The sequence below is a fragment of the Anabrus simplex genome, chromosome 3, assembly GCF_040414725.1.
Source record: "Anabrus simplex isolate iqAnaSimp1 chromosome 3, ASM4041472v1, whole genome shotgun sequence".
NCBI classification, from domain to species: Eukaryota; Metazoa; Arthropoda; class Insecta; order Orthoptera; family Tettigoniidae; genus Anabrus; species Anabrus simplex.
The window spans coordinates 94,343,239-94,487,417 of NC_090267.1; positions in this window are offsets into that span (position 1 = coordinate 94,343,239).

A 144,179-nucleotide genomic window follows, 5' to 3' on the forward strand; every position below is an offset into this window, starting at 1 on the left:
TAAGTGTATGTGCTAGAATAATTTAACTATATCTGTGTTTTTTTTATATGTATTTTAGTGTAGTAAGAAGTGATGGGCGTGTGATTTCATGAAAGCAACAAGAGTGAAGACCATGGTTGTGAAGAATGGTATGGGTTCAGGTTTTGAGGCCGTTAACATGATGGCTTAAGTACATCATGGGGCCGACCTGAAACCATGAGGCCGTGGAGCTGAGTATGGAGCGTCGCCGAGTCGATAAGTACCCTGATTCATTATCTAGCATGTGCATGATTAGCTGTTAACTGTAAATAAATTAATGCATGATTATTCGTTTATTTTCCTTTTTAAGTACTGTAGCAAGGATAGTTAGGTTTTTTTTTAGGTTTTATTTTATGCTGATGCCTAGGGGGGTGTACATATTGTGATATTAGCGTGTGTTAAAATATGGTCTTCGCGAGTGTGAAAATAATGTGTGTAAATAATGATCTTCCATTACGGGTGTGAAACATGGTTTTTTTTGTTTTCTTCTCAGTGCGTGATCTTCTAGCAAATATTAGCGTGTGCGTGTGTGAATATTTAATGACGTAGGAGGCATCAGTAAGGATTAGTTAGAGGGAATAGATAGATTAACCTGGCATGTCGCATGATAGTTCATCAAGAAAATTTCCATGACCAAAGTTTCGAACCTGGATCTTTCCGGCACATTACAGTGGAAATTTTAAAATAGATGTCATCAGTAAGTAACAGGTAGTGCTAACCAGTGAATTAAAATTTTGTGCTGTAGGAAATAAAGTGTCATTCTATTAATTTATCCGGAATATAGCTAGTTAGTATTGAAGCAGGGACCTCTAAGACACAGATTGCCAACCGCAGGGTCGAACCAATGATATTGTACAACGCCACAGATGTAAAATACCGGCATAGTGATATATGTGTTCCCGAGAATGTTGAATGAAAAAGGTAGTACAAATATACGTGAAAGATGGAACAAAAATGAGATGTATTGAGAGTGTCATATATAATTAGTTACTGTTCGCACCGAGAGTAAGAATACGCAGATATCGTGGAGGAAACATATGGCTTCATTTAGAGCGGAGAGAGAGAGAGAATATTAAGTGGGTGCGGACAAATTAGAATGCCGTGTCAATGAAACGAGTCGGGCGAGAGATAAGGCAGCAGACCAGGACGGCGTGTTGTGTATTAGAGAAGCTATGGTAGCTGTAGTAGGGTCTTAGAAGTAAAATATATTACAGTCATTTGTTAGATAATTCTGTTTTGTAGAATTTAGGACAGCACAATAAAATTGATTAATAACAGATATATTTCGTGACAGTTTATTACGGCAAGCATAATGATAGGTCACTGTAATGATGCCATGTTGAGGGTCGGAGTTCAATGCCCGGCCGAGCCAGTGTATAATGAGTTTCCCTGTGACTATATGATTGAAATTATGTTGTGTTTGTTTATGTTATATGTTCTTCAGTGTATGAGCAATGTAAATTCTGTTTTGCAGCTGCAATATATTTTTTTTTGATGTTGAATTCAGTTCATGTGGTTGTATGTACTTGCGACATTGAGGTTCTGACCCTTGTCTGTAAATTCAGTGTAGGTTAAGGTGCATTATCATTGTAGTGTAGGTCTTGCTACAGGGTAGGATGTTTTTGTGTTGATAAACAGCTAATTAGGCATATGCAAGATATTTTTAATTTTAGATGAATCGGTGAATTAACTTAATTTATTTATGTCAGGGTTACTTTTCGATTTCGTGCGTGCGTTCCATACTATCAGCATTATATGAGGGAAGGATGGTACTGAGAAAGAATAAGTTAAATAGTTTCGGACTCAAATAATAATAGGGACTATTTTTTATATAAAATTTGTGATGAATAATTTTATGATATATAAAATTTTGGATTGAATTACCAAATCTAACAAACGTGATTGGATAAATTTATGATTTTCAAGGTAACAATTATACCGACATTGATAACTGCGAATTTGTAAATTATAATGAATTTAATGGATTTAATTAATTAAAAGATGAGTTGTGAATTACACGGCGGATGTTGCTTAATGAATTTACACAGCCTCATACATTTCATTTTGAAGAGTGTATTTAAATAAATAATTTGGTATTTAGTAAATGGTAACTACAAGGTTTATAATATGGTGAGGAAATAATTTAAAGGTATGGAGAGCAAATATGAATTTGTTATTCAAAGAATGAACGGAAGAAGTTTTGGTTGTATTAACATTTTAAAAAGGTACTTTGACAAATTAACGAAGGTCATGATGATAGATTATTATAATATTTTATTATTGAAAATTTTGAAATATGGTGGTACCAAAATATGAGTGGAATGGAATTGGATTAAAATTTTTGAAGTACTGAATTAGAGTTGATGAATAAGATGAAAGGGAATTGTAATAAAGATGAAGTAATGTGTTTAGAAGGATTTGAAATCTATGAGTCATGAGGTTGATATTTTATAGTCGAGGGTGATAGAGGTTGTGAACAATATTTGGTCCGAAGAGTTTATTGTTTGTATAGAAGTATATTGCTTTGCCAAAGTTTAGCTTTTTCAATAAATTTTGCATTCGTAAATGTTCTCATTCGGATTTTTATTTAATTATTTTATTTCTTCTCTTTTATCCTTCCCGCTTGATTAATTTAAGGTTAGTTTATAATATCTGAAGATATCTCTGAGGGTAGTACCCAGTCAGCGACCCTGGGATGTCTCGAGCCGGCGCCACATTTCAAAGGCAGGAAGGGTAGAGGGTTGAATATCAATGATATGTGAAAAGAGGTGGAATCAGAGATAAGGCTTTTTGCAGATGGTGTTATTTTGTACAGAGTTATAAATACGTTTCAAGTTTGTGAGCAATTGCAAAATGACCTCGATAATGCTGTGAGATGGACAGTAGGCAATGGTATGATGATGAACGGGGTTAAAATCAGGTTGTGAGTTTCACAAATAGGAAAAGTCTTCTTAGATTTAATTACTGCGTTGATGGGGTGAAAGTTCCCTTTGGGAATCATTGTAAGTGCCTAGGTGTTAATATAAGGAAAGATCTTCATTGGGGTAATCACATAAATATGATTGTAAATCTCTGCACATGGTTATGAGGTTATTTAGGGGCTGTAGTAAGGGTGTAAAGGAGAGGGCATATAAGTCTCTGGTAAGACCCCAACTAGAGTATGGTTCCAGTGTATGGGACCCTCACCAGGATTTCTTGATTCAAAACCTAGAGAAAATCCGAAAAGAAAAGCAGCTCTATTTATTCTGAGTGATTTCCGACAAAAGAGTAGGCCCTAACGTTACAAAAATGTTGCAAATTTTGGGCTGGGAAGACTTGGGAGAAAGGAGACGAGCTGCTCGACTAAGGGGTATGTTCCGAGCTGTCAGTGGAGAGATGGCGTGGAATGACATCAGTAGACGAATAAGTTTGAATGGTGTCTTTAAAAGTAGGAAAGATCACAATATGGAGATAGAGTTGGAATTCAGTTGGACAAATTGGGGCAAATATTCGTTTATAGGAAGGGGAGTTGGGGACTGGAATAACTTACCAAGGGAGATGTTCAATAAGTTTCCAATTTCTTTGCAATCATTTAAAAAAAGGCTAGGAAAACAACAGATAGCGAATCTGCCACCTGGGCGACTGCACTAAATGCAGGTGAGTGTTGATTAACTGACTTATTGATTAATTAATTGATTGATTGATTGATATATCGAGTTAAACGACTTAACAAATTGTCTGAACCCTTCATCTTCTACCAGAGTACGTAAAAGCTTGATAATGCTTTAGGAACATCTGACGGAGATTTCCGTCAATGTATTTCTTATCCCTTCCTGCAATTTTGTTTAGGAATGAGATTAGAAATCTAGGATTGCTGCATGATACTTTTGCGAAGGATGTAGATGGCTTTGTACTTGATCCTATTGTAATTTCATTGGTGGCGGATGTTGTGGACGGGATGGAAACGGCATTCATATCACTCGGACTTGTGACGACGGGATAGGAAAGGGCTAGGAGTTGGAAGCGACCATGGCCTTAATTAAGGTACATACCCGGCATTTGCTTGGTGTGAAAATGGGAAACAACGGAAAACCACTGTCAAGGCTTCCGATAGTGGGTTTCGAACCCATTATCTCCCGAGTAGAAGTTGACTGCTACTTAACCCAAACCATATAGCCAGTTGCTCGGTCAGTAACTTTAGCTGAGTGGCTCAGACGGTTGAGGCCCGGGCCTTCTGACTCCAACTTGGCAGGTTCGATCCTGGCTCAGTCCGGTGGTATTTGAAGGTGTTCAAATACGTCAGCCTCATGTCGGTAGATGTATAGGCACGTAAAAGAACTCCTGCGGGACTAAATTCCGGCACCTCCGCGTCTCCGAAAACCGTAATAGTAGTTATTGGGACGTAAAACAAATAACATTACTATGTATTATTAATTGAAGATAAAACATATTTTCGAGTCTTTCAACCTACCACCCGTGTGTCGTTATCGAATCAGGTAAGACAGGCGTGATCATGATATCATCAAAGAACAGAGTGAATCGTGCATCCCCTGGCTACGTAAGCCTACTATACCATCTTCCTCAGCTCCATTTGTGCTTGTAACAGTTATCACTGGACCGGCAGCGTGTCACCGCGTTCTGCGTGCTATGCCATGCTCCTCAGCCCCATTTGTGGTTGGACCGGCAGCGTGTCACCGCGTTCTGCGTGCTATGCCATGCTCTTCAGCCCCATCTGTGGCTCGACCCGCAGCGTGTCAGCGCGTTCTGCGTGCTATGCCATGCTCCTCAGCCCCATCTGTGGCTCGACCCGCAGCGTGTCACAGAGTTCTGCGTGCTATGCCATGCTCCTCAGCCCCATCTGTGGCTCGACCCGGCAGCGTGTCACCGCGTTCTGCGTGCTATGCCATGCTCCTCAGCCCCATTTGTGGTTGGACCGGCAGCGTGTCACCGCGTTCTGCGTGCTATGCCATGCTCCTCAGCCCCATCTGTGGCTCGACCCACAGCGTGTCACCGCGTTCTGCGTGCTATGCCATGCTCCTCAGCCCCATCTGTGACTCGACCCGCAGCGTGTCACCGCGTTCTGCGTGCTATGCCATGCTCCTCAGCCCCATCTGTGGCTCGACCCGCAGCGTGTCACAGCGTTCTGCGTGCTATGCCATGCTCCTCAGCCCCATCTGTGGCTCGACCCACAGCGTGTCACCGCGTTCTGCGTGCTATGCCATGCTCCTCAGCCCCATCTGTGGCTCGACCCGGCAGCGTGTCACCGCGTTCTGCGTGCTATGCCATGCTCCTCAGCCCCATCTGTGGCTCGACCCGGCAGCGTGTCACCGCGTTCTGCGTGCTATGCCATGCTCCTCAGCCCCATTTGTGGTTGGACCGGCAGCGTGTCACCGCGTTCTGCGTGCTATGCCATGCTCCTCAGCCCCATCTGTGGCTCGACCCGCAGCGTGTCACCGCGTTCTGCGTGCTATGCCATGCTCCTCAGCCCCATCTGTGGCTCGACCCGCAGCGTGTCACAGCGTTCTGCGTGCTATGCCATGCTCTTCAGCCCCATTTGTGACTCGACCCGCAGCGTGTCACAGCGTTCTGCGTGCTATGCCATGCTCCTCAGCCCCATCTGTGGCTCGACCCGCAGCGTGTCACAGCGTTCTGCGTGCTATGCCATGCTCCTCAGCCCCATCTGTGGCTCGACCCGCAGCGTGTCACAGCGTTCTGCGTACTATGCCATGCTCTTCAGCCCCATTTGTGGCTCGACCCGCAGCGTGTCACAGCGTTCTGCGTGCTATGCCATGCTCCTCAGCCCCATCTGTGGCTCGACCCGCAGAGTGTCACAGCGTTCTGCGTGCTATGCCATGCTCTTCAGCCCAATTTGTGGCTCGACCCGCAGCGTGTCACAGCGTTCTGCGTGCTATGCCATGCTCCTCAGCCCCATGTGTGGTTGGACCGGCAGCGTGTCACAGCGTTCTGCGTGCTATGCCATGCTCCTCAGCCCCATCTGTGGCTCGACCCGCAGCGTGTCACAGCGTTCTGCGTGCTATGCCATGCTCCTCAGCCCCATCTGTGGCTCGACCCGCAGCGTGTCACAGCGTTCTGCGTGCTATGCCATGCTCCTCAGCCCCATCTGTGGCTCGACCCGCAGCGTGTCACCGCGTTCTGCGTGCTATGCCATGCTCCTCAGCCCCATCTGTGGCTCGACCCGCAGCGTGTCACAGCGTTCTGCGTGCTATGCCATGCTCCTCAGCCCCATCTGTGGCTCGACCGACAGCGTGTCACCGCGTTCTGCGTGCTATGCCATGCTCCTCAGCCCCATTTGTGGCTCGACCCGCAGCGTGTCACAGCGTTCTGCGTGCTATGCCATGCTCCTCAGCCCCATCTGTGGCTCGACCCGCAACGTGTCAGCGCGTTCTGCGTCCTATGCCATGCTCCTCAGCCCCATCTGTGGCTCGACCCGCAGCGTGTCAGCGCGTTCTGCGTGCTATGCCATGCTCCTCAGCCCCATTTGTGGTTGGACCGGCAGCGTGTCACAGCGTTCTGCGTGCTATGCCATGCTCCTCAGCCCCATCTGTGGCTCGACCCGCAGCGTGTCACAGCGTTCTGCGTGCTATGCCATGCTCCTCAGCCCCATCTGTGGCTCGACCCGCAGCGTGTCACAGCGTTCTGCGTGCTATGCCATGCTCCTCAGCCCCATCTGTGGCTCGACCCGCAGCGTGTCACAGCGTTCTGCGTGCTATGCCATGCTCCTCAGCCCCATCTGTGGCTCGACCCGCAGCGTGTCACAGCGTTCTGCGTGCTATGCCATGCTCCTCAGCCCCATCTGTGGCTCGACCCGGCAGCGTGTCACCGCGTTCTGCGTGCTATGCCATGCTCCTCAGCCCCATCTGTGGCTCGACCCGCAGCGTGTCAGCGCGTTCTGCGTGCTATGCCATGCTCCTCAGCCCCATTTGTGGTTGGACCGGCAGCGTGTCACCGCGTTCTGCGTGCTATGCCATGCTCCTCAGCCCCATCTGTGGCTCGACCCGCAGCGTGTCAGCGCGTTCTGCGTGCTATGCCATGCTCCTCAGCCCCATCTGTGGCTCGACCCGCAGCGTGTCACAGCGTTCTGCGTGCTATGCCATGCTCCTCAGCCCCATTTGTGGCTCGACCCGCAGCGTGTCACAGCGTTCTGCGTGCTATGCCATGCTCCTCAGCCCCATCTGTGGCTCGACCCGCAGCGTGTCACAGCGTTCTGCGTGCTATGCCATGCTCCTCAGCCCCATCTGTGGCTCGACCCGCAGCGTGTCACAGCGTTCTGCGTGCTATGCCATGCTCCTCAGCCCCATTTGTGGTTGGACCGGCAGCGTGTCGCCGCGTTCTGCGTGCTATGCCATGCTCTTTAGCCCCATTTGTGGTTGGACCGGCAGCGTTTCACCGCGTTCTGCGTTCTATGCCATGCTCTTCAGCCCCATCTGTGACTCGACCCGCAGCGTGTCACCGCGTTCTGCGTGCTATGCCATGCTCCTCAGCCCCATCTGTGACTCGACCCACAGCGTGTCACCGCGTTCTGCGTGCTATGCCATGCTCTTCAGCCCCATCTGTGGCTCGACCCGCAGCGTGTCACCGCGTTCTGCGTGCTATGCCATGCTCCTCAGCCCCATCTGTGACTCGACCCACAGCGTGTCACAGCGTTCTGCGTGCTATGCCATGCTCCTCAGCCCCATCTGTGGCTCGACCCGCAGCGTGTCACCGCGTTCTGCGTGCTATGCCATGCTCCTCAGCCCCATCTGTGGCTCGACCCGCAGCGTGTCACCGCGTTCTGCGTGCTATGCCATGCTCCTCAGCCCCATCTGTGGCTCGACCCGCAGCGTGTCACAGCGTTCTGCGTGCTATGCCATGCTCCTCAGCCCCATCTGTGGCTCGACCCGCAGCGTGTCACCGCGTTCTGCGTGCTATGCCATGCTCCTCAGCCCCATCTGTGGCTCGACCCGCAGCGTGTCACCGCGTTCTGCGTGCTATGCCATGCTCCTCAGCCCCATCTGTGGCTCGACCCGGCAGCGTGTCACCGCGTTCTGCGTGCTATGCTATGCTCCTCAGCCCCATCTGTGGCTCGACCCGGCAGCGTGTCAGCGCGTTCTGCGTGCTATGCCATGCTCCTCAGCCCCATCTGTGGCTCGACCCGCAGCGTGTCACCGCGTTCTGCGTGCTATGCCATGCTCCTCAGCCCCATCTGTGGCTCGACCCGCAGCGTGTCACAGCGTTCTGCGTGCTATGCCATGCTCTTCAGCCCCATTTGTGGCTCGACCCGCAGCGTGTCACCGCGTTCTGCGTGCTATGCCATGCTCCTCAGCCCCAACTGTGACTCGACCCGCAGCGTGTCACCGCGTTCTGCGTGCTATGCCATGCTCCTCAGCCCCATCTGTGGCTCGACCCGCAGCGTGTCACCGCGTTCTGCGTGCTATGCCATGCTCCTCAGCCCCATCTGTGGCTCGACCCGCAGCGTGTCACCGCGTTCTGCGTGCTATGCCATGCTCCTCAGCCCCATCTGTGGCTCGACCCGCAGCGTGTCACAGCGTTCTGCGTGCTATGCCATGCTCCTCAGCCCCATCTGTGGCTCGACCCGCAGCGTGTCACCGCGTTCTGCGTGCTATGCCATGCTCCTCAGCCCCATCTGTGGCTCGACCCGCAGCGTGTCACCGCGTTCTGCGTGCTATGCCATGCTCCTCAGCCCCATCTGTGGCTCGACCCGGCAGCGTGTCACCGCGTTCTGCGTGCTATGCTATGCTCCTCAGCCCCATCTGTGGCTCGACCCGGCAGCGTGTCAGCGCGTTCTGCGTGCTATGCCATGCTCCTCAGCCCCATCTGTGGCTCGACCCGCAGCGTGTCACCGCGTTCTGCGTGCTATGCCATGCTCCTCAGCCCCATCTGTGGCTCGACCCGCAGCGTGTCACAGCGTTCTGCGTGCTATGCCATGCTCTTCAGCCCCATTTGTGGCTCGACCCGCAGCGTGTCACCGCGTTCTGCGTGCTATGCCATGCTCCTCAGCCCCAACTGTGACTCGACCCGCAGCGTGTCACCGCGTTCTGCGTGCTATGCCATGCTCCTCAGCCCCATCTGTGGCTCGACCCGCAGCGTGTCACCGCGTTCTGCGTGCTATGCCATGCTCCTCAGCCCCATTTGTGGTTGGACCGGCAGCGTGTCACCGCGTTCTGCGTGCTATGCCATGCTCCTCAGCCCCACCTGTGGCTCGACCCGCAGCGTGTCACCGCGTTCTGCGTGCTATGCCATGCTCCTCAGCCCCATCTGTGGCTCGACCCGCAGCGTGTCACCGCGTTCTGCGTGCTATGCCATGCTCCTCAGCCCCATTTGTGGTTGGACCGGCAGCGTGTCACCGCGTTCTGCGTGCTATGCCATGCTCCTCAGCCCCATCTGTGACTCGACCCACAGCGTGTCACAGCGTTCTGCGTGCTATGCCATGCTCCTCAGCCCCATCTGTGGCTCGACCCGCAGCGTGTCACCGCGTTCTGCGTGCTATGCCATGCTCCTCAGCCCCATTTGTGGATGGACCGGCAACGTGTTACTGGAGCAGTTACACATTTCTGGACCGTCACACCTCTAGTTCGAACTCTGACGTCAACCGTTCGAGTAAGGCTGAACCACATCTCCAGTAATTTGCATGATTATCTTATGCCCTCAACTACAAAAACTGCAGCATCCAAAAATTCAAGATAAGAAGTATGTTCAACGTAACTCTTGCAGTGACACATTATTTCTGGACCGACACACATTTAGTTCGAACTCTGACGTCAACTAGAGGTGGGGAGAAAGAAACGTCACTGTTACTCTAGCACGGTGACACTCCTGTCACCGTCACGGGCTGTGACTGGAATCTGAAAGTAACACTTTTCGGTATATTGTCGCGAACATGTAACTAGTAACAATTTCACGAAGGCGCTACATTCGCTTGGCGTGCCAGGTACTGGAACGAGTTGCAGCGCTGGTTGCTGTTTCTTGCTGTCACTGTATTTGCAGTCACGGCTTGGTCACGACATTCCGATCTGTCTTTGTCTCGCGTCACATTCAATCAAACCGTGCCCTTGTGTTATTGCTCTTGTGACTGACGGTGGAAATTGTGAATATTTTAGTTCTATGATCGTTTTCAGAGTTTATTTCATGGTGTTTTAAGTCTTAGTTATTGGTTTTGAAGTGGCTTATTGATGTACAGCACGTGTAACATGGAAAAGCATGCGAAGCAAACTATAGGCTTATTTTACCCCTGTAATCACCGAGGATTATGTGACAAAGTGCGATATGTGCCAGCAAAAAATCTCGTACAGGACATCAATAGGACATCAATTTAAGGAACCACGTGGAAAGAAAGCATCCGACTATAAAATTGAATTTGTCGGAATCTGTAGTTATAGCCAAGGCAAATATTGTTCCCGTCTCAACACGAGTCCATGACGCGGATATTCTTGACGCTATAATGGAAGGTAAGTTCTAGAATTATTTATTGTGAGAGTAAGACATTTTACTAAAAGACCACGTTGTCCCCACCCATCACTTTATTTCTTTCTTTCTTTCATTTGAAAGTAATACGTATGGTGGTACCTGTTTCAGGTCCATCTACATCAACATGATACTATTACCCAAGCTGCCTCACCTAAAGTACCGGTACACACGTCTCATCACCTCCAACAATCCAGCATATCATCATTCATTCCTAGAAGTAGAAAAGTGAACCATAACGTTCTACACAAAAAGGAACTGTTCACATTGGACTTTCAGCCTTTCAGCATTGTTGAAGACAAGGTTTTTGTTAGCTATACTAATGCTCTGGACCCGTCGTATCAGATACCAAATAGAAAAATTTTGTCGACGTCAATGCTAACTGCTTTGTATGAGCACACCTTCAATGCCGTGCAAAACAAGCTGAAAAATGTGTCTAGCGTGTGTTTCACCACGGACTGTTGGACATCAACCATTAATAAAAGCTATATTGCTATAACGGCTCTCTACACTAACGATGAGTTTTATCCCCGCTTACAAATGGTTGGATTTTCTAATAAACGATTCGCCGAAAACGTAAAGGAACGCGTTATTGAGTTGATTTCGGCCGGAATAAGCAAGGACACGCAAAAATCCGTTTGTCAGAGATACGCTGATCCAGTACCGGTAGTTCTTGAACAAACTGAAGAATTGTCAGTCTGGGTAGTATTTGATGAAGAGGTCGCTTCATTACAACCAAGTGGCACTGCCACATCCAGGTCAATTATAAAGTTCAGCGCTATTTGGAAGATACGGTTTTATCCAGAAATCAGGACCCACTGAAATGGTGGTCAGAAAATCATAATTTGTTTCCGTCAATGGCTAAGTTAGTGAAAAAACAATTTAATGTCTTAGCAATATCAGTGCCATATGAGCGTATGTTCTCCAAAGCTGGGAACTTGATAAGTGACAGACGTACTCGTCTGAGTTCCGGGAAAGTGAAAGAACTGATGTTTTTAAACGTAAATTCTTCCAATGTCAGTCCATGATGGTTGACTGTTTGAGAGTTTCATTTCCAGTTAGACATAAGTTCGTAAGTTGTTCTGTTTCTAAATTTCACACTACACATTGTTTGTTAATCATAATCATGGGCTCTAATGTATGATTTTTGTTTGTTAATTATAATTTTGCATACATGGGCTGTAGTGGACGTTTTTATTTGTTTGTCAATTATAATTGTGTATAAGTTGGCTGTACTGTATGTGTTTGTACGTTCATCATAATTTTATATAATTGGGTTACATTGAGTGTTTTTGTTTGTTCATTATAATTTTGTATAACTGGGCTCTAGTGTAGGTTTTTTTTTGTCATAATTTTGTACAACTAGGCTATATTGTATGATTATGTTTATTTTAGTTTTGAGGAATTCTAGAGTAGGCCTATATGCGTTCGTACTTTATTGTTGTATATATGCTGGGTAATCTATATATTTAAAAAATTTATGAAAACTAAATTCAGTCAGTCCGGCCATTCTATCCGGTCGATTTCCTTCATTTTTTAAGTGAAAGGTATTCATGCACAGATTTGTCATCAGGTACTATAAATCACGTAACTTCCGCCTTCCTCAAATTATTTGATTTTTTCAATTTGTTGTCTCTCTGAAGCAATCATATCTTTGGTTCTAATTGATGTACGGAGTACGTTTCGGCCTAAGAACACTCAGTGGATCAAGCTCTTTCATTTCAGCTCTTAACTATTCAAATTGGTTGATTCTGAGGAAGGTTATGAGTGCACATTCAATTTGGGGTATCATTTCTAATTTTTTTTCTCATTGAAGCAATCATATATTTCGTTCTAATTGAGGTACGCAGTACGTTTTGGTCTAAAAACACTCAGCGGATCGAGCACTTTCTTTTGGGGCAATAACAACTTAAATTGGTAGATTCTGAGAAAAGTTTTGAGTACATTTGTCTCCATGACGAAGATCTTTGAAGGACTTTTTAACAGTTCGACGCGTAGTGCTGTTCCAAGGAACGTTTAATTCAATTTCTTTGTGTGATGTATTTTCAAGTGTTTTGAAAATGGAAACCTACAACCTGTTTTCCAGTCATTGACCGGGTCAGGCATGTAATGAATGAAACATATATAGGCTGTTATTACAATGGGGTCGATACTCCCAAGGTGATTTATTAATGAGTGATAAATGCTATGAAATGATAATGGAGAGTGTTGCTGGAATTAAAGATGACAGGGAAAACTGGAGTACCCGGAGAAAAACCTGTCCCACCTCCGCTTTGTCCAGCACAAATCTCACATGGAGTGACCGCGATTTGAACCACGGTATCCAGCGGTGAGAGGCCGACGCGCTGCCGTCTGAGCCACGGAGGCTCCCTTTCAAGTGTTTTGTTGACATAATATTATATTCTATTACCACAGCAGATCATGTGCTTTATTTCATTAACTCGAAACTTTGCAAATACGAAGGTTGGAACTGAAATAGTGGCAACTATTTATTTACAACAGATACGAAAGAGTTACATGTTAGCAACCTTTACTGTCCTTCAATGTAGTCACCAGTGTTGTGTATAACCCTTTGCCAGCGATGTGAAAGTCGTCGTATACCTTTAGCAGAGCCTGTTCTGTTGATGGTGCGAATGGAGTGGTCTACTGCCTGTCTAATCTCTGCAACAGTTCTGAAGCGAATGCTCACGAATCGTCTGGTTTCGATCACAGTCCAGTAACGCGACAAGAGCATGCACTTCTTCTTCACTCGTAGGACGACCTGCCCGATGAATGTCCGCCACAGTTTGCCGACCATTGTTGAAGGCTTTTACTCAACGTACCACTGTTCTGTAAGGCAATGCAGATTCCCCGCAAGCCTCTTGAAGACCTTGATGACACTGCCGTGCTGTACGACCTCTGGCACATTCAATCTTGATCCAACTCCGTTGTTCCTGTTTGGAAAACATAGGGACAACGTTACGTTAGACCGCTAGCTCACACGTGACTGTGTTTCTCTCGCTTGTGCGCACGCAGGTGATGTGGGAAGGGCGAGTCCATTTGCTCTGAGGTAAGGCAGGTATGTAACCAACGTGTGCTATCAGCGACAATATTAGATTCCGTTGCATAGCGTCTCCCAGTGGCGTATGCTGCCATCAAGACATGGGCTATCACTAGACTTAGGTTACCCATTTTCGATAGTTGGTTTAGTGAACGTCAAGCCTTAAGGGTTTTGAGCTGCAGCTAATGGCCATCGGAGTAGCCTGCTGTGTTAAGAATGGTTCACAAGCACTAGCCTCTGCTACTGTAGATGGTAGCTAAAGAATAAGGCTCCTCGTACTCTTAATTCCCCTAGCTCGGGGACTGGATGCTTATGACGTCTTCACCATTCATTTCATCAGGTCACCATCAAGCCTTTCCAGAGGCTATGTATTATTATTACTATTATTATTATTTCTTAATCCGTTTGTCCTCCAGGGTTAGTTTTCCCTCGTTCTCAGGGAGATATCCCACCTCTACACTCAAGGCCAGTGTCCTGGAAAGTGAGACTTTGGGTCGGGGATACAACTGGGAAGGAGGACCAGTACCTCGTCCAGGCGGCCTTGCCTGCTATGCTGAACAGGGACCTTGTGGGGGATGGGGAGATCGTAAGGGATAGATAAGAAAGAGGGAAGAAAGCGGCCGTGGCCTTAAGTTAGGTACCATCCCGGCATTTGCCTGGAGGAGAAGTGGGAAACCACGGAAAACCACTTCGAGGATGGCTGAGGTAGGAATCGAACCCTCCTCTACTTAGTTGACCTCCCGAGGCTGAGTGGACCCCGTTCCAGCCCTCGTACCACTTTTCAAATTTCGTGGCAGAGTCGGGATTCGAACCCGGGTCTCCGGGGGGGGCAGCTAAACACACTAACCACTACACCACAGAGGCGGATATTATTATTATTATTATTATTATTATTATTATTATTATTATTATTATTATCTCAGTTGCAAACAATAAGCATGGCCAACAATAAAGTTTGTGAAGTTCGCATGAGCCACAAAACCACAAATACTTTTCATACTTATTTACGTTGCAATACCCTTTGTATGGATTCTTGTTTTTCTCCTGTTACACTGTGACTGAGTAAGAGGTTTATCTTCATATTTCAGTTGCGAGAATGGTTTATCCAATAACTTACACACGGTTCAGCCATTTCACTGAAGTAACATCACAAGGCCACAGTCACGTTAAACACTATAACTTCAGATAAACTAAAATTGTTCTGAGATCAACTGAAATATACCAATAATTTCCAACTATAAGTAACCCATAAGATGTCCTGCACATTTAAAAAACTCGTGATACTGTAGCACATGGGTGAATCCCATCAATTCGGACACTTCCGGAGAACTTCGAGTCTTTGGGCCTTCTCTTTCCACTGCTGTCTCGTTAGCGGCGGCGATTTGACGGACCGAAGCCTAGCACAGTTCAAGGTTAGTATCCCCAAATACTTGGTATCCCCTCGTTCCCCGCACTTTTCCGACATTGGCCAGCAAGCCTCGCGCGGCGGGTCAAGGGGAGTGGGCCGAAGGCCTGGGCTCCGATGCCTTGCTCTCAGAAATACGAGCGACGTTCTTTCTCAATGTTTTCAAGTTTTGTAAATGGAAGAATGTGTCAGATGCTTACATTACAATAAGATATAGATTTCCATCGTTCTCATTTGAGGGTTGGGCTTCACTGATAGCCTTGGTAGCCCTCAGTATACGCCACTGGGCCGTCTCCACAGCAGTGTTGCGACTATTAAGTTCCAACCCTCATACATCCGTGAGGATAGTAACGAACAACACCATACTTTGTACATTGCGGGCGGAGCCAGCGGGAAACTGCTAGTATATTTTAACACATTTCACTTGACGCCAATGTCTGGAATTTCTCATGTATTTAAAATTAGCATGACAATATCTTCATATTTCTAAGAATAAATATTAAGGGCTCTTATTGAAGGAAAGCAAATAGCTTAATAAGCTATTTGAGGAAAGTAAGAGTTACTAAAATATTTGTTTACAATATGGCAGAAGCATTTTATTTTAAGGTAATGCATTTTCATTGGGCCTGTTTGTGTTATAAAATGAATAAATCAGTGCGTGACAGAGATAATAGGCCTTGGACACTGGTTGCGCAATGGCCTGCTCGCGGAAGTCCTCCCGTTTTAGTAGTGATGTGCACGACTCATGAGTGATGCCTGGAATAGCGGTACTCGACACTTTCGAGTCCAATCTCGGACTCATTTCGCTTGCGAAGGCTCGATGACAGTCGGGGACTCTATAGAGCCTTAGATGACAGCATGACGTCACACGTCCGCTCTCTCGCCCGCTCTTAGATGGATGAAGCTGAGGTTTTATGAGATTGCGATAGTGCGGTAAGATATAAAAAATCATAATGAAGGAGCAAAAGGAATTGCCTAAATTTGATGACTTGAGAACGATAATACTACAGCTAAATACACATAATAAACTATGAAAATATCCGTTCACGGCGTCTATCACCCACTCCACTGATTATGCCCTCTATACCAATATTGATAACATAACTTATCTGGCCTTCTGATCCTAACTTGGCAGGTTCGATATTGGTTTAGTCCGGTGGTATTCGTAGGTGCTCAGATACGTCAGCCTCGTGTCGGTAGATTTATATTTAGTGTACTGTATTTTAAACACGTTTTATTTTTATACACGGTCTTTCTGCACACATTGTATTGCTTCGCTACTGGAAAGTTAGATCTCAGGTAGCCATTATGCCATAGATATGCTAACATGATCGGTAGTATGACAGACTTATTGTAACCTTAGCCTATTAGCCTTGTTCTAGCTAAACAGCTGATGGAATGCAATGAACAAAATACACCCTCCGTTTTGACGTTTTTCATTGCAACACATGACTGCGCAAAGGAACAAAACCGAGTGTATTGCAGTCTTTAGAAGTTGAGCGAAAGTCGAAGAATAGTTGCGGGATTTAAGCAGTACTGTAAACATCAATAACGTCAAGTAGGAAGAGATCAGATGTCTCTGAAACTGTTCCCAATAAAGCTGTATGCAACATATGTAATAATAATTTAAGTTACAACAGAAGTATAAACACCATGCTAAAACACCTGAATCTTCTTCTTTCTTCTTTTTCTACTGCTCTTCTCACACCTGCGGGGTCGCGGGTGCGAACTATGTCGCACGGGCTAATTTGGCCCTGTTTTAAGGCCGGATGCCGTTCCTGACGCCAACCCTATATGGGGAGATGTAATCACTATTGCGTTTTTCTGTGGTGGATGGTAGTGTATTGTGTTGTATTAATATCAAGAGGAAAGTGTTGGTACAAACTCAAATACTCAGTCCCCGGGCCAGAAGAATTAATCAGAGGCGATTAAAATTGCCGACCCGGCCAGAAATCGAACCCGGGACCCTCTGAACGAAGGCCTCAACGCCCACCATTCCGCCAATGAGTCGGACACTAAAACACCTGAATGCAGTACACGAAATCAGTGTGTGAATGCCTGAAGGGCAATTACGTTACCATCGTGGGATGGACAAGGATCATAGTACATTCCCAGGTAAATACTGTAACATAGTAGATATGTAAACAATGTAAACGTACTTTAATAACAGAAAATCAATTTTGTAATGTATTACTTACAAAAAACTATCTATTAGCCTACTTAAAATAAATATTTTGTGCTCTGCTTTTCTCTAGATCTATGAATACCAATATTTTTCTTCCTACAGCAACAAAAATATGTACTGTAATTCCGTTGCAGGTCAAGGGTGATCGAAGCGCCCACAGTTGTAACAGGGTTCTCTCTCACGCAGGAAACATGACGTAGAGCAACAATGCCCGACACCTACAATCCTAATGTTGTCATTTAAAGGTAAATATGAACCCAATCCTTTGTGTGTTAATTGTCTGACGAAATATGCAATTACAGGTATTAAAGGGTGCACCCCACTTAGCCACTGGCCAGTGAATGTTAATGTGATTTAATCAAATAGGAATCAGGTGACTTTTTATTCTATTCAAATAGTTGTTTCATTCTCCCCGTTAGGGGAGCGGGCCACCAGTCCAACAACGGGACTCTTTGGCCGATTACATGTACAAATATTTGTTTCGAAATGTTTTATTTGAGTGTGTGCTAATAGCACACGTTTTACGAAAGTTAAAAAAGTCTCCTTTTTTAGAACGCGGCATCAGAAATGAAAGTTTTTTCTTGAAGTACGAAGCACTACAAACTTAACAAAAGAACAGTGAATATTGTTTTTCTTGAAATGAAAGAATGTGAAGTGAAATGATAAACAATATCGAAATTTAAATATACAATCAATGGCATAATATTATTAACCATTTATTGTCCAAGCGAAAATGCCAAATCGTCATAAGTTCTGTGAGAAGGTCACACATATACTGAACACAAATGTAGTCAGAGATTGGCGGTGGTATCGCCATTAAAGGAATCAGATGAAATTTGCATGTTATTTATGAAGACTGCGTGAATACAATGCCAATAAGTGATAAGTACTACAGCACATATATATGTTTCTGAAGGCCCTACACATGTATATTTGCAATAAGTTTCTCTGGCAGTAATATTGTCATTATTCCGCACAATATTATTACACGTTTTCCTGCAAGGACGTCGCGGGAATAGTATTTCATAGCTATTAACAATTACCTCGTGGCTACTTCCAGGTTGCACAATAATAATAATAATAATAATAATAATAATAATAATAATAATAATAATAATAATAATAGAACGCTGCCGTCATCGGCATAGAAAAGGTGGGGAAACTGTCCCCATTCTACGCTCATCTTAGGTCCTACTAATCTACCTTTCAAGTTGACAGTTTGTTAGTAAGTCATAAATTTCAGTGCCTATGATGATAATAATTATCGTAACAATCAAATTATTGACGGACGATGACTCAACAAAACCAATCATCAACAGCAAACATACTGCAGTCCACACCACAAAAATATTCTGTGGGTGACCCTGAACGCCGTGCACTACAGTACAGTCGATTATAGTTCGAAGACATGCCCACAGATAGTGACACTAGATCATGGTGTAATACATCTCTCTGGTAATTTGTAGTGATGGGCTAGCGACGGAATCGAGTAATGTGCTCTTAGAATCGGTATTACTCGACTCCAGACTCGAGTCCAAGCATACTGGTGTCGCTATCTGTGGACATGCCTTAGAACTAAAATCTACTGTACTGGAGTGCACGGCATTCAGGGTCACCCACAGAATATTTTTGTGGTGTGGAGTGCAATATGTTTGCTGCTGATGATTGATGTTGTTCAGTCATCGGTCGTCAATAATTCGATTGTTATGATTATTATTATCATCATCATAGGCACTTAAGGTTGTGACTTACTAACAAACTGTCAGCTGTTTAGCTAGAACAGAATGACGTTCTGTCCGCTGATTTGCTGCGTGAACGTACGTCACATTCTGGACGCCTCATCTTAACACCCGACATTATATCTGCCGAAAGTAAGATGTACATTGAACTGCTGTAATTCACCTGTTCCCCCGGACGATTGTAGGCTTTGGCACGGTTAGCAATAGGCTATGGTTACAATAAATCTGCCATACTACCGATCATATTAGCACATCTACGCCCGTGTATATGCATAATGGCAACATGAGATATAATTTACCAGTAGCGAAGCAATACAATGTGTGCAGAAATACCGTCTATAGTCTACAAGTAGCACATGTTACCGGGCGAGTTGGCCGTGCGCGTAGAGGCGCGCGGCTGTGAGCTTGCATCCGGGAGATAGTAGGTTCGAATCCCACTATCGGCAGCCCTGAAGATGGTTTTCCGTGGTTTCCCATTTTCACACCAGGCAAATGCTGGGGCTGTACCTTAATTAAGGCCACGGCCGCTTCCTTCCAACTCCTAGGCCTTTCCTATCCCATCGTCGCCATAAGACCTATCTGCGACGTAAACCCCTAGCAAAAAAAAATAGCACATGTTTAAAATACACTAATTACAACATACATACCGTGACAGGGATTTGAAATAATAATAATAATAATAATAATAATGTTATAACTTTTACGTCCAAGTACGTACATTTGTATGGTTTTCGGGGATGCCGAGGTACCGCATTTAGTCCCCCGGGAGATTTTTTACGTCCCAATAATTCTACCGACACTAGGTTGACGTATTTGAGCACCTTCAAATTCTACCGGAATAAACCAGTATCGAACCGGCCAAGTTGGGCTATGAAGGCCAGATAAGCTATATTATCAATATTAGAATAGATGGCATATTCAGTGAAGTGTGTGCGAGACGCCGTAAACGGATATTTTCATATCTTATTATGCGTATTAAGTGGCATTATTATCGTTCTCAAGTAATTATCAAATTTAGGTTATTCCTTTTCCGCATTCATTCAGTTTTTTCATATCGTACCGCGCTGTCGCAATCCCATAAACCCTCAGCGACCGCTTGTACGCATGCTTCATCCATCTACGAGCCGGCGAGTGAGCGAACGTGTGACGTCATGCTATCATCGAGCCTTCGCAAGCGAAGCGAGTCCGAGCCTGGACTCGAAAGAATCGAGTACCGCGATTCCAGGCATCACTCGCGCACATCACTAGTAATTTGCATTATTATTTCATGCCCACAGTTATAATAACTGCGGCATCCAAAAATACTACACTTAGGAATTTCAACAAACTCAAATATTGCGTTCAAATTTCCAGTTTGGATATAAATTGAAAATGGAATGTATACAATCTACGAGTGCTTTCGAAAAAATTAAATATAATTAGTCTTTGTAAGAAACATCCTGTAACAAGATGTATAACATGGCAATAAAAGATTGATATTCACTTTAAAAAATGAATGATTTTAACAGGAATCAATAAATGATCCAGCAATGAAGAATGTAATTTGCAAAATGTACGGATCCATTCACACTGTTCAACTTAAGTAACCGACTTCGAAGTGTAAATTTCTCCTGTTTCATTGTTTTCTTTAAGAATTCTTCCCAGGTTTGGAAGGGACGACAGTGTTGAGATTCGTCTTAACGGTGGAGGAATATCTGCTTCTATAAAATGAGAGTTATTTTTAATACAGGGAACTTCATCGAGGACGCTCACGCCTGACGTATGATTGTGCTGGTGTCTAGCGGTGAATGTTGGAATTGGCAGCAACGATGCTCTGCGTGGTGGCTGCAAGGCGACGCGCAGCGCAAACTTTTGCCGCTAGATGGCATGAGTGCACTACTCGGACTAGAATGGAATTGTTTTTAATAATCCAAGTGAGGTAGGCAGGGCCGCCTCTGTGGTGTAGTGGTTAGCGTGATTAGCTGCCACCCCAGGAGGCCCGGGGTCGATTCCCGGCTCTGCCACGAAATTTGAAAAGTGGTACGAGGGCTGGAACGGGGTCCACTCAGCCTCGGGAGGTCAACTGAGTAGAGGTGGGTTCGATTCCCACCTCAGCCATCCTGGAAGTGGTTTTCCGTGGTTTCCCACTTCTCCTCCAGGCTAATGCCGGGATGGTACCTAACTTAAGGCCACGGCCGCTTCCTTCCCTCTTCCTTGCCTATCCCTTCCAATCTTCCCATCCCTCCACAAGGCCCCTGTTCAGGTGAGGCCGCCTGGGCGAGGTACTGGTCATACTCCCCAGTTGTATCCCCGACCAAGAGTCTAAAGCTCCAGGACACTGCCCTTGAGGCGGTAGAGGTGGGATCCCTCGCTAAGTCCGAGGGAAAAACCGAACCTGGAGGGTAAGCAGATGATGATGATGATGATGAGGTAGGCAGGACATCAGCTGATCGAACAGCTCTTATGCTAGCTCTTAATCTAATGATTTTATATCAAAGACGCGTATATGTTCAACATTCGTAATTCAGAAGTTATTTTGATATCCTGACGAAGGAGATGTGTGGGATCTGGTAAATGCAGCACGGGTGAAGTTTAAGAAAGCGGAGATTGTTATTAGTGGAATACTGCGTAGAAGGGATACTGACTGGAGGGTGATTGGGGATTTAAATGAGACTATGGAGTGGGTATGTGGGAAACTGGGAGTGAAATTTCTAGATCCTAATGGGTGGGTAGGAGATAAGGATCTGCGCTCAGATGGCCTTCATTTAAACCGCAGTGGTACATATAAGTTAGGAAATTTGTTTGGAAGGGGAATACGGAGGTACATTCAGGGAAACGGGATGGCCTAGGGAGCGGTGATAAGGGAACAGGGAACTGGAAATCAAGTAGATCTGAATTTGCCAGATGTCAATTGGGAAGGACATGCGAACGACAGGAAGCATGACCAACAAATGGCAAATAAGTTAATATGGGAAGGACAGCTGATTCCGAAAGTGATGGAACCAACCAGAGGGAAAAATATCCTGGATGCCGTGCCGATAAAACCAGATGAGCTCTATAGGGAAACTGAAGTAATAGATGGTATTAGTGATCATGAAGCTGTTTTTGTGGTAGTTAAAAATAATTGTGATAGAAAGGAAGGTCTTAAAAGTAGGACTGTTAGGCAGTACCATATGGCTGATAAAGCAGGTATGAGGCAGTTTCTAAAATGTAATTATGATCGGTGGAAAACGGTAAATAAAAATGTAAACAGACTCTGGGATGGGTTTAAAGAAATTGTTGAGGAATGCGAAAACAGGTTTGTACCATTAAGGGTGGTAAGGAATTGTAAAGACCCACCTTATTATAATAGAGAAATAAAGAGACTAAGAAGGAGGTGCAGACTGGAAAGAAATAGAGTTAGAAATGGCTGTGGAAGTAAGGAGAAATTGAAGGAACTTACTAGAAAATTGAATCTAGCAAAGAAGGCAGCTAAGGATAACATGATGGCAAGCATAATTGGCAGTCATACGAATTTTAGTGAAAAATGGAAGGGTATGTATAGGTATTTTAAGGCAGAAACAGGTTCCAAGAAGGACATTCCAGGAATAATTAATGAACAGGGGGAGTGTGTATGTGAGGATCTTCAAAAAGCAGAAGTATTCAGTCAGCAGTATGTAAAGATTGTTGGTTACAAGGAAAATGTCGAGATAGAGGAGGAGACTAAGGCCAAAGAAGTAATAAAATTTACATATGATAACAATTTTATTTACAATAAGATACAAATGTTGAAAACTAGAAAAGCGGCCGGAATTGATCAGATTTCTGGGGATATACTAAAGACAATAGGTTGGGATATAGTACCATATCTGAAGTACTTATTTGATTATTGTTTGGTCGGAAGAGCTATACCAGATGAATGGAGAGTTGCTATTGTAGCCCCTGTGTATAAAGGAAAGGGTGATAGGCATAAAGCTGAAAATTACAGACCAGTAAGTTTGACATGCATTGTAAGCTTTGGGAAGGCATTCTTTCTGATTATATTAGACATGTTTGCGAAATTAATAACTGGTTCGATAGAAGGCAATTCTGTTTTAGGAAAGGTTATTCCACTGAAGCTCAACTTGTAGGATTTCAGCAAGATATAGCAGATATCTTGGATTCTGGAGGTCAAATGGACTGTATCGCGATTGACCTGTCTAAAGCATTTGATAGAGTGGATCATGGGATACTACTGGCAAAAATGAGTGCAATTGGACTAGACAAAAGAGTGACTGAATGGGTTGCTATATTTCTAGAAAATAGATCTCAGAGAATTAGGGTAGGTGAAGCTTTATCTGACCCTGTAATAATTAAGAGGGGAATTCCTCAAGGCAGTATTATCGGACCTTTATGTTTTCTTATATATATATAAATGATATGAGTAAAGGAGTGGAATCGGAGGTAAGGCTTTTTGCGGATGATTTTATTCTCTATAGAGTGATAAATAAGTTACAAGATTGTGAGCAACTGCAGCGTGACCTCGAAAATGTTGTGAGATGGACAGCAGGCAATGGTGTGATGAAAAACGCGGTTAAAAGTCAGGTTGTGAGTTTCACAAATAGGAAAAGTTCTCTCAGTTTTAATTACTGCGTTGATGGGGTGAAAGTTCCTTTTGGGGATCATTGTAAGTATCTAGGTGTTAATATAAGGAAAGATCTTCATTGGGGTAATCACATAAATGGGATTGTAAATAGAGGGTACAGATGTCTGCACATGGTTATGAGGGTGTTTAGGGGTTGTAGTAAGGATGTAAAGGAGAGGGCATATAAGTCTCTGGTAAGACCCCAACTAGAGTATGGTTCCAGTGTATGGGACCCTCACCAGGATTACCTGATTCAAGAACTGGAAAAAATCCAAAGAAAAGCAGCTGGATATGTTCTGGGTGATTTCCGACAAAAGAGTAGCCTTACAAAAATGTTGCAATGTTTGGGTTGTGAAGAATTGAGAGAAAGAAGAAGAGCTGCTCGACTAAGTGGTATGTTCCGAGCTGTCAGCGGAGAGTTGGCGTGGAATGACATTAGTAGACGAATAGGTTTGAATGGCGTTTATAAATGTAGGAAAGATCACAATATGAAGATAAAGTTGGAATTCAAGAGGACAAACTGGGGCAAATATTCATTTATAGGAAGGGGAGTTAGGGATCGGAATAACTTACCAAGGGAGACGTTCAATAAATTTCCAATTTCTTTGAAATCATTTAGGAAAAGGCTAGGAAAGCAACAGATAGGGAATCTGCCACGTGGGCGACTGCCCTAAATGCAGATCAGTATTGACTGATACCATCCCCGCAATGGTGGAAGGTCGGCAGATGCAGAGTGGGTCTCAGCCCCCAATTGGCCACGGACTCACGGACCAGCCGTGGCCAAACACAAGAGTCTAGCTCAAAGTAGTTTCAGTCTCTCATCCGAGATAGCGCCACAGTGCGCATTTTGTGCACTACCTTACCGCTATTATCAACAGATAGCGCAGAGAAGCGACATCCGGCGCAGTGACGAACATCCGGGTATACGTACAACTTCTCCCCCCTCCTTTCCCCTGCCACCCCCCCCCCCCAACGGTGATAATAATGCAGTTCTGCTACTTCCAATATATTTTTATTTCCAAGTACTTACTATGTTGTAAATAATGATCTGATACCCCTAGTTCTTACGGCATACTATGTTAATGAGAACATAACCACGCACCTCAAAGCAGCTTTTACTTCAAATAAATGATTGACACATTAACACAAAGCTGATTTTATAACAAATAAGAAATCCCTTCGAAAGCAAGACAGCAGAGCATACCATATGCAAGAGAATGGGGTATCACATCAATATCCAAGTGAGAAAATGAAATGAAAATAAAAATAACAGAATTAAATGCACTGAGACAGGAAATATATAGAACTACATTAATAGAACCATTCAGCTTTCAGCCCCTGATGTGTACTCAAACAGGAAATACAGGATTTCAGGAGGACTGGCGAAGATATATTTCAAATAAACAAGCACAAGGAACAAAGATTTACATCACAAGCACATGAGCACTTGGAATTCAAACAGCACAAATACTGTAGCATCATGGGAACTATGGATTAAAATCGATATAAGTTCGAACAAGGTTAATCGATTGAGTAAAGTCGAATTCGATGCAATCCAGCAATATTATCTCCACAATGCTTGACGTTATATGACTAATTAATTTGTTAGAAGGGCCCACTGATTGAGGTTAGACTTGAAATACTTTAAATACTTCACTTCGAGACAAACGGCCTTTAATTATTAACATCGCGCATTTCATGCTTACTTGCGTGCCATCTACAGAACGTGTATATAACTACACGTTTACACGTTATGAATGACCTCCAGCGCCATCTAAAAAAGGAGACTGAAACTACCTGAAGCTAGCTACAGATTGGATCCATAAGCCCTATTAGACTTTTCACCCCACTGGTCTAGCCCCAGCGATCTAACTATGGCTCCACCACGCCGAGTTCTTCCGAATAAACCCGAGAGTTATCGAATGCGCTTGCCTGGGGGGGTGGAGGTAAATGACCCGCCTTCCTTTGGAATTCCAGCTGGCATTTAGTGTGTTGCCTGGCGCCTTTCTTAAATGGTTTGTACTGGTAGAAGAAATTATCTTTTACAGGTGATATATGTGTCGTAAAGAGCCTCCGTGGCTCAGACGACAGCGCGTCGGCTTCTCACCGCTGGATACCGTGGTTCAAATCCCGGTCGTTTCATGTGAGATTTTTGCTGGACAAAGTGGAGGCGGGACAGGTTTTTCTTCGGGTATTCCGGTTTTCCCTGTCATCTTTCATTCCAGCAACATTCTCCATTCTCATTTCATAGCATCTATCAGTCATTAATAAATAATGGTTTCATCTGATAAAGTGAACATTTGGAAACCACAAGAGAATTACACCTTATTCGAGTGTTTCAGTTTTGTAGATATGAGGATAAACTAATTCTAGGCATTATATTATTTACTCGTGATAAATGTGTACGACTTGGTGCGAATATCCTTGCATTAAAGACTGCGTGAGCGAGCGCGATTGTTGATTTAAACAAGTATATCGATAGTGACGGTTTACACAAGTTTACTATTTGAAATCACGGCCTATCAGACATCAAAACTGATCCAGTGTATATACGAAACATACCAAATTTTAGTTAACAAAGGTTAGGACCTCTTGCCGAAGTGATTGTGAAACAGAAGAATCCTCCGCAGTGTAGATAATAATAATAAAAGTAATTCATCTGAATACGTGAAGTAAAGGAAAGCGCCATACTTGCAAGGAGTACAAAATCTACGGAAGTTATAGCTTAGATAGTACGAAAGTGATGGCCACGTCAGGGTCCAGCGCTGAAGTGGTAACTTGCGGAACTTGCAACAAAAGAGTAAGAGAGGAAGATATATCTATACAGTGTGACGGGATTTGCGAAAGATGGCATCACAAGGAGTGCACATTAATGACCTCAGATGAATTTGAAATGTTGAAACGTAAAAACTGCAAATTATTATGGATGTGTGAAAAATGCAAGCATGAGATAATTAACAAAAGGCAAGTGGCAGGGGACAAAATTGAGAGCCTGGCTCAGAGACTGGACTTGATTCCGAGCAAATCGGAAATTAAAGATGAAATAGCAGATGTTAAAACTTCTATTGATGACCTAAGTAAGACATTACTAACGAAACTAGCGCAAATATTTGAGGTACAAGTAAAACAATCTGAAACTCTAGCAGACCATCTCAAAAACACCGAAAGTGCGAGTTGGCCCTCACTGCCAAACAAGAGAAAACAGAAAGAAATCAGAAATCCTGCAACTTCAAAAACAGACGAAAATTCTGCACACACTCGGGATCAACTACAATACTGTTGTCAAGATGAAGCACAACTCTCACAAAGCAGCACGGACCAACAAGCCAAATCTCCCATTTCCCAAGTACCAAGCACCATAACGCACGGGAAACCACGTTTACAGGTACCAGGTGATAACACGATAATCGAAGACCACTCTCATAATCATACACGAGATACTCAGGAAGAATGTAACAAGATTTCCCTTGACAACTGCACCGAAAATATGACAGAAAATACTAATGTGGCAGAAAAAACAAACGATGATGCCAATCAGGGCTATACTGGACCTTGGATTACCCATCAAAGAATAAGACCAACAACATTGCGGAATAGAAATGGGCATGCAAAAGGGGACACAATAATCGGAACAAAACCAGATATAGAGCAGCTACAGGCAGCTACCAAGAAAGCGTGGATGTATATGGGGAGGCTCCACAAAGAAACAGAGTCGGAATCTATAATAAACTTCCTCCGAACAAATGGTATCCTTGGAGATATCGAATGCGAGTCATTACAAACAAAAGGATCAAACAAGGCATTCAAAATAGGAGTGGATTTGAGATACCTTGATTCATTACAGGACAAAAACTTCTGGCCTCAGGGAATCTTAGTGCGGCCTTTTCGTTTCTCAAGAGGAAGAACCGGTGTACAGTTGCACGTGTAAAATAAGATCACACGACAAGACTAAGGCACTAAATTTGGACATTGTTCTTTGGAATGTGGAAGGTTTAAAATCTCTTTGTTCTTCCCTTCCTGATAATTTCTGGCAACAGTTCGATATAGCCATACTTACTGAGACTTTTCTACTGGAAGACATAAGTCTTCCACAGCTTTACAGCAGACACGCTCTTGCCACACCAAAGGAGCGAGGAAGGCCCGAAGGAGGAGTTAGTATACTGTATGGAGAAGGCATCGGCTCACCAAGGGAAGTTCATAAAGACGAAAATATGCTAATAATTGAGACGGACAAAATAACCATAATCGGTATCTACATTAGCCCAGCTAGAACAGCAGATGATGCAATGGAACATATAGTTAAGGCAATAACAGCGGTAAAAGATAACAGAAATGTGATTCTGGGGGGTGACATTAACTGTCGTTTAGACAAACCTGATCATAAAACTAACATTATTCTTGATTACTTACAAGATGAAGGCTATAAACTGATAAATAAAGCAGAAGAAGTAACCTATATGGCTCCAAATGGCAAACGTACTGTTGATCTGTTTTTTTTGTCAAAGGACGTTGCCTAACAATTCTTGATCGAGAGGTCATGGCCTCACATCCGACAGCAGTTCTTAGGAAGCATATACCTGTCGCCATTAAAGTTGAGCTAGGAAATCAAAATCCAGTAACCAAGAAGAGTCCTAATCTGTGCATTACAAGGAAAGTGTGTATGCCTGTCATAGAGGGTGGAAAAGAAGACTTGAAAAGAGTACCACAGATGATAAATGAAGGAATGATTGACGCTGCTCTGGATAGTGTTCTGAACCTCATAAAGAAAGCACAAATCAGGAAGACTCCGAGGATCGCCAAACCATGGTTCGACAAGGAGTGCTACACGGCCAGACAAGATACTCTGGACCTTTTACACAAGGCACGGAAAACAGGTGGGGAATCCACATATGCTGAGTATGCAGTGAAAAGGAAAACATATAAGGAACTACTCAAACAAAAGAAGGCGCACTACCTAGAAGAAAAGGCTAAATTGCAAGCTCAAGATGCTATGAAAGACCCTTACATTGCTCTCAAACAACGAGCTACGTGCCCTTCTCCAGAATTTCCAATAGCTACATGGGAGAAACATTTCTCGGAGATCCTTAATCAGCAAAATCTCGACATAGCTCTCCCACTTCGAGAAAATCTACATTGTACAACAAGACCTATTGATCAGGAGGAAGTCAAAACTGCTATCCAGTCCATGAAAAATAAGAAGGCAGTTGGCCCAGATGGAGTTTTCAATGAAAATCTGAAAGATACCTGTGACATTCTGCTTCATATATGGACCACTCTGTTCAACGCGTGTTTGACGACAGGGAAAATACCCGAAGGTTGGAGACAGTCGCATATCAAAATGCTCTTCAAAGGCAAAGGAGACAGGGATGACCCTGATTCGTATAGAGGCATTGCCCTCGAAAACAACATTTATAAGACCTATGTCAAGATCCTAGAGAACAGACTAATTGCAGAAACAGGAACTATGATCCCCGAACTCCAATTTGGTTTCATGAAAGGAAGAGGGACATTACATGCAGTCAAGAATCTCTTGGACAATATACGTGAATCAATGAGGTGGTCAAAGGGGAAATTTTATGTAATCTTTGTGGACTTTAAGAAGGCTTTTGACCTCTTAAACAAAGAAATACTCCTTAGAAAACTAGCGAATATGATTGGAGCAGACAACCCACTAACCATAGCCATAAACAACATACTTGCTTACAACAGGGTCACGATACAAGATGGCAAAGCGTCCTCAGCAGCCATTATACAAAGCAACGGGGTACTTCAAGGGGACCCCCTTAGTCCGATACTATTTAACATAGCCTTAGCAGATATCTCAAATATCATCCACAAAACATCGGTTGTGATGTACCAGTATGCAGATGACATAGCAATAGGATCGAACAACAGAGATGACCTACAAGCTGTAATGGATAAACTCGATAAGTATGCCGACATGAATAGTCTCATAATCAACAGAAATAAAACAGTGCAAATGGTTTTCCGGAAAGGAGGGAGAATAGCAGCAAATGACAAGATAACAAGCAGTGAAACAGCCCTGGAAGTTGTGAATTCATTCAAATACTTGGGAATTACGCTCCAGCCCTCTTCTACTTCTTTTAGAATTCATATAAGAGAAAGGTCATTGGCAGCCATAAGAAATATGTATGATTTGAAGGAACCCACTAAACTGTATCTAAATACAGCCATGACGCTGTTCTATGCAAAGGTTCTACCTGCCCTGACGTACGGTTTGGAGCTAATTTGGGAACATCTAACTCTATCTGACCTTAGAGTTATTGAGAATGTCAAGGCTAGATTCTTGAAAAGAATTTTAGGTATTTCCAAAATGTCACAGTCAAGACTTGCTTATGAGCTAGCCAGAGAAACCTTCCTTATGGAAGACATAAGAATGAGACTACAATTACCCTCCACACGACAAGAACAGGAACTACTTCATATTAGACTAAGAAAACGAGCGGAAATTGACTTGGAATTCTACGGGACGGACGCAATGATTAATCGAAGCTGGACTGGGCCGAACAACGAACTGAGGAGTGCTCTGAATAGACTGGCCATACATGGTTTCCATCACAAACTGTGCGTACGACCGGGTTTTCATGACCCATCTGTGCAGTGCGTGTGCGTGTTATGTAACAAACGATGTGAACGATACCATTTTAGTGTATGCAGCAAAAGAACAGTTCCCTTATTGGATTACTCTAAAATGTAATGCACATTTGTGGGCAATTTCTTCTTATTATTCATAAATAATCACTTTGGGAGTGGCGACCCCATTGTACTAATAGCCTATATCTGATTCATTAATTCCATCCCTGACCCGGTCAATGACTGGAAAACAGGTTGTAGGTTTTCATTTTCATATGTGTCGTAAGTTATACGGTTGGTTTGTAGCGGTAGAAGAAATTATCTTTAACTGGTGATATACGTGTCGTAACTTATACGGTTCGTACTGTCATTTTTAAAATGCCAAAATCATATATCTGTTCGGAATGTGGAAACAGCTACGATTATAACAAAAATCTTAGGAAACATGTTTCAAAAGTAAATCCAGACAAATTAGGTGATATAGCTCCCCTTAAAAACAGCAAGAAAACATATGCTTATAAGTGTGAAAGTTGCGACAAACAGTTCAATAACCAGTACGTTTTATAACAGCATGAACGGCAATTTCACGGGGCTGTTTATCTTAATGAGAAGAGGTTACAGTGTGCACTGTGCAGTTTTACAACCGCGGTGAAGAAAAGTTTCATGAACACTTAGAATCAGAACATCGTATTTCCGTTAAGCTGGAACGTAACGAGTTTCGTACATTGCATGATTTTGTACAGTGGAAGGAAGAAACTGAAAAGAAATCCTTGGCTAAATATGTTAAAAAGCGTGATTTGCACCGTGGCGCCGACAATGTTACTAGACATTATTATACGTACCATCGTTCGGGACATTACTCTTCTGAAAGTACAGGGATTAGACATATTAAAACTCAAGGAAGCAACAAAATAAATGGAAACTGCCCTTCAGGTACGCAGGTACTTGAGTTTGAGGATGGAACCTGTAGAGTTAATTATATACCAACACCTGTAGGACATGAAAATGATGTAGCTCACCTGAGTCTAACAGAAATGGAAAAAAGAAGATTGGCTACAGACATCGCCAACAAAATTTCGTTTGATGCCATACTAGACAAGATCCGCGACTTACTTTCGGACTCTAAACTAGATCGGATTCACCTCTTAACAAAGAAAGACTTGTACAGCATTGAACACTGCTTCAACTTATCTTCCTCGTCCGTGAGACACAGTGATGACGGTACTAGCGTTGAAGCTTGGGTAAATGAAGTAAATTCTAGTGATAATCCATGTGCTCTGTATTATAAACCCCAAGAATGAAAAACACCCAGGATTAATAGCAAGTGATTTTTTATTAATTATCGCGAACAGTGCGCAGCGAGAAATCTTGAAGAAGTATGGAAGCGACTGTATTTGTATCGATGGGACTCATGGAATGAATAGTTACGGTTTCGAACTGACCACACTTCTTGTTCTAGACGATATAAGACAAAGGTTCCCGTGTAGTTTTCTCATATCTAATAGAAGTGATCAATATGTCCTTTCTATATTTTTTGAGTGTGTAAGAGAAGAGGTTGGAAAATTAACTCCTAAAGTTTTTATGTCTGATATGGCAGAATCGTTCTTCACGGCCTGGATTTCAACAATGGAGCAGCCAGAAATGCGACTCTTCTGTTCCTGGCCTGTAGACAGGGACCATTTCAAAAGCGAAAGGAAAGGAGAAGCAGGCTGAGGTATACAAACTTATTAGCACCTTAATGCAGGAAAGAGACATCACAGCATTTCAAATCATGGTTCCGGCTGTAATTAAACAACTTAATGAGGATCCTGACACAATTGAATTTGTCATATATTTTCGGGAAAATTATCTGAAAAACGTAAAGTCATGGGCTTATTGTTACAGAATAAACAGTGGCCTGAACACTAATATGTACATCGAAAGAATGCATAGGACACTAAAATATATATATTTACATGGTAAAAATGTCAAGCGACTAGATAAAGCAATTCGTGCTTTGATGACCTTCGTAAGAGATAAGTTGTTTGATCGGTTGGTGGTACTTACAAAAGGAAAAGTAACGAGTAAACTTAAAGATCTTAGAAGCAGACACAAAGCAGGTTTTCAGGTAAATTCAGGTCTGATAATTAAAGAAGCAAATGGCTGGATAATTCCTTCATCTTCCGATGTCAAGGAGACCTATTTCGTGCAAGAAAGTGTTTGTAACTGCAATTGCAAATTAGTTTGCGAGGAATGTAGTGCCTGCACTCATCAATACACCTGCACCTGTGTTGATTCCATCATAAAATGGAATATGTGCAAGCAATTGAGTGTTACGAAAGGTGCTGCTCATAGGGTCAGTCGTGCTGCAATAGTACTTTCTGACCCAGTGAGGAAAGCAATGGCAAACTATCTCACTCCTCATCTTGCCTAGCAGCCAACGGCCGTAGCCGTGTTGAAACACCGGATCCCGTGAGATCTCCGAAGTTAAGCAACACTGGGCGTGGTCAGGAGTTGGATGGGTTGTCACGCGCTGTTGGGGGGGGGGGGAGGGAATGGAGGAGCGGAAAGGAACTGGCCACCCTACCGCACGTAAACTCCGGCTCAGGAACACCTCTGCGGAGGTTCGGACCTGCCTTCGGGCAGAATAACCCTTACCTACCTACCTACCTATCTTGCCTAGTACGCCTCATTTTGGTGCTGCCATTGGTTTTTGGGGTTTCCTTATAACCGCATAACCTTTGGTGGTGCTATCTGAGGATCCAACCAGCCTCTGGGCTGATGACCTGACAGACAGACATGTGCAAGCATATCCATAGCATTTGCTTGCTTAGAATGAGCCAGAATGAAGTGTCCAGTTCGCTGCATGATGATAATGGCGACAGAAACAGTGAGGCATAGTGCCAGAGGAGATTGTTTTCCACTAAAAGGAAAAAGGAAAAGAAGTGCTCAGCTACGAGGAAACCTGACGGCACAGAGGCACAGAATATCGCTGTTTCCTTACTTCAGGGAAACTGACTGTCCCCAGTCTCGTGTAAATAGTGTAATAACTTGTAATGTGTAGCGTGGATTGTTGTAAGGTAAATGCTTTATTTTCGAGTGTAGGGCCTACTGTAATTAGCATCATTATAATAAAGCTGTTACGTATATAGACTATCGAAAGAAACTTTTGTGATCGAACCAAGGACACCGATGTGAAAAACTAGAAGCCCAGGAAGCAGCATCGTCAAATTCACCAGGTATGTTTGTATGGTCATTTAAAAATTTTTGCCTGTGTTTGTGCCTGTTTTTTTTAAATATTTGTTATTTTAAAATTTCTTGTCTGTGTTTGAGTCTGCTTTTTGTGATATTTGTCATTTTACAGTTTCTTGTCTGTGTTTGAGCCTGCTTTTTGTGATATTTGTTATTTTAAAAATTTTTGTCAGCGTTTGTGCCTGCTTTTTGTGATATTTGTCACTGTAGCTTGTTGACGAGTGAGAATTTAGACAATTTGAACTGACCGCCGTAACATGAGGAGTAGCCGGCGGGAGTAGCCGGTGTTAGTGCCACACTTATATCTCGATAACTCCCGGGTTTGTTCGGAAGTATTCGGCGTGGTGGAGCCATAGTTAGATCTCAGGGGCTAGACTCTTGTTGACCCAACAGCACTGCACTCTAACGGGCCCACCGAACGGGGGAGGGGTGGCCACGGCTTTACCGTGTCTCTACGCCTCTGCATTCGGGACAGGTACGGACCTCGTGGCTGGTCCCAAGAATGGTTTTCCGCGGTTTTCCATTCTCCTGCACCAAGCTCGATAGCTGCAGTCGCTTAAGTGCGGCCCGTATCCACTATTCGGGAGGTAGTGAGTTCGAACCCCACTGTCGGCAGCTCTTCAGATGGTTTTCTGTGGTTTCCCATTTTCACAGCAGGCAAATGCTGGGGCTGTACCTTAATTAAGGCCATGGCCGCCAACTCAACCCCCTCACCTTCCCTGTGCATCTCCTTCACCGTAACACATCCCCCAGCCTGAGAGACGGGGTCCACTCAGCCTCGGGAGGTCAACTGAAGTGAGGTGGGTTCGATTCACACCTCAGCCATCCTCGAAGTGGTTTTCCGTGGTTTCCCCCCCACTTCTTCTCCAAGCAAATGCTGGGATGGTACCTACCTTTAAAGTACCTTCGGGCCACTTCCTTCCCTCTTCCTTGCCTGTCCCATCCCTCCACAAGGCCCCTGTTCACTACTTCTCCACTACAAATCTCCCGGCCAGAGACAGCGTCACGTCTAGGAGGCCCGCCTTCCACATCAGGGGAGGAAAGAAACCATTGAACTAGTAGGAGTAGTAGTAGTAGTAGTAGTAGTAGTAGCAGGGAAAAGCAAACGTTTGTCTTGCGCTTTCCTCATCACATTCTGATAACAAAAATAGTAAAATCATAATATGAACAAATACAGCAAAATATGTGAAGCCTCCGTGGCTCAGAAGAGGCGCGTCGGCCTCTCACCGCTCGATACTGTGCTTCAAATCCTGGTCACACAATGTGAGATTTGTGCTGGACAAAGCGGAGGCGGGACAGGTTTTTCTCCGGGTACTCCGCTTTTCGCTGTCATTTTTCATTCCAGCAACACTCTCCATTAACATTTCATTTCATCTGTCAGTCATTTGTAATTGCCCCAGAGGAGTGCGACAGGTTTCGGCAGCCGGCACATTTCCTATCCTCGCTGCTAGATGGGGGCTTTATTCATTCCATTCCTGACCCGGTCGAATGACTGGAAACAGGCTGTGGATTTTCATCTTCACAGTAATTATATTATATACTAGCAATTACCCGCGGCTTCGCTCGCGTGGATTTCGTAATTTGATCAAAGTAATCATTCCTCGGCAATGTGCTGAGACATTATCTGAAAATTACTAAAGTATGAAAACTCACCCAAAAAGCGAGTTTCATTTACCCCAGAAATTATTTGTAAACCATGTTTGTGGTATTACCTTTTGGGGCTAAGACGACCATGCGACATAGAACTGTACATGTGAGAAACAGTCGTCTCTCAAGTCGAAAAAATTGCATGTGCTCATTACCACCAACAGCAAAATGTGTTTATTACAGCTCTGCTTCGCGCTAAGCAACAGTTACCAACCTGTGTAAATACACTACTGGCGACCAAAAAACAAACAAGGGTATATTATTATTGGGAACTATTTAACAACAACTTGTCTACAAATTTGATTGATTTTCTATGGAAATTTATGTGATTTTAATGTAATGATGTGCAACATCTATGTCTTTTATATGTATATCTAATTATCTATGTAGTATATAAATTAACTTGTCCTGACTGACTGACTGACTGATTCATCATCGCCGAGCCTAAACTACTCGACATAAATAAATGAAATTTTAGGGATACATTTATACTAGCGTGTAAGTGCTCACTAAGGGAGGATTTTTGGATATTCCGTCGCTAAGAGAGTGAAAAGGGCGGTGAATGTTTTAAATGAGGATATCTATTGTAACAGTAAATGTGGTACTTCGGTAGACATGAGACGCAGGGCATGTACCATTCGTTGAAGTGCGTACAGAGGGAGAGGGTTTTTTTAGAAATAAATCTTAGAATTTTTCCTCTGAGTTTATTAATAAATTCAAAGTCATATCACCTCTGTACAGCAGATACAGTAGAAAATGTTCCTCGTCCTAGGGCTGGCGATGTCCTTGGATCCGGCAGCTCCTCCTTTTCCCATACCAGTGAACCACCATTCATCCCCCGATGGAAGTTCTAGAAAATCCATTCGACGTCTTGAAGATCCATACGGTGCTGATGAAGGGCATTGAGGTAGTCCTCGTGAATGATGAACGTGAATGAACATCGTTAAGCCTTGGGGCGAGTTAATGCAAAGACTGCTTCTGTACAGATGAGAGGAAAGTTTATCAATGGATTTAACAAGATTCAAACTCAAAAAAATGTATCCTTGAGAGTTTATCACACGGTGAAATGTCACAAAATTTTGTCCCGTGTTAAATGAAAGAAGGCCACTAGACTTGAATGAACATGTAAGTTTAATACTCATAAAAATAAAAGTCCACTCGAAACTCATCGTCGAATTTTAACAGAGTCACTTGAAGTTTGTGGCACTTGGTACAATGTAAAGTAATGTCGCACGACTTAGTTCTTTGAAGCACTGTTCAACATAATTTAATTGGATTCGAAAATAAAGATGTTCCACTCGTGAATTAGAACTCATTCACGTATTGATAATAACATGAAATCAAAAGACGAAACTAATCGAGTATTGACAGTCCTCGGTTCGACTGTTCGTAAACTGAATGTTCGTAGAATTGAAATGTGCTGTTTAGTAGAATTGAAATGCACAGTTCACACATGCACAGTTCACAGTTCATGACCTAAAAATATTTACACAGTCCATGAAATGGTAAATTAGTGACGTAGTCATGCTTGGAATCGAGTAAATCTGGATTCAAACACAGTCTCATAAACTCGAAGTATGTAGTACTCTGTAAGGAGCAAACTGTTCTAAGTCCTGTCCAGAACATTAAACTTCAAATTACGAGCACTCGAAAACATTCGCGAGTCTTAGACACTCGTGTAGAATAACAGTCACCTGATAATGTTCAGATGAAGCACAATTTATATCACGTCCCGTCGGAGTAAAAAGTTGTCACTCACAGTATAAAGAAATCCGTACAAGTCCATATTCGACGCGAGTAGGTTAAAGTCCACGGACTCGAAGATTAATAGCTGCTTCACGCTCGATCACGGTGCTCGCGAACCGACTGTGTGAACTCCACTGCCTAGCGTGCACCACATACATACTCAGGCCACACACTCTGGCAACACACTGCCCTGCTGAGCTTTTTTTTTTCGGGGGGGCCCCCGAAGCCCGCTCCCCCCGCGTGACCATCGACTCAATCTACATGGCCTCCGACATGCTATTAGTTCTAAGAAGAAAAAGATAGCAGGGAGGAGTGGAAGTGTGATACTACAGGAGTATCTGCCTGTCCCCATGCTCAGCATGCTACCAGGCCAGATGTGGTGGTGGGTATCAATAGTGGTGTAATCAGGTAGTAAGGGTCAGGACAAAACCACATAGGCGGAAATAGAAAGGTGCCTACATGTAAAACCTGACATTTTGTAGATAGCACATGCAAGGATGTGGTTCTGGAGAGGTCCAGGTAATTGTGTTAGTTGGGAATAGGTATCATGCACCGTCATAAGCCTATTCCTCGCCGTTCCAGTTATTCAGGGGATCAGTCCTTCTGGGCACTGCTGTGACTAGCGCGGGCCGTGCCGGTTGCCGAGCCATGCGGCAATAGCCACTAGTGCCTGCCGCACCGCCCGACCCCCTTGAGGTCCCTCGTACCCAGTCTCCAATCCCGGAGAATGAGGCCAAGCCCGCCGAGGCGGGGACCTGCTGGATGGTTGTGGGACATGGCGCCGGGCCTCCTTCCTCTCTGTCCTCGCCACGGCCCGGTATACAGGGCAACTGCGATGGGAGGCCGGGTGGCCCCCCGCGCAGTTGGCGCACACCGGCGCCTCCCTAAGTGTAGCGCAGGCCGTGTAATGGTGATCACCACCACAACGGTTGCACCTTACTTGGAGCCCACAGCTGACCTGTCGGTGGCCCCACCTCAAACAGCGGAAACACTGCAAGAGCTGTTGAGGGGGACGTTCTGTTCTCACCTGACTGCCGCTACCTGCTGAGGTCCTCTCCTGATTGGCTCCTCGGCTGACTGCTGTCCTGGGAGCAGTCCTGCGTTGCAGCTGGGCAGTCCTCTCGTGGTGGGCCGGCGTCGCCTTCTGCTTCCTGGTCCGGCGTCGTCGTCTTCTTCTTCCCTGGGGTTTCTTCTCGGCGGGGAAAGAGGCCTCGTCCTGGTGGCCCTCCTCCCGGCCTGGTGACCCCGGGGTGGCTGGTGGCTCCGCTGCGTCGCCGTCTTCTTCCTTCTCCTGGCTGGCGGCGGCGGCGTCGGTCGGTGCTACCACTCGACTGCGTTCCCGGTCCTGGAGGGCGCACATCGAGGTCTGCAGCTCGACAGACACGATGGCAGGCTGGGCCTGGGTAGCAGTCTCCGAACGCCATGGGGCGTCCTTTTCCACTGCTGTGCTGCCATCCGCCATCAGGGGCGCCTTCCTAGATTGCGCCCGGGTGACAGACCCTTCCTGGTAGGCCCGGGTCTGTGACCACTTCGTGGAGGTGGCCCTTGGAGGAGCGGTCTGCGTCCACTTCGCAGTTCCGAGTCGCTCAGCCTGGGTCGCACAGTCGCGGCGCCAGGGGGCGGCATGCTCCACCTCCGTAGTGGCGTCGGTGGTCTCCGGCTGGGTGGCTTGGACTAGGTCGGTGTTAACCGCCTTATGCCTTAACCTCCTCGGCGTCTGGGTGATGGCCTCCTTGGTCTCCGGCTCAGCATTCCTCCTGAGGGCGCCGGCGTTCGTCCCTGGCACGCCGTCCCTCCCAGGTAGACGGACGACCTGAACCAGAGTAGAGAGCTCCATCTCCACGTCGTGCATCCGCTCCTGGTCGTGATGCCTTATGATGAGGCCTCCTGGTAGAAAGCTCTCCACGGACATGGTCGTCGGTAGCCTCCTGCCTCCCTGGAGGGGGCGCCGCACTCTGTCCAGTACTAGGGCCCGTTCGGAATGAACAGGGCGACCTGGCCTGTAGTAGACGAGCAGCGCCTCGTACTCCGGATCGGTGTAGCCCTCAGAGAAGAAAAAGCCTTCAGGGGGTTCGCACCCGTCCGTGTGCGGCTCCGTCTCCACCTCGGTCTGCGACGCGTCCTGCTCCTTCGGTGAGGGCGGTGTCTTCGGTTCGGGGTGGTCCTCCATCCATTGCCGCGTTGGGTAGAAGCGGCCTCCCCTGTAGATAACTCCTTTCGCCAACGCCATGCCATTGGGACCGTCCCTGAAGTTCGTCGTGGCCATCCTGAAATAAAATCCTGAAAGAGAGAAGCGAGCACTGAGAAGTGCTCAGCTTAGACAAAGCTCCTTCGAAGATGTACTAACAAGTACAGCTGCCTGACTAGTATTGGGAAAGTACAGAGCGCCTGGCAAGGAGAGAGAGAGCGAGCGGGAGGAACACGTCCTTCCACTACGGCTGTCGAACTCGACCTACCGCCCTGCTGAGCGAAGCAGTACGTATTTATATCTGATCCGGGCCTTCACATCTCGTTCCATAACTTCATCGCCTCATGTCAGATTTACGTGAAATTCGGCAGGAACATAGATAAGGGATCGAGTTACATGGTGATGTTGTTAAATTTGTTTAATTATTATTGTGGGGAAAGTTATTACCCATAGAAACTCGAAGAACATTCTACAGCAGTCTAGGCTCTGTATCGCGGCGAGGCATGCTGTGACGTCACCCGCTCACTACGTCACACGCACACAGCTGTTGCTCGCCGTCCAGTCAGTCTTTCGTAGGCGGTCCGGAGCGTAACACGTAAGTTTTTAAAATTTCTATGACGGGGACTTAGTTTTGTACCGCCGTTACCGGTACACTATATCTCAAAAACTGAAAAGGTTACACACGCAAACATTTGTATTTGGAATCTCCTTTAAAAGTAAAGAAACACGTATTTTTGTGATTTTGGATAATCCGATGAATAGGGGGTGAACAGGAGTGACAAACGGGGCGAATATTTAAATACACTATATCTGCAATTTATCTCAGATACGTACGATATTACAGATTTGAAAACTGGTGTTTAGAATTTCCTGTAAAAGTAAAGGAACATAAATATTTTTTCGGAAAATTCACTTAAGAGGAACTGATGAAGGGGGTGAATTTTTAAAATTAGAATATTTACAGTATATGTCAAAAAGTGAACATGTTGCAGACGGTGAAATTGGGATTTGTAATCTCCTTTTAAAATAAGGAAACACGTATTCTTTGGTTTTCGGAAAAACCCTTAACGAGGGGGGGGAGGGTGGAAGAATTGAAAAATTAGTTGAATTAATTGTATGAGAATATCTATACGACAAAAATCTAAAGATGTTACAAACGTGAAAACTGGTACTCGGAATCTCCTTTAAATACAAAGAAACACGCATTTGGGGGGGGTCTTTTTTTTTTTTTTTTTGCTATTTGCTTTACGTCGCACCGACACAGATAGATCTTTTGGCGACGATGGGATAGGAAAGGCCTAGGAATGGTAAGGAAGCGGCCGTGGCCTTAATTAAGGTACTTCCCCAGCATTTGCCTGGTGAGAAAATGGAAAACCATCTTCAAGGCTGCCGACAGTGGGGTTCGAACCCATTATCTCCCGATTACTGGATACTGGCCGCACTTAAACGACTGCAGCTATCGAGCTCGGTGGGGTATCAACTTGGTAGGGGGGTATTAAAACGGATATGAATTCCTTTTACGAGGATACATATATCTCTCAAAAACTGAAGAAGTTACAGTCTTTACAACTATTATTTGGAAGTTCTTTCAAATGAACGAGTACTGTTTGTTTCTGGAAAATTCACTTGAGTGGGGAGTGTGAAAGGAAGTGAAAAAAATTCAATTCTTTTTCTGGAGAAAGTTATATATCAAAATTGAAGGTTACAGACATGGAAATTGGTATTTGGAATCTCCTTTAAAAATAAAGAAACACGCATTTATTGTGTGTGGGGGGGGGGACCAACTTAACGGGCGGGGGTGGTGTGAAAAAGGATCTGATTTCTTTTCATGAGGATACTTATATCTCAAAAACTGAAGATGTTACAGACATGAAAATTTGTATTATGAATTTTCTTTCAAAGTAAAGAAACACGTAGTCTTTTGTCTTTGGAAAATCCACTTAAGTGGGGGGAGCGGGGTGAATTAATTGAAACAATAGTTGAATTCTTTGTATGAGGATACATATATCTCAAAAACTAAAGATGTTACAGACGTGAAAATTAGTATTTGGAACCTCTTTTAAAAATAAGAAAACACGCATTTTGGGGGAGAAATCAATTTGGGGGTGGGGCGGTGGAAAAGGAGTTTAATTCATTTTTATGAGGATACATATATCTCGAAACTGAAGATGTTACAGTCGAGATAAATGGTATTTCGAAGCTCCTTTATAAATAAAGAAACAAGTATTTTTGGTTTACGGAAAATTCACTTAACGGGGAGGGTGAAAAGAAGAGAAAATTGTATTTCTTATGGAAAAACTTACATCTAAAAAACGTAAGTTTACACACGTAAAAATTTGTATTTGGGATTTCCTTAAAAAATGAAGAAACACGCATATGGGGGGGGGGTCAACTTAACGGGCTGGATTGAAAAAGGAGTTGAATTCTTTTTATGAAGATACTTATATCTCAAAAACTGAAGATGTTAGAGGCATGAACATTTGTATTTGGAATCTTCTTTCAAAGTAAAGAAACACGTGTTCTTTTCTCTTCGGAAAATCCAGTTAAGGGGGCGTGAATGAATTGAAAAATTAGTTGAATTCTTTGTATGAAGGTACTTACATCTGAAAAACTAAAGATGTTAAAGGCGTGAAATTTGGTATTTGGAATCTTCTTTTAAAATAAATAAACGCGCACTTTTCGGGAGGGGGGAATCAACTTAACGGGCAGGAAGGGTGGGGATGAAAAATGAGTTGAATTACTTTTATGATGATACTTATATCTCAAAACTGAAGATGACATAGGCGTGAAAATTAGTATTTGGAATCTCCTTGAAAAATAAAGAAACACGATTTTTTTTTTTTGGAAAATCGATAAAAGGAGTGCGGGGTTGAAAATAAGTAAATAAGGAGTTGAAATATATTTATGAAGACACTGTATCTTAAAAGTGAAGCCTTTAGAGACGTGAAAGTTGGTATTTTTAATTTCCTTTAAAGTAAAGATACACGTACTTTTGTTTTCGTAAAGTCCACTTAAATCGGGAGAGGGGTGGAAAGAAGCGAAGAAGGAAAAATTGAATTATTTTCATGAGTATACACTTATCTAAAAAACCCGAAGGTGTTACAGACGTACAGACATGACTACTGGTATTTGGAATTTCCTTAAAAGTAATGAAACACGTATTTTTTTGTTTTCGGAAAATCCAGTTAAGGGGCTGGAAAGAACTGGAGAAGCTGGCGAAATTTTAAAATGAGTGCCGTTATATCTTCATTATATGTCAAAAACTTAACATGTTAGAGACAAGAAACTTGGTATTAGGAAAGTCCTTTAAAAAATACAGAAACATATACCTCTTTGTTTTCGTAGAAGGCACTTAACGGGGACTGAAAAGAAGTGAATAGTAGATTTATTTTTTATGAGGATACTTATATCTTAAAAACTGAAGATGTTACATACATGAAAATTGGTATTTGGAATCTCTTTTGAAAATAAAGAAACGTGTATTTTTGTTTTCGGAAAATACACTTAGATGGGGGTGGGGGAAGGACTGATCAAGGGGTTGAATTCTTTTTATGGGAATGTTAATGTGTATCTCAAAAACTGAAGATGTTACAGATGTGGGAATAGGTATTTGGAATCTCCTTTAAAAATAAAGAAACATGTATTCATTTTTTCGACATTTTAAAAAAAATATTTGGCTTTAGATTAGTTACAGACCAAACAGCCACCTGGATATTAAAGTCCGCTGGTTTGAACTTTACAATTCATTACAAGTCATTGTCACAGTGTGATATATATATATATAATTGGATGTTGGTATGTTTGAAGCTAATAGACTCAAAAATTACTGGACTGATTTCGCTGAAATCTTCATAGTTTGTTCTTATTACATCTGAGAGGGATTATGAAGTGGTTTGAACGAAATCTGATTGGTAGTTCGGCACTAAGGGGTGAAAAATAAAATAGGGGAAGATAAGCAAACCGCATGACAAGTCCGATCAACGGGTTGCCTACCCAACAGTATGTGAAGATTATGATGTGTTCCTTAAAACTTATTTCTGCTTTTATCTGGAAAAATTACTGTAGGGGTAAGAAACCCCTAGCACCCCTAATAGAAGGGGGTGAAACTTAAAAATCTGAAAGTGACGATATTAGTGACGAATTCATAGTCTTTGGGGTAGCTGAGATGAACTATGACACTCTGAATGCCGTTTAAGTCAAAGTTCATTCCCAATTGGTATGATAAACATATTATGACTTACTGTTTGGGAATGAAAACTGAAGGGTAAGACACACATACGGGCGGGATCGTACAACTGAAGATGTTACAGACGTTAAAATTGGTATTCTTTAAAAATAAACATATTTTTTTATTTTTGGAAAATCCATAAACTATATTATCGGTATTAAATGTTCATAAAATTATTAAAATGGGTAGGAAAAACAATATGACTACAACAGGCATATCAAGATGAGTTATCTGACCTATTTATAAGGAATACTGTGGAGCAGCGCACGGGTCCACTAGTATATATTTATAAAAGACATAGATGTTGCACATCATGGCATTAAAATCACATAAATTTCCATAGAAAATCAATCAAATTTGTAGACAAGTTGTTGTTAAATAGTTCCCAATAATAATATACCCTTGTTTGTTTTTTGGTCGCCAGTAGTGTATTTACACAGGTTGGTAACTGTTGCTTAGCGCGAAGCAGAGCTGTAATAAACACATTTTGCTGTTGGTGGTAATGAGCACATGCAATTTTTTCGACTTGAGAGACGACTGTTTCTCACATGTACAGTTCTATGTCGCATGGTCGTCTTAGCCCCAAAAGGTAATACCACAAACATGGTTTACAAAGAATTTCTGGGGTAAATGAAACTCGCTTTTTGGATGAGTTTTCATACTTTAGCAATTTTCAGATAATGTCTCAGCACAATGCCGAGGAACGATTACTTTGATCAAATTACGAAATCCACGCGGGTAATTGCTAGTACATATATTTCACACTGTGACAATGACTTGTAATGAATTGTAAAGTTCAAACCAGCGTACTGTAATATCCAGGTGGTTGTTTGGTCTGTAACTAATCTAAAGCCAAATACATTTTTTTAAGTCGAAAAAATAAATACATGTTTCTTTATTTTTAAAGGAGATTTCAAATACCTATTCCCACATCTGTAACATCTTCAGTTTTTGAGATATATATAAACATCCCCATAAAATGAATTCAACCCCTTGATCAGTCCTTCCCCCACCCCCATCTAAGTGTATTTTCGAAAATAAAAATACATGTTTCTTTATGTTACCGTGTTTTGGTGGATCACCAGAGGTGAAAGAAGGTGCGGACTGGAATGAATCTAACTACAAGTCCGAAAGATGAATTTAAAATTTTAATAAAGGTTATATTTTCAACAGATAACAAGATTTAACAATTTTTCACTAAGTGAAATAATAATGAATATTAATAATAATAATTTTACAAGCGAAAACACAAGTTAAGGTGTCTTTACAAAGCCTGGGCTTCGAGCCCCAATTTAACAATCCTTGAGCTCTCAGCTCACAACCACAAAAAACCAAAGGGCAGAAAACCCCTAATTACATGGAGCAGTTGCTCCTTCCTAGTAATATCAAGCCTCCTAGAGGCACCTTTCAAAATACCAGAAAGAGCTCACCGCTCTCAATCTTTCAAGCCTATCAAAGGCCACAATCAACATTACTATCAACTGCCCTCAAGGCACACCTATCAAGAAACAGGAGTATCTAGTACCCAGTCTACTGGGTCTTCGTGAAAAAGGAACAGATTAATTAAATCGTCCCTGAAAAGAATCAAGATGAATGGAGGCGTGTACTTGCACTCCTACATGAAAGCTTGTTAAAACCTAAGTGGCGTTAAGCCGATACACAGGGGCTATCCCCGTACTATAGAGGTGACCCGTATAGGAAAAATTTTAATACATTAAGAGAAGAAAATTGGTAATGAAAACGTAGTCACCTCAAGTCAAAATAAAGGGGAGCTCGAGAGGGTAAGGCACTCTCTATCCCCGATTTACAGTTAAAGTAATAAGAAAATGTTTACATAAGCCGGCACTAAGTTACTTTTTTAAACAGGTAGGATACTTTGAAAAGGTTTCGAACCTTCCCCGGGGATTAAACTGCTGACCAAGAAAGAAAGAAAGATGTTAAAAGGCCATTACATTTGCTGAAGAGCTGCTACTCGAAGGAAGAGGCGCAACCCGCCCCCTGCTATACTTCCATACACTAAGCAAGATGTTGTTGAAGTGGCGAAGAGCCGAGAAAATCAGCAGTTTTTAAACCCTCGTGGAAGATTCGAGACCTTTCATGAATAAGGAGACACACCCACTCAACTTTATTGGGTAGCTAAGATTCACACATGGAAATTCGAAGAAGAAACCTCAGATAGGTGGAAAATTAATTACAGAAATTACTGATTGGTATGTTCAAAACAGGCGGAAAGAAAGCTTAATATTGCCAACCCACAAATGAAAGAACAAAATTTAGTAAAGACCAAAACTTATAAATACAAAATTTCTTCAACAAAAGTTCCTTCACTTCGCGCCAGGGTCCATGGTCATAGTTTTTGGTAGAGACATCTGTGAGAGAATGTCCACACTTCTTGATAATTAGTAAACAAAAACAATCCGAAAGTAACACAGTGACATCTTCAGATAAACGGTTGAATTAATTCAGTTTTAAAGTTCAGAGTTTCAGCTGTAGAGGAGTACCTTAAGGCGGAAAATGCAAATGTGAGGCGTATAGGTGTACCCACCCGGTACACTTTATTTTCAAAGGAGATTCCAAATACCAATTTTCACGTATGTACCATCTTCAGTTTTAAGATATAAGTATCCCAATAAAAAATAATTCTACTATTTTTCACTTCTTTTCACCCCCCGTTAAGTGCCTTCTCCGAAAACAAAGAGGTATATGTTTCTATATTTTTAAAGGACTTTCCTAATACCAAGTTTCTTGTCTCTAACATATTACGTTTTTGAGATATAATGAAGATATAACGGCACTCATTTTAAAATTTCGCCAGCTTCTCCAGTTCTTTCCAGCCCCTTAACTGGATTTTCCTAAAACAAAAAATACCTGTTTCATTACTTTTAAGGAAATTCCAAATGCCAGTTGTCATGTCTGCACGTCTGTAACACCTTCGGGTTTTTTAGATAAGTGTATACTCATGAAAATAATTCAATTTTTCCTTCTTCGCTTCTTTCCACCCCTCTCCCGCTTTAAGTGGACTTTACGAAAACAAAAGTACGTGTATCTTTACTTTAAAGGAAATTAAAAATACCAACTTTCACGTCTCTAAAGGCTTCACTTTTAAGATACAGTGTCTTCATAAATATATTTCAACTCCTTATTTACTTATTTTCAACCCCGCACTCCTTTTATCGATTTTCCAAAAAAAAAAAAATCGTGTTTCTTTATTTTTCAAGGAGATTCCAAATACTAATTTTCACGCCTGTATCATCTTCAGTTTTGAGATATAGGTATCCTCATAAAAGTAATTCAACTCATTTTTCATCCCCACCCTTCCTGCCCGTTAAGTTGATTCCCCCCTCCCGAAAAGTGCGCGTTTATTTATTTTAAAAGAAGATTCCAAATACCAAATTTCACGCCTTTAACATCTTTAGTTTTTCAGGTGTAAGTACCTTCATACAAAGAATTCAACTAATTTTTCAATTCATTCACGCCCCCTTAACTGGATTTTCCGAAGACAAAAGAACACGTGTTTCTTTACTTTGAAAGAAGATTCCAAATACAAATGTTCATGCCTCTAACATCTTCAGTTTTTGAGATATAAGTATCCTCATAAAAAGAATTCAACTCCTTTTTCAACCCAGCCCGTTAAGTTGACCGCCCCCCCCCCCCAATATGCGTGTTTCTTTATTTTTAAAGGAAATCCCAAATACAAATTTTTACGTGTATAACCTTACGTTTTTTAGATGTAAGTTTTTCCATAAAAATACATTTTTCACTTCTTTTCACCCTCCCCGTTAAGTGAATTTTCCATAAACCAAAAATACTTGTTTCTTTATTTATAAAGGAGCTTCCAGATACCATTTATCTCGACTGTAACATCTTCAGTTTCGAGATATATGTATCCTCATAAAAATGAATTAAACTCCTTTTCCATCGCCCCACCCCCAAATTGATTTCTCCCCCAAAATGCGTGTTTCCTTATTTTTTAAAGAGGTTCCAAATACTAATTTTCACGTCTGTAACATCTTTAGTTTTTGAGATATATGTATCCTCATACAAAGAATTCAACTATTGTTTCAATTAATTCACCCCTCCCCCCTTAAGTGGATTTTCCAAAGACAAAAGACTACGTGTTTCTTTACTTTGAAAGAAACTTCATAATACAAATTTTCATGTCTGTAACATCTTCAGTTTTTGAGATATAAGTATCCTCATGAAAAGAAATCAGATCCTTTTTCACCCCCCCCCCGCCCGTTAAGTTGCCCCAATCCCACACACACAATAAATGCGTGTTTCTTTATATTTAAAGGGGATTCCGAATATCAATTTCCATGTCTGTAACCTTCAGTTTTGATATATAAGTTTCTTCAGAAAAAGAATTGAATTTTTTCACTTCCTTTCACACTCCCCACTCAAGTGAATTTTCCAGAAACAAACAGTTCCCGTTCATTTAAAAGAGCTTCCAAGTACCAATTGTCAAGACTGTAACTTCTTCCGTTTTTGAGAGATATATGTATCCTCGTAAAAGGAATTCATCTCCGTTTTCATACCCCCCCCCCCCTACCAAGTTGATCCCCCCAAATGCGTGTTTCTTTATTTTTAAAAGAGATTCCAAGTACCAGTTTTCACGTTTGTAACACCTTTAGATTTTTTGGTGTATAGATATTCTTATACAATTAATTCAAGTAATTTTTCAATTCTTCCACATCCCCCCCCCCGTTAAGGGTTTTTCCGAAAACCAAAGAATACGTGTTTCCTTATTTAGAAAAGAGATTACAAATACCAATTTTCCCGTCTGCAACATGTTCAGTTTTTGAGATATACTGTAAATATTCTAATTTTGAAAATTCACCTCCTTTATCAGTTCCTCTTAAGTGAATTTTCCGAAAAAAATATTTATGTTCCTTTACTTTTACAAGAAATTCCAAATACCAGTTTTCAAATCTGTAATATGGTACGTATCTGAGATAATTTGCAGATATAGTGTTTTTAAATATTCGCCCCGTTTGTCACTCCTGTTCACCCCCTATTCATCGGATTATCCAAAATCACAAAAATACGTGTTTCTTTATTTTCAAAAGAGATACAAATACCAATTTTCTTATCTGTAACATCTTCAGTTTTTGAGATATAAGTCTTCTCATAAAATGTGTTCAACCTCTTTGCCCCTCTTTTCAGCCCCATCCCCTTTAATGAGATTTTCCGAAAACTAAAAATACGTGTTTCTTTACTTTTAAAGGAGATTCCAAATACAAATGTTTACATCTGTAACCTTTTAAGTTTTTGAGGTATAGATGTCCTCATTTTGAACATTCAGCCCCTTTTTCACTCCCTTAGCGACGGAATATCCAAAAATCCTCCCTTAGTGAGCACCTACACGCTAGTATACATGTATCCCTAAAATTTCATTTATTTATGTCGAGTAGTTTAGGCTCGGCGCTGATGAATCAGTCAGTCAGGACAAGGCTATAGATAACAATACTACACTTCAAAAAAATTAGGGGAACATGTTTTGTAACGTCTGGTATGTGAACGTTAATTTGGAAGATGGGGTTCCAATGGTCGTACAGCATACCTTGAGACCTTAGCTACTCAGGGTATGTCAAATTGAAGTTATACTCCATCTGTAGGCGTAGCCATGCATTAAACTGTCAGGTGGCCCCTGAAAACAAAGTACTGTAAATAGCGGTGCGACCGTGTGTCGTTGTGAGGTATACGGACTACTGCGGTCATTTGAGCACGTTGTACGTAAACCTGCACATTCTTAAAGAGGTTCAAGTCGCAAGGGCCGTCACTTTGATCCAGGAAGATGCACCTTTCGTCGTGTTGCTGTAGATTTTAATGTCTCGCCGTCCGTTATTTAACGTTTGTGGAATCGCTAAAATGAGACAGGTCAGTTCGAAAGTAGGGTTGGACAAGGTCGTGGACGCATGACAACCCCACAGGATGATCGATGTCTGGCCATCTGTGCGTTGCGGCGTCGTTCAGCAGCTGCCAGAAAACTGCAACAAGACCTCAGGAGGGTCACTGGAGTCATGGTGTCTGACCAGACAGTAAGGAACAGGTTAAGAGAATTGTCCTTACGACCCAGACGTCCTGTTCGAGTTCCCCGTTTAAGGCAGCAACATCGCGCGGTTAGCCTTCTGTTTGCCCGTACCCACGTCAACTGGCAACTTCGCCAATGGAGACCTTTGTTGTCCACAGACGACTCCAGATTTCTCCTGACACAGCGTGATGGACGTCAACGTGTATGGAGACGCTGTGGTGAGCAGTGCATGCCAAATGCTGTCCAGGAAGGCGACCGATACGGACAAGGTTCTGTGATAGTGTGGGGTGGCATCAGTATTGATGGCCGTACGGATCTTGTCGTCTTCCGTGGTAATCTTACCGCTGCGGGGTACATCGAGAAGATACTGCTACAGCATGTATTTTTTGCTGCATACGCTGTTGACCCCGAATTCGTACTCATCCACGACAATGCCAGGGTTCATATAGCGCGCGTCACCAGAGCTGTCTTGCGAGAACTGGACATTCAAGAGATGGAATGGCCAGCAGTGAGTCCCGACCTTAAGACCAACGAGCATGTGTGGGATAGGCTTCATATCGGTGGTCTTGGACGTCCTGTTATGCCACAGACTCTCCAAGACCTCGAACAGACTCTCATTGAAGAATGGGACCTGATCCCGCAACCTGACCTCCGTCGACTTATACGGTGCCAAGCTGTGATGATTGCTCGTGGAGGACATGCACCATACTGAATCTCTCCAACTGTGATAAAAATCCACCCTGGAGGACTGTTACCACTTTGTTTTCGCCCCGATGTGGACATTTCCGCTTGTGTTCTGAAAATGAACACTAATCCCTCGATGTTCTTTTGTATACTTCAACGGTAATATACCTGGGTGCGAGGTATTGTTTTGTGGAGCATGGCATACGTTCAAATACATGTTCCCCTAAATTTTTGAACTGGGTAGTAATAAAGATAATTTATATATATATATATATATGCTGATGTACTCGTGCTTCGCTATGGAATTCTCAGAAAGACTATCGTAGTGGTTTTCCCAACTGAAGTCAACATAGGTTATTACAATGACGTCAGTAGGAAAGTAGGGATTAAAAGCAATGTTATCACATAAAATACTCGATCAAATGAAAGACCGCACATTTTCTCACTTTTAACGAATATTACTACGGTGCTGATCTAACTAGAGATGGCAAACGAATAATGACATATCGGAATATCGATATTTTTAGAGGGAAATATCGATACATCGACATCGATATTTTGAGGTCCGACATAGAGTCGATATCGATATTTTGTACGCAATGTAGCTATATTTCTGTCTAATTTAATACTTTTGTTTACGATTTGATTCTTTTTTCAGCCCCTTTCAGTATTTGTATGCTACAGTTACGAAATTTGAATTTGTATTTCTCAATTCACTTCGATAAATATAGTGATAATATCACAACTCATTCATCGTGCGTACCAAGGTTCTTTAACACTACTAAAGGTTGGGCCCGGTGCGTACCTAAGTCAATAAAGCCAAATAGCTTATCATATTAAGCTATTTGATAAAGCCGCCAGCCAACACAGGCCACCCACAGCACGCCCAGCCGTTAACTACGTTGTCATTGTTGTCAGTGAGGTACAGGAAAGTTGTAGAATATTGTTGGCGGTTAGTGCTGTTCATACTTGTGTTGCCAATAGTGTATTGCTATTTGCTTTAAGTCGCACCGACACAGATAGGTCTTATGGCGACGATGGGATAGGAAAGGCCTAGGAGTCGGAAGGAAGCGGCCGTGGCCTTAATTAAGGTACAGCCCCAGCATTTGCCCGGTGTGAAAATGGGAAACCACGGATAACCATCTTCAGGGCTGCCGACAGTGGGGTTCGCACCCACCATCTCCCGAATGCAAGCTCACAACTGCGCGGCCCTAACAGCACGGCCAACTCGCCTGGTCATAGTGATACAATAAGCGGGCGCTGCACTATGCAAAACGTACACAAAATAAATTCTCCAGGACTTCCAGTTGCGAGGTCCGTAGAATGGGTCTCGGCCCTCAAGTGGCCACGGCTGGTCCGTCGTCCAACAGCTCTGCATTCTGACGAGCCAACCGAGCAGAGGAGGGGTGGCCACGGCTCTACCGTGGCTCTACTACCCCCATTTCCTGTCCTTAAATCCGACTAACTCGGGTTGGTAGAGTGATGGTGCTTTCCGAAAACGGGCGAAAGAAGAACTAAATAAACTTATAGTTTTTTTTATGCTAGGGGCTTTACGTCGCGCCGACACAGATAGGTCTTATGGCGACGATGGGATAGGAAAGGCCTAGGAGTTGGAAGGAAGCGGCCGTGGCCTTAATTAAGGTACAGCCCCAGCATTTGCCTGGTGTGAAAATGGGAAACCACGGAAAACCATCTTCAGGGCTGCCGATAGTGGGATTCGAACCTACTATCTCTCGAATGCAAGCTCACAGCCGCGCGCCTCTACGCGCACGGCCAACTCGCCCGGTTAAACTTATAGTAATGAGTATATGGACGGGAGATATGGAGGCATATCTTGAAATGAGAAGTAGGCCTATATGTAAGGGGTAGAATGGATTTATTGGTCCAAAACAAAAATATGGTCCCTACTGAACTCATAATTCTACATCTATTATTCTTTATTGCAAGATTATCTCGCCCTTCGTGGCGGGAGAAGTCACAGTGGGACTGAGCGAGCCATCCATTCGGACGGTGTACGAACACTTCGGCTGACTTCGAATAATAAATAATTAACAATCTATATATATAAAATAAGAGTTTTGTCTGTACATTGCTCAGAATTTGAAAATAATGGTATTTCTGTATCGGTCATGTCCATAGTAACAAGAAAACGCACTTTTTACTTTTCCGTAATTTCTGTCTGTCTGTCTGTCTGTCTGTCTGTCTGTCTGTCTGTCTGTCTGTCTGTCTGTCTGTCTGTCTGTCTGTCTGTCTGTCTGTACACGCATCGCGAGAAAACGGTTGAAGAGAATTTAATGAAAATCGGTATGTGAAGTCGGGGGATGAGCCTCTACAATCTACGCTATAAATCATTTTACTCACGCTGAGTGAAATGGTAGTTTAGGGGAAGGCCTAAAATTGAATTCTCAACTATTCATGTTATTAGTTGTCTAAAGAAAATCGGTATGTGAAGTCGGGGGATGAGCCTCTACAATCTAGGCTATAAATCATTTTACTCACACTGAGTGAAATGGTAGTTTCGGGGAAGGCCTAAAATTGAATTCTCAAATATTTGTTATTATTGGTCGTATTTTAAAGAAAATGGGTATGCAAAGTTGGGGAATAAATTGCTACAATCTAGGCTGTCAATAATTGTATTCACACTGAGAAAAATGGTAGTTTAGGGGAAGGCCTAAAATTTAATTCTCAAATATTGTTGTTGTTAGTAGTCCTATCTTGATGAAAATCGGTATGCAAAGTCAGGAAGTAAGTCGCTATAGTCTATGCTGTATATTATTTTATTCACGCTGAGTAAAATGGTAGTTTAGGGGAAGGCGTAAAATGTAATTCTCAAATATTTCTTATTAGAGGTGTAATCGATGAATGCTGCATAACTAAGGTTACACAGTATTAAATTTCCTATTATTCATGTCTTATACATTGTTACCGTACTGGCTATGATCACAAAGATATTCATGATTTTAGATTTTTGTTACTAAGTCCAAATCAGCACCGAGTAACGAGAAAATGGGTAAACAGTATTTAATGAAAATCGGTGTGTAAATTTGGAGAATAAGAAACTACAGTTTACGGTATAAAATATTTTACAAATCGCAGAGTCGAAAGAAAACTAAATGTGTAGGCCTACAATATAGAAAGCTCATAACACTGATCAACAATAACATTACATTGACCATTGTTTGTCGTGATGTGCTTTGTGTCTTCTGTTGCCCCTCATCTCCGGTACATAGGATTACTGCCGCGTACAGAGTACTTTTTATTTGATTTACTTCGCACCGACATAGATAGGTTTTATGGCGACGATGGTATAGGAAAGGGCTAGGAGTGCCTTAGGCCTTAATTAAGGTACAGGCCCAGCATTTGACTGCTGTGAAAGTGGGAAACCACGGAATACCATCTTCAGCGCTGCCGACAATGGGGGTTCGAATCCACTATCTCTCGGATGCAAGCTCACAGCTGCGCAGCGCTAACCACACGGTCAACTCGCCCAGTCGTACAGAGTGTAACAGCCTGCCTGAATATTGATGGGAAGTAGCTGGGGAGTTAGATAACTTTCTTCTTTAGCATGCCATTCCCCTGGTTTATAAATTGTCTGATACTACTGGTACGTAACACACTGGATCATCATAGCATTCGGGCTATTCAATCCCTACTCTGAGGCACTGATTGGAATGAACAGTGTGCATATTTAGCGGAATAATGGCAGATGAGTGTTCATGGCAATCTGCGGCCTGGTCATCCCAGCTCTGGAACTTTGGACTATTACATTGGCACCGCAATCTAACCGCAGCACTGTTCGTTAAAAGTGATAAAACGTGCGGCTTTCCATTTGATCGAGTATTTTATATGATAGCATTGCTTTTAATCGCTACATTCATACTTACGTTTTTGTAATGACCTATGTTGATTTCAGTAAGGAAAACCACAAAGTCAGTCTTTCTGAGAATTCCGTAGCGAAGCACGGGTACATTAGCTAGTACATAATAAACCTTCATTGAGAGAGATTTCGGCAACATCATTAACCAAGAAATAATTAAGAATTGTAAGAAATATTAAATGAAGCTAAAATCTACAGGATGGAAATGTGTTTAATTAGGCCTGGAAAAATGCTGGCATCCATACTGGCAAACTGGCTGCACGTGCCAAGGCCAAGTAACCAGATGAGCGTGAAATCCCCTACACGAAATTAATCAATTACGCCCGTTAAAAACACGGAAAATTCAGTAAACAACACCATTATTACTTTGAATTTTGGTGGAATTTTTGGGGTGAATCTCAAAGAAATCGGTCTATTGGTTAGGAAACTGATGATTACACCACAATATCTCCTGACCAGGACAGCGTCATTAGATAACCTATAACAACTTCTGGACAGCAGCTACACTCACTTGGTCGATCGACGCGAGGTCGGATCTGCGTCGCGTTAATATCAAGTAGAGGTCTTGAACTGTCTCCTCAAATAAACTTGTGAGATTTATTAATTAGTGAAATGAGATAAAATATTTTACTGAGTGTTAAAGGTGAATGGACATTTTCTTAGTTGAATTAGTAATAGAATTTCTTAACTTCTGCAAATAAAAGCCGCAAGTGCATAGATAACTTTCATTTAATGATTGAGTGTCTTTGTAAGTAGGGGAGTTGTAGACTAGAGATGGGAAGATTCTGAACGAGTGATTCAAAATGAACGAATCATTTTGAACGAGTGATTCAAAATGAACGAATCATTGCACTGAACGATTGAATCATGATTCAGTGAACGAAATGAATCGACTCGTTTGTGAATCGAGAGATGGCAGCCGCAACGCCGCAACTCGTTCCTTGGTTCCTCGTTCGTTCTGATTCATATCGCCAAATCGGGTATCCACCAGTTTTGAATCAATGACTACTTGTGGAGAACGACTCATTTTTTATTTAACCTGAACTAAAAGTCCGGTCCACAAGTAAAATACTCCTAACCTATCCTTACAGGAAAAAATATTTTTTAATAAGAAATTATCACGTACCGTAGTTTCAAGTCACACACTTCTCGGAACTTTAATATACACTCAACTTCCTGCTCGTTGCGAAATGTTAGGTTAAGTTTACTTCAAGGTTCGCGTTCACGTTCTTGTTCTCGTGAACTAACGCGTGAAATATGGCCACAAAAATGTTCATATCTACTATAAATTCGATTCTCGTACAGCTTCGAATGGTAGCTACTTAAGTTTGAAAAGGATTAGTCAGACGGTTGGGTAGCATTTTTCTACTGTAACCTTTAAAAAGGATATTACTCTTGTTAAAATGCTATCAATTATTATTATTATTATTATTATTATTATTATTATTATTATTATTATTATTATTATTATTATTATTATTATTATTATACCTTGAACGTTTCACTTCTTGCAACCTGTAAACATGTAAAGCAGTAGCAGTTATAAAGAACATGACGGAATTGTTTCGCATTCGGCTCTCCGTCACGTGGTATTGGAATGAACGAATTAAATGAACGAATCATTTTAGTGAATCGGTTCAAATGAATCGGTTCTTCTAAAAGAATCAGATTCCCCATCTCTATTGTAGACTAGCCAAGATAAGCTTTGAATCTTATATCTCTTGAACACCTGGTATAACGAAGGGGATGAGAGCAAATTGAAGTTCTCACGGACAGTTAATTTCTTTCCGGCGGACGGTAAATACGTACATATAGTGGGCAGCCAGAGTAATTCATTATTTGCGTAGTTTGTACCATTTAAAGTGTAGAATATGTGTAATTATAATTAATGTATAAGAAATAATGTTATTTGCAAATATGAGTGGCTAATTTCTGAACGAACTAGCTAGAATGTAGCCGGGATGACATCGGAAGCTATGACGCCGTTACAAGGTCTGTCTATTTTTAATATAATGTTGTAGCTAGAAATTGTAAATGCTTGTCCCATTAAATTACTATGTTGCGTGTGTAGAAATTAATTATAGTATAATGTAGAGGCGAAGTGTCTATTATTAATGTCAGTGTGCGAAACTCATAAATGCGCTTAAAATTTAGTTACCGAGCTCGATAGCTGCAGTCGCCTAAGTGCGGCCAGTAACCAGTATTCAGGAGATAGTGGGTTCAAACCCCACTGTCGGCAGCCCTGAAGATGGTTTTCCGTGGTTTCCCCATTTTCACACCAGGCAAATGCTGGGATGTACCTTAATGAAGGCCACGGCCGCTTCCTTTCCAGTCCTAGCCCTTTCCTGTCCATTCGTCGCCGTAAGACATATCTGTCGGTGCGACGTAAAGCCAATAGCAAAAAAAAAATCGTTAAGAAACTGTAAAAAGCGAAGTTTAAATATTGTACTAAAATCAATGAAATATGTTCAGGCTGATAAAAGTTACAATATGATAACGATAAAATAGTTGTGGTGAGCGTGATAAAGTCAAATATTAAAATAATATAAAATAAATAATAATAATATTCACGTCAGGATAAATTTTAAATGATGAATTACGTACCGGTATTCAACAGTAATGTCGAGTGAGAGTTGCGATTTATACCGAAATCCAGTGAAGTCCGATAAAGTTAGCAGTTATTTTTGGGAAGCTTACATTTTGTGACACCGTGTATTTGTGATACAGAAAATCTCGGTGTTTTAGTTTGTCCTTGAGGTCAGTAAAAACGTAAAGAAGTTAATTGTGAGATTCTTATAAAGTTGTTTATCATGGGATTTCGTATATTTGAAAAGTTTTGAACAGAAAAGAAATGGATTGTAATGGAAATGAATAACTTATTAGGAGAATAGTTAGGAAGATGTTAAAGGCAGAGTAAGCCTGTATTTTATAAGTGATGTATTATGAACATGAAGCCGATGATAATAGGCTCTGTTTGTCGAGGGAGAGGAATTTGTGACAGGCTGTATGTTAAGATGTAATATTTCTGAGACAGGCTGTATAAGATGACGATGTCCTGTAAGCAATCCGGAAGAGATGACTAATTTAATAATGGCCAGAATCCAAGTGAGATCGTTGTAACACCTATTTTAATTTCAAGTCGATGTTCTCCCATGCTTACTAATTTTCATATGAGATTGTATGTCTTGGCAGTTAAGTCCAAGTAGTGACGATTCTATGTAGAAACAGCATTGTGCATTTTTGTGATAGTTGACCTCACAAACAAAATACATTCTGACACACGCTCGAGGTAATACTTGATTATTGTAAACTTAATTTTATTCTGTAAAATTTACGAGATGAAATTATCATTGACTGGAAACATTGCGAGAGAGAAAATTGAATGTTATTAGAATGATAGTCTAGCTTGTGTAGATTGATGGAAAGTTGCTTCACTGGATAGTTCACAGCAATACATGTTTGGAACGTTGAGATGAAAGGCCATTTGGAGCCTCACACTTGAGTTATCCTGTGGATTCCGTGATGGTGGTGATTACTGTTTTCAGCGATATTAGGTAAAGTTAAACGAGATTTGAATTTATTTTTTATTTAACGAACTTCATTGCATGTACTGAAATTGTATTGAGGAATGGATTAACGTAGTCGGACGTTGTTTAATTTCGATTTCACGTTTTATTGTAAGAAATGGTATAGTTATATTTCCAGATTCGAGTTCATTCTGTGGTGAGTTTCATTTCATTGTGTTAGAGTTGCAAGATTTAAAAATCCGGGATTGTCTTTGAAGTTTCAATTTTGCCTGACAAGAAATGATTTGTAGATAACCCAACTTTGGCTCAACGATAGACTTAGGATGCTGCGTGTATTATATACATTTAAGGATGTGTAGTCCGGCTCCATGGCTAAATGGTTAGCATGCTGGTCTTTGGTCACAGGGGTCCCGGGTTTGATTCCCGGCAGAGTCGGGAATTTTAACCATCATTAGTTAATTTCGCTGGCACGGGGGCTGGGTGAATGTGTTGTCTTCATCATCATTTCATCCTCATCATGACGCGCAGGTCGCCTACGGGTGTCAAATCGAAAGACCTGCACCTGGCGATTCGAACATGTCCTCGGACACTCCCGGCACTATAAGCCATATGCCATTTCATTTCAAAGATGTGTATTATAGGCACTACGTAGGCTCAACGACAGCATTAGGGCATTGTATGTTTATAGTCAAGTCATAGTTTAGTCATTTTGCAAACTGACCTGAATGATGGTAGTGTTTGCAGTAGTGAATACGGATGTGAAGGATGTTAGCAGGTGTTGTTCATGCCATGTTTTGGCATCATTCTTACTAGCCAGCAGGTGCTCCCATAATAGCGTTGCATTAGTAGTGGCATGAATGTGAGGGTTGTCCCACAGGGAAACCTAGCTAATGGGGATTGATTATTACTGCTTAGCCGCACGTGTCCAAGTTCAATGAACTTTGGTTTTTCTATTTTCTTTCTTGACATTTAAATTTATTGTTCGGATGTCTGGTATCTAGTAATAGTGCTGTGTGTTGACACTTAGTTTATTTATGAAGGATTTATGCTACGAATGCGGTTTCGATCATCATATATCTTATTTTCAATTTTCGTTATTTCACTTTATATTAGGTGAGATGCTGGTCTACCTTGTAGTTTGGTTTAGTGGAACAATTGTGGGAAGAGAGATTTGTAATGGTAGTTGCAGTTATAGAAAACTGGAAAGGTTTCCTTTCATTTATGTTTTTAGTGTGGACTTGTAATTTAATAAACTTAATGACATAACCGTTTATGACCTGAAAGTTGGTTGAATAAGAATATTTTCAAGTGGCTTATCACTATTCTTTAACTTCAGTGTTTGGCATTCCATTGAAATGCATGCTGAATTAATGTTTTACTGCATTTTGCAGTGTTCCTTCAGGATGACGTAATGTAATATCCCCTCGGATCGAGTTGTTGTTGGTTCCTTCAGAACATGTGTTTGGAGTGATGCATGTTTCAGCATTGGGATTATTCTGTAACTTAAGGTGTCATGAGATGACAATACATGGTGGAATTTTATTTCTGATTGTGACCATTGCTGTTAACTTTTAATGAACACCATGGTTTCTAGTAATACTTCATGTAACGTGCTCTCCTACGTATTTATTACTTCAAGATTTCTACTTTACCATCTGTCAACTTCTCCAGCCTGCTCTCACTACAGCGTGTGGTGCGACTGCTTACCAGCCCACTATGCACTTTACTACTGCTCTCCCTCCGAGCCTCCCCTCTACCGCTGCATGTGTACGTCACGTCTATTTCTCACACATTCTGGACTCTACTATCTTCCACTATAAATGCGGGGTCTCTACAGTGGACTGTGTAATCCCTAATCTCATTATTTTTTATTCGGCTGGGTGACGCCACAACTCTACCATTGCACCCAGCTGACCCAACAAGCATATCGGCCAGACGCCAATTTGGAAGTCGGCTATAGACAATGTTCACCTGTGTTGTCCTGGATGTCAACCACTCCATCTCAGAAGAAACCATCCTCTCCGACCTCCGCAAGATGGGAGTGTACAGCGCCCCACCAAGTAACACCAAGCAAAGCAAAGGAAAGAATTTCAACATATGGCATTTATTGATTTTCGTCACAGATATGCAATGTTTTTGTACTTACTTCATGTGGAGGCTTCAGTCCAGGTCTTATTACACTCCTCCTTGTTGTACCGGTATATGCCTTTCCACTGTTCCTCAATCTCTTGTTTTTCACATCCTTCCACTCATTTATATTTAGTGACCGGCGTTTTCTTTTATATATGAGTTTTATGGACCCTCCAGGCACAGAAATGCTGCTTGCAGACACCATCTTCTCAACTACAGTATATGCAACATTTTTCTAGTGACCGCCAACTTAACGGCTTCATAATTCTTTGTACGGTAAATATTTCGACTTTCTACCACTGCAGTACTGTCGGGTATGAAATATGCAATATTTTTCCCATCATTAACTCCGTTTCAACAAAAATGGATTATGCAGTGTTATTCTGGGGAGTTAATCAATTCCAAAATTGATGAGTAGAGTTGTAAATTATTCTCAAACAAATGTTCCAATATTGGAACAGTGGGTGCAGGAGGGTACCATGAAAAGATGTTACCCTTTCAAGCATTTTACAAGTGACTATCGATTATTTTAAGGGGTATTGGTATTGGTATTGAAACTAGTTGAAATACAGTCAATACAGTCTTCTTAAATGTGTTAAAACGTGTTTTACCGAATAGGGTCACTGAACTTTATTTATAGTTTTTATAGAACGTATATTAATGATTTTTCTTTCTTTCTTTCTTTCCAAAGATCGACTGTAGATAAAATTGCTGACATTCTGGGAATAAAGTCAAAGAATAATACTAGATCATAAATTCCACCTATTCAATACATAAGAGTTTTTTATTTAAATTACAAAATGGATCTTAACTTATTAGATACAGGGACATGTTTCGTCCATAATGTGGGCATTATCAGAGGATTCTCTTATTTATATTTTAGACCTTCATTAAAAACTACGAATAAGAACAATCAGGATCCTGATATTTTCATTCTTTCAGGTATGAGATTTTTAGGCTGATGATGCCCTCATTATGGGCAAAACATGTCCCTGTATCTAATATGTTAAGGTCTATTTCTTACATTTAAATAAAAAAACTCTTCTGTATTGAATAGGTGGAATTTATAATCTAGTATTATTCTTTGACTTTAAGTACATTTCAATACGGACCATAACATGAGATTTGTAACACGCAATTCTGGAAATAGCCAATGACATACTGGGAGCTGACATAATCGTCTCACCAGCAGATACCTCCATGGGCGCGCATATGACAGTTTGTAGGGAGGGGCCCAGGCCTGGGGTTATGTAGTATTTTTTATACTTTGGAAGATAAATGGCGACTTGTATTCTGTGGTAGAATAACCCACTGTATCACCTGCCTGTTGGTGGGGGACGGTACTACCACTTCTACGTAATACTGACATTTAAATCATTTTCTTGAAAGGAAAACACCTGACTACATTAGATTTTTGCCTTTCCCTGAGAGCTAGAGGGGGGCCGCGGCCCCACCTTGCCCCCGGGTATGGGCGCCCTTGGATACCTGGGAGGTATCAGATGAAGTCAGCAGTGAGGAAGATGAAGCAGATATTGATCGGCTTTCTAGAAAGCAGCTTCTTGCTAATGCGGAGCCAATCATAACGTCTGTATGGTGAGTTAAGAGAAATTAAGAGAAGAAAACCTGGATTGCAGAAATGGTTTGCTGATCTTCTAGAAATACAGATTACTGCTTCTATGTCTTGTGGCAGCAGCGCCTCACAAAAGGAAGAAATGTGCTATTCCTGAAGAAGCCAACTGGTCGAATGTTGATTTGCCCCTTTGCAACAGAAGAGAATGGATGGTGAAACAGTGGCTAGTAGAGAAGGACATTAGTCCAGTTGAACTGTTTGAACTATTCTTTCATGACATGGTTTTGGAAATATTTTGAGACAATACAAATCTGTTTGCTTTCCAGAGGAGGTTAACAAATCTGAATGTTACAGCTGAAGATCTTGGAGCTTTTTGAAATACTGTTAGTTTCTTTTTACTCTCAGGTCTCCATGCTTAGAATGTACTAGAAGCAGAGTCCAGACTGTCATAACAAAGAACCATCTGATGCTATGTTCAGAAACAGATTCACACATCATCTGCACATTTGAGAAAATAACCACTTAGAAGCAGGTTATAAGTTTGCCAAGGTCACACCTCTGTGGAATGCACTGAACAAAAGGTGGCTTCAGTTTTACCACAGGTAAATAAATAATACCGTACTACCGCAGGCATAGCACCAAGAAACATTTACACAGTAAACCCATAAGCTTTGGATATAAAGTATGGTAGATAAAAGGGTCACTAGTGAAGAACATAATAACAATCTGGAACATCTCATCAGTACCAGGCGAGTTTGCCATACGTGTAGAGGCGTGCGGCTGTGAGCTTGCATCTGGGAGATCGTGGGTTCAAATCCCACTGTCGGCAGCCCTGAAGATGGTTTTCAGTGGTTTACCATTTTCACACCAGGCAAAATGCTGGGGCCATATCTTAATTAAGGCCACAACCACTTCCTTCCAACTCCTAGGCCTTTCCTATCCCATCGTCGCAATAAGATCTATCTGTGTCGGTGCGATGTAAAGCCCGTAGCATCTCATCAGTGGCGTCGTGTGTTTAAAAGCTTTGGGTGATCACACAGAGTTGACCAAACCAAATCAAACCCCATGGCACTACAGCGCTTGAAGGGCCTTGGCCTACCAAGCGACTGCTGCTGAGCCCGAAGGCCTGTAGATTACGAGGTGTCGTGTGGTCAGCACGACGGATCCTCTCGGCTGTTATTCTTGGCTTTCTAGACCGAGGCCGATATCTCACCATCAGATAACTCCTCAATTCTAATCACGTAGGCTGAGTGGACCTCGAACCAGCCCTCAGGTCCAGGCAAAAATCCCTGGCCTGGCCGGGAATCGAACCCGGGGCCTCCGGGTAAGAGGCAGGCACGCTACCCCTACACCACGGGGCCAGCACACAGAGCTGACAGTGGATTAAAAAATCTGATGTATAGGCCTAAGTTGCTCCTCAGTCGGTCAATACGTTAACAGGAGCTCAGTTAGCCTATATTATGTTGCCTCTTTGGTTCATTAAGCAATGTTATGTTACATGTGCGACTGTCAACAGCACCATGTACTTAATCAATTAACCACTCTGGAGTGACAGCTCTGTGCATTAACCACTGCCACGGACAATACGATATGTGCTGCCATCTTTGGGATTTGAAAATAACTTTTGGAGGAAGCATTGGAAGGCATTTACATGATATTGTATGATGAGAACAAAATATCTGTACGTTGAGAACTTATTTACAAAGTTTCAAATGCTGATTCACTTTCCGTTTCCATTTGAATCACATGCCATTCCAGCCGATCACAACCGCATTCTGAACTACAAACTTTGGCACACTGCATAGTTAGAGCTTGAAAGGGCAATGCTGTGGGTATGGTGAATGTGATCATACAATCATACGATCATGAAAATAACCACTTAGAAGCAAGTTATAAGATAGCCAAGGTCACACCTCGGTGGAATGCACTGAACAAAGGGTGGCTTCGTTTTTACCACAGGGACATAAATATTGCAATAAATAATACCTTACTAATTCTTTGGCAGGCAGAACATCAGCCAGGTAATGGCCACATAAATTCTATCTTTCTTGCTTTCTCCGTATTCTTATCCGAGGGGAAGGTCCGAATTTCTAACCATGTAACCAACATTTTCTCAAATGTAAAGTTCCGTTCGGCTAATGTAAAAATTTCATAAAGTCTTTAACTGTAAATCGGGGATAGAGAGTGCGTTACCCTCTCGAGTTCCCCTTCAACTTGGTTCGAGGTGACTACGACTTTGTAAATGTTTTTCTTTTCTGTAATGCCTTAAAGTAACCTTCATTCGACTCACCTCAATAGCTTGGGATTAGCCCCTGTATATCTGGGCTGAGAGCCCCTTTAGGACTTTATTCTTCATTATCTATGAGTGCAAGTATACACCTCCACTCTTTTTGTGTTCGGGCCAGTAATCTAACCTGTTCTTTGTCCATGAAGGCCCAGTAGGTTGGGTAATAGATACCGCTGTGTAAAAGTAACTTCTATTGTAAATCGTGCCTAGAGAGGCCAGAGTGTGTAAGATTTTTGATGTAATGTTGCCTTAAGCAGGCTGTTAGAAATTTATTATAATGTTGGAGAGCATGTAAGCTCTTTCTAAGTTTTCTGTAATTGTGAAGGGTGCCTCTGGAAGGCTAGAAATTTTAACTTTTGGAGCAAGTGCTCTTGAATTGGGGGATTTCTGCCCTTGCCTAAATTATACCTCATTTATAAAATTGTAAATTGTGTAAACTTGAACTGGTAGATCAGAACTTGTAACTCTGGGGCTTGTAGCCCAAAGCTGTTAAATTCCCTATTCTGGGGTTCTCTATTTTTTATCCCCAAATTTGTCATTGTTATTTCACTAAGTAAAAATTTGTTAAGTTTGTTGTTTTGAAGAAATACAACCTTCAGTTCAAGTTTTAAATTAATTTTGCGATAGACCCATTAACCCCAGCACCTTCTTTCACCTCTCTGCGATCCACCAAAACATGGCAACAGGATCAATTTGAGGTAAGGAACCATGTTTCAGAAATGATCAAGTCAAAAGCTGAGCGAAATTCTAGGTTTCAGCTTCACAAGTAGCTGATTTGCGAGTTCAATGCTTAAGACTCTGGCTCAACGTCGACTCAGCCTGAAGTGAGTACCATAGAATACAAATTTTCATTACTAGAGAATGAACATTTTCATTCTCGGGGGGGGGGGGGTAGAGGATGTCCCATTCTATAAACATTTGGTTTTAATTAAAATGTGATTTTCCAGTCAAAAAGGACTCCCATAACTCTTCTACCTTGGGGCTTGAGGCAGACACCTCCGCGTGATAAGTCCTCATAACTGTGCACCACTCACCACACTATATTATGAAGCTTGAAGTTCAAACTTCTTCAACTCTTTTCTTTTTCAAATCCACTCCATCCAAGCTGTTCAAAATCAAAAATATGTAAGTCTAACTTGCAAGCAGGAAACAAAACAGAAACCTCTCAATTACTTCATCAGATGTAAGGCAATTGCATTGACATGATAACTGAAGAACTGCTAGATTATCTTATCTTCCCTATTCATCAGGGAATGCCTGTTAAGTAGAAATTCTTTCAAATATAAAATAATTTGATTTCCTTGCCTAATCTGAAATGCTCTGTCAGTCAACAGTACTTCTTGTTTAGAATTTACCACTTGATGTGGAGCTGATATAACCTGAAATATACGCAGGGTTATTTACCTAAGATGTTACACCAAAATAACTTCTCATCCATTGAAGATATCAATATTTTGTTTTTTCATATTCTTAAATGGAATTTAGGTACTCATGAATTTTTATTTTTATTTTTTAATGTAGGAGAAATAGAGACTAACTGTTCGGCTCCAAGGCTACATGATTAGCATGCTGGCCTTTGATTACAGGGGTCTCGCGTACGATCCCCGGCATGGTCCAGAATTTTAACCATCATTGGTTAATTCCACTGGCACAGGGGTTGGGGTATGTGTCATCTTCATCCTCATCATGACGCGCATGTCACCCACGGGAGTCAAATGAAAAAACCTGCACCTGGCGAGCCAAACATGTCCTCGGAAACTCCCGGCACTAAAAGCCATTTCATTTCACTCTTCTTTTTAACCAATTCCCCTTTATGGATGGCAAATGGTCATCAAGTATAGAAGAATGCCCACTGCACGTTATGGGCACAGATATATCGCTAATTATTTTGATGAAACGTGCCTTGTATTTTGCTTAATGTTGTAGAAAAAACTTTTCTTGAAATACTAACAAAATATGGTGGTATTCTTACCTTTACATGTTGAGCTCAGTATGGTATACCTGGTAACAGAGTTGAAGCACAAGGGTATATTCCTACAGATGGCAACTTACAACTTTTTTGACGCATACAACTTTGGCAGCTAGCATATTTTTTCTCATATGTGGACGGAATATTGGTGATGACATGTCTCTCTATTAGCTAAAGGGCGAAAGCTTCGTCGATATTTTACCCTGTATGGATGGGGCATGGCACACTGTGATGTTCTGTCAGGCTGCGTGCTACTGCAAGACGGAAATCAAGAAATGTTGTTCTTTTCCTAACATTTAGGACTGTGTGGAAAATTCTAAATTCCCATGGAGGGAATTAGTTATTTTTCACCACTAGAGCATGTCAAAAATGTCAAAAACATATCAGATGTAAGGCTTTTCGGGCGTTTGCTCTCTATTAACCAGCGTTTCGTCTTAGGTCTGACACTAGACTCATCACAGTGGGATGTGTCAGACCCTACCCACTGATGCTGGGGTGTATGCAGGTGAACTATTTATTTATTAGAAGGTTATTTCATTCCTACCCTATGGGTATACAAAGTAGCTTTTAGGCCATTTAGAATGTATGTGAGTATAAGAAAATAGAATATTTAGTGGTATGTATAGACATACGTAAGTAAAAAATTAGGAGGATAACGAGTTAGGATACACAGTTATACAGATATTTACAGAATAGGATAACAAAATGATGAATATACAACAAAGAGAACATGTTTGCATCGTAGCGTATTGGAGCAAGAGTTCATATAGTTCATTGGGCGACGTCAATTATGCAGGTGAACTTATCAGAAGCCCTTATAAGAGGCACAGTCTGATAACTGCATATGGGAGATAAATCTCCACAATGGAATTATTGCCCGCCTAGCAATTCTGAATGGAAAATTCTAAATTCCCATGGAGAGAATTAGATATTTTTCACCAATAGAGCATGTCAAAAATGTCAAAAACATATCAGATGTAAGGCTTTTCGGGCGTTTCGTCTTAGGTCTGACACTAGACTCATCAGAGTGGGATGTGTCAGACCCTACCCACTGACGCTGGGGTGTATGCAGGTGAACAGGCAAGCAAGCAAAATAAGTTATTTAATTCCCTCTCCTCACACGAGGCCACCAGGACGAGGCCTCTTCCCCCGCCGAGAAGAAACCACCGGGAAGGAGACGACACCGCCCCAGGACCAGGAGGAAGAAGACGCCGGCCCACCAGGAGAGGGCCGCCCAGCTGCAACCCAGGACTGCTCCCAGGACAGCAGTCAACCAAGGAGCCAATCAGGAGAGGACCTCAGCAGGTAGCGGCAGCCAGGTGAGATGGAAATGTCCCCCTCAGCAGCTCTTGCAGTGTTTCCGCTGTCTGAGGTGGGGCCACCGGCAGGAGAGCTGTGGGCTCCAAGTGAAGTGCAACCATTGTGGGGGTGATCACCACTACACGGCCTGCGCGACACTTAAGGAGGCGCCAGTTTGCGCCAACTGCACGGGGGGCCACCCGGCCTCCCATCGCAGTTGCCCAGTCTACCGGGCCATGGCGTGGGCAGAGAGGAAGGAGGCCCGGCGTCATGACCCACCCCCTTCTAGGAGGCCCCCGCCTCGGCGGGCTTGGCCTCATTCTCCGGGATCGGAGACTGGGTACGAGGGACCCCAAGGAGGTGGTGCGGTGCGGCAGACCCTAGTGGTACTCGACGCATGGCTCCGCAGCCGGCAAGGCCCGCGCTAGTCACAGCAGTGCCCAGACGGACTGATCCCCTGGCAGATGGAACGGCGAGACTATGGTTCATGGCTGACCCTTCAATACAACACCTCAACACTACCTTACCAATACAAACTCTTGCCGTGGTAGCAAGTCTAACTCGGAAACCGGCAGATACTCCTTGTATCACTTTCCCACTCTTCCCCTGCTATCTCTTTCTTCTTAGAAACTAATAGCATGTCGGAGGCCATGTAGATGGTCACGCGGGGGGAGCGGGCTTCGGGGACCCCCCGGAAAAAAAAAAAAAAAGATAGGTTGGTAGATGGCTTCCGGCGGCGGGGTGGGTTGCGGGTTATGAGAAGGGGAAAGAGGAGGGGAGCGGACGGGACGGGGTGGGGAGGGAGAGTGTTCCACTCGGTAGGTTCGCCTGCGGAAATGGACGCCGGTGGTGAGTAGACGTTCTACGCCGGCAGCTGATGAGAGTTGGAGGCGAACCATGAATGTCGGGCCGTTGGTGTTGAAGATACGAAATGCCCAGCGGGCGGGGATGCCTGCCAGTTGCAGTTCATGCAGGATATCCTGTTCGGAGATGGCAGTGTCAATGCCACGGACGACACAGCTCGGAGATGGAAATTGCTGCTGGGCTGGAGTTGAGTCATCTGCTTGACCATGGGAATCTGGCGGAGCTGCGACGGTGACATCCGTGTGGTTGGCAGAAGGTTGCTGGGGACTGCGTAATGTGGTAGGTAGGGAGGTGGTGAACGTTGACATGATAAGAGAGGGATGGCTAGTAGTGGTAGTAAGGATGGAAGTAGAGGGAGTAGTATGGGCAGAAACAGTGAAAGTACTAGTAGTAGTTACTGTGGACGAAGTAGAGGTGGGGAGCGGTGGGAACAGCTGTGGTGTATGAGGATGAACGCTGAAGATAACGTCAGAGTTAGAGCACAGTTGTTGGAGGATATACTCAGGAGGTGGCACCACTTCATAAAGTCGTCCGTTGATGTTTGCTCCGCTGGTTTCGAAGGCTGTCGCGGTGGCTGGATCAAAGAACTGGACCAAGATCTGCGTTGACATGCCATTAGCAGTGCGATCTGTAAGCCGCACAGCACCACGGACTGGGAGTGCGTTGACAATCGTATAGTCATCAAAATCAGTGTCCACACCTAAGATAAGACGGTTACTCATGGTGAATAGGGGAGGCGACAGCCAACTAGGTGTCTGCTGTTTAATTATTCTTGGGCCGACTGAGTAGCTGTTGAGACGAGGGCCGCCCAGCCGGAAAAAGTGTGGACATGCGACGTACGAAGGAGGATGTGCAGGTGGACTTATCAGAAGCCCTTATAAGAGACACAGTCTGATAACTGCATGTGGGAGATACATCTCCACAATGGAATTATTGCCCGCCTAGCAATTCCGAATGGAAAATTCTAAATTCCCATGGGGGGAATTAGATATTTTTCACCAATAGAGCATGTCAAAAATGTCAAAAACATATCAGATGTAAGGCTTTTCAGGCATTTGCTCTATTAACCAGCGTTTCGTCTTAGGCCTGACACTAGACTCATCACAGTGGGATGTGTCAGACCCTACCCACTGATGCTGGGGTGTATGCAGGTGAACTTATCAGAAGCCCTTATAAGAGGCACAGTCTGATAACTGCATACGGGAGATAAATCTCCACAATGAAATTATTGCCCGCCTAGCAATTCTGAATGGAATATTCTAAATTCCCATGGGGGGGGGGGGGGATTAGATATTTTTCACCAATAGAGCATGTCAAAAATGTCAAAAACATATCAGATGTAAGGCTTTTCAGGCATTTGCTCTATTAACCAGTGTTTTGTCTTAGGTCAGACACTGGACTCATTAGAGTGGGATGTGTCAGACCCTAACCACTGACGCTGGGGTGTATGCAGGTGAACTTACCAGAAGCCCTTATACGAGGCACAGTCTGATAACTGCATACGGGAGATAAATCTCCACAATGGAATTATTGCCCGCCTAGCAATTCCGAATGGAAAATTCTGAATTCCCATTGAGGGAATTAGATATTTTTCACCAATAGAGCATGTCAAAAATGTCAAAAACATATCAGATGTAAGGCTTTTCAGGCGTTTGCTCTATTAACCAGCGTTTTGTCTTAGGTCTGACACTAGACTCATCAGAGTGGGATGTGTCAGACCCTACCCACTGACGCTGGGGTTTATGCAGGTGAACTTATCAGAAGCCCTTATAAGAGCCACAGAACTGTTCTAAATAGCTATGTCCAACATGTGAAGGAGCAATTTCTTATACCACTTCAAAATTTTTCCTCATAGATGGATATGTTTGTGTCACTTAATCAACTAAATATACCTACAGCATATCCTCCATATTCTGATTATAATCATTTACTAATTTGGGTTTGAAAATAGCTAATTTCATTACAGGATTTGTCTTCCATGTATCCACCATTCCCACACTCGAATGACAATTGAATTGCTTAATGCAGAAAGGGCCTAAGTCCAAAATAGCACATTTTCAGGAAAACATAAAAATAATACCGGTATTTTGGAATACTATATCATCCGAATCACATTTAGAACAAGTTCAGTAGGTAGGTTACAGCTCAGTTATGGATTGTGTAAGAACATATTGATGTTCAGCTACATCATTTTCCATTTACTTACTTACTTACTTACTTACTTACAAGGTAGATTTGGTTATCTATTGTGCAAATGGGGTTGGACTAGCTCTGCAGATTCTGATTGTGGTGCCTCTTCTCAGTCAATCCATCACATTGTTACTGACTGCCCAATACGAGCTTTCGAAGGAAAGCTAATGGACATTCACCGCACATCGGATGAAGCAGTTGATTGGGTCAAAATACTAGACCTAGAGTTGTAGTATTGTATGGACTTGTGACTATGCACATTTATCCTGAAACTATATATACATAAATTCATCATATGATAAATAATAATAATAAATAATACTTACTTACTTACTGGTCGGCACTACAGTTCATGTAGGTCCTTGGCTTCCTTAATCACCTGCCTCCATTCATCCCAGTCCTCAGTTTTCCTTCTCCAGCATTTAACTCCCATCTTTCTAAGGTCGTCCTCAACATCATCAATCCATCTCTTCCTGGGCCTTCCTCTCCTCCTTATTCCTTCTGGTTTTCCTATAAAGACTTTTTTGACAGTACTGGTTTCTGCTACTCTCTGAACATGACCAGACCACCTAGTTCTTCCCTGCTTAATTTTAAAAACAATATCTGGCTGGCCAAACAATCCTTGCAGCTCTGCATTTGTCCTCATTGCTCCATCCATCCTGATCTCTAACTGCTCCCAATATCTTTCTCAATATCTTCCTTTCCCACCATAACAGCTACTATTCTTCTCTAGAAGTCATCACCCAGAATTCTGAGCCATACATCACTATTGGTCTTAGTACTGTTGTGTATATTTTTATTTTTGTATTCCTACTGACATTCTTGGATTTAAACATATTTTGCAAGGCGTAAAATCATCGGTTCCCACTTTTTATACTTTCCTGTATTTTCACAGAGGTTTTATTGTTTGCAGTTGCTATGGAGCCCAGATATTTGAAAGTTGTAACTCTTTGGTATTCCTTCCCATGATGAACTCAAGGGAGAACGAGAGAAACTGAGGCTATCTCGGTAGATGAGCTAATGCGTATGAATGAAAATTTCCTTGGATGAAGCCAGAAATGTGTAGATGCAGGTGGAAGACATTTTTAACATATTCTGTGACCAGGTGAGAAATTATTTTACTTTGATTATGTGTTATTATGTGTGTTTGTTATTTACATGTGAGTCATACAAGCGCTTTCCCGGCCCCAAGCTCAGCGAGTTGCCATGTGCTTGTCTGACCAGCTTGCCCATCTACCCGCTGCACTGCGCCGGCCAACTGGCCGGCCCCACTTTAAGTGAAAGACCCTGTACTTTGATTTATTTATATTCACTTCTAGCCCTAAGTCCATGCTTTTTCTTCTAATAAAGCATAGTTCTTTTCAAGAACTCTTTTGTTTGTGCAATAATTGCCACATCATCAGCATATGCTATCACTTGTACTAATTAGTTCAGGATGGTTCCCCCTTGGTTGATGGATGGTTGGAGTATTACTTTTTCCAGTGCTAAATTGAATAGGAGTATGGAGAGAACATCCCCCTATCTCAGCCCCTTTTCAACTAAAATCACCTCTGACAGATCCTCTTCCACTCTCACCTTGCAAACTGTTGTTATCATGGTCATTGCTGTTAACCTAACCAATTTCCAAGGGGTTTCCAAACTCGCTCACAATTATATACATTTTGCCTCTATCTACACTGTCATATGCCTTTTTAAAGTCAATATACAGCTGGTGCAGCTGCTAGTAATACTCATAAAAGTTCTCCAGTAATTGTCACAATATAAAAATCTGATCCAGTGTAGAGCAATTTTTTCTACAACCTGCTTGGTAATACCCTAGTATCCTTTCCATCCATAGTTCCAGTCTTGAGGCTAATATCTTACTTCCTTGCATGTTCTATCCAGCAAAGTAATCCCTCAATAATTTCCACATACTGCCGTATCTCCTTTCTAAGGTATTGGACATTTATTATGCCTACCGTCCAATCCTTAGGCATTTCCTTCTTCATCTAAACCTCCTTTATCAACTCATGAACAGCCTTCTTTATTCCTTCTTCCCCATATCTCAACAGTTCTGTCTCCATTCCATCTTCACCTGGGGCTTTGTTGTTCTTTAATTGCTGTCCTGACCTCTTCTGAATCTGGTTGCTCTATTAACAATTCATTCAATTCTCTTTCTTCCCCATCATCACTGATGTTTCCCTCTTCTCTATCATCCTCATTATTTCCATTGAGTACCTTGTAAAAATACTCCTGGCATCTTTCGAGCACTTTACTTTTGTCACCGATGAGCTTTCCATCCTCGTCCTTAAAGAAAACAGCTCCCTCTCTTAAGATCTTTTGTTCTCTCATAAAACTTCTGTAACTCATATCTATCCTTTATTTCATCCAGTTCTCTTTCTCTCTAAAGCTCTTTTTTTTTTTGGATCTACATATCTTATCGGCTCTTCCACTATTTGCCCTCTCCTTCTCTGAAGCATTCTTTTCCTAGCATCATTCCTCTCTTGAATTAGTATTAAGCATTCTTCATCAAACCATTCTGCTCTCTTTACATGTTCCTTCTTTCAAAAAGTATCATCTGCAACTTCACTGATAGTTGTTCTCAGTATCTCCCACTTACTTTCCAGTTCTCCTTCCTCCCATAACTCCTTTCTTATTTCCAAAGATTCTGCTATTTTCTTCTTGTATTTCTCTTGCAATTCCTCATTTTTAAGACCGTATACATTGAGCTTTGTCTTTCTTACTTTTTCTGTCCTTGCCAAGTCTAGTTTTTGTCTGTATTTTATTCTTACAAGATTATAGTCTGAATCAGCATCAGCACCTCTAAAATTTCTAACATCCATGATGTCTGATGCATGCTACCTCTCTACGTTTGATTTCTTGTTACTCCATCTGGTGATACCCATGTCTCCTTCTTTATGTTTTTCTGCGGGTGCCAAGTACTTTTGATTATCATCTGCTTCCCACTCGCAAAGTCAACCAGTCTCAAACCATTATAATTACTGACCGTGCAAGCTTTCCTTTTTTTTTTTCCTAGTGTCTTTACATTGCATGGACACAGATAGGTCTTATGGCTAAGATTTCTTTACCTACTATGCGTTTATACACCTCTTCTCTCCCAATCTTTGCATTTAGATCTCCAAAGATAATTTTCACGCCATGTCTTTGAATTTCTTCCTCCAATTTGGTGTAAAATGCATCTTTTTCCTCCTCTTCTGCCTCCTCTGTAGGGACACACACACAAAACATTGTAACACTGAAGAATTTTGCCCAAAGAGCACATCCTATCATTGATTGCAGTAAAGCTGATCATGCTTTGCTTTACAGGCTTTTGTATGAGGAATCCTGTGCCATTACTGCCTTCCTCTCCTCCACTGTACATCAGGATATGTTGACCAGACATTATCATCCCTTGCCCCTTCCATCTTAGTTCCTGCAATGCTGCTATCTTCACTCCATACTTATCCAGTTCATTCCTTAATTCTTTCAACTTGCCAGGTCTCTTTAATGTCCTTATATTCCAAGTCGCTACTATGATATAAATTTTCCTTCTCTTACGCTTTTCTTGCCAGGTCGTCACCAAGTTATCCACTTTTCCTGTAGTATGTCTTGAGATACCTGTAACATTTGTCTTTTTACGAGGTAGGGGAGTTAACCTTATGCCCAACTCCCAACCTGGAGGACCAGGGTATCACTCTTAGTCTGGATCATCACCTTAGACCTGTCCAACTTGGGTGGCCCTACCAGGAGCATGTGCTCCTGCCGCCATAGCTCTAAGGATCATTTGAACACGCAAGTCTCCAAACACCTGGAAAAATGTATTTTGCCTTCGCCAAGGTGGTGATACCTTCGGGAGGCATTTTCCATTTAGAGGCTGTAAAAATCACTGGACTGAGGCTTAACAAACAAAGGTGGAAATATAACAACAATGTCAAGGTTAACACAATCATGAATTTTACCATGTAAATCAGATATAATAAATATGTTTCAGAGTTTCAATTATTGATTATTGTAAGCTCTCAACTTTTCTGAGTCTTTGGAGTGAGGCCCTTTCTGCAGAAATCACCTATAGTTAGCAGCATCTTGGCTTTGTGGGGAAGAGGCCAGAGTCCTTCTGCAACACTGACACTTGTCATCTATCACTCCATAAAACATGCATGAGAGGGAGGTTAGTTGCCTGACTTCTATTTCTCCTCTCCGTAGTTTTTTGACATTACCAATTTTCAGTAGCTCAACCCTATTAGATCGAACAGTTCAAATGATTATGGAGAGCTATAAACAGTTTTGGAGAACTGTACTAATTGCGCAGATATACTGTTCTGCCCTAGTTTAATAGTGGGTCCATTAGATGCATTACTATGAACATGAAAGCCCTAAATCCTGTTCTCCCACATTGTCTGTACCTTTTCCATGTAAATACTGCTATCGTAAATATATATTTAACACGTTGGGTGCCACGTGCCGCCATATGGCGTCACGGTGGTCTACAAATTTGAGATGGCGTGACGCCATATGGCGGCACACCGTTCTTGAAATCAGAGCCATATGGCGGCACAGTTGAGTTTCAGGCGATGCGCCGTAGATAATCAGCTGTGACATCTATGCGCGTAAAATTGGTACTACGTGAAGGGCGAACTTCAGGGTCTATTCCAGCTATGTATTTTTACTGTATGCCACCATGTGGCGCCACAGTATTCTTCCGAAGCCACTGACTGGCCAGTGGTCTTTGTCACAGGTGAAAGCGCGCCAGGCTTTGTTTATTCCTCGTTTACATACGTATTATCACTCAGTTTATATAGTTGTGCAAAAATATAAAAAATGGAAGATATTGGTAATAATCTTACGAGGGAACACATACATGTGTTACACTCGGATTCGGTTGAAATTTGGTAGGAATATTCGTGGGAGGCAGTAGAATGCCAAGGTGAAAACTGCATGTACCCAGCGCAAGTTTAAACGCCAAAATTGAGCAAATAAATAGTCATAAAATTAGAAGTACCACGGGAGTATCGGGGTGTGGCGGAGAGGTAGGGAGGAGCGAAGCATCGGACGTGAACCAACCGGGCTGCGTCGAGCTGCGCCAGCAGCCAGGTAGCGTACAGTTAGCGCGTTTCCCTTAACTTCCCGATCAGATGTGCAAAACGTAAATATGAAAACAGCACATGAAACAAGTGTACAAAGGACGATGTTTGAACAACAATGCCAATAAGGTTTGAAAAATTACAACGAGTAACAAGAACTCGGGCATGCCGAGACGCATATTTTCATTGTTTAGAGTTATCAGAAAACTGTTCACAACAATATGTAATGCAATATAAGTACTTGTTTTGCATTTTACTAGGTTTTCATAAGTATTGCGTTAATTTGAATTAGGAAATAAATATCCCGTATTGGAAATTCGTATTGAACATTCCATGTCAAAAAATTCTGTGACACCATATGGCGTCACGCTATATTTTATCTTTCCTAAAAATTGATGTGACACCATATGGCGTCACGCATGACCATGGTATGGTGAGATAAAATTTACTTAGTACATCATATAAATACATCCCAAGATTATATAAACAGTCTACAACGCGTACAATTGCTTTGGCACCAGCGGAATGCAATTCAAAAACATGCCTGGCACCAGTGGAATAGTGTGCTACAATCGGCTCGGCACTCAACGTGTTAAAAAAATTGCTTTATGTTCCACCAATATAGATAGATCTTACAGTGATGGTGTGATAGGAGTGGAAGGAACCGAGCATAAACTTGATTAAGGTAAAGCCCCAGCATTTGCCTGGTGTGAAAACGGGAAACCATGGAAAACCATTTTCAGGGCTGCTAACAGTGGGTTTCAAACCCACTATCTCCTGAACGTAAAAATATCCAGTCCACTCTCACATAAATTAAAACTTTGATTCCAAACCTGGCCCTTTTGGTCCTAATGTACTGCTTCCACCCTAAAGCACAGCATTAGACTCTCATTTATGGTGTCTTTTTTACCAGGCTGGTAACCGTCTCTAAATTTATTTTTGAGGTGTGTAAATACAGCTCGAATTATATGCAGTTTGTAATCATCTGGTGTGTCATCACTGATAAGTCTAAGATTTGAAAGAACCTGTTTTCTGACATACATTTCTCAAAGAAAGATGTCGAAATCTCTTCATTAGTTGACCAGTATATTTCCATTGATGGTTTCATGACAATGCTCATCAATATAATAACTGAAAAAAGCTATAAATGTCACCATCAACAACATCTACCAATTTGTAAATCTACCTTTAAGAGTTAATTTTTTCCTTTGTGATTAGATTTTCCCTCATTTTTCCCTGATATAAATTTATTTCTGTAACTGCCAAACTGCTTACTTCATCTTCAAAGAAATGTTTAAAAATTTCAATAGGCATACTATCAACAGTTCGTCCTGTGCATGTGTGTTTGTGCGTGTGTGTGCCCTCGACCTTACAGGAACATATTCATCTCCTTTTGCCACTTGAACTAACATCTTCTCCCATATTGTTTTCTAAATCACTATCAACAAAGCTGAAATCAATGTCACTGTCATTGCCCAGTACATCTTCAACAAACTTTGTCATAATTTCTGCACCACTAACACACCTCTACTTATAGAAGCCATAGTTAAGAGTGATCTGATCTAAATATTCAGAACATATGTGTGTAATCTCATGTGCTATTTATAGATCTGTATCGTTATTACAAGATAAACAAATATGTCAGATTGAAGCTGTCTGCTTTTGTAATTTTTTTTGCTATTTGCTTTACATCGCACTGACACAGATAGGTCTTATGGCAACGATGGAATAGGAAATGAAGAATGGCATATGGCTTTTAGTGCCGGAAGTGTCCGAGGACATGTTCGGATTGCCAGGTGCAGGTCTTTTGATTTGACGCCCGTCGGCGACCTGTGCGTCGTGATGAGGATGAAATGATGATGAAAACAACACATACACCCAGCCCCCGTGCCAGCGAAATTAACCAATGATGGTTAAAATTCCAGACCCTGCCGGGAATCGAACCCGGGACCCCTGTGACCAAAGGCCAGCACGCTAACCATTTAGCCATGGAGCCGGACGATGGAAAAGGAAAGACCTAGGAATGGAAAGGAAGCGGCCGTGGCCTTAAATAAGGTACATTCCCAGCATTTTCCTTGTGTGAAAATGGGAAACTACAGGAAACCATTTTCAGGGCTGCCGACAGTGGGGTTCGAACCCACTATCTTCCAGATGCAAGCTCACAGCTGTGCGCCCCTAACCACATGGCCAACTCACCCAGTTTTGTGTTGTTGGTTTTTGTTTTTTTGTAATTCATAGCAAGATCCCAGTCAATACATCTACTTGAGCATGAGGAAATTACACTGCTGTGACACTGAATTCTATTTGGGTTTCTTACATAACACAAATGGAAACACTTGACTACGTAGATAATACAGTCCAAACACAAATTTTTAACTACTGCCGGCATTTTCTTGCAACTAACTTCTGAGATAAAACTATAAATATAGTAGTCAAATACTGATGTACTCAGTCTGTAACTTTCTAAGTATATAACAGGAAAGATTCACAATTTGTAGTTGTAGTTTCATAAAAATATCACAAAAATGACCAAAGATATGAATTGCTTTCCAATTAAATGAGCAAATTGAAGTCACAAGGCTTATTGGCCAAGATACTAGCACCAGCAGGAGATTTAACAATGAATGGGTTAAACAGAATGACAGTAAACACTGGTGGAAAAGTTGGTACTATTACGACTTCAGACATGTAATTAATTAATACATCAGACAATTACGTTTTGAAATATCAATAATACTTCAAAGTTACAGTTCTAGTGGCTCTGAGCGGCACTGATCTTGCCGTATCAGATGGCGTTGGCATAAGCTATTACCCTGTTGTGATCTCATTCACACAACTATACTCTACAGTACCGTACATATAAGTGAAAAAGGAAATGAAATGTAAATCCGCAGCCTCACTCGACTGAGTCAGGAATAAAATGAATGAAGCCCCCATCTAGCAGTGAGGATAGGAATTGTGCCAGCTGCTGAAGCCTAGCACACTCCTCTGGGGAACTGATTAGTGACAGACAGATGAAATGATATTGGAGAGTGTTGTTGGAATGAAAGATGCCAGGAAAAACCAGAGTACCCAGAGAAAAACCTGTCCCACCTCCACTTTGTCCAGCACAAATCTCACATGGAGTGAACGAGATTTGACCCACGGAACCCATAGGTGAGAGGCCGGCACGCTGCCATCTGAGCCACGGAGGCTCCTTCATACGTATAAGCACATCTCATAAATACAGTGTGATGTATCCCTAGTGACTGCAATGAGTTTACGACAGGTGAACTAAAGACAGGGTAGGGAGGTTTATGTTTTTAACCGGCCATTGGTCGAGCCTAACGAATGAACGCGGATGGTCGAGGTAGAGCGCGGCACTCACCTATCGTCCTTGGTGAGGTTTCCTTAACTTTTGTAGACTATTTTTACATTGTTACTTTTTGGGGAGGTTTACCTCTTTTATTATTCTGTTTTTAAGTCCCAGACCACTTTTTTTTTTACAATTTGTTTAACGTCGCACCGACACACATAGGTCTTATGGTGACGATGGGGTAGGAAAGGCCTAGGAGTGAGAAGGAAGCGGCCGTGGCCTTAATTAAGGTACAGCCCCAGCATCTGCCTGGTGAGAAAATGGGAAACAAGAGAAAACCATCTTCAGGGCTGCCGACAATGGGGCTCGAACCCACTATCTCCCAGATATAAGCTGACAGTTGCGCGCTTCTAACCGCACAGCTAACCCACCCGGTACATCGCTTTTTATATCGTTATATGAAGCTCTTGTTCCTTTATGAGATCTAGACCCAAGTTTTTCAGGAATTTTCTTCTTGAAAGCTTTTCTCCGGCATTGCAGTTCATAATGATTTGTGAATTTATTCCACCAATGTAAAGAAAATATTCTCAAAGTGAAGGGCACTAAGCAATAACTAAAAGCATCTGTAGCTCATAACCAAATGATATATTTCAGGTACAGTTGCGTCATTTGGCCAAAAATCTAACATACTTACGTGGGAGGATTTCATCACCCCAGCCAGATAAAGCAATCAAATTAGGGATTTAATTTCTTCTAGATTGTATCAACCATATCTGATATACGCATGTACTTTATTCTCTTTTTCTCATCTTTCGTATGGTAGGTTACCGACACTGGTAAAAAGAGGTTCCATACTGTAACTGTCTCTGAAATCTGGCTTTCCCTGTCACTTCAGGAAGGTGAATTATGATGCTCTGCCTTGGTCTGAGTCTTCACAGATTTGGTACTGAATTATCCATTGTGTTGTCTTCTCATGGTCAGTGTAATAAGGTCCAAAACTAACGGCAATTCCTTCCTCTTCATCTTTTTAAGCATATTGTTCACTTCGCTAATGTGGTCGGTATTTCCAACCTCAACTATCTCAGAGAATCATCAGGAGAACTGTTATCGTTCAAAAACATATTCTCTTCATGGTCTGGTTCCTCTTCAAGCCAGTTGGCCATTTGATATTCATCATTCACAATGGATAAAATCTAAACAACCCATAAAAATAGAAAAATAATTAGAACTGGGTAATTAATCATAAGAATCCTAAGAATTTGACAAGCTAAACACAAAATATGAAAATAGAGAATTAAATGAAATCAGTAAAAATGTATAACGCGGATGGTCTAGGGGGTTTAAAGTTAAAAATTTCATTATGTTCCGTATTGAACTGAGATCACAATGCTAAAATTTGGAAAAAATTTCCACCTTTTCAATACAATACGTATTTTACAAGATTGTTATTTACAATATATTTTATTTAAGGTACTGGTTTCGACACCTGTATATGGTGTCATCATCAACCTAAAATTGTAACCAAGCAAAAGAACATACTAAATTGTCTTTACAATATACACCAATGACACAACACATGTTACAGAATTACATACTGAACCCTTTGGTCCATACTGAAGGATACCTACCGTTCTTACCTATCAGCAAAAGTTCATGAGATCTGTCTCTTGGGTCGTATCGGGTTCTTTGTCACTTGCTGAGGTAAAGGTAGGGTTCAGTAATTCTAATCTATCTACTCAAATGAAAGGTTTGTTATACAAAAATGTTCCTATTTATTCAGGTAATTCCTGAAGCATTTATGATTTATCAACGGTATTATTGAACTCAATCGTGTCCACTGGACACCGCAATCATTTTACATAGAAGGTCAGAACACTGGTGTGATCCTTTGACGTAACTGCCTGATGGGCATCCTTACAAGAAACCATTGTCTCGGTCATTAATTAAAGAAAGGAAAGTCTGGAAATCCTTAAATTCGGCTTCCATGTGAGACTACATGTACCATCATAGTGATTCTTTATGGTCCAGCCCTCATAACACGAACTCTGGACTCTGGATATAATTAAGGCAGTCCAATCGGTGTGTGCCACACAGTGGTTATACGGCATGGACCCTTAATTGAATCAATGTGACCTGTGACTACGTCATGGACTGACATCTAAACTTCTAAGTTACTTTAAAATCATTGTGGATGATGACCGCAAGGAAAATGATGCTACAGTGGCATATGGCCCTAATCTAAGTCACTGAGGTTGATGATCTCCTGACCATCCAAGTTTCTAAGCTGAAGGGTAAACACAATTAAGTTACATCAGTTGATGACCAAAGTTTCCACTTTACTAACCCCAGCACATTTTTTGCTCAATCAATCAAAGTCAAATAATGCAACAACAACAATGCTCACAATACTTTGTGGCAGTAAAATCCATTACCTTCGGATATGTCCACTTAACACGTTCCGTGCGGTTCGGGTCACCATGTGCCCCGAAACATGTTACTCTTATCCGTCGGTGCGAACTTCCCAGAATTGCGAAGTTAGTAACTACGTCCTAGTTACGAATTTCCGTTAACTAATGGCAACATAGCGTTCCAATTGAAGCAAGGGATCGAGGCATACTGCTAGTTTTGATCGGCCCACCGGTGACCCGAAGGAAGTTTTTTTCATCTTCCATTCATATCGCTTCGGGTCACCCTGAGTCCCGATTGTTGTCTGACCTATATTTTTACGCGGGAATCGCTTAGCGCGGTTACGGTGAATGAAGCCTAGAGTATTGCTTCCCGCAGATGGTAGATTGTTGTTTAAGGAGTACCACCCTTCTGATATCTGCTTTGTACATTGTTCTTAGGAAAGCCAATAGAGGTTATTGGAGTTATAGTTATTGACATATTTACTATATTCTGTATATGATATTTACAAGCAATTTTACGTCCTTTTTTAGGTATGGAGCTTTCACATTCTGACACACCGGTGGCACGGAAAAGAAAGAGGGTTAGGACAGCACTGAGGTGGGCCTATATCATGTTCCGTGCGGTTCGGGTCACCATGTGCCCCGAAACATGTTACTCTTATCCGTCGGTTCGAACTTCCCAGAATTGCGAAGTAAGTAACTACGTCCTAGTTACGATTTTCCGTTAACTAATGACAACATAGTATTCCAATTGAAGTAAAGGATCGAGGCATACTGCTAGTTTTGATCGGCCCACCGGTGACCCAATTATTTCCGGGGTCATTTCTGTTTCACGCAATTGTTGAATCGGAACACTGTCGCACAGGTAAATACGCTGGAATGTCTGCTCAACAATAACGCACACAACAAGTGCACTTGCATTGTTTAGGATTACATACTAGGGAGTGAACAAAGTCAAATTCGTCAGGTCATCGGTGACCCGAACCGATAATAACTAAAGGCAGCATCGGGTCACCGGTGGGCCGATACGACGTAACATTAAGTCATCGAAATTCACTGCCGCAGGGAACGTGTTAATCGTTAAGTTAACATTTACATATACCCCAGAAAATAAACTAAGATTTCCAGAATGCATCTTCAAATTATTCACTTGATTTTAAAATTATTTCAAAATACGGTTTTCACTGAATTTAATAATTAAATAAATTTAAATGATTTAATGAAATCTTAAAGAACAACAAATTTTATTTCCACAGACGAATGGTTTCTTCACAAGTTCCTACACAAATTTTGACGTAATTCGTTTAATCATGTTTGATGTTTTTCTGTTGATTCCTGTAGCTGGAAAAGAACTATTACATCATTCATGTCCAGTTTTATATCTTGTTTCATGACCTCACACTTTAAATCTAATCTAACCCTAGCCATTATTAACACTTGGATAACCCTTATAATTATGCACAAACCAAAAGCAACTCGCCATATAATTACGATGTCATATCTCGTCATAACATTTTATAAAGTTTGCGCACCCCTCACAAACAAAACAATCATCACTACCACCGCTCTATATTTTGGACAACCCTGAATTTGGCTAACCTTGCTCATTATACTCTAAGTTCGTGGTCTCAAATGTACACTGACTGACAGAGCAAATACAACACCAAGAAGGAGTGGTCAGAACTTTATGCCAATTGCAGGGTAGACTAACGTCACTGAATTATGCTCATGATGTGAAATGCGCTGCTGTGCTGCGCACGTAGCGAACAATAAATGGGACATGGCGTTGGCGAATGGCCCACTTCGTACCGTGATTTCTCAGCCGACAGTCATTGTAGAACGTGTTGTCGTGTGCCACAGGACACGTGTATAGCTAAGAATGCCAGGCCACCGTCAACGGAGGCATTTCCAGCAGACAGACGACTTTACGAGGGGTATGGTGATCGGGCTGAGAAGGGCAGGTTGGTCGCTTCGTCAAATCGCAGCCGATACCCATAGGGATGTGTCCACGGTGCAGCGCCTGTGGCGAAGATGGTTGGCGCAGGGACATGTGGCACGTGCGAGGGGTCCAGGCGCAGCCCGAGTGACGTCAGCACGCGAGGATCGGCGCATCCGCCGCCAAGCGGTGGCAGCCCCGCACGCCGCACGCCACGTCAACCGCCATTCTTCAGCATGTGCAAGACACCCTGGCTGTTCCAATATCGACCAGAACAATTTCCCGTCGATTGGTTGAAGGAGGCCTGCACTCCCGGCGTCCGCTCAGAAGACTACCATTGACTCCACAGCATAGACGTCCACGCCTGGCATGGTGCCGGGCTAGAGCGACTTGGATGAGGGAATGGCGGAACGTCGTGTTCTCCGATGAGTCACGCTTCTGTTCTGTCAGTGATAGTCACCGCAGACGAGTGTGGCGTCGGCGTGGAGAAAGGTCAAATCCGGCAGTAACTGTGGAGCGCCCTACCGCTAGACAACGCGGCATCATGGTTTGGGGCGCTATTGCGTATGATTCCACGTCACCTCTAGTGCGTATTCAAGGCACGTTACATGCCCACCGCTACGTGCAGCATGTGCTGCGGCCGGTGGCACACCCGTACCTTCAGGGGCTGCCCAATGCTCTGTTTCAGCAGGATAATGCCCGCCCACACACTGCTCGCATCTCCCAACAGGCTCTACGAGGTGTACAGATGCTTCCGTGGCCAGCGTACTCTCCGGATCTCTCACCAATCGAACACGTGTGGGATCTCATTGGACGCCGTTTGCAAACTCTGCCTCAGCCTCGTACGGACGACCAACTGTGGCAAATGGTTGACAGAGAATGGAGAACCATCCCTCAGGACACCATCCGCACTCTTATTGACTCTGTACCTCGACGTGTTTCTGCGTGCATCGTCGCTCGCGGTGGTCCTACATCCTACTGAGTCGATGCCGTGCGCATTGTGTAACCTGCATATCGGTTTGAAATAAACATCAATTATTCGTCCGTGCCGTCTCTGTTTTTTCCCCAACTTTCATCCCTTTCGAACCACTCCTCCTTGGTGTTGCATTTGCTCTGTCAGTCAGTGTACATTACGATCTCAATTATAAAAATTTCCAGTATCCAACAACTCGCACGTTATTCCCGGATGGAAATTTCAACTAGATTCTGTAATTATTTATCTCCATTGCCACGAATGCAATCTCAATCCTACACGTAAACCACTACATGTTCCGTTATACAAACTGGCCCCTCCTTGATCAGCTGGTGGTCTCTGCACACACGACCCTTCTCTGTCTGTCAGTCTCGATATGAAACATCTGTTCATCATGCCTGACTGACCTCAAAGAATGAAACATTTAACTTCGCAAAAAGACTAATTACAAAATACGATATATTCTGACCAACCAAATATGCACACAGATTTACTTTTAAAGGTCCCACAATAATTGCACCCATCGCAAATTAACACCGGCGTGGATTCTCGTATTCTGCTTTCCATTCCCAACATTATAAAATCTTCCTCGGGCGCCCACAAGTCCGGCTTCATTGACAGGTTTCCAAACACCTGAATCACAAATCTCATCTCGACTCACACGACAAAACTAACCTCAGTTTCCCAAACTCACGACCATCACTGACAAAAGAACTGGAATAAAATCCTTACTAGAATTCACGACATCTAATAATGCACAGTGCTTTAATAATGAATAACATCGCATAAAATGATATCGTATTTTAATAACTGGATTTTCACGAAAATGACTTACAAAATTCCTGATTTATTGTCACTCAGACATGGTTTAAACGGACATAGAACACATTACACTCATGACAAATTCACCGACATACGTTACTCAACACTACGTACAGCGCTTCCATCCGATTGAAAATGGGTAACCATGGATCCCTTCTGCACCAACTCCATCAAAATTCCAATTGAAAATTTTACATCGAAAGAACATCTTAATTTGACATCACAAAATATAGGTAATAAACACACGGAAATAATGATCAACATTGGACGTGATATCACTTCGAAACCCTATTTAATAACTTTTTACAACATCATATGACACTCGCAAGACTTCAAAAATTATGTTACAAGAACGACGCAAACGTCTTAAAATCTGTATTTTGCTGGGTTGGAAGTCGAAATGTGTAGTGTTTGAATAGCGCGTTATGTTAGTGTTCCCTGCGAGCCGGTAGATAGCAGCACTACGTGCTGTCGCCGCTGCTCTGCGTGCTAAGTGAGGAGAGTTTCCACTATTATCATATTAAGCTATTTGAGGAAAGTAAGAGTTACTAAAATATTTATTTACAATATGGCAGAAGCATTTTATTTTAAGGTAATGCATTTTCATTGGGCCTGTTTGTGTTATCAAATGAATAAATCAGTGCGTGACAGAGATAATAGGCCTTGGGCACTGGTTGCGCAATGGCCTGCTCGCGGAAGTCCTCCCGTTTTAGTAGTGATGTGCACGACTCATGAGTGATGCCTGGAATAGCGGTACTCGACACTTTCGAGTCCAATCTCGGACTCGTTTCGCTTGCGAAGGCTCGATGACAGTCGGAACTCTATAGAGCCTTAGATGACAGCATGACGTCACACGTCCGCTCTCTCGCCCGCTCTTAGATGGATGAAGCTGAGGTTTTATGAGATTGCGATAGTGCGGTAAGATATAAAAAATCATAATGAAGGAGCAAAAGGAATTGCCTAAATTTGATGACTTGAGAACGATAATACTACAGCTAAATACACATAATAAACTATGAAAATATCCGTTCACGGCGTCTATCACCCACTCCACTGATTATGCCCTCTATACCAATATTGATAACATAACTTATCTGGCCTTCTGATCCTAACTTGGCAGGTTCGATATTGGTTTAGTCCGGTGGTATTCGTAGGTGCTCAGATACGTCAGCCTCGTGTCGGTAGATTTATATTTAGTGTACTGTATTTTAAACACGTTTTATTTTTATACACGGTCTTTCTGCACACATTGTATTGCTTCGCTACTGGAAAGTTAGATCTCAGGTAGCCATTATGCCATAGATATGCTAACATGATCGGTAGTATGACAGACTTATTGTAACCTTAGCCTATTAGCCTTGTTCTAGCTAAACAGCTGATGGAATGCAATGAACAAAATACACCCTCCGTTTTGACGTTTTTCATTGCAACACATGACTGCGCAAAGGAACAAAACCGAGTGTATTGCAGTCTTTAGAAGTTGAGCGAAAGTCGAAGAATAGTTGCGGGATTTAAGCAGTACTGTAAACATCAATAACGTCAAGTAGGAAGAGAACAGATGTCTCTGAAACTGTTCCCAATAAAGCTGTATGCAACATATGTAATAATAATTTAAGTTACAACAGAAGTATAAACACCATGCTAAAACACCTGAATCTTCTTCTTTCTTCTTTTTCTACTGCTCTTCTCACACCTGCGGGGTCGCGGGTGCGAACTATGTCGCACGGGCTAATTTGGCCCTGTTTTAAGGCCGGATGCCGTTCCTGACGCCAACCCTATATGGGGGGATGTAATCACTATTGCGTTTTTCTGTGGTGGATGGTAGTGTATTGTGTTGTATTAATATCAAGAGGCCGACCCGGCCAGAAATCGAACCCGGGACCCTCTGAACGAAGGCCTCAACGCCCACCATTCCGCCAATGAGTCGGACACTAAAACACCTGAATGCAGTACACGAAATCAGTGTGTGAATGCCTGAAGGGCAATTATCAGTCAATCAATCAATACTGATCTGCATTTAGGGCAGTCGCCCAGGTGGCAGATTCCCTATCTGTTGCTTTCCTAGCCTTTTCCGAAATGATTTCAAAGAAATTGGAAATTTATTGAACATCTCGCTTGGTAAGTTATTCCAATCCCTAACTCCCCTTCCTATAAATGAATATTTGCCCCAGTTTGTCCTCTTGAATTCCAACTTTATCTTCATATTGTGATCTTTCCTACTTTTATTACGTTACCATCGTGGGATGGACAAGGATCATAGTACATTCCCAGGTAAATACTGTAACATAGTAGTTATGTAAACAATGTAAACGTACTTTAATAACAGAAAATCAATTTTGTAATGTATTACTTGCAAAAGTCCGCCTCTGTGGTGTAGTGGTTAGCGTGATTAGCTGCCACCCCCGGAGGCCCGGGTTCGATTCCCGGTTCTGCCACGAAATTTGAAAAGTAGTACGAGGGCTGGAACGGGGTCCACTCAGCCTCGGGAGGTCAACTCAGTAGAGGTGGGTTCGATTCCCACCTCAGCCATCCTGGAAGTGGTTTTCCGTGGTTTCCCACTTCTCCTCCAGGCGAATGCCGGGATGGTACCTAACTTAAGGCCACGGCCGCTTCCTTCCCTCTTCCTTGCCTATCCCTTCCAATCTTCCCATCCCTCTACAAGGCCCCTATTCAGCATAGCAGGTGAGGCCGCCTGGGCGAGGTAATGGTCATACTCCCCAGTTGTATCCCCCGACCAAGAGTCTGAAGCTCCAGGACACTGCCCTTGAGGCGGTAGAGGTGGGATCCCTCGCTAAGTCCGAGGGAAAAACCGAACCTGGAGGGTAATCAGATGATGATGATGATGATTACTTACAAAAAACTATCTATTAGCCTACTTAAAATAAATATTTTGTACTCTGCTTTTCTCTAGATCTATGAATACCAATATTTTTCTTCCTACAGCAACAAAAATATGTACTGTAATTCCGTTGCAGGTCAAGGGTGATCGAAGCGCCCACAGTTGTAACAGGGTTCTCTCTCACGCAGGAAACATGACGTAGAGCAACAATGCCCGACACCTACAATCCTAATGTTGTCATTTAAAGGTAAATATGAACCCAATCCTTTGTGTGTTAATTGTCTGACGAAATATACAATTACAGGTATTAAAGGGTGCACCCCACTTAGCCGCTGGCCAGTGAATGTTAATGTGATTTAATCAAATAGGAATCAGGTGACTTTTTATTCTATTCAAATAGTCGTTTCATTCTCCCCGTTAGGGGAGCGGGCCACCAGTCCAACAACGGGACTCTTTGGCCGATTACATGTACAAATATTTGAGTGTGTGCTAATAGCACACGTTTTACGAAAGTTAAAAAAGTCTCCTTTTTTAGAACGCGGCATCAGAAATGAAAGTTTTTTCTTGAAGTACGAAGCACTACAAACTTAACAAAAGAACAGTGAGCATTGTTTTTCTTGAAATGAAAGAATGTGAAGTGAAATGATAAACAATATCGAAATTTAAATATACAATCAATGGCATAATATTATTAACCATTTATTGTCCAAGCGAAAAAGCCAAATCGTCATAAGTTCTGTGAGAAGGTCACACATATACTGAACACAAATGTAGTCAGAGATTGGCGGTGGTATCGCCATTAAAGGAATCAGATGAAATTTGCATGTTATTTATGAAGACTGCGTGAATACAATGCCAATAAGTGATAAGTACTACAGCACATATATATGTTTCTGAAGGCCCTACACATGTATCTTTGCAATAAGTTTCTCTGGCAGTAATATTGTCATTATTCCGCACAATATTATTACACGTTTTCCTGCAAGGACGTCGCGGGAATAGTATTTCATAGCTATTAACAATTCCCTCGTGGCTACTTCCAGGCTGCACAATAATAATAATAATAATAATAATAATAATAGAACGCTGCCGTCATCGGCATTAGAAAAGGTGGGGGCACAGTGGGGAAACTGTCCCCATTCTACGCTCATCTTAGGTCCTACTAATCTACCTTTCAAGTTGACAGTTTGTTAGTAAGTCATAAATTTCAGTGCCTATGATGATAATAATTATCGTAACAATCAAATTATTGACGGACGATGACTCAACAAAACCAATCATCAACAGCAAACATACTGCAGTCCACACCACAAAAATATTCTGTGGGTGACCCTGACCGCCGTGCACTACAGTACAGTCGATTGTAGTTCGAAGACATGCCCACAGATAGTGACACTAGATCAAGGTGTAATACATCTCTCTGGTAATTTGCATTATTATTTCATGCCCACAGTTATAATAACTGCGGCATCCAAAAATTCTACATTTAGGAATTTCAACAAACTCAATTATCGTTCAAATTTCCAGTTTGGATATAAATTGAAAATGGAATGTGTACAATCTACGAGTGCTTTCGAAAAAATTAAATATAATTAGTCTTTGTAAGAAACATCCTGTAACAAGATGTATAACATGGCAATAAAAGATTGATATTCACTTTAAAAAATGAATGATTTTAACAGGAATCAATAAATGATCCAGCAATGAAGAATGTAATTTGCAAAATGTACGGATCCATTCACACTGTTCAACTTAAGTAACCGACTTCGAAGTGTAAATTTCTCCTGTTTCATTGTTTTCTTTAAGAATTCTTCCCAGGTTTGGAAGGGACGACAGTGTTGAGATTCGTCTTAACGGTGGAGGAATATCTGCTTCTATAAAATGAGAGTTATTTTTAATACAGGGAACTTCATCGAGGACGCTCACGCCTGACGTATGATTGTGCTGGTGTCTAGCGGTGAATGTTGGAATTGGCAGCAACGATGCTCTGCGTGGTGGCTGCAAGGCGACGCGCAGCGCAAACTTTTGCCGCTAGATGGCATGAGTGCACTACTCGGACTAGAATGGAATTGTTTTTAATAATCCAAGTGAGGTAGGCAGGACATCAGCTGATCGAACAGCTCTTATGCTAGCTCTTAATCTAATGATTTTATATCAAAGACGCGTATATGTTCAACATTCGTAATTCAGAAGTTATTTTGATATCCTGACGAAGGAGATGTGTGGGATCTGGTAAATGCAGCACGGGTGTAGTTTAAGAAAGCGGAGATTGTTATTAGTGGAATACTGCGTAGAAGGGATACTGACTGGAGGGTGATTGGGGATTTAAATGAGACTATGGAGTGGGTATGTGGGAAACTGGGAGTGAAATTTCTAGATCCTAATGGGTGGGTAGGAGATAAGGATCTGCGCTCAGATGGCCTTCATTTAAACCGCAGTGGTACATATAAGTTAGGAAATTTGTTTGGAAGGGTAATACGGAGGTACATTCAGGGAAACGGGATGGCCTAGGGAGCGGTGATAAGGGAACAGGGAACTGGAAATCAAGTAGATCTGAATTTGCCAGATGTCAATTGGGAAGGACATGCGAACGACAGGAAGCATGACCAACAAATGGCAAATAAGTTAATATGGGAAGGACAGCTGATTCCGAAAGTGATGGAACCAACCAGAGGGAAAAATATCCTGGATGCCGTGCCGATAAAACCAGATGAGCTCTATAGGGAAACTGAAGTAATAGATGGTATTAGTGATCATGAAGCTGTTTTTGTGGTAGTTAAAAATAATTGTGATAGAAAGGAAGGTCTTAAAAGTAGGACTGTTAGGCAGTACCATATGGCTGATAAAGCAGGTATGAGGCAGTTTCTAAAATGTAATTATGATCGGTGGAAAACGGTAAATAAAAATGTAAACAGACTCTGGGATGGGTTTAAAGAAATTGTTGAGGAATGCGAAAACAGGTTTGTACCATTAAGGGTGGTAAGGAATTGTAAAGACCCACCTTATTATAATAGAGAAATAAAGAGACTAAGAAGGAGGTGCAGACTGGAAAGAAATAGAGTTAGAAATGGCTGTGGAAGTAAGGAGAAATTGAAGGAACTTACTAGAAAATTGAATCTAGCAAAGAAGGCAGCTAAGGATAACATGATGGCAAGCATAATTGGCAGTCATACGAATTTTAGTGAAAAATGGAAGGGTATGTATAGGTATTTTAAGGCAGAAACAGGTTCCAAGAAGGACATTCCAGGAATAATTAATGAACAGGGGGAGTGTGTATGTGAGGATCTTCAAAAAGCAGAAGTATTCAGTCAGCAGTATGTAAAGATTGTTGGTTACAAGGAAAATGTCGAGATAGAGGAGGAGACTAAGGCCAAAGAAGTAATAAAATTTACATATGATAACAATTTTATTTACAATAAGATACAAATGTTGAAAACTAGAAAAGCGGCCGGAATTGATCAGATTTCTGGGGATATACTAAAGACAATAGGTTGGGATATAGTACCATATCTGAAGTACTTATTTGATTATTGTTTGGTCGGAAGAGCTATACCAGATGAATGGAGAGTTGCTATTGTAGCCCCTGTGTATAAAGGAAAGGGTGATAGGCATAAAGCTGAAAATTACAGACCAGTAAGTTTGACATGCATTGTAAGCTTTGGGAAGGCATTCTTTCTGATTATATTAGACATGTTTGCGAAATTAATAACTGGTTCGATAGAAGGCAATTCGGTTTTAGGAAAGGTTATTCCACTGAAGCTCAACTTGTAGGATTTCAGCAAGATATAGCAGATATCTTGGATTCTGGAGGTCAAATGGACTGTATCGCGATTGACCTGTCTAAAGCATTTGATAGAGTGGATCATGGGATACTACTGGCAAAAATGAGTGCAATTGGATTAGACAAAAGAGTGACTGAATGGGTTGCTATATTTCTAGAAAATAGATCTCAGAGAATTAGGGTAGGTGAAGCTTTATCTGACCCTGTAATAATTAAGAGGGGAATTCCTCAAGGCAGTATTATCGGACCTTTATGTTTTCTTATATATATAAATGATATGAGTAAAGGAGTGGAATCGGAGGTAAGGCTTTTTGCGGATGATTTTATTCTCTATAGAGTGATAAATAAGTTACAAGATTGTGAGCAACTGCAGCGTGACCTCGAAAATGTTGTGAGATGGACAGCAGGCAATGGTGTGATGAAAAACGCGGTTAAAAGTCAGGTTGTGAGTTTCACAAATAGGAAAAGTTCTCTCAGTTTTAATTACTGCGTTGATGGGGTGAAAGTTCCTTTTGGGGATCATTGTAAGTATCTAGGTGTTAATATAAGGAAAGATCTTCATTGGGGTAATCACATAAATGGGATTGTAAATAAAGGGTACAGATGTCTGCACATGGTTATGAGGGTGTTTAGGGGTTGTAGTAAGGATGTAAAGGAGAGGGCATATAAGTCTCTGGTAAGACCCCAACTAGAGTATGGTTCCAGTGTATGGGACCCTCACCAGGATTACCTGATTCAAGAACTGGAAAAAATCCAAAGAAAAGCAGCTGGATATGTTCTGGGTGATTTCCGACAAAAGAGTAGCCTTACAAAAATGTTGCAATGTTTGGGTTGTGAAGAATTGAGAGAAAGAAGAAGAGCTGCTCGACTAAGTGGTATGTTCCGAGCTGTCAGCGGAGAGTTGGCGTGGAATGACATTAGTAGACGAATAGGTTTGAATGGCGTTTATAAATGTAGGAAAGCTCACAATATGAAGATAATGTTGGAATTCAAGAGGACAAACTGGGGCAAATATTCATTTATAGGAAGGGGAGTTAGGGATCGGAATAACTTACCAAGGGAGACGTTCAATAAATTTCCAATTTCTTTGAAATCATTTAGGAAAAGGCTAGGAAAGCAACAGATAGGGAATCTGCCACGTGGGCGACTGCCCTAAATGCAGATCAGTATTGATTGATACCATCCCCGCAATGGTGGAAGGTCGGCAGATGCAGAGTGGGTCTCAGCCCCCAATTGGCCACGGACTCACGGACCAGCCGTGACCCAACACAAGAGTCTAGCTCAAAGTAGTTTCAGTCTCTCATCCGAGATAGCGCCACAGTGCGCATTTTGTGCACTACCTTACCGCTATTATCAACAGATAGCGCAGAGAAGCGACATCCGGCGCAGTGACGAACATCCGGGTATACGTACAACTTCTCCCCCCTCCTTTCCCCTGCCACCCCCCCCCCCAACGGTGATAATAATGCAGTTCTGCTACTTCCAATATATTTTTATTTCCAAGTACTTACTATGTTGTAAATAATGATCTGATACCCCTAGTTCTTACGGCATACTATGTTAATGAGAACATAACCACGCACCTCAAAGCAGCTTTAACTTCAAATAAATGATTGACACATTAACACAGAGCTGATTTTATAACAAATAAGAAATCCCTTCGAAAGCAAGACAGCAGAGCATACCATATGCAAGAGAATGGGGTATCACATCAATATCCAAGTGAGAAAATGAAATGAAAATAAAAATAACAGAATTAAATGCACTGAGACAGGAAATATATAGAACTACATTAATAGAACCATTCAGCTTTCAGCCCCTGATGTGTACTCAAACAGGAAATACAGGATTTCAGGAGGACTGGCGAAGATATATTTCAAATAAACAAGCACAAGTAACAAAGATTTACATCACAAGCACATGAGCACTTGGAATTCAAACAGCACAAATACTGTAGCATCATGGGAACTATGGATTAAAATCGATATAAGTTCGAACAAGGTTAATCGATTGAGTAAAGTCGAATTCGATGCAATCCAGCAATATTATCTCCACAATGCTTGACGTTATATGACTAATTAATTTGTTAGAAGGGCCCACTGATTGAGGTTAGACTTGAAATACTTTAAATACTTCACTTCGAGACAAACGGCCTTTAATTATTAACATCGCGCATTTCATGCTTACTTGCGTGCCATCTACAGAACGTGTATATAACTACACGTTTACACGTTATGAATGACCTCCAGCGCCATCTAAAAAAGGAGACTGAAACTACCTGAAGCTAGCTACAGATTGGATCCATAAGCCCTATTAGCAACGAGCTAGAATAACATAGAGAGGCGGAAGCGCTGCCTGGGTGAACCTAATAGAACGAACGTCCGCCATGTTTCCTGTTGTCACACAAGCAAGGGGGCATGGCCTTTAAATGACGAAAAGTGTAAAAAAATGCGCATTTTAGAATCGCTGGGGGAGAATTAAAGTCCGTTGCCGAAAGCTTGAAGCATGAAAGCGAATACCGCCACTTCATCATATTGCGGCACGAGGCCAACATCACGATCAGTTGATTGTAGCGTAGTTCGAAATCATCGCACAGTGACATACGAATAGGCCTCGAAATCGGAACAAGAGCGTTACCCTGCTTGGCTGTTGTGGTTAAGCGTAAATTAGAATAAAAACGATGGACATAAATATTTATGACAGGAAACCTTAAAATCATAGGGACCTATAATGTGTTACAACCTCATTCTGTGTCCAACTCGTTGGCTGAACGGTCAGCGTACTGGCCTTCGGTTCAGAATTAGTTAATTCTAATGGCCCGGGGACTGGTTGTATGTATTGTCTTCATCATCATTTCATCCTCATCACGACGCGCAGGTCGCCTAGAGGAGTCAAATGGAAAGACCTGCACCTGGCGAGCCGAACCCGTCCTGGGATATCCCGGCACTAAAAGCCATACGATATTTCATTTACCTCATTCTGTTAATATTTTTAAAATTATTGCATCCTCATGAGTACTGTGTTCCTTTCTTAATCTGTTTACCCTCCCGGGTTGGTTTTTCCCACGGACTCAGCGACGGATCCCACCTCTACCACCTAAAGGACAGTGTTCTGGAGCGTGAGACATTGGGTCGAGGGATACAACTGTGAGGGAGGGCTGCACCTACAATGCTGAACAGGGGCATTGTGGGGGGAGAAGGAAGCGGCCGTGGCCTTAAGTTAGGTACCATCCCGGCATTTGCCTGGAGGAGAAGTGGGAAACCACGGAAAATCACTTCGAGGATGGCTGAGGTGGGAGTCGAACCCACTTCTACTCAGTTGACCTCCCCAGGCTGATAGAATCCCATTACAGCCCTCGTGCCCCTTTTCAAATTTCGTGGCGGAGCTGGGAATCGAACCCGGGCTTCCAGAGATGGCAGCTGCTCACTCTAACCAGTGCACCACAGAGGCGGCCCATGAATACTTTACCACAATAATCGTTTAGTGTAATTATTTATTATAATATAGGGGGAAATCATGTTTTTCCCATTACCATATCATACTGGGATTACTAGCTGAAAAGGTAAGCTTGAAAGTTGTCCATTATGAAGTGTGGCATAGTTTTAAAAACCAAGGCAACAGACATCTACAATAAAGGCTGTATACATTTCAAAAATAGCAGTAAAATGCTGTATTTATCATACTTGGTGTACGTTTGAACGAAATAAGTTTTTTTTGTGGTTACGTTTTCTTGGTGGTGGGCGTTCCATTTCCTTTATTTGTAAATGTGAATGAGAATTAAATAGGGCTGGAAATGTACAGCGCATAAGCAACTGAATTGAGTGGGATACCATTTACCTCTTTTCGCCCTCACAACGCATTGTTCAGTTAATTACTTGTTCTTTAAACGAAATCTGAAACAAAATTCGACAAATAATTACCGTGGCTATCCGTACTTTCGCTAAGTAACAATGAAATGGATTTAATTACAAACAGAAATTACAAAAAGGAATCTCGGCTATAAATTCAGTAATACTTACTTAAAGTACGATATATCCTTGGTTTTATTACTCCGATTAGTACAACCATACGCTGAGCTTACGGCTGGCATTCTTGAAAGCGAGAATCTATCTTTTCACTTCTTAAAACTTAGGGAATTAAATTGGCATGCACGATCTCCCTGTCACCTCAACATATGCTCTCGCTCCAATTCGCTTTGTTTTGACAACCGTTAACATGGCTGCCCCTTATCAACTTGCTTCAAGCAGGGAGCGCTGATGTCAGGTATACAGCCCCTCTATGTTATTCTAGCTCGTTGCCTATTAGACTTTTCACCCCACTGGTCTAGCCCCAGCGATCTAACTATGGCTCCACCACGCCGAGTTCTTCCGAATAAACCCGAGAGTTATCGAATGCGCTTGCCTGGGGGGGTGGAGGTAAATGACCCGCCTTCCTTTGGAATTCCAGCTGGCATTTAGTGTGTTGCCTGGCGCCTTTCTTAAATGGTTTGTACTGGTAGAAGAAATTATCTTTTACAGGTGATATATGTGTCGTAAAGAGCCTCCGTGGCTCAGACGACAGCGCGTCGGCTTCTCACCGCTGGATACCGTGGTTCAAATCCCGGTCGTTTCATGTGAGATTTGTGCTGGACAAAGTGGAGGCGGGACAGGTTTTTCTTCGGGTATTCCGGTTTTCCCTGTCATCTTTCATTCCAGCAACATTCTCCATTCTCATTTCATAGCATCTATCAGTCATTAATAAATAATGGTTTCATCTGATAAAGTGAACATTTGGAAACCACAAGAGAATTACACCTTATTCGAGTGTTTCAGTTTTGTAGATATGAGGATAAACTAATTCTAGGCATTATATTATTTACTCGTGATAAATGTGTACGACTTGGTGCGAATATCCTTGCATTAAAGACTGCGTGAGCGAGCGCGATTGTTGATTTAAACAAGTATATCGATAGTGACGGTTTACACAAGTTTACTATTTGAAATCACGGCCTATCAGACATCAAAACTGATCCAGTGTATATACGAAACATACCAAATTTTAGTTAACAAAGATTAGGACCTCTTGCCGAAGTGATTGTGAAACAGAAGAATCCTCCGCAGTGTAGATAATAATAATAAAAGTAATTCATCTGAATACGTGAAGTAAAGGAAAGCGCCATACTTGCAAGGAGTACAAAATCTACGGAAGTTATAGCTTAGATAGTACGAAAGTGATGGCCACGTCAGGGTCCAGCGCTGAAGTGGTAACTTGCGGAACTTGCAACAAAAGAGTAAGAGAGGAAGATATATCTATACAGTGTGACGGGATTTGCGAAAGATGGCATCACAAGGAGTGCACATTAATGACCTCAGATGAATTTGAAATGTTGAAACGTAAAAACTGCAAATTATTATGGATGTGTGAAAAATGCAAGCATGAGATAATTAACAAAAGGCAAGTGGCAGGGGACAAAATTGAGAGCCTGGCTCAGAGACTGGACTTGATTCCGAGCAAATCGGAAATTAAAGATGAAATAGCAGATGTTAAAACTTCTATTGATGACCTAAGTAAGACATTACTAACGAAACTAGCGCAAATATTTGAGGTACAAGTAAAACAATCTGAAACTCTAGCAGACCATCTCAAAAACACCGAAAGTGCGAGTTGGCCCTCACTGCCAAACAAGAGAAAACAGAAAGAAATCAGAAATCCTGCAACTTCAAAAACAGACGAAAATTCTGCACACACTCGGGATCAACTACAATACTGTTGTCAAGATGAAGCACAACTCTCACAAAGCAGCACGGACCAACAAGCCAAATCTCCCATTTCCCAAGTACCAAGCACCATAACGCACGGGAAACCACGTTTATAGGTACCAGGTGATAACACGATAATCGAAGACCACTCTCATAATCATACACGAGATACTCAGGAAGAATGTAACAAGATTTCCCTTGACAACTGCACCGAAAATATGACAGAAAATACTAATGTGGCAGAAAAAACAAACGATGATGCCAATCAGGGCTATACTGGACCTTGGATTACCCATCAAAGAATAAGACCAACAACATTGCGGAATAGAAATGGGCATGCAAAAGGGGACACAATAATCGGAACAAAACCAGATATAGAGCAGCTACAGGCAGCTACCAAGAAAGCGTGGATGTATATGGGGAGGCTCCACAAAGAAACAGAGTCGGAATCTATAATAAACTTCCTCCGAACAAATGGTATCCTTGGAGATATCGAATGCGAGTTATTACAAACAAAAGGATCAAACAAGGCATTCAAAATAGGAGTGGATTTGAGATACCTTGATTCATTACAGGACAAAAACTTCTGGCCTCAGGGAATCTTAGTGCGGCCTTTTCGTTTCTCAAGAGGAAGAACCGGTGTACAGTTGCACGTGTAAAATAAGATCACACGACAAGACTAAGGCACTAAATTTGGACATTGTTCTTTGGAATGTGGAAGGTTTAAAATCTCTTTGTTCTTCCCTTCCTGATAATTTCTGGCAACAGTTCGATATAGCCATACTTACTGAGACTTTTCTACTGGAAGACATAAGTCTTCCACAGCTTTACAGCAGACACGCTCTTGCCACACCAAAGGAGCGAGGAAGGCCCGAAGGAGGAGTTAGTATACTGTATGGAGAAGGCATCGGCTCACCAAGGGAAGTTCATAAAGACGAAAATATGCTAATAATTGAGACGGACAAAATAACCATAATCGGTATCTACATTAGCCCAGCTAGAACAGCAGATGATGCAATGGAACATATAGTTAAGGCAATAACAGCGGTAAAAGATAACAGAAATGTGATTCTGGGGGGTGACATTAACTGTCGTTTAGACAAACCTGATCATAAAACTAACATTATTCTTGATTACTTACAAGATGAAGGCTATAAACTGATAAATAAAGCAGAAGAAGTAACCTATATGGCTCCAAATGGCAAACGTACTGTTGATCTGTTTTTTTTTGTCAAAGGACGTTGCCTAACAATTCTTGATCGAGAGGTCATGGCCTCACATCCGACAGCAGTTCTTAGGAAGCATATACCTGTCGCCATTAAAGTTGAGCTAGGAAATCAAAATCCAGTAACCAAGAAGAGTCCTAATCTGTGCATTACAAGGAAAGTGTGTATGCCTGTCATAGAGGGTGGAAAAGAAGACTTGAAAAGAGTACCACAGATGATAAATGAAGGAATGATTGACGCTGCTCTGGATAGTGTTCTGAACCTCATAAAGAAAGCACAAATCAGGAAGACTCCGAGGATCGCCAAACCATGGTTCGACAAGGAGTGCTACACGGCCAGACAAGATACTCTGGACCTTTTACACAAGGCACGGAAAACAGGTGGGGAATCCACATATGCTGAGTATGCAGTGAAAAGGAAAACATATAAGGAACTACTCAAACAAAAGAAGGCGCACTACCTAGAAGAAAAGGCTAAATTGCAAGCTCAAGATGCTATGAAAGACCCTTACATTGCTCTCAAACAACGAGCTACGTGCCCTTCTCCAGAATTTCCAATAGCTACATGGGAGAAACATTTCTCGGAGATCCTTAATCAGCAAAATCTCGACATAGCTCTCCCACTTCGAGAAAATCTACATTGTACAACAAGACCTATTGATCAGGAGGAAGTCAAAACTGCTATCCAGTCCATGAAAAATAAGAAGGCAGTTGGCCCAGATGGAGTTTTCAATGAAAATCTGAAAGATACCTGTGACATTCTGCTTCATATATGGACCACTCTGTTCAACGCGTGTTTGACGACAGGGAAAATACCCGAAGGTTGGAGACAGTCGCATATCAAAATGCTCTTCAAAGGCAAAGGAGACAGGGATGACCCTGATTCGTATAGAGGCATTGCCCTCGAAAACAACATTTATAAGACCTATGTCAAGATCCTAGAGAACAGACTAATTGCAGAAACAGGAACTATGATCCCCGAACTCCAATTTGGTTTCATGAAAGGAAGAGGGACATTACATGCAGTCAAGAATCTCTTGGACAATATACGTGAATCAATGAGGTGGTCAAAGGTGAAATTTTATGTAATCTTTGTGGACTTTAAGAAGGCTTTTGACCTCTTAAACAAAGAAATACTCCTTAGAAAACTAGCGAATATGATTGGAGCAGACAACCCACTAACCATAGCCATAAACAACATACTTGCTTACAACAGGGTCACGATACAAGATGGCAAAGCGTCCTCAGCAGCCATTATACAAAGCAACGGGGTACTTCAAGGGGACCCCCTTAGTCCGATACTATTTAACATAGCCTTAGCAGATATCTCAAATATCATCCACAAAACATCGGTTGTGATGTACCAGTATGCAGATGACATAGCAATAGGATCGAACAACAGAGATGACCTACAAGCTGTAATGGATAAACTCGATAAGTATGCCGACATGAATAGTCTCATAATCAACAGAAATAAAACAGTGCAAATGGTTTTCCGGAAAGGAGGGAGAATAGCAGCAAATGACAAGATAACAAGCAGTGAAACAGCCCTGGAAGTTGTGAATTCATTCAAATACTTGGGAATTACGCTCCAGCCCTCTTCTACTTCTTTTAGAATTCATATAAGAGAAAGGTCATTGGCAGCCATAAGAAATATGTATGATTTGAAGGAACCCACTAAACTGTATCTAAATACAGCCATGACGCTGTTCTATGCAAAGGTTCTACCTGCCCTGACGTACGGTTTGGAGCTAATTTGGGAACATCTAACTCTATCTGACCTTAGAGTTATTGAGAATGTCAAGGCTAGATTCTTGAAAAGAATTTTAGGTATTTCCAAAATGTCACAGTCAAGACTTGCTTATGAGCTAGCCAGAGAAACCTTCCTTATGGAAGACATAAGAATGAGACTACAATTACCCTCCACACGACAAGAACAGGAACTACTTCATATTAGACTAAGAAAACGAGCGGAAATTGACTTGGAATTCTACGGGACGGACGCAATGATTAATCGAAGCTGGACTGGGCCGAACAACGAACTGAGGAGTGCTCTGAATAGACTGGCCAGACATGGTTTCCATCACAAACTGTGCGTACGACCGGGTTTTCATGACCCATCTGTGCAGTGCGTGTGCGTGTTATGTAACAAACGATGTGAACGATACCATTTTAGTGTATGCAGCAAAAGAACAGTTTCCTTATTGAATTACTCTAAAATGTAATGCACATTTGTGGGCAATTTCTTCTTATTATTCATAAATAATCACTTTGGGAGTGGCGACCCCATTGTACTAATAGCCTATATCTGATTCATTCATTCCATCCCTGACCCGGTCAATGACTGGAAAACAGGTTGTAGGTTTTCATTTTCATATGTGTCGTAAGTTATACGGTTGGTTTGTAGCGGTAGAAGAAATTATCTTTAACTGGTGATATACGTGTCGTAACTTATACGGTTCGTACTGTCATTTTTAAAATGCCAAAATCATATATCTGTTCGGAATGTGGAAACAGCTACGATTATAACAAAAATCTTAGGAAACATGTTTCAAAAGTAAATCCAGACAAATTAGGTGATATAGCTCCCCTTAAAAACAGCAAGAAAACATATGCTTATAAGTGTGAAAGTTGCGACAAACAGTTCAATAACCAGTACGTTTTATAACAGCGTGAACGGCAATTTCACGGGGCTGTTTATCTTAATGAGAAGAGGTTACAGTGTGCACTGTGCAGTTTTACAACCGCGCTGAAGAAAAGTTTCATGAACACTTAGAATCAGAACATCGTATTTCCGTTAAGCTGGAACGTAACGAGTTTCGTACATTGCATGATTTTGTACAGTGGAAGGAAGAAACTGAAAAGAAATCCTTGGCTAAATATGTTAAAAAGCGTGATTTGCACCGTGGCGCCGACAATGTTACTAGACATTATTATACGTACCATCGTTCGGGACATTACTCTTCTGAAAGTACAGGGATTAGACATATTAAAACTCAAGGAAGCAACAAAATAAATGGAAACTGCCCTTCAGGTAGGCAGGTACTTGAGTTTGAGGATGGAACCTGTAGAGTTAATTATATACCAACACCTGTAGGACATGAAAATGATGTAGCTCACCTGAGTCTAACAGAAATGGAAAAAAGAAGATTGGCTACAGACATCGCCAACAAAATTTCGTTTGATGCCATAGTAGACAAGATCCGCGACTTACTTTCGGACTCTAAACTAGATCGGATTCACCTCTTAACAAAGAAAGACTTGTACAGCATTGAACACTGCTTCAACTTATCTTCCTCGTCCGTGAGACACAGTAATGACGGTACTAGCGTTGAAGCTTGGGTAAATAAAGTAAATTCTAGTGATAATCCATGTGCTCTGTATTATAAACCCCAAGAATGAAAAACACCCAGGATTAATAGCAAGTGATTTTTTATTAATTATCGCGAACAGTGCGCAGCGAGAAATCTTGAAGAAGTATGGAAGCGACTGTATTTGTATCGATGGGACTCATGGAATGAATAGTTACGGTTTCGAACTGACCACACTTCTTGTTTTAGACGATATAAGACAAAGGTTCCCGTGTAGTTTTCTCATATCTAATAGAAGTGATCAATATGCCCTTTCTATATTTTTTGAGTGTGTAAGAGAAGAGGTTGGAAAATTAACTCCTAAAGTTTTTATGTCTGATATGGCAGAATCGTTCTTCACGGCCTGGATTTCAACAATGGAGCAGCCAGAAATGCGACTCTTCTGTTCCTGGCCTGTAGACAGGGACCATTTCAAAAGCGAAAGGAAAGGAGAAGCAGGCTGAGGTATACAAACTTATTAGCACCTTAATGCAGGAAAGAGACATCACAGCATTTCAAATCATGGTTCCGGCTGTAATTAAACAACTTAATGAGGATCCTGACACAATTGAATTTGTCATATATTTTCGGGAAAATTATCTGAAAAACGTAAAGTCATGGGCTTATTGTTACAGAATAAACAGTGGCCTGAACACTAATATGTACATCGAAAGAATGCATAGGACACTAAAATATATATATTTACATGGTAAAAATGTCAAGCGACTAGATAAAGCAATTCGTGCTTTGATGACCTTCGTAAGAGATAAGGTGTTTGATCGGTTGGTGGTACTTACAAAAGGAAAAGTAACGAGTAAACTTAAAGATCTTAGAAGTAGACACAAAGCAGGTTTTCAGGTAAATTCAGGTCTGATAATTAAAGAAGCAAATGGCTGGATAATTCCTTCATCTTCCGATGTCAAGGAGACCTATTTCGTGCAAGAAAGTGTTTGTAACTGCAATTGCAAATTAGTTTGCGAGGAATGTAGTGCCTGCACTCATCAATACACCTGCACCTGTGTTGATTCCATCATAAAATGGAATATGTGCAAGCAATTGAGTGTTACGAAAGGTGCTGCTCATAGGGTCAGTCGTGCTGCAATAGTACTTTCTGACCCAGTGAGGAAAGCAATGGCAAACTATCTCACTCCTCATCTTGCCTAGCAGCCAACGGCCGTAGCCGTGTTGAAACACCGGATCCCGTGAGATCTCCGAAGTTAAGCAACACTGGGCGTGGTCAGGAGTTGGATGGGTTGTCACGCGCTGTTGGGGGGGGGGGGAGGGAATGGAGGAGCGGAAAGGAACTGGCCACCCTACCGCACGTAAACTCCGGCTCAGGAACACCTCTGCGGAGGTTCGGACCTGCCTTCGGGCAGAATAACCCTTACCTACCTACCTACCTATCTTGCCTAGTACGCCTCATTTTGGTGCTGCCATTGGTTTTTGGGGTTTCCTTATAACCGCATAACCTTTGGTGGTGCTATCTGAGGATCCAACCAGCCTCTGGGCTGATGACCTGACAGACAGACATGTGCAAGCATATCCATAGCATTTGCTTGCTTAGAATGAGCCAGAATGAAGTGTCCAGTTCGCTGCATGATGATAATGGCGACAGAAACAGTGAGGCATAGTGCCAGAGGAGATTGTTTTCCACTAAAAGGAAAAAGGAAAAGAAGTGCTCAGCTACGAGGAAACCTGACGGCACAGAGGCACAGAATATCGCTGTTTCCTTACTTCAGGGAAACTGACTGTCCCCAGTCTCGTGTAAATAGTGTAATAACTTGTAATGTGTAGCGTGGATTGTTGTAAGGTAAATGCTTTATTTTCGAGTGTAGGGCCTACTGTAATTAGCATCATTATAATAAAGCTGTTACGTATATAGACTATCGAAAGAAACTTTTGTGATCGAACCAAGGACACCGATGTGAAAAACTAGAAGCCCAGGAAGCAGCATCGTCAAATTCACCAGGTATGTTTGTATGGTCATTTAAAAATTTTTTGCCTGTGTTTGTGCCTGTTTTTTTTAAATATTTGTTATTTTAAAATTTCTTGTCTGTGTTTGAGTCTGCTTTTTGTGATATTTGTCATTTTACAGTTTCTTGTCTGTGTTTGAGCCTGCTTTTTGTGATATTTGTTATTTTAAAAATTTTTGTCAGCGTTTGTGCCTGCTTTTTGTGATATTTGTCACTGTAGCTTGTTGACGAGTGAGAATTTAGACAATTTGAACTGACCGCCGTAACATGAGGAGTAGCCGGCGGGAGTAGCCGGTGTTAGTGCCACACTTATATCTCGATAACTCCCGGGTTTGTTCGGAAGTATTCGGCGTGGTGGAGCCATAGTTAGATCTCAGGGGCTAGACTCTTGTTGACCCAACAGCACTGCACTCTAACGGGCCCACCGAACGGGGGAGGGGTGGCCACGGCTTTACCGTGTCTCTACGCCTCTGCATTCGGGACAGGTACGGACCTCGTGGCTGGTCCCAAGAATGGTTTTCCGCGGTTTTCCATTCTCCTGCACCAAGCTCGATAGCTGCAGTCGCTTAAGTGCGGCCCGTATCCACTATTCGGGAGGTAGTGAGTTCGAACCCCACTGTCGGCAGCTCTTCAGATGGTTTTCTGTGGTTTCCCATTTTCACAGCAGGCAAATGCTGGGGCTGTACCTTAATTAAGGCCATGGCCGCCAACTCAACCCCCTCACCTTCCCTGTGCATCTCCTTCACCGTAACACATCCCCCAGCCTGAGAGACGGGGTCCACTCAGCCTCGGGAGGTCAACTGAAGTGAGGTGGGTTCGATTCACACCTCAGCCATCCTCGAAGTGGTTTTCCGTGGTTTCCCCCCCCCACTTCTTCTCCAAGCAAATGCTGGGATGGTACCTACCTTTAAAGTACCTTCGGGCCACTTCCTTCCCTCTTCCTTGCCTGTCCCATCCCTCCACAAGGCCCCTGTTCACTACTTCTCCACTACAAATCTCCCGGCCAGAGACAGCGTCACGTCTAGGAGGCCCGCCTTCCACATCAGGGGAGGAAAGAAACCATTGAACTAGTAGGAGTAGTAGTAGTAGTAGTAGTAGTAGTAGCAGGGAAAAGCAAACGTTTGTCTTGCGCTTTCCTCATCACATTCTGATAACAAAAATAGTAAAATCATAATATGAACAAATACAGCAAAATATGTGAAGCCTCCGTGGCTCAGAAGAGGCGCGTCGGCCTCTCACCGCTCGATACTGTGCTTCAAATCCTGGTCACACAATGTGAGATTTGTGCTGGACAAAGCGGAGGCGGGACAGGTTTTTCTCCGGGTACTCCGCTTTTCGCTGTCATTTTTCATTCCAGCAACACTCTCCATTAACATTTCATTTCATCTGTCAGTCATTTGTAATTGCCCCAGAGGAGTGCGACAGGTTTCGGCAGCCGGCACATTTCCTATCCTCGCTGCTAGATGGGGGCTTTATTAATTCCATTCCTGACCCGGTCGAATGACTGGAAACAGGCTGTGGATTTTCATCTTCACAGTAATTATATTATATACTAGCAATTACCCGCGGCTTCGCTCGCGTGGATTTCGTAATTTGATCAAAGTAATCATTCCTCGGCAATGTGCTGAGACATTATCTGAAAATTACTAAAGTATGAAAACTCACCCAAAAAGCGAGTTTCATTTACCCCAGAAATTATTTGTAAACCATGTTTGTGGTATTACCTTTTGGGGCTAAGACGACCATGCGACATAGAACTGTACATGTGAGAAACAGTCGTCTCTCAAGTCGAAAAAATTGCATGTGCTCATTACCACCAACAGCAAAATGTGTTTATTACAGCTCTGCTTCGCGCTAAGCAACAGTTACCAACCTGTGTAAATACACTACTGGCGACCAAAAAACAAACAAGGGTATATTATTATTGGGAACTATTTAACAACAACTTGTCTACAAATTTGATTGATTTTCTATGGAAATTTATGTGATTTTAATGTAATGATGTGCAACATCTATGTCTTTTATATGTATATCTAATTATCTATGTAGTATATAAATTAACTTGTCCTGACTGACTGACTGACTGATTCATCATCGCCGAGCCTAAACTACTCGACATAAATAAATGAAATTTTAGGGATACATTTATACTAGCGTGTAAGTGCTCACTAAGGGAGGATTTTTGGATATTCCGTCGCTAAGAGAGTGAAAAGGGCGGTGAATGTTTTAAATGAGGATATCTATTGTAACAGTAAATGTGGTACTTCGGTAGACATGAGACGCAGGGCATGTACCATTCGTTGAAGTGCGTACAGAGGGAGAGGGTTTTTTTAGAAATAAATCTTAGAATTTTTCCTCTGAGTTTATTAATAAATTCAAAGTCATATCACCTCTGTACAGCAGATACAGTAGAAAATGTTCCTCGTCCTAGGGCTGGCGATGTCCTTGGATCCGGCAGCTCCTCCTTTTCCCATACCAGTGAACCACCATTCATCCCCCGATGGAAGTTCTAGAAAATCCATTCGACGTCTTGAAGATCCATACGGTGCTGATGAAGGGCATTGAGGTAGTCCTCGTGAATGATGAACGTGAATGAACATCGTTAAGCCTTGGGGCGAGTTAATGCAAAGACTGCTTCTGTACAGATGAGAGGAAAGTTTATCAATGGATTTAACAAGATTCAAACTCAAAAAAATGTATCCTTGAGAGTTTATCACACGGTGAAATGTCACAAAATTTTGTCCCGTGTTAAATGAAAGAAGGCCACTAGACTTGAATGAACATGTAAGTTTAATACTCATAAAAATAAAAGTCCACTCGAAACTCATCGTCGAATTTTAACAGAGTCACTTGAAGTTTGTGGCACTTGGTACAATGTAAAGTAATGTCGCACGACTTAGTTCTTTGAAGCACTGTTCAACATAATTTAATTGGATTCGAAAATAAAGATGTTCCACTCGTGAATTAGAACTCATTCACGTATTGATAATAACATGAAATCAAAAGACGAAACTAATCGAGTATTGACAGTCCTCGGTTCGACTGTTCGTAAACTGAATGTTCGTAGAATTGAAATGTGCTGTTTAGTAGAATTGAAATGCACAGTTCACACATGCACAGTTCACAGTTCATGACCTAAAAATATTTACACAGTCCATGAAATGGTAAATTAGTGACGTAGTCATGCTTGGAATCGAGTAAATCTGGATTCAAACACAGTCTCATAAACTCGAAGTATGTAGTACTCTGTAAGGAGCAAACTGTTCTAAGTCCTGTCCAGAACATTAAACTTCAAATTACGAGCACTCGAAAACATTCGCGAGTCTTAGACACTCGTGTAGAATAACAGTCACCTGATAATGTTCAGATGAAGCACAATTTATATCACGTCCCGTCGGAGTAAAAAGTTGTCACTCACAGTATAAAGAAATCCGTACAAGTCCATATTCGACGCGAGTAGGTTAAAGTCCACGGACTCGAAGATTAATAGCTGCTTCACGCTCGATCACGGTGCTCGCGAACCGACTGTGTGAACTCCACTGCCTAGCGTGCACCACATACATACTCAGGCCACACACTCTGGCAACACACTGCCCTGCTGAGCTTTTTTTTTTTCGGGGGGGCCCCCGAAGCCCGCTCCCCCCGCGTGACCATCGACTCAATCTACATGGCCTCCGACATGCTATTAGTTCTAAGAAGAAAAAGATAGCAGGGAGGAGTGGAAGTGTGATACTACAGGAGTATCTGCCTGTCCCCATGCTCAGCATGCTACCAGGCCAGATGTGGTGGTGGGTATCAATAGTGGTGTAATCAGGTAGTAAGGGTGAGGACAAAACCACATAGGCGGAAATAGAAAGGTGCCTACATGTAAAACCTGACATTTTGTAGATAGCACATGCAAGGATGTGGTTCTGGAGAGGTCCAGGTAATTGTGTTAGTTGGGAATAGGTATCATGCACCGTCATAAGCCTATTCCTCGCCGTTCCAGTTATTCAGGGGATCAGTCCTTCTGGGCACTGCTGTGACTAGCGCGGGCCGTGCCGGTTGCCGAGCCATGCGGCAATAGCCACTAGTGCCTGCCGCACCGCCCGACCCCCTTGAGGTCCCTCGTACCCAGTCTCCAATCCCGGAGAATGAGGCCAAGCCCGCCGAGGCGGGGACCTGCTGGATGGTTGTGGGACATGGCGCCGGGCCTCCTTCCTCTCTGTCCTCGCCACGGCCCGGTATACAGGGCAACTGCGATGGGAGGCCGGGTGGCCCCCCGCACAGTTGGCGCACACCGGCGCCTCCCTAAGTGTAGCGCAGGCCGTGTAATGGTGATCACCACCACAACGGTTGCACCTTACTTGGAGCCCACAGCTGACCTGTCGGTGGCCCCACCTCAAACAGCGGAAACACTGCAAGAGCTGTTGAGGGGGACGTTCTGTTCTCACCTGACTGCCGCTACCTGCTGAGGTCCTCTCCTGATTGGCTCCTCGGCTGACTGCTGTCCTGGGAGCAGTCCTGCGTTGCAGCTGGGCAGTCCTCTCGTGGTGGGCCGGCGTCGCCTTCTGCTTCCTGGTCCGGCGTCGTCGTCTTCTTCTTCCCTGGGGTTTCTTCTCGGCGGGGAAAGAGGCCTCGTCCTGGTGGCCCTCCTCCCGGCCTGGTGACCCCGGGGTGGCTGGTGGCTCCGCTGCGTCGCCGTCTTCTTCCTTCTCCTGGCTGGCGGCGGCGGCGTCGGTCGGTGCTACCACTCGACTGCGTTCCCGGTCCTGGAGGGCGCACATCGAGGTCTGCAGCTCGACAGACACGATGGCAGGCTGGGCCTGGGTAGCAGTCTCCGAACGCCATGGGGCGTCCTTTTCCACTGCTGCGCTGCCATCCGCCATCAGGGGCGCCTTCCTAGATTGCGCCCGGGTGACAGACCCTTCCTGGTAGGCCCGGGTCTGTGACCACTTCGTGGAGGTGGCCCTTGGAGGAGCGGTCTGCGTCCACTTCGCAGTTCCGAGTCGCTCAGCCTGGGTCGCACAGTCGCGGCGCCAGGGGGCGGCATGCTCCACCTCCGTAGTGGCGTCGGTGGTCTCCGGCTGGGTGGCTTGGACTAGGTCGGTGTTAACCGCCTTATGCCTTAACCTCCTCGGCGTCTGGGTGATGGCCTCCTTGGTCTCCGGCTCAGCATTCCTCCTGAGGGCGCCGGCGTTCGTCCCTGGCACGCCGTCCCTCCCAGGTAGACGGACGACCTGAACCAGAGTAGAGAGCTCCATCTCCACGTCGTGCATCCGCTCCTGGTCGTGATGCCTTATGATGAGGCCTCCTGGTAGAAAGCTCTCCACGGACATGGTCGTCGGTAGCCTCCTGCCTCCCTGGAGGGGGCGCCGCACTCTGTCCAGTACTAGGGCCCGTTCGGAATGAACAGGGCGACCTGGCCTGTAGTAGACGAGCAGCGCCTCGTACTCCGGATCGGTGTAGCCCTCAGAGAAGAAAAAGCCTTCAGGGGGTTCGCACCCGTCCGTGTGCGGCTCCGTCTCCACCTCGGTCTGCGACGCGTCCTGCTCCTTCGGTGAGGGCGGTGTCTTCGGTTCGGGGTGGTCCTCCATCCATTGCCGCGTTGGGTAGAAGCGGCCTCCCCTGTAGATAACTCCTTTCGCCAACGCCATGCCATTGGGACCGTCCCTGAAGTTCGTCGTGGCCATCCTGAAATAAAATCCTGAAAGAGAGAAGCGAGCACTGAGAAGTGCTCAGCTTAGACAAAGCTCCTTCGAAGATGTACTAACAAGTACAGCTGCCTGACTAGTATTGGGAAAGTACAGAGCGCCTGGCAAGGAGAGAGAGAGCGAGCGGGAGGAACACGTCCTTCCACTACGGCTGTCGAACTCGACCTACCGCCCTGCTGAGCGAAGCAGTACGTATTTATATCTGATCCGGGCCTTCACATCTCGTTCCATAACTTCATCGCCTCATGTCAGATTTACGTGAAATTCGGCAGGAACATAGATAAGGGATCGAGTTACATGGTGATGTTGTTAAATTTGTTTAATTATTATTGTGGGGAAAGTTATTACCCATAGAAACTCGAAGAACATTCTACAGCAGTCTAGGCTCTGTATCGCGGCGAGGCATGCTGTGACGTCACCCGCTCACTACGTCACACGCACACAGCTGTTGCTCGCCGTCCAGTCAGTCTTTCGTAGGCGGTCCGGAGCGTAACACGTAAGTTTTTAAAATTTCTATGACGGGGACTTAGTTTTGTACCGCCGTTACCGGTACACTATATCTCAAAAACTGAAAAGGTTACACACGCAAACATTTGTATTTGGAATCTCCTTTAAAAGTAAAGAAACACGTATTTTTGTGATTTTGGATAATCCGATGAATAGGGGGTGAACAGGAGTGACAAACGGGGCGAATATTTAAATACACTATATCTGCAATTTATCTCAGATACGTACGATATTACAGATTTGAAAACTGGTGTTTAGAATTTCCTGTAAAAGTAAAGGAACATAAATATTTTTTCGGAAAATTCACTTAAGAGGAACTGATGAAGGGGGTGAATTTTTAAAATTAGAATATTTACAGTATATCTCAAAAAGTGAACATGTTGCAGACGGTGAAATTGGGATTTGTAATCTCCTTTTAAAATAAGGAAACACGTATTCTTTGGTTTTCGGAAAAACCCTTAACGAGGGGGGGGAGGGTGGAAGAATTGAAAAATTAGTTGAATTAATTGTATGAGAATATCTATACGACAAAAATCTAAAGATGTTACAAACGTGAAAACTGGTACTCGGAATCTCCTTTAAATACAAGGAAACACGCATTTGGGGGGGGTCTTTTTTTTTTTTTTGCTATTTGCTTTACGTCGCACCGACACAGATAGATCTTTTGGCGACGATGGGATAGGAAAGGCCTAGGAATGGTAAGGAAGCGGCCGTGGCCTTAATTAAGGTACTTCCCCAGCATTTGCCTGGTGAGAAAATGGAAAACCATCTTCAAGGCTGCCGACAGTGGGGTTCGAACCCATTATCTCCCGATTACTGGATACTGGCCGCACTTAAACGACTGCAGCTATCGAGCTCGGTGGGGTATCAACTTGGTAGGGGGGTATTAAAACGGATATGAATTCCTTTTACGAGGATACATATATCTCTCAAAAACTGAAGAAGTTACAGTCTTTACAACTATTATTTGGAAGTTCTTTCAAATGAACGAGTACTGTTTGTTTCTGGAAAATTCACTTGAGTGGGGAGTGTGAAAGGAAGTGAAAAAAATTCAATTCTTTTTCTGGAGAAAGTTATATATCAAAATTGAAGGTTACAGACATGGAAATTGGTATTTGGAATCTCCTTTAAAAATAAAGAAACACGCATTTATTGTGTGTGGGGGGGGGGACCAACTTAACGGGCGGGGGTGGTGTGAAAAAGGATCTGATTTCTTTTCATGAGGATACTTATATCTCAAAAACTGAAGATGTTACAGACATGAAAATTTGTATTATGAATTTTCTTTCAAAGTAAAGAAACACGTAGTCTTTTGTCTTTGGAAAATCCACTTAAGTGGGGGGAGCGGGGTGAATTAATTGAAACAATAGTTGAATTCTTTGTATGAGGATACATATATCTCAAAAACTAAAGATGTTACAGACGTGAAAATTAGTATTTGGAACCTCTTTTAAAAATAAGAAAACACGCATTTTGGGGGAGAAATCAATTTGGGGGTGGGGCGGTGGAAAAGGAGTTTAATTCATTTTTATGAGGATACATATATCTCGAAACTGAAGATGTTACAGTCGAGATAAATGGTATTTCGAAGCTCCTTTATAAATAAAGAAACAAGTATTTTTGGTTTACGGAAAATTCACTTAACGGGGAGGGTGAAAAGAAGAGAAAATTGTATTTCTTATGGAAAAACTTACATCTAAAAAACGTAAGTTTACACACGTAAAAATTTGTATTTGGGATTTCCTTAAAAAATGAAGAAACACGCATATGGGGGGGGGGGTCAACTTAACGGGCTGGATTGAAAAAGGAGTTGAATTCTTTTTATGAAGATACTTATATCTCAAAAACTGAAGATGTTAGAGGCATGAACATTTGTATTTGGAATCTTCTTTCAAAGTAAAGAAACACGTGTTCTTTTCTCTTCGGAAAATCCAGTTAAGGGGGCGTGAATGAATTGAAAAATTAGTTGAATTCTTTGTATGAAGGTACTTACACCTGAAAAACTAAAGATGTTAAAGGCGTGAAATTTGGTATTTGGAATCTTCTTTTAAAATAAATAAACGCGCACTTTTCGGGAGGGGGGAATCAACTTAACGGGCAGGAAGGGTGGGGATGAAAAATGAGTTGAATTACTTTTATGATGATACTTATATCTCAAAACTGAAGATGACATAGGCGTGAAAATTAGTATTTGGAATCTCCTTGAAAAATAAAGAAACACGATTTTTTTTTTTTGGAAAATCGATAAAAGGAGTGCGGGGTTGAAAATAAGTAAATAAGGAGTTGAAATATATTTATGAAGACACTGTATCTTAAAAGTGAAGCCTTTAGAGACGTGAAAGTTGGTATTTTTAATTTCCTTTAAAGTAAAGATACACGTACTTTTGTTTTCGTAAAGTCCACTTAAAGCGGGAGAGGGGTGGAAAGAAGCGAAGAAGGAAAAATTGAATTATTTTCATGAGTATACACTTATCTAAAAAACCCGAAGGTGTTACAGACGTACAGACATGACTACTGGTATTTGGAATTTCCTTAAAAGTAATGAAACACGTATTTTTTTGTTTTCGGAAAATCCAGTTAAGGGGCTGGAAAGAACTGGAGAAGCTGGCGAAATTTTAAAATGAGTGCCGTTATATCTTCATTATATGTCAAAAACTTAACATGTTAGAGACAAGAAACTTGGTATTAGGAAAGTCCTTTAAAAAATACAGAAACATATACCTCTTTGTTTTCGTAGAAGGCACTTAACGGGGACTGAAAAGAAGTGAATAGTAGATTTATTTTTTATGAGGATACTTATATCTTAAAAACTGAAGATGTTACATACATGAAAATTGGTATTTGGAATCTCTTTTGAAAATAAAGAAACGTGTATTTTTGTTTTCGGAAAATACACTTAGATGGGGGTGGGGGAAGGACTGATCAAGGGGTTGAATTCTTTTTATGGGAATGTTAATGTGTATCTCAAAAACTGAAGATGTTACAGATGTGGGAATAGGTATTTGGAATCTCCTTTAAAAATAAAGAAACATGTATTCATTTTTTCGACATTTTAAAAAAAATATTTGGCTTTAGATTAGTTACAGACCAAACAGCCACCTGGATATTAAAGTCCGCTGGTTTGAACTTTACAATTCATTACAAGTCATTGTCACAGTGTGATATATATATATAATTGGATGTTGGTATGTTTGAAGCTAATAGACTCAAAAATTACTGGACTGATTTCGCTGAAATCTTCATAGTTTGTTCTTATTACATCTGAGAGGGATTATGAAGTGGTTTGAACGAAATCTGATTGGTAGTTCGGCACTAAGGGGTGAAAAATAAAATAGGGGAAGATAAGCAAACCGCATGACAAGTCCGATCAACGGGTTGCCTACCCAACAGTATGTGAAGATTATGATGTGTTCCTTAAAACTTATTTCTGCTTTTATCTGGAAAAATTACTGTAGGGGTAAGAAACCCCTAGCACCCCTAATAGAAGGGGGTGAAACTTAAAAATCTGAAAGTGACGATATTAGTGACGAATTCATAGTCTTTGGGGTAGCTGAGATGAACTATGACACTCTGAATGCCGTTTAAGTCAAAGTTCATTCCCAATTGGTATGATAAACATATTATGACTTACTGTTTGGGAATGAAAACTGAAGGGTAAGACACACATACGGGCGGGATCGTACAACTGAAGATGTTACAGACGTTAAAATTGGTATTCTTTAAAAATAAACATATTTTTTTATTTTTGGAAAATCCATAAACTATATTATCGGTATTAAATGTTCATAAAATTATTAAAATGGGTAGGAAAAACAATATGACTACAACAGGCATATCAAGATGAGTTATCTGACCTATTTATAAGGAATACTGTGGAGCAGCGCACGGGTCCACTAGTATATATTTATAAAAGACATAGATGTTGCACATCATGACATTAAAATCACATAAATTTCCATAGAAAATCAATCAAATTTGTAGACAAGTTGTTGTTAAATAGTTCCCAATAATAATATACCCTTGTTTGTTTTTTGGTCGCCAGTAGTGTATTTACACAGGTTGGTAACTGTTGCTTAGCGCGAAGCAGAGCTGTAATAAACACATTTTGCTGTTGGTGGTAATGAGCACATGCAATTTTTTCGACTTGAGAGACGACTGTTTCTCACATGTACAGTTCTATGTCGCATGGTCGTCTTAGCCCCAAAAGGTAATACCACAAACATGGTTTACAAAGAATTTCTGGGGTAAATGAAACTCGCTTTTTGGATGAGTTTTCATACTTTAGCAATTTTCAGATAATGTCTCAGCACAATGCCGAGGAACGATTACTTTGATCAAATTACGAAATCCACGCGGGTAATTGCTAGTACATATATTTCACACTGTGACAATGACTTGTAATGAATTGTAAAGTTCAAACCAGCGTACTGTAATATCCAGGTGGTTGTTTGGTCTGTAACTAATCTAAAGCCAAATACATTTTTTTAAGTCGAAAAAATAAATACATGTTTCTTTATTTTTAAAGGAGATTTCAAATACCTATTCCCACATCTGTAACATCTTCAGTTTTTGAGATATATATAAACATCCCCATAAAATGAATTCAACCCCTTGATCAGTCCTTCCCCCACCCCCATCTAAGTGTATTTTCGAAAATAAAAATACATGTTTCTTTATGTTACCGTGTTTTGGTGGATCACCAGAGGTGAAAGAAGGTGCGGACTGGAATGAATCTAACTACAAGTCCGAAAGATGAATTTAAAATTTTAATAAAGGTTATATTTTCAACAGATAACAAGATTTAACAATTTTTCACTAAGTGAAATAATAATGAATATTAATAATAATAATTTTACAAGCGAAAACACAAGTTAAGGTGTCTTTACAAAGCCTGGGCTTCGAGCCCCAATTTAACAATCCTTGAGCTCTCAGCTCACAACCACAAAAAACCAAAGGGCAGAAAACCCCTAATTACATGGAGCAGTTGCTCCTTCCTAGTAATATCAAGCCTCCTAGAGGCACCTTTCAAAATACCAGAAAGAGCTCACCGCTCTCAATCTTTCAAGCCTATCAAAGGCCACAATCAACATTACTATCAACTGCCCTCAAGGCACACCTATCAAGAAACAGGAGTATCTAGTACCCAGTCTACTGGGTCTTCGTGAAAAAGGAACAGATTAATTAAATCGCCCCTGAAAAGAATCAAGATGAATGGAGGCGTGTACTTGCACTCCTACATGAAAGCTTGTTAAAACCTAAGTGGCGTTAAGCCGATACACAGGGGCTATCCCCGTACTATAGAGGTGACCCGTATAGGAAAAATTTTAATACATTAAGAGAAGAAAATTGGTAATGAAAACGTTGTCACCTCAAGTCAAAATAAAGGGGAGCTCGAGAGGGTAAGGCACTCTCTATCCCCGATTTACAGTTAAAGTAATAAGAAAATGTTTACATAAGCCGGCACTAAGTTACTTTTTTAAACAGGTAGGATACTTTGAAAAGGTTTCGAACCTTCCCCGGGGATTAAACTGCTGACCAAGAAAGAAAGAAAGATGTTAAAAGGCCATTACATTTGCTGAAGAGCTGCTACTCGAAGGAAGAGGCGCAACCCGCCCCCTGCTATACTTCCATACACTAAGCAAGATGTTGTTGAAGTGGCGAAGAGCCGAGAAAATCAGCAGTTTTTAAACCCTCGTGGAAGATTCGAGACCTTTCATGAATAAGGAGACACACCCACTCAACTTTATTGGGTAGCTAAGATTCACACATGGAAATTCGAAGAAGAAACCTCAGATAGGTGGAAAATTAATTACAGAAATTACTGATTGGTATGTTCAAAACAGGCGGAAAGAAAGCTTAATATTGCCAACCCACAAATGAAAGAACAAAATTTAGTAAAGACCAAAACTTATAAATACAAAATTTCTTCAACAAAAGTTCCTTCACTTCGCGCCAGGGTCCATGGTCATAGTTTTTGGTAGAGACATCTGTGAGAGAATGTCCACACTTCTTGATAATTAGTAAACAAAAACAATCCGAAAGTAACACAGTGACATCTTCAGATAAACGGTTGAATTAATTCAGTTTTAAAGTTCAGAGTTTCAGCTGTAGAGGAGTACCTTAAGGCGGAAAATGCAAATGTGAGGCGTATAGGTGTACCCACCCGGTACACTTTATTTTCAAAGGAGATTCCAAATACCAATTTTCACGTATGTACCATCTTCAGTTTTAAGATATAAGTATCCCAATAAAAAATAATTCTACTATTTTTCACTTCTTTTCACCCCCCGTTAAGTGCCTTCTCCGAAAACAAAGAGGTATATGTTTCTATATTTTTAAAGGACTTTCCTAATACCAAGTTTCTTGTCTCTAACATATTACGTTTTTGAGATATAATGAAGATATAACGGCACTCATTTTAAAATTTCGCCAGCTTCTCCAGTTCTTTCCAGCCCCTTAACTGGATTTTCCGAAAACAAAAAATACCTGTTTCATTACTTTTAAGGAAATTCCAAATGCCAGTTGTCATGTCTGCACGTCTGTAACACCTTCGGGTTTTTTAGATAAGTGTATACTCATGAAAATAATTCAATTTTTCCTTCTTCGCTTCTTTCCACCCCTCTCCCGCTTTAAGTGGACTTTACGAAAACAAAAGTACGTGTATCTTTACTTTAAAGGAAATTAAAAATACCAACTTTCACGTCTCTAAAGGCTTCACTTTTAAGATACAGTGTCTTCATAAATATATTTCAACTCCTTATTTTCAACCCCGCACTCCTTTTATCGATTTTCCAAAAAAAAAAAAAAATCGTGTTTCTTTATTTTTCAAGGAGATTCCAAATACTAATTTTCACGCCTGTATCATCTTCAGTTTTGAGATATAGGTATCCTCATAAAAGTAATTCAACTCATTTTTCATCCCCACCCTTCCTGCCCGTTAAGTTGATTCCCCCCTCCCGAAAAGTGCGCGTTTATTTATTTTAAAAGAAGATTCCAAATACCAAATTTCACGCCTTTAACATCTTTAGTTTTTCAGGTGTAAGTACCTTCATACAAAGAATTCAACTAATTTTTCAATTCATTCACGCCCCCTTAACTGGATTTTCCGAAGACAAAAGAACACGTGTTTCTTTACTTTGAAAGAAGATTCCAAATACAAATGTTCATGCCTCTAACATCTTCAGTTTTTGAGATATAAGTATCCTCATAAAAAGAATTCAACTCCTTTTTCAACCCAGCCCGTTAAGTTGACCGCCCCCCCCCCAATATGCGTGTTTCTTTATTTTTAAAGGAAATCCCAAATACAAATTTTTACGTGTATAACCTTACGTTTTTTAGATGTAAGTTTTTCCATAAAAATACATTTTTCACTTCTTTTCACCCTCCCCGTTAAGTGAATTTTCCATAAACCAAAAATACTTGTTTCTTTATTTATAAAGGAGCTTCCAAATACCATTTATCTCGACTGTAACATCTTCAGTTTCGAGATATATGTATCCTCATAAAAATGAATTAAACTCCTTTTCCATCGCCCCACCCCCAAATTGATTTCTCCCCCAAAATGCGTGTTTCCTTATTTTTTAAAGAGGTTCCAAATACTAATTTTCACGTCTGTAACATCTTTAGTTTTTGAGATATATGTATCCTCATACAAAGAATTCAACTATTGTTTCAATTAATTCACCCCTCCCCCCTTAAGTGGATTTTCCAAAGACAAAAGACTACGTGTTTCTTTACTTTGAAAGAAACTTCATAATACAAATTTTCATGTCTGTAACATCTTCAGTTTTTGAGATATAAGTATCCTCATGAAAAGAAATCAGATCCTTTTTCACCCCCCCCCCCGCCCGTTAAGTTGCCCCCATCCCACACACACAATAAATGCGTGTTTCTTTATATTTAAAGGGGATTCCGAATATCAATTTCCATGTCTGTAACCTTCAGTTTTGATATATAAGTTTCTTCAGAAAAAGAATTGAATTTTTTCACTTCCTTTCACACTCCCCACTCAAGTGAATTTTCCAGAAACAAACAGTTCCCGTTCATTTAAAAGAGCTTCCAAGTACCAATTGTCAAGACTGTAACTTCTTCCGTTTTTGAGAGATATATGTATCCTCGTAAAAGGAATTCATCTCCGTTTTCATACCCCCCCCCCCCTACCAAGTTGATCCCCCCAAATGCGTGTTTCTTTATTTTTAAAAGAGATTCCAAGTACCAGTTTTCACGTTTGTAACACCTTTAGATTTTTTGGTGTATAGATATTCTTATACAATTAATTCAAGTAATTTTTCAATTCTTCCACATCCCCCCCCCCGTTAAGGGTTTTTCCGAAAACCAAAGAATACGTGTTTCCTTATTTAGAAAAGAGATTACAAATACCAATTTTCCCGTCTGCAACATGTTCCGTTTTTGAGATATACTGTAAATATTCTAATTTTGAAAATTCACCTCCTTTATCAGTTCCTCTTAAGTGAATTTTCCGAAAAAATGATTTATGTTCCTTTACTTTTACAAGAAATTCCAAATACCAGTTTTCAAATCTGTAATATGGTACGTATCTGAGATAATTTGCAGATATAGTGTTTTTAAATATTCGCCCCGTTTGTCACTCCTGTTCACCCCCTATTCATCGGATTATCCAAAATCACAAAAATACGTGTTTCTTTATTTTCAAAAGAGATACAAATACCAATTTTCTTATCTGTAACATCTTCAGTTTTTGAGATATAAGTCTTCTCATAAAATGTGTTCAACCTCTTTGCCCCTCTTTTCAGCCCCATCCCCTTTAATGAGATTTTCCGAAAACTAAAAATACGTGTTTCTTTACTTTTAAAGGAGATTCCAAATACAAATGTTTACATCTGTAACCTTTTAAGTTTTTGAGGTATAGATGTCCTCATTTTGAACATTCAGCCCCTTTTTCACTCCCTTAGCGACGGAATATCCAAAAATCCTCCCTTAGTGAGCACCTACACGCTAGTATACATGTATCCCTAAAATTTCATTTATTTATGTCGAGTAGTTTAGGCTCGGCGCTGATGAATCAGTCAGTCAGGACAAGGCTATAGATAACAATACTACACTTCAAAAAAATTAGGGGAACATGTTTTGTAACGTCTGGTATGTGAACGTTAATTTGGAAGATGGGGTTCCAATGGTCGTACAGCATACCTTGAGACCTTAGCTACTCAGGGTATGTCAAATTGAAGTTATACTCCATCTGTAGGCGTAGCCATGCATTAAACTGTCAGGTGGCCCCTGAAAACAAAGTACTGTAAATAGCGGTGCGACCGTGTGTCGTTGTGAGGTATACGGACTACTGCGGTCATTTGAGCACGTTGTACGTAAACCTGCACATTCTTAAAGAGGTTCAAGTCGCAAGGGCCGTCACTTTGATCCAGGAAGATGCACCTTTCGTCGTGTTGCTGTAGATTTTAATGTCTCGCCGTCCGTTATTTAACGTTTGTGGAATCGCTAAAATGAGACAGGTCAGTTCGAAAGTAGGGTTGGACAAGGTCGTGGACGCATGACAACCCCACAGGATGATCGATGTCTGGCCATCTGTGCGTTGCGGCGTCGTTCAGCAGCTGCCAGAAAACTGCAACAAGACCTCAGGAGGGTCACTGGAGTCATGGTGTCTGACCAGACAGTAAGGAACAGGTTAAGAGAATTGTCCTTACGACCCAGACGTCCTGTTCGAGTTCCCCGTTTAAGGCAGCAACATCGCGCGGTTAGCCTTCTGTTTGCCCGTACCCACGTCAACTGGCAACTTCGCCAATGGAGACCTTTGTTGTCCACAGACGACTCCAGATTTCTCCTGACACAGCGTGATGGACGTCAACGTGTATGGAGACGCTGTGGTGAGCAGTGCATGCCAAATGCTGTCCAGGAAGGCGACCGATACGGACAAGGTTCTGTGATAGTGTGGGGTGGCATCAGTATTGATGGCCGTACGGATCTTGTCGTCTTCCGTGGTAATCTTACCGCTGCGGGGTACATCGAGAAGATACTGCTACAGCATGTATTTTTTGCTGCATACGCTGTTGACCCCGAATTCGTACTCATCCACGACAATGCCAGGGTTCATATAGCGCGCGTCACCAGAGCTGTCTTGCGAGAACTGGACATTCAAGAGATGGAATGGCCAGCAGTGAGTCCCGACCTTAAGACCAACGAGCATGTGTGGGATAGGCTTCATATCGGTGGTCTTGGACGTCCTGTTATGCCACAGACTCTCCAAGACCTCGAACAGACTCTCATTGAAGAATGGGACCTGATCCCGCAACCTGACCTCCGTCGACTTATACGGTGCCAAGCTGTGATGATTGCTCGTGGAGGACATGCACCATACTGAATCTCTCCAACTGTGATAAAAATCCACCCTGGAGGACTGTTACCACTTTGTTTTCGCCCCGATGTGGACATTTCCGCTTGTGTTCTGAAAATGAACACTAATCCCTCGATGTTCTTTTGTATACTTCAACGGTAATATACCTGGGTGCGAGGTATTGTTTTGTGGAGCATGGCATACGTTCAAATACATGTTCCCCTAAATTTTTGAACTGTGTAGTAATAAAGATAATTTATATATATATATATATATATGCTGATGTACTCGTGCTTCGCTATGGAATTCTCAGAAAGACTATCGTAGTGGTTTTCCCAACTGAAGTCAACATAGGTTATTACAATGACGTCAGTAGGAAAGTAGGGATTAAAAGCAATGTTATCACATAAAATACTCGATCAAATGAAAGACCGCACATTTTCTCACTTTTAACGAATATTACTACGGTGCTGATCTAACTAGAGATGGCAAACGAATAATGACATATCGGAATATCGATATTTTTAGAGGGAAATATCGATACATCGACATCGATATTTTGAGGTCCGACATAGAGTCGATATCGATATTTTGTACGCAATGTAGCTATATTTCTGTCTAATTTAATACTTTTGTTTACGATTTGATTCTTTTTTCAGCCCCTTTCAGTATTGTATGCTACAGTTACGAAATTTGAATTTGTATTTCTCAATTCACTTCGATAAATATAGTGATAATATCACAACTCATTCATCGTGCGTACCAAGGTTCTTTAACACTACTAAAGGTTGGGCCCGGTGCGTACCTAAGTCAATAAAGCCAAATAGCTTATCATATTAAGCTATTTGATAAAGCCGCCAGCCAACACAGGCCACCCACAGCACGCCCAGCCGTTAACTACGTTGTCATTGTTGTCAGTGAGGTACAGGAAAGTTGTAGAATATTGTTGGCGGTTAGTGCTGTTCATACTTGTGTTGCCAATAGTGTATTGCTATTTGCTTTAAGTCGCACCGACACAGATAGGTCTTATGGCGACGATGGGATAGGAAAGGCCTAGGAGTCGGAAGGAAGCGGCCGTGGCCTTAATTAAGGTACAGCCCCAGCATTTGCCCGGTGTGAAAATGGGAAACCACGGATAACCATCTTCAGGGCTGCCGACAGTGGGGTTCGCACCCACCATCTCCCGAATGCAAGCTCACAACTGCGCGGCCCTAACAGCACGGCCAACTCGCCTGGTCATAGTGATACAATAAGCGGGCGCTGCACTATGCAAAACGTACACAAAATAAATTCTCCAGGACTTCCAGTTGCGAGGTCCGTAGAATGGGTCTCGGCCCTCAAGTGGCCACGGCTGGTCCGTCGTCCAACAGCTCTGCATTCTGACGAGCCAACCGAGCAGAGGAGGGGTGGCCACGGCTCTACCGTGGCTCTACTACCCCCATTTCCTGTCCTTAAATCCGACTAACTCGGGTTGGTAGAGTGATGGTGCTTTCCGAAAACGGGCGAAAGAAGAACTAAATAAACTTATAGTTTTTTTTATGCTAGGGGCTTTACGTCGCGCCGACACAGATAGGTCTTATGGCGACGATGGGATAGGAAAGGCCTAGGAGTTGGAAGGAAGCGGCCGTGGCCTTAATTAAGGTACAGTCCCAGCATTTGCCTGGTGTGAAAATGGGAAACCACGGAAAACCATCTTCAGGGCTGCCGATAGTGGGATTCGAACCTACTATCTCTCGGATGCAAGCTCACAGCCGCGCGCCCCTACGCGCACGGCCAACTCGCCCGGTTAAACTTATAGTAATGAGTATATGGACGGGAGATATGGAGGCATATCTTGAAATGAGAAGTAGGCCTATATGTAAGGGGTAGAATGGATTTATTGGTCCAAAACAAAAATATGGTCCCTACTGAACTCATAATTCTACATCTATTATTCTTTATTGCAAGATTATCTCGCCCTTCGTGGCGGGAGAAGTCACAGTGGGACTGAGCGAGCCATCCATTCGGACGGTGTACGAACACTTCGGCTGACTTCGAATAATAAATAATTAACAATCTATATATATAAAATAAGAGTTTTGTCTGTACATTGCTCAGAATTTGAAAATAATGGTATTTCTGTATCGGTCATGTCCATAGTAACAAGAAAACGCACTTTTTACTTTTCCGTAATTTCTGTCTGTCTGTCTGTCTGTCTGTCTGTCTGTCTGTCTGTCTGTCTGTCTGTCTGTCTGTCTGTCTGTCTGTCTGTCTGTCTGTCTGTCTGTCTGTCTGTCTGTACACGCATCGCGAGAAAACGGTTGAAGAGAATTTAATGAAAATCGGTATGTGAAGTCGGGGGATGAGCCTCTACAATCTACGCTATAAATCATTTTACTCACGCTGAGTGAAATGGTAGTTTAGGGGAAGGCCTAAAATTGAATTCTCAACTATTCATGTTATTAGTTGTCTAAAGAAAATCGGTATGTGAAGTCGGGGGATGAGCCTCTACAATCTAGGCTATAAATCATTTTACTCACACTGAGTGAAATGGTAGTTTCGGGGAAGGCCTAAAATTGAATTCTCAAATATTTGTTATTATTGGTCGTATTTTAAAGAAAATGGGTATGCAAAGTTGGGGAATAAATTGCTACAATCTAGGCTGTCAATAATTGTATTCACACTGAGAAAAATGGTAGTTTAGGGGTAGGCCTAAAATTTAATTCTCAAATATTGTTGTTGTTAGTAGTCCTATCTTGATGAAAATCGGTATGCAAAGTCAGGAAGTAAGTCGCTATAGTCTATGCTGTAAATTATTTTATTCACGCTGAGTAAAATGGTAGTTTAGGGGAAGGCGTAAAATGTAATTCTCAAATATTTCTTATTAGAGGTGTAATCGATGAATGCTGCATAACTAAGGTTACATAGTATTAAATTTCCTATTATTCATGTCTTATACATTGTTACCGTACTGGCTATGATCACAAAGATATTCATGATTTTAGATTTTTGTTACTAAGTCCATATCAGCACCGAGTAACGAGAAAATGGGTAAACAGTATTTAATGAAAATCGGTGTGTAAATTTGGAGAATAAGAAACTACAGTTTACGGTATAAAATATTTTACAAATCGCAGAGTCGAAAGAAAACTAAATGTGTAGGCCTACAATATAGAAAGCTCATAACACTGATCAACAATAACATTACATTGACCATTGTTTGTCGTGATGTGCTTTGTGTCTTCTGTTGCCCCTCATCTCCGGTACATAGGATTACTGCCGCGTACAGAGTACTTTTTATTTGATTTACTTCGCACCGACATAGATAGGTTTTATGGCGACGATGGTATAGGAAAGGGCTAGGAGTGCCTTAGGCCTTAATTAAGGTACAGGCCCAGCATTTGACTGGTGTGAAAGTGGGAAACTACGGAATACCATCTTCAGCGCTGCCGACAATGGGGGTTCGAATCCACTATCTCTCGGATGCAAGCTCACAGCTGCGCAGCGCTAACCACACGGTCAACTCGCCCAGTCGTACAGAGTGTAACAGCCTGCCTGAATATTGATGGGAAGTAGCTGGGGAGTTAGATAACTTTCTTCTTTAGCATGCCATTCCCCTGGTTTATAAATTGTCTGATACTACTGGTACGTAACACACTGGATCATCATAGCATTCGGGCTATTCAATCCCTACTCTGAGGCACTGATTGGAATGAACAGTGTGCATATTTAGCGGAATAATGGCAGATGAGTGTTCATGGCAATCTGCGGCCTGGTCATCCCAGCTCTGGAACTTTGGACTATTACATTGGCACCGCAATCTAACCGCAGCACTGTTCGTTAAAAGTGATAAAACGTGCGACTTTCCATTTGATCGAGTATTTTATATGATAGCATTGCTTTTAATCGCTACATTCATACTTACGTTTTTGTAATGACCTATGTTGATTTCAGTAAGGAAAACCACAAAGTCAGTCTTTCTGAGAATTCCGTAGCGAAGCACGGGTACATTAGCTAGTACATAATAAACCTTCATTGAGAGAGATTTCGGCAACATCATTAACCAAGAAATAATTAAGAATTGTAAGAAATATTAAATGAAGCTAAAATCTACAGGATGGAAATGTGTTTAATTAGGCCTGGAAAAATGCTGGCATCCATACTGGCAAACTGGCTGCACGTGCCAAGGCCAAGTAACCAGATGAGCGTGAAATCCCCTACACGAAATTAATCAATTACGCCCGTTAAAAACACGGAAAATTCAGTAAACAACACCATTATTACTTTGAATTTTGGTGGAATTTTTGGGGTGAATCTCAAAGAAATCGGTCTATTGGTTAGGAAACTGATGATTACACCACAATATCTCCTGACCAGGACAGCGTCATTAGATAACCTATAACAACTTCTGGACAGCAGCTACACTCACTTGGTCGATCGACGCGAGGTCGGATCTGCGTCGCGTTAATATCAAGTAGAGGTCTTGAACTGTCTCCTCAAATAAACTTGTGAGATTTATTAATTAGTGAAATGAGATAAAATATTTTACTGAGTGTTAAAGGTGAATGGACATTTTCTTAGTTGAATTAGTAATAGAATTTCTTAACTTCTGCAAATAAAAGCCGCAAGTGCATAGATAACTTTCATTTAATGATTGAGTGTCTTTGTAAGTAGGGGAGTTGTAGACTAGAGATGGGAAGATTCTGAACGAGTGATTCAAAATGAACGAATCATTTTGAACGAGTGATTCAAAATGAACGAATCATTGCACTGAACGATTGAATCATGATTCAGTGAACGAAATGAATCGACTCGTTTGTGAATCGAGAGATGGCAGCCGCAACGCCGCAACTCGTTCCTTGGTTCCTCGTTCGTTCTGATTCATATCGCCAAATCGGGTATCCACCAGTTTTGAATCAATGACTACTTGTGGAGAACGACTCATTTTTTATTTAACCTGAACTAAAAGTCCGGTCCACAAGTAAAATACTCCTAACCTATCCTTACAGGAAAAAATATTTTTTTAATAAGAAATTATCACGTACCGTAGTTTCAAGTCACACACTTCTCGGAACTTTAATATACACTCAACTTCCTGCTCGTTGCGAAATGTTAGGTTAAGTTTACTTCAAGGTTCGCGTTCACGTTCTTGTTCTCGTGAACTAACGCGTGAAATATGGCCACAAAAATGTTCATATCTACTATAAATTCGATTCTCGTACAGCTTCGAATGGTAGCTACTTAAGTTTGAAAAGGATTAGTCAGACGGTTGGGTAGCATTTTTCTACTGTAACCTTTAAAAAGGATATTACTCTTGTTAAAATGCTATCAATTATTATTATTATTATTATTATTATTATTATTATTATTATTATTATTATTATTATTATTATTATTATTATTATTATTATTATTATTATACCTTGAACGTTTCACTTCTTGCAACCTGTAAACATGTAAAGCAGTAGCAGTTATAAAGAACATGACGGAATTGTTTCGCATTCGGCTCTCCGTCACGTGGTATTGGAATGAACGAATTAAATGAACGAATCATTTTAGTGAATCGGTTCAAATGAATCGGTTCTTCTAAAAGAATCAGATTCCCCATCTCTATTGTAGACTAGCCAAGATAAGCTTTGAATCTTATATCTCTTGAACACCTGGTATAACGAAGGGGATGAGAGCAAATTGAAGTTCTCACGGACAGTTAATTTCTTTCCGGCGGACGGTAAATACGTACATATAGTGGGCAGCCAGAGTAATTCATTATTTGCGTGGTTTGTACCATTTAAAGTGTAGAATATGTGTAATTATAATTAATGTATAAGAAATAATGTTATTTGCAAATATGAGTGGCTAATTTCTGAACGAACTAGCTAGAATGTAGCCGGGATGACATCGGAAGCTATGACGCCGTTACAAGGTCTGTCTATTTTTAATATAATGTTGTAGCTAGAAATTGTAAATGCTTGTCCCATTAAATTACTATGTTGCGTGTGTAGAAATTAATTATAGTATAATGTAGAGGCGAAGTGTCTATTATTAATGTCAGTGTGCGAAACTCATAAATGCGCTTAAAATTTAGTTACCGAGCTCGATAGCTGCAGTCGCCTAAGTGCGGCCAGTAACCAGTATTCAGGAGATAGTGGGTTCAAACCCCACTGTCGGCAGCCCTGAAGATGGTTTTCCGTGGTTTCCCCATTTTCACACCAGGCAAATGCTGGGATGTACCTTAATGAAGGCCACGGCCGCTTCCTTTCCAGTCCTAGCCCTTTCCTGTCCATTCGTCGCCGTAAGACATATCTGTCGGTGCGACGTAAAGCCAATAGCAAAAAAAAATCGTTAAGAAACTGTAAAAAGCGAAGTTTAAATATTGTACTAAAATCAATGAAATATGTTCAGGCTGATAAAAGTTACAATATGATAACGATAAAATAGTTGTGGTGAGCGTGATAAAGTCAAATATTAAAATAATATAAAATAAATAATAATAATATTCACGTCAGGATAAATTTTAAATGATGAATTACGTACCGGTATTCAACAGTAATGTCGAGTGAGAGTTGCGATTTATACCGAAATCCAGTGAAGTCCGATAAAGTTAGCAGTTATTTTTGGGAAGCTTACATTTTGTGACACCGTGTATTTGTGATACAGAAAATCTCGGTGTTTTAGTTTGTCCTTGAGGTCAGTAAAAACGTAAAGAAGTTAATTGTGAGATTCTTATAAAGTTGTTTATCATGGGATTTCGTATATTTGAAAAGTTTTGAACAGAAAAGAAATGGATTGTAATGGAAATGAATAACTTATTAGGAGAATAGTTAGGAAGATGTTAAAGGCAGAGTAAGCCTGTATTTTATAAGTGATGTATTATGAACATGAAGCCGATGATAATAGGCTCTGTTTGTCAAGGGAGAGGAATTTGTGACAGGCTGTATGTTAAGATGTAATATTTCTGAGACAGGCTGTATAAGATGACGATGTCCTGTAAGCAATCCGGAAGAGATGACTAATTTAATAATGGCCAGAATCCAAGTGAGATCGTTGTAACACCTATTTTAATTTCAAGTCGATGTTCTCCCATGCTTACTAATTTTCATATGAGATTGTATGTCTTGGCAGTTAAGTCCAAGTAGTGACGATTCTATGTAGAAACAGCATTGTGCATTTTTGTGATAGTTGACCTCACAAACAAAATACATTCTGACACACGCTCGAGGTAATACTTGATTATTGTAAACTTAATTTTATTCTGTAAAATTTACGAGATGAAATTATCATTGACTGGAAACATTGCGAGAGAGAAAATTGAATGTTATTAGAATGATAGTCTAGCTTGTGTAGATTGATGGAAAGTTGCTTCACTGGATAGTTCACAGCAATACATGTTTGGAACGTTGAGATGAAAGGCCATTTGGAGCCTCACACTTGAGTTATGCTGTGGATTCCGTGATGGTGGTGATTACTGTTTTCAGCGATATTAGGTAAAGTTAAACGAGATTTGAATTTATTTTTTATTTAACGAACTTCATTGCATGTACTGAAATTGTATTGAGGAATGGATTAACGTAGTCGGACGTTGTTTAATTTCGATTTCACGTTTTATTGTAAGAAATGGTATAGTTATATTTCCAGATTCGAGTTCATTCTGTGGTGAGTTTCATTTCATTGTGTTAGAGTTGCAAGATTTAAAAATCCGGGATTGTCTTTGAAGTTTCAATTTTGCCTGACAAGAAATGATTTGTAGATAACCCAACTTTGGCTCAACGATAGACTTAGGATGCTGCGTGTATTATATACATTTAAGGATGTGTAGTCCGGCTCCATGGCTAAATGGTTAGCATGCTGGTCTTTGGTCACAGGGGTCCCGGGTTTGATTCCCGGCAGAGTCGGGAATTTTAACCATCATTAGTTAATTTCGCTGGCACGGGGGCTGGGTGAATGTGTTGTCTTCATCATCATTTCATCCTCATCATGACGCGCAGGTCGCCTACGGGTGTCAAATCGAAAGACCTGCACCTGGCGATTCGAACATGTCCTCGGACACTCCCGGCACTATAAGCCATATGCCATTTCATTTCAAAGATGTGTATTATAGGCACTACGTAGGCTCAACGACAGCATTAGGGCATTGTATGTTTATAGTCAAGTCATAGTTTAGTCATTTTGCAAACTGACCTGAATGATGGTAGTGTTTGCAGTAGTGAATACGGATGTGAAGGATGTTAGCAGGTGTTGTTCATGCCATGTTTTGGCATCATTCTTACTAGCCAGCAGGTGCTCCCATAATAGCGTTGCATTAGTAGTGGCATGAATGTGAGGGTTGTCCCACAGGGAAACCTAGCTAATGGGGATTGATTATTACTGCTTAGCCGCACGTGTCCAAGTTCAATGAACTTTGGTTTTTCTATTTTCTTTCTTGACATTTAAATTTATTGTTCGGATGTCTGGTATCTAGTAATAGTGCTGTGTGTTGACACTTAGTTTATTTATGAAGGATTTATGCTACGAATGCGGTTTCGATCATCATATATCTTATTTTCAATTTTCGTTATTTCACTTTATATTAGGTGAGATGCTGGTCTACCTTGTAGTTTGGTTTAGTGGAACAATTGTGGGAAGAGAGATTTGTAATGGTAGTTGCAGTTATAGAAAACTGGAAAGGTTTCCTTTCATTTATGTTTTTAGTGTGGACTTGTAATTTAATAAACTTAATGACATAACCGTTTATGACCTGAAAGTTGGTTGAATAAGAATATTTTCAAGTGGCTTATCACTATTCTTTAACTTCAGTGTTTGGCATTCCATTGAAATGCATGCTGAATTAATGTTTTACTGCATTTTGCAGTGTTCCTTCAGGATGACGTAATGTAATATCCCCTCGGATCGAGTTGTTGTTGGTTCCTTCAGAACATGTGTTTGGAGTGATGCATGTTTCAGCATTGGGATTATTCTGTAACTTAAGGTGTCATGAGATGACAATACATGGTGGAATTTTATTTCTGATTGTGACCATTGCTGTTAACTTTTAATGAACACCATGGTTTCTAGTAATACTTCATGTAACGTGCTCTCCTACGTATTTATTACTTCAAGATTTCTACTTTACCATCTGTCAACTTCTCCAGCCTGCTCTCACTACAGCGTGTGGTGCGACTGCTTACCAGCCCACTATGCACTTTACTACTGCTCTCCCTCCGAGCCTCCCCTCTTCCGCTGCATGTGTACGTCACGTCTATTTCTCACACATTCTGGACTCTACTATCTTCCACTATAAATGCGGGGTCTCTACAGTGGACTGTGTAATCCCTAATCTCATTATTTTTTATTCGGCTGGGTGACGCCACAACTCTACCATTGCACCCAGCTGACCCAACAAGCATATCGGCCAGACGCCAATTTGGAAGTCGGCTATAGACAATGTTCACCTGTGTTGTCCTGGATGTCAGCCACTCCATCTCAGAAGAAACCATCCTCTCCGACCTCCGCAAGATGGGAGTGTACAGCGCCCCACCAAGTAACACCAAGCAAAGCAAAGGAAAGAATTTCAACATATGGCATTTATTGATTTTCGTCACAGATATGCAATGTTTTTGTACTTACTTCATGTGGAGGCTTCAGTCCAGGTCTTATTACACTCCTCCTTGTTGTACCAGTATATGCCTTTCCACTGTTCCTCAATCTCTTGTTTTTCACATCCTTCCACTCATTTATATTTAGTGACCGGCGTTTTCTTTTATATATGAGTTTTATGGACCCTCCAGGCACAGAAATGCTGCTTGCAGACACCATCTTCTCAACTACAGTATATGCAACATTTTTCTAGTGACCGCCAACTTAACGGCTTCATAATTCTTTGTACGGTAAATATTTCGACTTTCTACCACTGCAGTACTGTCGGGTATGAAATATGCAATATTTTTCCCATCATTAACTCCGTTTCAACAAAAATGGATTATGCAGTGTTATTCTGGGGAGTTAATCAATTCCAAAATTGATGAGTAGAGTTGTAAATTATTCTCAAACAAATGTTCCAATATTGGAACAGTGGGTGCAGGAGGGTACCATGAAAAGATGTTACCCTTTCAAGCATTTTACAAGTGACTATCGATTATTTTAAGGGGTATTGGTATTGGTATTGAAACTAGTTGAAATACAGTCAATACAGTCTTCTTAAATGTGTTAAAACGTGTTTTACCGAATAGGGTCACTGAACTTTATTTATAGTTTTTATAGAACGTATATTAATGATTTTTCTTTCTTTCTTTCTTTCCAAAGATCGACTGTAGATAAAATTGCTGACATTCTGGGAATAAAGTCAAAGAATAATACTAGATCATAAATTCCACCTATTCAATACATAAGAGTTTTTTATTTAAATTACAAAATGGATCTTAACTTATTAGATACAGGGACATGTTTCGTCCATAATGTGGGCATTATCAGAGGATTCTCTTATTTATATTTTAGACCTTCATTAAAAACTACGAATAAGAACAATCAGGATCCTGATATTTTCATTCTTTCAGGTATGAGATTTTTAGGCTGATGATGCCCTCATTATGGGCAAAACATGTCCCTGTATCTAATATGTTAAGGTCTATTTCTTACATTTAAATAAAAAAACTCTTCTGTATTGAATAGGTGGAATTTATAATCTAGTATTATTCTTTGACTTTAAGTACATTTCAATACGGACCATAACATGAGATTTGTAACACGCAATTCTGGAAATAGCCAATGACATACTGGGAGCTGACATAATCGTCTCACCAGCAGATACCTCCATGGGCGCGCATATGACAGTTTGTAGGGAGGGGCCCAGGCCTGGGGTTATGTAGTATTTTTTATACTTTGGAAGATAAATGGCGACTTGTATTCTGTGGTAGAATAACCCACTGTATCACCTGCCTGTTGGTGGGGGACGGTACTACCACTTCTACGTAATACTGACATTTAAATCATTTTCTTGAAAGGAAAACACCTGACTACATTAGATTTTTGCCTTTCCCTGAGAGCTAGAGGGGGGCCGCGGCCCCACCTTGCCCCCGGGTATGGGCGCCCTTGGATACCTGGGAGGTATCAGATGAAGTCAGCAGTGAGGAAGATGAAGCAGATATTGATCGGCTTTCTAGAAAGCAGCTTCTTGCTAATGCGGAGCCAATCATAACGTCTGTATGGTGAGTTAAGAGAAATTAAGAGAAGAAAACCTGGATTGCAGAAATGGTTTGCTGATCTTCTAGAAATACAGATTACTGCTTCTATGTCTTGTGGCAGCAGCGCCTCACAAAAGGAAGAAATGTACTATTCCTGAAGAAGCCAACTGGTCGAATGTTGATTTGCCCCTTTGCAACAGAAGAGAATGGATGGTGAAACAGTGGCTAGTAGAGAAGGACATTAGTCCAGTTGAACTGTTTGAACTATTCTTTCATGACATGGTTTTGGAAATATTTTGAGACAATACAAATCTGTTTGCTTTCCAGAGGAGGTTAACAAATCTGAATGTTACAGCTGAAGATCTTGGAGCTTTTTGAAATACTGTTAGTTTCTTTTTACTCTCAGGTCTCCATGCTTAGAATGTACTAGAAGCAGAGTCCAGACTGTCATAACAAAGAACCATCTGATGCTATGTTCAGAAACAGATTCACACATCATCTGCACATTTGAGAAAATAACCACTTAGAAGCAGGTTATAAGTTTGCCAAGGTCACACCTCTGTGGAATGCACTGAACAAAAGGTGGCTTCAGTTTTACCACAGGTAAATAAATAATACTGTACTACCGCAGGCATAGCACCAAGAAACATTTACACAGTAAACCCATAAGCTTTGGATATAAAGTATGGTAGATAAAAGGGTCACTAGTGAAGAACATAATAACAATCTGGAACATCTCATCAGTACCAGGCGAGTTTGCCATACGTGTAGAGGCGTGCGGCTGTGAGCTTGCATCTGGGAGATCGTGGGTTCAAATCCCACTGTCGGCAGCCCTGAAGATGGTTTTCAGTGGTTTACCATTTTCACACCAGGCAAAATGCTGGGGCCATATCTTAATTAAGGCCACAACCACTTCCTTCCAACTCCTAGGCCTTTCCTATCCCATCGTCGCAATAAGATCTATCTGTGTCGGTGCGATGTAAAGCCCGTAGCATCTCATCAGTGGCGTCGTGTGTTTAAAAGCTTTGGGTGATCACACAGAGTTGACCAAACCAAATCAAACCCCATGGCACTACAGCGCTTGAAGGGCCTTGGCCTACCAAGCGACTGCTGCTGAGCCCGAAGGCCTGTAGATTACGAGGTGTCGTGTGGTCAGCACGACGGATCCTCTCGGCTGTTATTCTTGGCTTTCTAGACCGAGGCCGCTATCTCACCATCAGATAACTCCTCAATTCTAATCACGTAGGCTGAGTGGACCTCGAACCAGCCCTCAGGTCCAGGCAAAAATCCCTGGCCTGGCCGGGAATCGAACCCGGGGCCTCCGGGTAAGAGGCAGGCACGCTACCCCTACACCACGGGGCCAGCACACAGAGCTGACAGTGGATTAAAAAATCTGATGTATAGGCCTAAGTTGCTCCTCAGTCGGTCAATACGTTAACAGGAGCTCAGTTAGCCTATATTATGTTGCCTCTTTGGTTCATTAAGCAATGTTATGTTACATGTGCGACTGTCAACAGCACCATGTACTTAATCAATTAACCACTCTGGAGTAACAGCTCTGTGCATTAACCACTGCCACGGACAATACGATATGTGCTGCCATCTTTGGGATTTGAAAATAACTTTTGGAGGAAGCATTGGAAGGCATTTACATGATATTGTATGATGAGAACAAAATATCTGTACGTTGAGAACTTATTTACAAAGTTTCAAATGCTGATTCACTTTCCGTTTCCATTTGAATCACATGCCATTCCAGCCGATCACAACCGCATTCTGAACTACAAACTTTGGCACACTGCATAGTTAGAGCTTGAAAGGGCAATGCTGTGGGTATGGTGAATGTGATCATACAATCATACGATCATGAAAATAACCACTTAGAAGCAAGTTATAAGATAGCCAAGGTCACACCTCGGTGGAATGCACTGAACAAAGGGTGGCTTCGTTTTTACCACAGGGACATAAATATTGCAATAAATAATACCTTACTAATTCTTTGGCAGGCAGAACATCAGCCAGGTAATGGCCACATAAATTCTATCTTTCTTGCTTTCTCCGTATTCTTATCCGAGGGGAAGGTCCGAATTTCTAACCATGTAACCAACATTTTCTCAAATGTAAAGTTCCGTTCGGCTAATGTAAAAATTTCATAAAGTCTTTAACTGTAAATCGGGGATAGAGAGTGCGTTACCCTCTCGAGTTCCCCTTCAACTTGGTTCGAGATGACTACGACTTTGTAAATGTTTTTCTTTTCTGTAATGCCTTAAAGTAACCTTCATTCGACTCACCTCAATAGCTTGGGATTAGCCCCTGTATATCTGGGCTGAGAGCCCCTTTAGGACTTTATTCTTCATTATCTATGAGTGCAAGTATACACCTCCACTCTTTTTGTGTTCGGGCCAGTAATCTAACCTGTTCTTTGTCCATGAAGGCCCAGTAGGTTGGGTAATAGATACCGCTGTGTAAAAGTAACTTCTATTGTAAATCGTGCCTAGAGAGGCCGGAGAGTGTAAGATTTTTGATGTAATGTTGCCTTAAGCGGCCTGTTAGAAATTTGTTATAATGTTGGAGAGCATGTAAGCTCTTTCTAAGTTTTCTGTAATTGTGAAGGGTGCCTCTGGAAGGCTAGAAATTTTAACTTTTGGAGCAAGTGCTCTTGAATTGGGGGATTTCTGCCCTTGCCTAAATTATACCTCATTTATAAAATTGTAAATTGTGTAAACTTGAACTGGTAGATCAGAACTTGTAACTCTGGGGCTTGTAGCCCAAAGCTGTTAAATTCCCTATTCTGGGGTTCTCTATTTTTTATCCCCAAATTTGTCATTGTTATTTCACTAAGTAAAAATTTGTTAAGTTTGTTGTTTTGAAGAAATACAACCTTCAGTTCAAGTTTTAAATTAATTTTGCGATAGACCCATTAACCCCAGCACCTTCTTTCACCTCTCTGCGATCCACCAAAACATGGCAACAGGATCAATTTGAGGTAAGGAACCATGTTTCAGAAATGATCAAGTCAAAAGCTGAGCGAAATTCTAGGTTTCAGCTTCACAAGTAGCTGATTTGCGAGTTCAATGCTTAAGACTCTGGCTCAACGTCGACTCAGCCTGAAGTGAGTACCATAGAATACAAATTTTCATTACTAGAGAATGAACATTTTCATTCTCGGGGAAGGGGGGGGGGGGGTAGAGGATGTCCCATTCTATAAACATTTGGTTTTAATTAAAATGTGATTTTCCAGTCAAAAAGGACTCCCATAACTCTTCTACCTTGGGGCTTGAGGCAGACACCTCCGCGTGATAAGTCCTCATAACTGTGCACCACTCACCACACTATATTATGAAGCTTGAAGTTCAAACTTCTTCAACTCTTTTCTTTTTCAAATCCACTCCATCCAAGCTGTTCAAAATCAAAAATATGTAAGTCTAACTTGCAAGCAGGAAACAAAACAGAAACCTCTCAATTACTTCATCAGATGTAAGGCAATTGCATTGACATGATAACTGAAGAACTGCTAGATTATCTTATCTTCCCTATTCATCAGGGAATGCCTGTTAAGTAGAAATTCTTTCAAATATAAAATAATTTGATTTCCTTGCCTAATCTGAAATGCTCTGTCAGTCAACAGTACTTCTTGTTTAGAATTTACCACTTGATGTGGAGCTGATATAACCTGAAATATACGCAGGGTTATTTACCTAAGATGTTACACCAAAATAACTTCTCATCCATTGAAGATATCAATATTTTGTTTTTTCATATTCTTAAATGGAATTTAGGTACTCATGAATTTTTATTTTTATTTTTTAATGTAGGAGAAATAGAGACTAACTGTTCGGCTCCAAGGCTACATGATTAGCATGCTGGCCTTTGATTACAGGGGTCTCGCGTACGATCCCCGGCATGGTCCAGAATTTTAACCATCATTGGTTAATTCCACTGGCACAGGGGCTGGGGTATGTGTCATCTTCATCCTCATCATGACGCGCATGTCACCCACGGGAGTCAAATGAAAAAACCTGCACCTGGCGAGCCAAACATGTCCTCGGAAACTCCCGGCACTAAAAGCCATTTCATTTCACTCTTCTTTTTAACCAATTCCCCTTTATGGATGGCAAATGGTCATCAAGTATAGAAGAATGCCCACTGCACGTTATGGGCACAGATTTATCGCTAATTATTTTGATGAAACGTGCCTTGTATTTTGCTTAATGTTGTAGAAAAAACTTTTCTTGAAATACTAACAAAATATGGTGGTATTCTTACCTTTACATGTTGAGCTCAGTATGGTATACCTGGTAACAGAGTTGAAGCACAAGGGTATATTCCTACAGATGGCAACTTACAACTTTTTTGACGCATACAACTTTGGCAGCTAGCATATTTTTTCTCATATGTGGACGGAATATTGGTGATGACATGTCTCTCTATTAGCTAAAGGGCGAAAGCTTCGTCGATATTTTACCCTGTATGGATGGGGCATGGCACACTGTGATGTTCTGTCAGGCTGCGTGCTACTGCAAGACGGAAATCAAGAAATGTTGTTCTTTTCCTAACATTTAGGACTGTGTGGAAAATTCTAAATTCCCATGGAGGGAATTAGTTATTTTTCACCACTAGAGCATGTCAAAAATGTCAAAAACATATCAGATGTAAGGCTTTTCGGGCGTTTGCTCTCTATTAACCAGCGTTTCGTCTTAGGTCTGACACTAGACTCATCACAGTGGGATGTGTCAGACCCTACCCACTGATGCTGGGGTGTATGCAGGTGAACTATTTATTTATTAGAAGGTTATTTCATTCCTACCCTATGGGTATACAAAGTAGCTTTTAGGCCATTTAGAATGTATGTGAGTATAAGAAAATAGAATATTTAGTGGTATGAATAGACATACGTAAGTAAAAAATTAGGAGGATAACGAGTTAGGATACACAGTTATACAGATATTTACAGAATAGGATAACAAAATGATGAATATACAACAAAGAGAACATGTTTGCATCGTAGCGTATTGGAGCAAGAGTTCATATAGTTCATTGGGCGACGTCAATTATGCAGGTGAACTTATCAGAAGCCCTTATAAGAGGCACAGTCTGATAACTGCATATGGGAGATAAATCTCCACAATGGAATTATTGCCCGCCTAGCAATTCTGAATGGAAAATTCTAAATTCCCATGGAGAGAATTAGATATTTTTCACCAATAGAGCATGTCAAAAATGTCAAAAACATATCAGATGTAAGGCTTTTCGGGCGTTTCGTCTTAGGTCTGACACTAGACTCATCAGAGTGGGATGTGTCAGACCCTACCCACTGACGCTGGGGTGTATGCAGGTGAACAAGCAAGCAAGCAAAATAAGTTATTTAATTCCCTCTCCTCACACGAGGCCACCAGGACGAGGCCTCTTCCCCCGCCGAGAAGAAACCACCGGGAAGGAGACGACACCGCCCCAGGACCAGGAGGAAGAAGACGCCGGCCCACCAGGAGAGGGCCGCCCAGCTGCAACCCAGGACTGCTCCCAGGACAGCAGTCAACCAAGGAGCCAATCAGGAGAGGACCTCAGCAGGTAGCGGCAGCCAGGTGAGATGGAAATGTCCCCCTCAGCAGCTCTTGCAGTGTTTCCGCTGTCTGAGGTGGGGCCACCGGCAGGAGAGCTGTGGGCTCCAAGTGAAGTGCAACCATTGTGGGGGTGATCACCACTACACGGCCTGCGCGACACTTAAGGAGGCGCCAGTTTGCGCCAACTGCACGGGGGGCCACCCGGCCTCCCATCGCAGTTGCCCAGTCTACCGGGCCATGGCGTGGGCAGAGAGGAAGGAGGCCCGGCGTCATGACCCACCCCCTTCTAGGAGGCCCCCGCCTCGGCGGGCTTGGCCTCATTCTCCGGGATCGGAGACTGGGTACGAGGGACCCCAAGGAGGTGGTGCGGTGCGGCAGACCCTAGTGGTACTCGACGCATGGCTCCGCAGCCGGCAAGGCCCGCGCTAGTCACAGCAGTGCCCAGACGGACTGATCCCCTGGCAGATGGAACGGCGAGACTATGGTTCATGGCTGACCCTTCAATACAACACCTCAACACTACCTTACCAATACAAACTCTTGCCGTGGTAGCAAGTCTAACTCGGAAACCGGCAGATACTCCTTGTATCACTTTCCCACTCTTCCCCTGCTATCTCTTTCTTCTTAGAAACTAATAGCATGTCGGAGGCCATGTAGATGGTCACGCGGGGGGAGCGGGCTTCGGGGACCCCCCGGAAAAAAAAAAAAAAAGATAGGTTGGTAGATGGCTTCCGGCGGCGGGGTGGGTTGCGGGTTATGAGAAGGGGAAAGAGGAGGGGAGCGGACGGGACGGGGTGGGGAGGGAGAGTGTTCCACTCGGTAGGTTCGCCTGCGGAAATGGACGCCGGTGGTGAGTAGACGTTCTACGCCGGCAGCTGATGAGAGTTGGAGGCGAACCATGAATGTCGGGCCGTTGGTGTTGAAGATACGAAATGCCCAGCGGGCGGGGATGCCTGCCAGTTGCAGTTCATGCAGGATATCCTGTTCGGAGATGGCAGTGTCAATGCCACGGACGACACAGCTCGGAGATGGAAATTGCTGCTGGGCTGGAGTTGAGTCATCTGCTTGACCATGGGAATCTGGCGGAGCTGCGACGGTGACATCCGTGTGGTTGGCAGAAGGTTGCTGGGGACTGCGTAATGTGGTAGGTAGGGAGGTGGTGAACGTTGACATGATAAGAGAGGGATGGCTAGTAGTGGTAGTAAGGATGGAAGTAGAGGGAGTAGTATGGGCAGAAACAGTGAAAGTACTAGTAGTAGTTACTGTGGACGAAGTAGAGGTGGGGAGCGGTGGGAACAGCTGTGGTGTATGAGGATGAACGCTGAAGATAACGTCAGAGTTAGAGCACAGTTGTTGGAGGATATACTCAGGAGGTGGCACCACTTCATAAAGTCGTCCGTTGATGTTTGCTCCGCTGGTTTCGAAGGCTGTCGCGGTGGCTGGATCAAAGAACTGGACCAAGATCTGCGTTGACATGCCATTAGCAGTGCGATCTGTAAGCCGCACAGCACCACGGACTGGGAGTGCGTTGACAATCGTATAGTCATCAAAATCAGTGTCCACACCTAAGATAAGACGGTTACTCATGGTGAATAGGGGAGGCGACAGCCAACTAGGTGTCTGCTGTTTAATTATTCTTAGGCCGACTGAGTAGCTGTTGAGACGAGGGCCGCCCAGCCGGAAAAAGTGTGGACATGCGACGTACGAAGGAGGATGTGCAGGTGGACTTATCAGAAGCCCTTATAAGAGACACAGTCTGATAACTGCATGTGGGAGATACATCTCCACAATGGAATTATTGCCCGCCTAGCAATTCCGAATGGAAAATTCTAAATTCCCATGGGGGGAATTAGATATTTTTCACCAATAGAGCATGTCAAAAATGTCAAAAACATATCAGATGTAAGGCTTTTCAGGCATTTGCTCTATTAACCAGCGTTTCGTCTTAGGCCTGACACTAGACTCATCACAGTGGGATGTGTCAGACCCTACCCACTGATGCTGGGGTGTATGCAGGTGAACTTATCAGAAGCCCTTATAAGAGGCACAGTCTGATAACTGCATACGGGAGATAAATCTCCACAATGAAATTATTGCCCGCCTAGCAATTCTGAATGGAATATTCTAAATTCCCATGGGGGGGGGAATTAGATATTTTTCACCAATAGAGCATGTCAAAAATGTCAAAAACATATCAGATGTAAGGCTTTTCAGGCATTTGCTCTATTAACCAGTGTTTTGTCTTAGGTCAGACACTGGACTCATTAGAGTGGGATGTGTCAGACCCTAACCACTGACGCTGGGGTGTATGCAGGTGAACTTACCAGAAGCCCTTATACGAGGCACAGTCTGATAACTGCATACGGGAGATAAATCTCCACAATGGAATTATTGCCCGCCTAGCAATTCCGAATGGAAAATTCTGAATTCCCATTGAGGGAATTAGATATTTTTCACCAATAGAGCATGTCAAAAATGTCAAAAACATATCAGATGTAAGGCTTTTCAGGCGTTTGCTCTATTAACCAGCGTTTTGTCTTAGGTCTGACACTAGACTCATCAGAGTGGGATGTGTCAGACCCTACCCACTGACGCTGGGGTTTATGCAGGTGAACTTATCAGAAGCCCTTATAAGAGCCACAGAACTGTTCTAAATAGCTATGTCCAACATGTGAAGGAGCAATTTCTTATACCACTTCAAAATTTTTCCTCATAGATGGATATGTTTGTGTCACTTAATCAACTAAATATTCCTACAGCATATCCTCCATATTCTGATTATAATCATTTACTAATTTGGGTTTGAAAATAGCTAATTTCATTACAGGATTTGTCTTCCATGTATCCACCATTCCCACACTCGAATGACAATTGAATTGCTTAATGCAGAAAGGGCCTAAGTCCAAAATAGCACATTTTCAGGAAAACATAAAAATAATACCGGTATTTTGGAATACTATATCATCCGAATCACATTTAGAACAAGTTCAGTAGGTAGGTTACAGCTCAGTTATGGATTGTGTAAGAACATATTGATGTTCAGCTACATCATTTTCCATTTACTTACTTACTTACTTACTTACTTACAAGGTAGATTTGGTTATCTATTGTGCAAATGGGGTTGGACTAGCTCTGCAGATTCTGATTGTGGTGCCTCTTCTCAGTCAATCCATCACATTGTTACTGACTGCCCAATACGAGCTTTCGAAGGAAAGCTAATGGACATTCACCGCACATCGGATGAAGCAGTTGATTGGGTCAAAATACTAGACCTAGAGTTGTAGTATTGTATGGACTTGTGACTATGCACATTTATCCTGAAACTATATATACATAAATTCATCATATGATAAATAATAATAATAAATAATACTTACTTACTTACTGGTCGGCACTACAGTTCATGTAGGTCCTTGGCTTCCTTAATCACCTGCCTCCATTCGTCCCGGTCCTCAGTTTTCCTTCTCCAGCATTTAACTCCCATCTTTCTAAGGTCGTCCTCAACATCATCAATCCATCTCTTCCTGGGCCTTCCTCTCCTCCTTATTCCTTCTGGTTTTCCTATAAAGACTTTTTTGACAGTACTGGTTTCTGCTACTCTCTGAACATGACCAGACCACCTAGTTCTTCCCTGCTTAATTTTAACAACAATATCTGGCTGGCTAAACAATCCTTGCAGCTCTGCATTTGTCCTCATTGCTCCATCCATCCTGATCTCTAACTGCTCCCAATATCTTTCTCAATCTTCCTTTCCCACCATAACAGCTACTATTCTTCTCTAGAAGTCATCACCCAGAATTCTGAGCCATACATCACTATTGGTCTTAATACTGTTGTGTATATTTTTATTTTTGTATTCCTACTGACATTCTTGGATTTAAACATATTTTGCAAGGCGTAAAATCATCGGTTCCCACTTTTTATACTTTCCTGTATTTTCACAGAGGTTTTATTGTTTGCAGTTGCTATGGAGCCCAGATATTTGAAAGTTGTAACTCTTTGGTATTCCTTCCCATGATGAACTCAAGGGAGAACGAGAGAAACTGAGGCTATCTCGGTAGATGAGCTAATGCGTATGAATGAAAATTTCCTTGGATGAAGCCAGAAATGTGTAGATGCAGGTGGAAGACATTTTTAACATATTCTGTGACCAGGTGAGAAATTATTTTACTTTGATTATGTGTTATTATGTGTGTTTGTTATTTACATGTGAGTCATACAAGCGCTTTCCCGGCCCCAAGCTCAGCGAGTTGCCATGTGCTTGTCTGACCAGCTTGCCCATCTACCCGCTGCACTGCGCCGGCCAACTGGCCGGCCCCACTTTAAGTGAAAGACGCTGTACTTTGTTTTATTTATATTCACTTCTAGCCCTAAGTCCATGCTTTCTCTTCTAATAAAGCATAGTTCTTTTCAAGAACTCTTTTGTTTGTGCAATAATTGCCACATCATCAGCATATGCTATCACTTGTACTAATTAGTTCAGGATGGTTCCCCCTTGGTTGATGGATGGTTGGAGTATTACTTTTTCCAGTGCTAAATTGAATAGGAGTATGGAGAGAACATCCCCCTATCTCAGCCCCTTTTCAACTAAAATCACCTCTGACAGATCCTGTTCCACTCTCACCTTGCAAACTGTTGTTATCATGGTCATTGCTGTTAACCTAACCAATTTCCAAGGGGTTTCCAAACTCGCTCACAATTATATACATTTTGCCTCTATCTACACTGTCATATGCCTTTTTAAAGTCAATATACAGCTGGTGCAGCTGCTAGTAATACTCATAAAAGTTCTCCAGTAATTGTCACAATATAAAAATCTGATCCAGTGTAGAGCAATTTTTTCTACAACCTGCTTGGTAATACCCTAGTATCCTTTCCATCCATAGTTCCAGTCTTGAGGCTAATATCTTACTTCCTTGCATGTTCTATCCAGCAAAGTAATCCCTCAATAATTTCCACATACTGCCGTATCTCCTTTCTTAGGTATTGGACATTTATTATGCCTACCGTCCAATCCTTAGGCATTTCCTTCTTCATCTAAACCTCCTTTATCAACTCATGAACAGCCTTCTTTATTCCTTCTTCCCCATATCTCAACAGTTCTGTCTCCATTCCATCTTCACCTGGGGCTTTGTTGTTCTTTAATTGCTGTCCTGACCTCTTCTGAATCTGGTTGCTCTATTAACAATTCATTCAATTCTCTTTCTTCCCCATCATCACTGATGTTTCCCTCTTCTCTATCATCCTCATTATTTCCATTGAGTACCTTGTAAAAATACTCCTGGCATCTTTCGAGCACTTTACTTTTGTCACCGATGAGCTTTCCATCCTCGTCCTTAAAGAAAACAGCTCCCTCTCTTAAGATCTTTTGTTCTCTCATAAAACTTCTGTAACTCATATCTATCCTTTATTTCATCCAGTTCTCTTTCTCTCTAAAGCTCTTTTTTTTTTTGGATCTACATATCTTATCGGCTCTTCCACTATTTGCCCTCTCCTTCTCTGAAGCATTCTTTTCCTAGCATCATTCCTCTCTTGAATTAGTATTAAGCATTCTTCATCAAACCATTCTGCTCTCTTTACATGTTCCTTCTTTCAAAAAGTATCATCTGCAACTTCACTGATAGTTGTTCTCAGTATCTCCCACTTACTTTCCAGTTCTCCTTCCTCCCATAACTCCTTTCTTATTTCCAAAGATTCTGCTATTTTCTTCTTGTATTTCTCTTGCAATTCCTCATTTTTAAGACCGTATACATTGAGCTTTGTCTTTCTTACTTTTTCTGTCCTTGCCAAGTCTAGTTTTTGTCTGTATTTTATTCTTACAAGATTATAGTCTGAATCAGCATCAGCACCTCTAAAATTTCTAACATCCATGATGTCTGATGCATGCTACCTCTCTACGTTTGATTTCTTGTTACTCCATCTGGTGATACCCATGTCTCCTTCTTTATGTTTTTCTGCGGGTGCCAAGTACTTTTGATTATCATCTGCTTCCCACTCGCAAAGTCAACCAGTCTCAAACCATTATAATTACTGACCGTGCAAGCTTTCCTTTTTTTTTTTCCTAGTGTCTTTACATTGCATGGACACAGATAGGTCTTATGGCTAAGATTTCTTTACCTACTATGTGTTTATACACCTCTTCTCTCCCAATCTTTGCATTTAGATCTCCAAAGATAATTTTCACGCCATGTCTTTGAATTTCTTCCTCCAATTTGGTGTAAAATGCATCTTTTTCCTCCTCTTCTGCCTCCTCTGTAGGGACACACACACAAAACATTGTAACACTGAAGAATTTTGCCCAAAGAGCACATCCTATCATTGATTGCAGTAAAGCTGATCATGCTTTGCTTTACAGGCTTTTGTATGAGGAATCCTGTGCCATTACTGCCTTCCTCTCCTCCACTGTACATCAGCATATGTTGACCAGACATTATCATCCCTTGCCCCTTCCATCTTAGTTCCTGCAATGCTGCTATCTTCACTCCATACTTATCCAGTTCATTCCTTAATTCTTTCAACTTGCCAGGTCTCTTTAATGTCCTTATATTCCAAGTCGCTACTATGATATAAATTTTCCTTCTCTTACGCTTTTCTTGCCAGGTCGTCACCAAGTTATCCACTTTTCCTGTAGTATGTCTTGAGATACCTGTAACATTTGTCTTTTTACGAGGTAGGGGAGTTAACCTTATGCCCAACTCCCAACCTGGAGGACCAGGGTATCACTCTTAGTCTGGATCATCACCTTAGACCTGTCCGACTTGGGTGGCCCTACCAGGAGCATGTGCTCCTGCCGCCATAGCTCTAAGGATCATTTGAACACGCAAGTCTCCAAACACCTGGAAAAATGTATTTTGCCTTCGCCAAGGTGGTGATACCTTCGGGAGGCATTTTCCATTTAGAGGCTGTAAAAATCACTGGACTGAGGCTTAACAAACAAAGGTGGAAATATAACAACAATGTCAAGGTTAACACAATCATGAATTTTACCATGTAAATCAGATATAATAAATATGTTTCAGAGTTTCAATTATTGATTATTGTAAGCTCTCAACTTTTCTGAGTCTTTGGAGTGAGGCCCTTTCTGCAGAAATCACCTATAGTTAGCAGCATCTTGGCTTTGTGGGGAAGAGGCCAGAGTCCTTCTGCAACACTGACACTTGTCATCTATCACTCCATAAAACATGCATGAGAGGGAGGTTAGTTGCCTGACTTCTATTTCTCCTCTCCGTAGTTTTTTGACATTACCAATTTTCAGTAGCTCAACCCTATTAGATCGAACAGTTCAAATGATTATGGAGAGCTATAAACAGTTTTGGAGAACTGTACTAATTGCGCAGATATACTGTTCTGCCCTAGTTTAATAGTGGGTCCATTAGATGCATTACTATGAACATGAAAGCCCTAAATCCTGTTCTCCCACATTGTCTGTACCTTTTCCATGTAAATACTGCTATCGTAAATATATATTTAACACGTTGGGTGCCACGTGCCGCCATATGGCGTCACGGTGGTCTACAAATTTGAGATGGCGTGACGCCATATGGCGGCACACCGTTCTTGAAATCAGAGCCATATGGCGGCACAGTTGAGTTTCAGGCGATGCGCCGTAGATAATCAGCTGTGACATCTATGCGCGTAAAATTGGTACTACGTGAAGGGCGAACTTCAGGGTCTATTCCAGCTATGTATTTTTACTGTATGCCACCATGTGGCGCCACAGTATTCTTCCGAAGCCACTGACTGGCCAGTGGTCTTTGTCACAGGTGAAAGCGCGCCAGGCTTTGTTTATTCCTCGTTTACATACGTATTATCACTCAGTTTATATAGTTGTGCAAAAATATAAAAAATGGAAGATATTGGTAATAATCTTACGAGGGAACACATACATGTGTTACACTCGGATTCGGTTGAAATTTGGTAGGAATATTCGTGGGAGGCAGTAGAATGCCAAGGTGAAAACTGCATGTACCCAGCGCAAGTTTAAACGCCAAAATTGAGCAAATAAATAGTCATAAAATTAGAAGTACCACGGGAGTATCGGGGTGTGGCGGAGAGGTAGGGAGG